The sequence below is a fragment of the Tyto alba genome, unplaced genomic scaffold (genome assembly GCF_018691265.1).
Source record: "Tyto alba isolate M040663 unplaced genomic scaffold, T.alba_DEE_v4.0 Super-Scaffold_29, whole genome shotgun sequence".
NCBI classification, from domain to species: Eukaryota; Metazoa; Chordata; class Aves; order Strigiformes; family Tytonidae; genus Tyto; species Tyto alba.
In genome coordinates this window covers 5,176,587-5,320,765 of record NW_024881303.1, presented here as the reverse complement: position 1 = coordinate 5,320,765, position 144,179 = coordinate 5,176,587, and the positions used below count along the sequence as shown (strand labels likewise).

At 43.5% G+C, this 144,179-nt stretch overlaps 1 protein-coding gene across 1 annotated transcript; it reads right to left on the bottom strand.

The window, feature by feature from the left end:
- Positions 1–51,466: 51,466 nt before the first annotated feature.
- PELI2 (pellino E3 ubiquitin protein ligase family member 2) lies at positions 51,467–131,827 on the bottom strand. Its single transcript, XM_042799139.1, has 6 exons — positions 131,632–131,827; positions 104,121–104,250; positions 68,697–68,798; positions 61,647–61,844; positions 60,779–60,967; positions 51,467–57,809 (listed from the first exon to the last, which is right to left on the bottom strand). Exons 1-6 carry the CDS (start codon positions 131,706–131,708, stop codon positions 57,243–57,245), a joined length of 1,263 nt encoding a protein of 420 aa, XP_042655073.1. The 5' UTR covers positions 131,709–131,827; the 3' UTR covers positions 51,467–57,242.
- Positions 131,828–144,179: the final 12,352 nt, after the last annotated feature.

The window sequence follows — 144,179 nt, the reverse complement described above, 5'->3', positions numbered from 1 at the left end:
CCAATTTATCCCCATATATTTGGGCAGTTTGGGCTAATGCATTGTTTCATAAACATATGTTTTAACGCAGCCGTGCGCGCACACACACAAAGAGAAAGCTCTGAACGCACTGCACTAGTTATGGAGACTAATGCCTTAAATATTACTTTTAATACTAATGTCAGATTATTAAAAACATAATCCATTCTCCTGATTGGACCTAATGTAAGCAGGAGGATAAGAGGGCTTCTATCCATGCATTAACACATTTCATGGAGTGTAAAGCCACTTTTTTCCCCCTAAAACATAAGGTCAGGAACTAATAGAATCTGTACTTCAAGTGGGTTTTTAAAACATATTACATGGAAAGTTTAGTGAAAGTTAATCTGTCGATAAGTGTTGGCTGGAGCTGTGTGGGTAAACAAGAAATAAATGTAATTCACATGCAATTTTTTCCTGTTTAAAAACCTATCTGTGCACTTTAAAACATTTATGTTTAAATAGAACAGAGACCAGCACTAAGAAGCACTCAGCCCAAAGCAGCTTTATGTAAATGTGTCGTAAGGGACTAAAATAAAGTAAGCTACCCAAATCTCCCAAAGATAAAGGGAGAAGGGCTCTGACCCTGCGTGAATTCTCCCCTCATCCCAACCACACGCCGTTCCTGGGCTTCATCCCCGTCCCCCCTTGCGCACCTCTCCGTGGCGGCATTCCCCGTCTCTCTCCAGGTTCCCCCCCCAGCTCTGCTTCGTGCCCGGCCAGCGCCGGGGCTTGGGGACAGTTTGGCAGTGGTGGGGCAGCGTTCTTGGCACCCTGGTCCTGACCAGCGGGTCTGTCACCTCTCCATGCGCTCAGCCTCCGCCAGCCTCCTCCTTGCCGACCACGGGAGCTCACAGTCACACGTTCCCGCTGTGGCGGGCGGCGTTGTTTCCCAAACCAGCCCGCTTTGCCCATTTCCTTTGCCCAACCTCTGGAGAGCAATTTGGGAAGCCCAAACCAGGCACTGAAGCAAAGACAATACCCACAAAGGGCTGATTTTTGCACAGGACCCACGGATTTAGTGAAACCGTCATTTTAAAGCAGCCTCAGCTCTCCGACGTTGGTGGAGGCCAGGCAGCTGACCCTGCTGCAGCTTATTTAATTGCTTATTCGGGGGTTTGGAGGGACTGGCAGGCGATTCAGAAATCAGGCTTTGGAGCACAGAGCCGGGGTGACGGTCCTCCCCGGCGGAAGGCACACAGCCAGCTGCCCAGCTCTGCTTCCTCCTTCCTCCAACAGCACATCTTCTGGGCTGCACCACCACCACCACCCTGTTTAAAACAGGAGCCATTTGGTTCCCCTAAAATGGAACTAAGAGTTGCTGCGGGGGGTGCTGGCTGCCAGGGGAGGGAGACGAGAGGGCAGCGGGAGAAGCAGGAGGTGGAAGCTTGTGTTGACAGGCGCCGGGACTTGGCCCCTGTGCTCCCAGCCACATGCCAGAGATTTAAGCTTCATGAACAGGCTTCAGCCACCAGAAAGAGATTGATGACATATGGATTTCATACATTCAGCAAACGGAAGAAAAGCTCTCTATGGCTGCATGGGATTAGCAGACTTTATGTGCTGTTCCTTATAGCAAGGGTCTTGGAGGAGGACTGCATCACTGAGACGCTGAGATGGTTCAAATCTTTGTACTGTCACTACAAGTTACTTACAGTCATACTTTTCTCGATGGCACTGGGGAGGGCTGACAGCCTCCAAGAGCCAGGCAGGAGGTGTAGGGAGGGCATTGTGTGGCTGGGGCCACCCCAAGAAAGCAACAGGGATGGGGACCTGGAGGGAATTCAGGTCCAAGTGGGTCCAGACCCTCCCTGTAATGGAGACAAGCAATTCTCCTCCTTCTCCATCTTTCTAGCGACTGGTCTTTCAGGTGCCCAAAGTAGCTGGTACATGGCCCAGGTCCCTGACTGCAGTGCAGGGATACTGGCAGTGTGATGTGGTGCTACGTGCGTGGCCGCGTGGCCTGTTCTCCATTGCCAAAATTAAGGTGGTGTCTTGTGAGGAAAGGCAAAGTGGCTGCTCGTGTGGCTGCAAGCTGTGCTGGAACTCAAGGGATTCAGGGTGTCTCCCTGGCTCACTCTCTCTTAGGATCCCACTGTCCCATCCCTACACAGCGTCACACAGAAGCACAGGGAGGTGGCTCTCCATGCACGTGAATGGGGCCAGAAGCTGTATGGTTGCAGGAAAGGGGATGAAGGTCCACCCAGTCTGACACAGCCTGCTTCATTCAGGGCTTAAATATGCTCCATAAAACCTAGAGAAGAAATAGCAGTGCAGAGTATTGGAGGAAGGGACAGATAGATGAGAATAGGTGTCAAAAGTTTGGCTTTTGTTCAGTTCCAGGCAAATGTGGAACAAAGTGATTTGGCATTTCCCACCCTGTCATACAATTTAGGCAACACTTGCTGGTACGGAAATAAGTTGCTGATATTGCTTTCAACCCAGCAACCTTGGGCTGCTACAAGTCCTTTCACCAACTAGTCAAGTACCACCAAAATCAAAGATCAGACCTTTGACTCAAGGGGTTCATCTTCCAGAAAAAAAACCCTTTTAACTTCATATAACCTCAGGACACAACTGTTAACCCTGTCAGACATCATGCACATGAGCAAAGTCACTAAAGAAGGAAGAAAAAAAAGTAGAAGAAAAAGCTACTTGGATGCTGGAAAGTAAGCCCCAGCCATCGTGTGGCCATGCCATTTTGGTAAAACAGTTGGACAGCACTTTGAAGCAAATGAAAATTGGTTTGCGAGTCAGATGGTGGTGCAGAGCAGGAGGGAGCTGCTATCTAAACCCCTTATGTGGTTTGTGTCCTTAGCAGAAGCTGAGCACGCTTCAGGGGATCAAAATCCCTACAAATGGGAATTCCTTGGCCATCTATAAGGCTACGATTTTGTCATGGCAGCCACAGGAACCATTAATTTGAATTAACTCCATGAAATCTTACAAATGGATGGAGAAATACCTCTAATTCGGCAGATTCTTTCTTTTGTTTCCAAAAGATGGTGTCATGCCATGAGCTGATGGCAATTAAAATCAGAGGAGATATCACTCAGCAAGGAATTAGATCTCATAGCTGTGCCTGTGTCCAAGGCGTGCAGCTGAGTGGGGATGTGGAAGGAGTGGGGGAACGTGACCAAGGTCAGAATGAGATGTGGAAAATTTGAGCAAGAGCTTGCCTTGGGCAGAGCAACATTTCAGCAATAGCAGATCAGTGACGGCGCTGGCTCTTAGCACCAATTAATGAGAAAACAGAAATCAGAGCTCACGTAGGGGCAGTGGCTGGTCTGGCATTGCCAGCTGGGCAGTGTCACTGGTCACACCGGTGTGTGTTTTTCTGTATTTGAAAATTTACCGCATTTAGCCAAATTCAGAGACTTCATGGGTGCAATTTCCAGTTAAACACTTGAAACCCTCTTGTACCTTGGTGCCACTGAGGCGGTGGCATTCCTGCTGGAGCTGCTGCCCTCCGAGACATCGGCTGGTCCCTGTCAGCAGTGCTCTGGTGAGATGGTGGTGGGTATGAACTCACAGATGGCAGCTCCAGCTCATGGTCACACCTCTACCAGCTTCTCTGCGGAGAAAATTAGCACCTCCTAACACTGTTAGTGAAAGATGTAGCTGTCTGTCTCTGAGTGTGTATGTGGCTCAGGCAGGTGTTCATGACATATTTTACCATTTAAAAACACCTTTAGTCCAAGTGCCTCATTTGGTATCATTCCAGGGACTTTCCCCCCTCCTCTTATCTCCTCCATGACATAAACTGAAATTTACTGCTCTGAACCTACAGTAGCATAATCTGCTGGAAACTCCCTTCTTCTTTACATTTAAGTGTCTCTTAAGCAGTATCACGAGTGTGGCAAGCAACTGTGGGTTTCATTTTCAGGTTGCCTCTTTTTTAGGATTTCTGGCACCGGAGACAATGTCACAACCCCTATGTCCCCCTGATCCTTCGGCAAGATTTCCCCTATGCCCACACAGCCCAAACGGAGTAAAGATTTCCCTTAGGAGAGCAGGATAAGGGCAGACAACAGCTTTATGTCTCATATTTATTTCAATGACAGCTTCATGGCAAAGGCATGAAGCAGGGGCATGGTGGGACTTGTCACCTTTGCAATAGAGCATCCCATCCCTAGGCAGGCAGAGTGTGGCTAGGCTGGTGGTGAGATGCCCTGAGGGAACATATTGCCCATCTGAAGGGAAAGGAAGGGGTTAAATAATGATGCATAAACCCATGCCTGGTTCCTGGGCAGCCAAGGGCACAGGAGTGGGTGTGCGGAAGGGAAAACTCAACACTTGTCCCTTCTGGGAAGACCAGCAACAGCTTGGCCATGTTTGAGCCCTTTAATCCCCACCATTTATAAGCTGTAGAGCAGAACTGAATAAAATATATTTTTGTTGCAATGTAGGTAAGTGCATTGAAATAGTACCCTCCCTCTCAAGGAGCAGCTCTTTATTTCCTCATTTAGTTTGTGTTTAGCCTGCCTTTGCTTGCCTCTGGTTTGGTTTGGCTTCCTGGCTGTTGCATCGATTAATCTGTATAATCCTGTAGAGACTTGGCTAAAGCATTAATCAGAGTAGCCTGATGGAAACCATGACTGATAGATGGATGACTTACAGGAGGCCAAGGTGGTGGCACAGGACAAACTGTCCTACAAATGGCTAAGATGGGTGGAGAGGAAGGGAGATCTCTCTGCCGAGGTCAGGGTGACACCATGCCCTGTGCAAGGAGCTAGGTGTAAGAGAATACATCTTTGTTTTGACCTGCATGTAAAAGGAGAGCCATGAACTGTGTAAGCCTTGTACTGACCCAGCAGGAGCAGACCTGTTGAAAACTTGTCCCATGGATCAGTAGCATGTCAGGACCAGGCCCTGTAAACAGGGAGGCTGGCTACATCGCTGCCGTCCCACCGAGCCTGTGGCTAGTATTTAGGAGGCAAGACTTGCACCGGGCTCTCTGGACAGTACATTCACCAGCCTGGAGGTCTCTGAGGTGGCACCACTGGGACATATCCCAGAGGCATCCCTGTGGGTGCACTGTACTTCCCAGGAGTGTGGCATTCGCTGTGTTGTCTTTACCTGTGGTCCTTCAGAAATATCCTCACCACATCACTCACCTTCCATGACCATGGCATCCTCCAGCAGACACCCAGATCCTACCAGTTTTCACGAGCCAACTCCCCAACTTATCTTTCCTGCTTGGAAGGTCTTCCCCATCTGCTCCTACCATGGTAGGAGTGAAAAGAAGAGAAGCAAAGACACTACCCGTGAGAGGAGGCAATTTTGGGAGGCTGTCAACTGGGGCAGAAGGTGGACATTGCATTAAGGAATGGTCTGTGTGACCATTATGTGACTAAATTATGGCAACTTGTTTGCACGTGGCTTAGGGAAGGAGGCAGCTTGTTTATCAGGCATGGGAGAAGCACACTGGACAATAGAAGAAGAGGCTAAAAATCACCTGAAAACACAGGCAACTGAAGTTTGAAACATTAACAAATTTGGCAATGTCTCCTGTTTAGCAGATCAGTGAGTACTGAAACAAAATGGGGCCAGAAGCTAATTACATGGAAATATTTCTATTTGCTCATTTCACTGGAAGGCAAAGTGGAGAGTATAACTAATATATCTCCACAACTGACAGGAATATTAAGTTCTCTGTCGTTTTGCTACCACAGCTACCTTTCTCAGCATGCTTTCTGTCCTAGTTCCTATTAAGGTGAGAGCAGAATCAAACTCATTAATTGTCTGCATTTTAGATATGATAAGAATTTAGTGGTTGGTGTTAATTAAACTACAAAACAACTCCTCTTGCTGCGGTATGCATTCCAAGTTGGAGCAATTAATTCACTCACTTAAACTGATCAAGATTTAATTACCATCACTCTGTGCAATTACTCCATAATTAAAGTAATTTGGTTCATTCCACTCGCTGACAGTGTCATTGAACAGCCATTCATAGTACCAAAAGAAGTGATAATTAACTTAAAGAACAGCTCAAGGCAGTTTTACACAGACTTTTAGTTATTCCTGAATATACCTATATGGGAGAAAGAAGTCTAGAGAGAAGTCTATCACATAATACAGGTGCTTCCCTTGTAAAGGGTTTCAGATATTTTGTGTTGTTTGTTTGTTTTGTTTTGTTTTGTTTTTTTCCATCTAGCACACTGTAGCAAACCCAGTTTCGGGTAAGGCTCTGTAGCTGTCACCAGACAACATGCCATTTCATACAGGCAAACACAACAAAACCTGGCTCTCTCCAGCAGTACAGACATTCCCTGCCTGTTCCTGGAGACTCCTCATTAGGGAAGAAACAAAATCCTCAATAAAAAGCTCCCTCCACCCAGATAAAGCTGCTAGCTCTTAGATCTTATCAAATGATATCTCCTGATAGAGCAAGTCCCCAGTTGCTGGGACCAAGGGAAGGCAGAGGAGTCTCAGGGTTGTTAATGATCAGTGTTCTTAGTCCACAGGTTTGCTGACAATAGCTTGAAAGCTTGACATAAACATACTCCAAAAACAGAGACAAGTGAAGACAAATTAAAAAAAAAGCCAACATGTGACTGAAGCTAATCTTGTGTTTGGAGAGTGGTGGAATCCAGCTTGAGTTATTTTTAACTTGTAGAGTTAGAGACACTACAGATAAAACCTGATGGCCTTAGAGCTCACCAAGAGCATCTCCACAAAACCTGGCCTACCACTGTTGCCATCGATCACCCCACCTGCTTCCCCCTTCGCTCTGTGCAGCATCTTCACCTCCCGTGGGGTGTCAGGATTTACAGCATCTCCAGGCACAGGCTATTGGGGTGCTTCACTGCCTGCCCTTGGTCATGTTGCAGGAATATTGTTGGTGGTCATCAGGGCTAAATCAGGTACTCAACATATTTTCAAGGGGAGCTACAGCAGACACCTGCTGTATCGTGCATAAGGCATTGAACTTGGAACAAATGCAAGTCTAGGGCACTCGGTATTTTTGTATATACCAATGACATATTAAAAAAAAATGTTAAATATCTGGTCTTGGTGTTCATGGCATATCTATTCAGAACTCAATTTTGTGCTTATTTTATTCTAGAAGATGATTTTGCTGGTAGAATTATTCCTCAAGAATTGGAAGTGAATATTGCTGCCTGTTTTCAGGAAAAGGTATTTGTACTCACAAATACAAATCTGGTACCAGAAACCTCTGTGCTGAGCCACTTTCTAGGAGGTTGGATTTATTAGACCAGTCCAATCTTTTCCCAGTGACCTTGCAAAATGCCCATGCTGAGCTCTCTGCAGGATGGGCAGGGAAAGAGGCAGACATATCCATCTGTCTTTACTTTTGAGGGATGCTGGGGCTCGAGTGGCAAAGTAGACCTTCAACAGATTATCCACCCATTTCAAAGTTAAGCCTTCTCAGCCGACACACAGAAATTCAAAACATGACCTGACACAACCATTTGGTTGTGCAATATTTGGGCTGAATTTTTTCCCCCACCACAGAAGTGACGTTAATCTAGAGAATCATCTCAAACAACTGTAAGAAACACACTAGCTACGCAGGGAGCCATTCATGACACCAAATCAGTTGCTGGTATTAGATTTTTCCAAGCTCTCTACTGCCTCCATCCAGGCAGACATACAGGAAAGATGTCACTTAATTTGAGCTATATGAGAATTAGTGGTCCATTTTTTGTCAAAAGTACATATTTCCTGTCCTGGAAAGAGAGAAACACCTCTGGAGAGCATCTCCTGATGTGCTGAGTGGGGCTTAATGTGGCTGGGATGTGCCATCTCCTCAAAGAGCCCATCTTTCCCCACCAGCATCACGGGGAAACCAGGCCAGCCTGAGCTGACCTAAATGAATCCACCTCACGCGTCGACACGACCATCTGTCCATGCTCAGCCCCATCCTGCAGCAAACACAACATCCTTGGTTTTCTCACACGCGCATCTCATGGGTGCCCTTCCCTGGGTGCAGAGATGGGTGTTGAGGTGAAGGGTGGTGGTGGCACTGCTAGATGTACGTTCTTCCCTCATAGCCTGTGCACATCCCCCTGGAGCACCCGTTCTCTTGCAGGGGACCTCAAGCATGTGCATAACCCACTACAAGAGCACAAGGCAGAGGGAGCAGCATCAGGTCTGGAGATCTTGTGAGAAGAGATGAAAGGAGTTGGACTTACACAGGCCAGGAAAAAAAAATACGTCAGGGGTCTATTATTGCATCTAAACCCAGGTAAACCTCACATGTCCTTGATCGGATGGATGATGTGGATCCCAAACACACCAGGTTCAACTGATCATGAATCAGCCTGCAGATATGTTTTGTAATTGTCAGCGCTGACTGATTCTGTTAGAGTAGTCGGAGGGAAACAACGTGCTTTAAACAGAAAGTGAGCAGCTAATAAAGGGGATTACGGTTCCTGGCTCCATGTGGCAGCAGGTCCTGCGTGGCCCCGCAGCCCTGTGACCCACTTGGGATGTGGCAGGGGCCCTGCAGCTCTCCCCTCACTCAGCGCTTGTCCATCAGCCATTAGAGCTGCAATTCTCAGCAATGCAAGACCTACTCAGAAAGCTGAGCCGTGCCACGAATTATTCCTACACCTGCAGCATCCGTAAAGCAGAGCTTTTTGGTTGGGCTCCCAAATGCTTGTTAGCCTTCTGTGACTCAGCAGTGGCTAAGTTAATGTCAGTACTACCCAGGGGAAAATCTTCAATATTTCTTTTTACTTAAAAAGAAAGAAAAAAATCCCAAACATTATTTTTAAGCTCCTAAAAGAGCATTACAAAAGAATGAAGAGGAAGAAAAAAGAGACTGTGTAAAGATTGCTTACCAGAGTCCTTTTAAAATAGTCAGCCACACAACAGAACTAGGTGGACATTAATTCATGCTAACCTTGCACACCTAAATACCATTAATTCATCAAAACTAATAACATTAATTCCTTCAAAAATGAGATTAAAGACAGGCACCCCTTGCAGTCATAATCTGTGGCTGATGACACTAAAATGAAACCTCCAGTATACAAAGCTACCAGCAGAGCTTGCAGAATCTCACAAATTGCAGCTGGCAATACATAAATCCTCAAGACAATATACATTATTTTTTTCAGGGAGCGGGTGTTTGCACGCCAGTCGCCAGGCAAAAAGGAAAGCAAAGCCGTATAACTTCTCTTCCAACACAGGAGCTGTTGTCAGAGAAGCATGATGCCACTTGGACCAATGCTTACCTAAATCTGTCAGGCCAGAGCAGGGTTTAGGGCACGTGTCCTGGGAACCACATTTGTTTTAAATTTGCAAACCCAGCGAGCAGAAACAAAGCATAACTCAGAGCTGGCAGTGCCCCGACCTTCTGGCAATGGGTACATGACTTTGGGTACATCACTTACCCTCGCTCGTGGATATTTCAAGAGCTGGAAAAGGTCTTTAGCAGGACCTGCTGATGCTTCTGATGGGTGCTGAGATGGTGTTAGGGCGAATAAGGGCTCAGCTATGCATTGCTTTCTCCCCAGGGCTGCATCCAAAGGCAGTTGTAAGTCAGCTAAAAGCTTTCCTTTTAATTTTCAGTGGGTTTGGGCTTTCGGCCTGGCGGTGAATTGTGAACCCACACGCTCTGAGGACAGGCTTGGGTGGTGCTGGGTGAGAAATATTAGATAAAGTTACTTCAACTCCCCCATCTCAAAGCAAATGCAAGTCTGAGAGTCAGCTGCCGTACTCAGGGCCAGAGCTAGCACCAGGATTTGCATCTGTCTGCTCACTTCCCATGTCTTTTCCGCTGCCTCATCGTGTCCCCAGGGACACGGAGGAATGGGTGTGCTCTGCAGCCAGCTGCCGTGTCCTGCCTGTCCCTTTCTCCCTCCTTTGCTGACTCCTTGGTGGACATGTCCCTTTGTGCTTGTCAAGGGAAGTGCTGACCAGGGCTTAACATGGGCTTTGGTGATGGGAGAGCCCCTCGTCCGCTCCAGAAACATTCTTTTGCTACTTTCACCACTTTTCAAGTGCGTGTATCTGACCCCAGAGCCTGCCTGAGCATCACCAGGGTCCTCCTTATCTCAGATCACTGGTGCGATGCTGCCACAGGGGTCTGTAACACATCCTTTCTATTGTCCTTGTTGTACCCATTGCATTTTTCTTTTCTTCCAGCCTTGGGCAGAGGATTTCACCTGCATCCAGCAGGATGGGCTACTAGATCACAGCCTTTGCCTGTGATAGCAACAGTGGCCGCTGCCCGGAGGGGGACCCCGACAGTCAGGATGTGCCACGTCCAGCACACCTCTGGGTGCTGGACCCACAGCCGTCTGCTACCTACAACTGCATCTGCACTGGTCTAGGACTTTCACGGACTCCACTTGACAATAACAGAGTTGTGGGCAGGCCTGGGAGGGCATTCACAAGCTTGCAAATTCACTAATTTCTATATAGGCCACTCAGACGTCTCCGGTCTACAGATGACAGGCAGGTTGAGAGGAAGATCCCCCACTGCTGCCCGTGGCCACAGAGACCCAGAGATGTTTGCAGGAGGCAGCAGGATGCTGCTTGGGCTGCCGGCTTGCCCAGCAGCGCTACCCAGGGCTCGTGAAGGACGGCGGCTGGTACTGCCGACCCTTCGAGACAGCACCGATACATCCAAAACACCGGAGGTATTATTTCAGATTAATCCCAGATTAAACCCGTTTAATTTTAACTCAGATTAAGCCCCTATTTAGAACCTGGCCCTGTTTCCGATGCAGCCGGGTTAACCCCCCCGCCCCAAGGGGCTGGGAGTCACTGTGGCTGGGTGTCGGGTATCCCCCAGCCTCTCCCCCCCAGCCTCTTAACACAGACCAGATAAAACACTGAGTTACTAAAATAAGGCTTGGCTTGTGGAAACTCATTTAAGAGTAGAGCCGCACGTGGCTTTTGGGATGGGGTTTAATGCTTCGTGGCTTCAGGAGGGACCCCAACGCCTGCTGCAGTCCACGGGGGCTTTGGGCAGACGTGAGCACTAAGGAGCTGTGCCGGTTTAATCTCTAAATAACGATGGAAGTGCAAGTGTGTGTATTACTCCAAATGAATGTATCACCCACACATGCTACGCTCTCTGCATATTTAATTACACAGCACATTCTCCTGCCCTGCTTTTTAAGAAATACTCCACAATTCACCAGTGCCTTTCAAAGAATAACTGATTTCAATGAGATTTACGGAGAGAGCAGGCTCGGACCCATTCAGACTAGCTGGAAAACAGCAATGGGGAGAACATAATCAATCTCACTATTTTTTTAGTCTTATTTGTGTTATCATGGCATCCGAAAGGTCCAAGTCCAGACCAGACCCAACTGTGCAGGAGATACACAACTCCCAAGACATGAAAAAATTCTCTATTTCCGAGAAGTAACGGTGAAGTGCAGCACGCAAGGGATGCACATGAGTGTGCACAGCGAAAGAACAAGATGCTTTTTCTTTGACTGAAAGCTACAAGTCCTCAAGGTTTCTTAAAAACCAGGTGCCATGGCAAAGGCAGGCTGTGCAGCACTTGTTTTTTTATTTGATAGATTTCTGGACTAGCTCTTGCTCTAACTTGGCCACCACAGCCTTCATCCTCACCCTGCGTTGAGCTGTCATGTTAGGCAACTGCGTGGTGTGTTTTCACTTCCTATTGACTGGTTGTGTACTTCCCTCCCACTAATCCCTTGTTAATGGACACTTTCTTTGAGCCAGCTGAGATCTGAGTTACGTTGTCTTTGTGCTTCTTGCAGATTTTATTACTCGGATATCTTTGTTTTCATTATTTTGAGATTTGGGGATTTTGTCTCTTTCCTTCGGATTGATTCGCACGGTTAGAGACGGGCTGGCCTCCCATGGCTCCTGTTTGCATTTGATCCAGGAGCGGTGGGAGAGCAGCTTCTCAGCTGCAAATAGCGCAGTCCCGCACTTCAGCCGCCAAAGCCAAGAGAAGACCCGCTTTTGGCTTTCACGGGGAAGCGCCTCTTCCTTGCCAAACAAAAAAACAAAGCAATTCCGCTGCTCCTTTCGCTGAACAAGTCCGCTGGTTTTAACTGGGCCCTGCTTTCAGGTGTACACCCAGCGAGCTATAATCCACCCGCAGCTGCAGGGAGGTGGCAGGTGGAGTGGGCAGCAGGGGGGGAGCCCCCCAACTCTGGCCCTGGGGTACTGGGGGGACCCTGCGAGCTTCTGAAAGGTGGAGCCCGAGGCTGATGGAGCGTGTCTGGGTGCAAGCTGCCATGATGTGGCAGTGACAACCCTGGGCTCGGTACCCACGGTGGTGAGGATGCAGATGCACGGCAGGGTCAAGGACACCACTCTCACCTTCAGAGGAGGGAAAAGCACAGCCCACGGAGCAGTGAGGGAGGATGGAGAGCCCAGACAGAGTCCTCTGGCAGCGGGACAAAGCAGGGTCTCTCCTCCAGGAGGGATGCGAGACCCGCTGGGTAAATCCAGGGTTGCAGTGGAGGGCAAGGACAGGCTCCGGTGGGAAAGCAGAGATCCAGCAAACCCACCGGCAGAAGGGAGACACACAAATAAAGATTCAGTCTTCCTAATCAACTTTTCTCCTTTTAACACAGCCCTGGGCAAGGAGCAGAGCTATACGGCCATTTTTTCACGTTTATATAATTTAGCCCCATCACCCTTAGGATGGGCACTAAGCCGCTCCAGGGAGGAAAGGCAGAGCAGTCGGTGTTGGCATAACTTGTGCAGTCCCTGGAGAGCGGAGGCTGCACGTGGGGACCAGATGGGCCATCGAGGGCAGGTGGGAACCGAAGCAATGCTGCATCAGGTTTTGAAGACAGGGCAGGAAGGTGTTTTCCGGTGCAGAAATCAGAGACCTGCCCACAGTTTCAGGAGATAAGAGAAAAATAAAAACCCTAAGAGTTCAGCCAAAAGAACGTGGTTTTATGGGTGAGTTTCTCAGCCAGGGCAGCAGAGCCTGGTGCTGGTCATGGCAGACCTGTGGCCACGGTGTCCCCAGAGCTGAGGACCTGCTGTTTGCAGACTGGGAGCTGCTTCCAGACAAATGCCAGAGCCCAGAAAAGTCCTGGTGTGTTCAAGATTCCCACTTTGTCTTCCTAGTGCCCTCTCCTCAAAAAATCAAAGACAAATCTGGTATTTTGATGCTTCCTGATTAAAGTTACATCTGTCAAAATGACCTTTTGGTTAAACAGCAATAGCTGGCATTAATCCTATTATTTCATCATTATTATAATTTTATTTATCAATCCAACGCAGCTGCCATTTCATCTTGCACTAAGTGAATTGAAATTCTCAGCTGGGGCACGCCACGCTCTCAGATGTGTGAAACACTGATAGCCACAACAAGAATCACCCCTCCTTTTCCCTCCTGGGACCCCACAGCTGACTCCAAGTCTACACTGAGATGGTCAAAAAAGTCAGCTCAGCATCAAGAAAAATAATCTCTTTCCAGATCGTGGATGCATCAGATGAAATTTGCGGTTATCTTTTGTGGTCCCCACAGCTCCTCACAGCTGGGCGAGGTGAGGACGTTTGCTAAGTTCTGCAAAAGGGAGGAATGTGATAGAATTGCTGATGTCTTAAAAGAAATAACAAGTGAATATGACAGTCCTATTCCAAGATTGTTTTTAAGGCAGATAAAGATGAGGGCTAAAGCATTTCAAATCCAATCCAACAAAGTCCTTAAGCGCGTGCTTTAAGGCAAGCAGAGGAATAATGCCATTGACTCAAAGGGGTTGTTTATCTGGTTATAATTATGCGGGCGCTTAAGTGCTTTGCTGGATCACGGTGTCAGGTGAGAGGCAAAACACCCTGATCGCCCACCTGTAACGACCTCAGCACACGCGACCACGCTGGTGTGAGCTGCTCACGAGCTTCACGGGGAGACGCACCCAACGGAAGGTACAGATGGCACCGAGTTAATTATAAGGACAGCAAAGCCTGAATAGATGTCCAGGGGAGGTGATGGGGTCCCATAGGAGGTCTTTATGGAGCCAGTTAGACAAGCTTCTTTCTGGTTTAGAGACCATGGATCCAACTTGAGGGCCAGGCATGGATTAGGTGGCCTTTTGAGGCCCCTGCTAGCCTAAGTTTTGGTTTCTGTGAGTCGGAAGGGTTAGATACACAGGAGGTGGTCATGCTGAGCTGGTCCTGCTGAGCCCATCCTCAATGTTGCACTGACCATGGACAGACACGAGAATGGGTGTAGATATGAGCATAAGCGTGGACACGGGCATGGAGATGGGCGTGGGGATGAACACGGACATGGGCAATGAAGGTAGGTCTGAATCACCATAAGGGCCCTCTGGGACCCACCTGATAGCAGGTGCCTGGTGGCACTGGGAGCCCGTGCTGGGACTGGGAATGTCCCAGCCCACACAGTGAAGAAGTGACAGTTATTCACCAGAGCAGTTCCCTGCCTCGGGGCTTCCCAAGGACCTTATTCCAGAGAGTTCAGCCAACGCAGCAAGTCCCTTCTCCTCTTGCAACCCTGCGCCTGGACTCCAGATGAACCGAGGCTGAACCCCTCTCCCAGGTCCAGGGTGACAGTCCCAGAAGAGGACGAGCCTTAGAGAATCCTTCTGTATTTAGGGGCTGGTGTCGGACAGTGCCTACTTCTGCAACTCTTCATTTGTCCTTTACAAGGTTCTGTGATTTAAGAACGTGTGTTAAATCTTCTGCAACAATCAATTCAAATATACAAGTTTGGCTATTCAAATTACTTTTCCAAAAGTACTTTAAAATGCATTAAGTTATTAATTGCCTGCTGGCACTTTAATCAAACGGGAAAATTGACATAGCCAGAGGCATGTATTTTTGTGGAAAGGAAATTTATTTAAGAAGAAACAGCGGCTCTTACTGCTTAATTTAAACTGAGAAAACTGTGGAAAATCAACTGCTATGGAAAATTAATAAAACATTTCCAGCTGCAAACAGTGACTAATTGTACAAGATGAAGACTGCCTGGAATTAATAACTTGCAATCTTCTGTGTGAAGAACCCCCTACCAGTTCAATTTACTGGGAGATTAAATTACTTCTAAGTTTGCCATATTAAAACAGAACATGAATAAAATGTTAGTGAAAGCACATCTATTATTTACTGTCTGTGATATGGATATAATTATTTCCAAACAACCACCATGTGACGTGACTGGCAATATTTAAATTATTTGCTAGTGAATGTAGTTATACCACCTCAGTTCCTATAAAAGCAGCCCAAATGGGTTTCTGCAGATGGCATATTCCTGCCACGGGGAATTATCTCCCCACCCTCTGCCCTGTGGTGCCCAGCATCTCTGTTTTACTCTTCTTTTCACACCACCACTAACATCACTGTGCTTCCCCCCAGTGCCCCATGCCATATGAACTCCATGCCTTGTCCGCTTTGCGCGATTTTTATAATTTTTCCCCCCTTTTAAAGTTGACTGCACTGAATGCCTGGTGCAAACAAGAGCTTTGGTGGTGGTAGAGCATAATCAGACAAATGTTTTCCCTGCGTGCAAGGGCTCCTTGCTGAACCCAGCACAGAAAGCTCACCTGCAGAGCCGGCAAACTCGCGCTTGCTTTTTCAAAGTGTGCCAAGTTTGTGGGGCCCATAAGCCCGTTTCAAGGGAGCAGTAAATAGGAAGGCGAAAAAGAAACAAATCAAGGTGAGAGGGTATTTGCTAAAACCAAAACAAAACCCAGCAGGATTTCAGAGCCCAAGAGGGAGCAGGAGGTAGGAGAGGCACAGAAGATGGAGGAGTTGCCAGCGTTTGGGGACACCCGCTGGGATGCCATGCTGTGGCCCTGGTGTGTTGATGGGTGCAGAGATAAAACAAAGAAATTGCTTATGCAATGTGTGGTTTAGGTGGAGGAAATTTTCGATGAACCAAGTGGTTTGGGAATGAGGAGGAACCATCTGGAACATGTATGGGGCTGGTGTGGTTGTCCACACGCCCACTGCCCTGCCATGAGGTGCAAAACACTTCCAGGACCTTAGCATTAAATTAAGATGTCTTAAAAAGTCCCCCAAAATATAAAGTGTTTCAGAGGGAAGGTATGGATGTTAATGGGCTGTAGGCTGTCAGTTCTTGCCCCTCTGCTCGGAGAAGACAGGGAGAAGGACCATGCAGCAGCATCTCCGCTTTAGAGAGGGGAAACTGAGGCATGGAGCAGCCTGGAACAGCCTATCTCTGGACGTGAGGCTGGGTCATTGTGTCAGGGCTCTTGTACACCCATTCTGTGTCCCCCTGTACCCAGCTGACTACTGAAGGATGCCCAAACTGGCAGCCCCAGCAAAGCCTCCCGACTGCTCGGGGCTGTAAGCACATGTCGATGTGCTCCCAGGAAGCGATAAAAAGGGGGGAGAGGGACAGAGCTGGATGAACCGCAGCAGGAATCGCTCAACAACTCATTCGAATAGAAATAAACGATTTACCATTAAACGGGACTATCTCTAAAGCTTTGCACAGACATTATTAGCTACAAGTGCACTAAGACAAAGCTGTTCGGGCAGCGGGGGCGGAGGAGGACGGGACCAGCCGCAGAGCCCACATCACCCCGCAGCCCCTCTGCAGCGCTGCCCCAGTCAGAAGAAGTTAAGCATGGAGTGGCACCTCCAAGCATTTTCCTCACCTCCACAGGTCTGCCACACAACTGCTTCCAGCCAGGGGTGGTCCTATGGGGCTCCCTGAAGTGGGGTTCCTGCAGTGAAGAGGTCCATCACGCGTCCTGAGAGGAAGAGCTTCCTTTGGCTACTTGGAAATGATGTGCCAACCCGAGGACCCTGCTAGTCTTGGCTTTATGAGACAAAATGAAGCACTGTACCTTCCTCTGCCATCCTCACTGCTCAAGGCTCTCCAGACCTCTGCCACTTCCCTCTTCTACTGATGGCTTTCCGACGGGGCTCTTGCTGGGACGGGATCTCAAAAGGAACCATTTAGTCTTGTGTTTAAAGGGATTTGGATATGCTCTGTGAAAATAACTGCAAAAAAGGGAAAAGATGCTGTGTGGTAATTATGAGCATCCTTATTTGCCTTTTATTAGTCCTAATCAGTTGTCCAATGTCCTTCCCCACTAGAGGTGAGACAGTCCCTCCTGCTCTCTGCCCAGGAAGGTCTCATCAGAAGGATGCTGAGCCCAAGCAGAAGGTCCTGCAGAGACAAGTCAGCTCACTCCCAGCTCCTCAGCTTGGGACTTGGTGAAAAGAAGCTCATGTTCAGAGACAGCCTTTTGCAATATGCTTCCCAAGGCCTGTGTACGATAATGAGCCTAATTACAGGCATCAGGCATTGACAGTTAAGGAGTCCTTCTTCTCTGTCCACAAATAAATGAGTTGTGGCTCAGATCTGTAGGTTAATGTAGAGAACGTGCATGGATGGAGATGGAGTTTCCCAAAGACGCTTTCACATTTCAGTAATGGTGTCACATTTAATTGCCACAGGCCTGTCACCGTGCAAACCTGGGGACCCCTCTTGATGTCAGCTTAGACCTGATTGCCTAATTGCGTTACCTGGGTAATTAGATAGCAATATAGTAGCCCTGTGCTGCACGATAGTGAGGATCCATCTCCTAACAGAATGAGCCTGGCTTTAATGGGGAAAGCTTGTACACGCGGACACACAGAGACATACAACTTAACCTGGCTGTAATCACACAGGTTAGACCCAGGGGCTTTGTTCCCTTAAAGAAATAGTTAAAAATGGTACAAGTGTGGTTCCAAAGAGCCTCCTTTGTGCTGTAGTTTGGATCCCAGCAAGTAGAGGCATCAGAGACCGTGGGAACCACCATGCTCCCACCATGCAGCACCTCTGTGGGATTGCCCAAGAGCTCAGTCCAGCCCAGCCTGAGGTGCTCCAGACCTGGATGCACCAGACACAAAGGTGAGCTTTAAGCTTTGTGGAAGCACAGTGCTGGGAAAATTTGGGGGTGTTTTGGTCTTCCTCGGCGAGTCACAGGGGTGTTTGGTGCCAGAATCATAGCAGGTCGTCTGCGGTGGTAGCAGGACCTGGAGAAGGTGGAGGAAGCGGTGTTGTAGGCATCAAGGCTCAGTGCTGCCATGACTTGCTGCCTCCATACGCTGCTGCCACCATGCCTACTGCCACTGTGCCTTTTTCTCAGCCAGGGAGGAGAATTAGCTTTGTTCTGGAATGGGTTCAAGAACAAGAAGAAACCAATAATCCCCCCACAGCAGGGAGCAAGTCTCATAAAAGCGAGCGGCTGTAACGCTCACCTGGAGACCTGGTGAGAATTGTTTGCCTGCTGGTCCCCTTTGCTCCCCGCAGGCTGAGAGCTGGGGACATGCCAGCCCACAGCTGCCTTTCTGCTGGCTGGGGACAACCTGCACCGACGTTGGCCATGGTGTGACCCGTGAGGAGCAGGAGGAAAAAGGCATCTCCGTGCAGACTGTGGCTGTATTCAAGGCAGGATCAGCCCCTTTTCAGCCCTCACATCACCGTTCACCCCCAGCTGGGACAATCTGATCTTTCCTTGCTTTGAAGGGCCTATTCCCCATCCCATCTCATCTCTGCCCACACTTGTCCCACCCGTTCCTACCACCCTCAACCACCGCATTTCCCTCTGACGTGCTACCAATCCTCCCTTTCTCCCCACCTTTTGTTGCTTCCCCCTGCTTTCTTTTTATTTTTTTTTTTTCTTTTTTTCCCCTTAAAGAGCGAACAAAACAAAACAAGAAAAAGCAGTGCCAAGCCGATCCTCTTAACCCAACGTTCTTACCCCGGGGAGGGCTCCGGCAGCGCCAAAGTGCACGGCGAAAACCCCCACACATTTTGTCCTGTTTCTTCATAGCAACTGGAGCAAATTGAAAGCCACTGAGGGGTGTGCCCCCAGGCACTTGGTAAATCCACTTCCTTTGTCATAACAAGAACAAATCCCACCTTTGAAGTTTTTCCTTCTTGTTACAAGGGGAATGTCTTTTGTTTAATCCATTTTAGCCTTTAATGCCTGACCTGGATCAATCCTGTTGGGTAGATTACACACTACTCACGCCGACTTTAAACTACCCTACAGGGATTTTTATTTCCCCCCCTCCCTCCCCGCCGCATTGGTGTGAGAATCTCAGCAATAATCAGCATTACAACTTTAGACCATCACTCACTTTGAAGGAGGAGACTGTCCTTTAACAAAGGGGAAGCAGGGGGAGGAAACCCTGAAATATCAAAAAGATTTAATCAGCTTTGAGGTCTTTCAAGCTCATATTCATACCGGATCTTTATTAGTTATGAAAATCAGTGCAGAGCTTGACTGGGCTGTGTCACCATGTCCTCCTCCTGTGTTTCATGCTCTGTTTGGGACTGAACTTGCTTGCCCTGTCAGTCTTCCCGGTGCCAGTCTAGGGGAAAACCTGGGAAATATTAGACCAGGACCGCTGCAAACAAATTGTCAAGGTGTCTAGCACCCACACCACTGCACTGTTCTCCTCCATCCCACTGCTCATGCAAGTAGAAGACGTTGAAAACTGCTACCAGGAGGACTCAGGTGCTCTCCTTGATGACCCAGACATGCATGATGCCACATGGAGGATAAAACTATACATGGACCCATAACGTCCATCTCATTAAACCTTACATTAGGACTTGCTGTAAAAAGAGGTGGCCTCAGCTCTTGCCAGCCCCTTATTTTGCAAAAGAACCTGTAGCACGGGCTTTCTTTGCTCTCTAATAATTACTTATAGCAGATATGTCTTGTCCCAAAGACTTTTCCTTCCTGCAGCATCTGTCTTCTTGGTAGCGCTGAAGTGTTGACTGTGCTGTAGGCCTCACTGGCAGATTAACATTGGCTTCTTTGCTTTTTCTTGTGTTTTAAGTCTAATCACCAGCCTTGTTGTTGAAGGGATACAAAGCAACAGGTCTCAGGCACATGCAGGGCTCCAGGGGACCTCCAGAGGCAAGAAGCATTTCCCGGTCCTCCCCAGCTCTGGCACCACGATGGTGCCAATAACACTCCCACCAGCCTCGCTTTGCTCCTGGTGGCCACCAAGTCGGTGCTGGGGAAGGTCTGAATGAACCAGCCCCTCCCGAGGAGCAGCCTGTCCTGGAAAGCTCCATGATGGTGACTCCACGTGGTCCCTTCATCACTGGCTCTTTGCACTCAGCCAGTTTTGCCTCAACTGCAGTGGCTGCTGCTTTGTCCTTTTCCTGAGGAACAGGAGGGCCAACTCCTGCTCCAGGAGGCTCATCTCCCCGCACCTGCCATGTCCCAGGATCACTTCTGTTCCATCCCTCTGGATTCTTTCTATGTTTCTTACAATTTTTTGAAGTCCCAGTCAGGGCACGGTGCTTCCCCTCATGCTTGGTAGGAGTATACAAGGCAGGACAGCTCACATATGACTCTCTTTATAGTAAATCCCCAAATTAAGTTTCTCTTTAGTGCCACATTAGCCTTGGCTGCAATTTGCTCTGTGATTTGGTCTGTTTTCATAACCCAGCCCCCAGTGATGCTGCTTCCCCATCTTTTCTCCATTTTACACTTGTGTGTCTAAATTTTCCCTCCTAACTGTACCTAGAAGCTGTGGGCCTTCAGGACTTGTATCTGCTCATTTCTGACCTTGGTTCATCAGCGTCATTTTGGATTCCTGTACAAAAGCTCTGAACTCTCCCTATCTCCAAGCTCCACAGCAGGCAGGCATACCAGCTTGGTGTCTTATCTGACCAAGCATGAGGAAGCAAATGGAAGAGATTAAATGACCCAAAGATGCCAGGGACATCTTGTATTGCAGCCCTTAAAAACCCTCAGACCTCTTGAACAGACAATCCTGCCCCATGGGTAGATGCCCTATTGCCCCAGGGCATGGCTGAGATGAGGTCAAGACAGAATTTGGGACTTCTGCATGATTGGGGATAAAAAGGAGACTTGTCTACCTCCTGGGATGCCAGCTAAGTAATGGGTTGTAACCAGCCTCTGTGACACTAAGCAGACCCATTTTAGGAGCTGAGAAGACTGGGAACATGGGGACACTGAGGATGTGGGACTCCCATCAGAGACCAGTGAATCCCACGACAAGATTTGGCCGAAGTTGGGTGACTCAGGGACATCTTCTGTGCTTATTCCTCCAGCAGCTCATGACCAGCAACCAGCCAAGGTCACCCCAAGCACCCATCCCACAAGAGGTGGGAACCATCTGCTCATGCCACCACCGGTGGCCTCATTTGGGGACTTGCCAACAGGAGCCACAAAATGCCCATCAGGACCCTGCTATATCACCCTGGGGGAAAAAGCAAAGAGTTGAGCCATTTTACAGCAAAAATACCCTCCCTGGGCTACAGTGGCCATGGGTTAGAGGGTAAGACTTTCCATCCCCACTCCTGACAGCATCAGTCTGGAGGATAAAAGTGGCTTTTCCTTGGCTTTTGCAGGGCCAAGCCTCAGCAATGGAGGTGGCAGTGCATTTTGGCACGTGGAGCTAGCAGTCAGCTTGGGAAAGGGCCAGTTAGCCCCTGGACATCGCTCAGGACAGTCGAGTAAGGAACCATCTTCTTTCAGTTTTTATGAGATTGATATGCTTTGAAATCAGTAACCCTGCGTTAGCTCTCCAAATAGCTCTGAATCATTAGGGTCAGTACGCCTGCACTCCTCAAAATGAGGTTTTACCTGAATTAGCATCTCAAAGAGGCAGGACTCCCTTCCCGGGTTTTAATTCCAGCGTCGCACTGCACATCAGGATGGTTTTGGTGGCCAATCCAAGCCCCGCATCCCAAATACATTCAGGGGAACCTGCTGGCTTGTTTAAAATGTTCTTTTTCCTTCCCATTCTTTACTAAATGCCTATTATATTAATGTTTAAAATCCCTTTAAGTTCATCATGGGTGGCTTTGTGAAAGGACACCGGCTCTGTCATTGTAATTAGATGATTTATTGCCCTCTCGTGGTGACACACGCTAACTAGAGAAGCTGTGATTTAAATTGGATGATCCTTCCAAGAGTGTTTGAGTGAGAAATAAAGGGAGAATTATTAATACTATTAGAGAGCAGTGGTGTATACGTGCAAGGGATATACTGTGCTAGGAGAGGGATTAGCTAAAACTTGCTGTTTTGCAGCTGACTGCTGCTTTCACGGGCGTCTGGCCCAACATGGGACCGACATCTCCTGTCAGCTGGAGCTGTGAGCAGGGCAAGGTGCTGGCAGAATGATGGGCACGTTGTTAAAAAATGAAGTGTTAGCCAAAATCACTGGTTTAAAGTGGAAAACCACGGGGAAACCACCGCCCCAGGATTTACTATTCCAGCCCAGCCAAGTGTCCTGGCTCTGCCCTGTGAATGGGGTGGTCTCTGCCCTCCCTCCTTTTTGGAGCCTGCTGGCCACAAGAAGAAGTGAAGGGGTTGAACTTTTTTTTTTTTTTTTTTTGATTGAAATGTTCGTTCCTCCCTTCTTCCCACTGATTAAAACACATTAAGCACTACCTGGGTTTACAAAGCTTATTCCCTTCCAGCATGCAACCCACTCCTGGGAAAGCTAGATGACTCCCAAAGTTAACTCACTGTAAGATAATTTCCCATAAGTGTAAGTGAATCCACATTAACATTTTTCACTGATTTAATTAAAAAACCAGGCAGGCCTGAACTGCAATAATTTGGTATAAAACCCAAGTATAGACCTAGCCTGGAGCTGTTATTCAAATGCCTGGGTTAATTCAGTGTAAAGCCATGCGCACATCCTCTTACGATGGGGCTTAAATCTTTTAAGAGTGGCTTATATCAATCTAGTTTAAGTCAATTCCTCACCAAGTTAAGATAAATTGAAGGGAGCACTCAGACCCCAAACACAGAGCTGGCATTACCTGATCTCTTTGCACACAGCAATGGCTTCGGCCAGGTGCCTGCTGGCATGGTGGGAGAGGACATGGTACCAGAGAGCCTTGGCCAGACCCAGTTGAGCACCAGGGCAGAAAGTTTCCCAATTTGATCCATACTGTTCTTTGCAAACACAGCTTCCCCCCTCTCAAAGGTGCCCTTTGCTGGAGATCACGATGTGACCATGTCTTTGCAGAGGACAGGGATCTCCAGCTGACCATGCCTTTGCCATGAGCCTTCATCCCCAAATCATAAGCATCCAACATCTCTTCTTCAAACTTTGGAGAAAAGTTGATGCTGGGCTGATACAAAGCGAAGGGCAAAGCTAAAAAACAACAAGAAATTGTTTCCTGCTATGGAAAAAGTGCCAGAGAGAGTGGATGGATGTCCTGTGACCACCAAACATGTGTGTGCAGATGGGGACTTTCCAGTGGTAAAGGAAAAATGAAGGAAAAAAGCTTTTCTCCTACCTGACGCAAAGCCTGGAGGCCACATACTGTTTCCATGCCAAATTGCATGTGCTTTGCCATCAAAATGGGGTCGTGCTGGCTGGCAGGAGGCCCAGGAGCTCCCACTGGGAGCATTGTGACCTGCACAGATGTAAATTTCTTTGTGGTAAATAAATAAAATCAAGACTTTTTTTTTTTTTGCTATAGTCATTATGAAGATCCTTGGTTGGGTCCCATGAATATGTGGGCCATCAGACTTGGATGCACCAGCACCCTTCATCTCTGCCCTCCTCACCCTCCAGGACTCCCACCCCAGCACTGAGCAGCAGATTTCCAAAAGAAAGAGTCAACCCCAAATGTCGTGACCTCCAAACACTGTATTTACTTGTGTTCTGCCCTCTATAACCCTTACCAACAACAAGAAAGAAAGATGAAGTCACCACTGGTGAAATCATCAAAATCCCTTGGAAGATTCTCAGGAGATTAAATAGATACCACTTTGAGGGTCTCACCATCCCTCCTGTTCCTAGAACTGGAGTTACTCTTTGCGCAGGACAAAAGCCAGTTTTTAATTCAATTCACATGCACTCACACGCATTTGGGTGAGTAATAATTGTGAATATAAAGCCATATGGGAAAAATAACCCTCTGCAGAGCAACGCAGAGCAAGAAACCTGCTGCTGAGTACTCTGAAGACTACTAAATAAATAAAAAGTCATTTACAAACAGCAACACCACTTCAGTACAGAGATTAATGAACCCATGAGATTTGAGTTGAAGAAAGTGCCCTGTCCTGCTGCAGACCCCCTGGCCAGCCCATTGCCCCACTACCCAAGAACCATCTCCTTTACTTCCCTGGAAGAAAAATCCGAGGGAGAGCAGTTTTGGCAGGACCAGAGTCCTGGTTGTGGTGAGCTGAAGGGTGGCTTTCTTGCAGGTTTTGGGTCGGCTCATCCAAAAGAACCAACCTGTAACTAAAAACCAGCTCGGGCTACCCTGCAGCTCTGCTCGGATGCTCCCACTACTCGCAGTTACCCGTGTGGGCACTTGGGGCTGGCTCTTGGGGAAAGGAGCACCATTTACCTACAGAAACAATACCGTTTGAAAAAAAAGAGGGGTTATTCTTTTTCTCTCTTAGCGCCCAAAAGGGGTCGTAGGGTTTTTTTTTGCTGTGTCCCCCCTGGAGAGCAGGATCTGCCTGTGCCCGAGCATCCCTGCGTCATCCGGGCGTGGGCATTAGATGGCAGCAACGCTCAGGGATGGAGGGGCCCGAGCAACCGCATCCCCCCTCTTCCCCCCCCTCACCCCCCCCCAGACTCCCCACTGCACCAGCCAAGGACCTAATGACCGGTTTTAGGGCATTTCTGCAGACCAGAGTGTTTTGCTTGCGTTGTGCATTACAGGGTGGCAGCGAATATCGGACATTGGCAGGGAGCATGAAGGGATTTCAGAAAGCAGCTTTGGGTTGTCAGCGTTATTCCGGAGGCATTGCTGACCGTGGCCTCCGGAGCATCTTTGGGATTGATCCCAAAGCGGCTCTACCCTCATCCCAGGTGGAGGTTGGAAGAGAAGTGGCTCCCCAGGAGCACCGGATGGTGGTGAGCAAGCAGGTGGGGGGGGGCAGCAGAGATCTGGGCAGGTTTTGGTTCTACTGATCCATAAAGAGATGCAAGGTCACTTCTTTGGTCCACCCGGAGAAGTCATCTGCTGAGAAAAAAAAAAAAAACAACAAAAAAAAAACAACAACAACAAAAAAAAAAAACCAAAAAAACAAAAAACAAAAACAAAAAACAGGGAAAAAATGTCGCTTTATATAGTATAGATTAGGGCCAACATTCAATGTGAGGCAGTGGGGCACAGTGTGGGAGTATGGGGATACCCTGCTGTAAACCTGACTTTTGGAAGCTATTTGCAGGAGGAAAAGCAATGCTCCACCTCCAGACATGATTTCGGGCTAACTGCTCTGGATCCCACAGCGTTCTGGTGCCACCGGCACCGACGCACCACGAGCACCCTCATCCCCAGAGATGCGATGGCAGCAAATTCCCTTAAACCAACTGGCTGAAGAGAGACTCTCTGGGAAGTCTCGTGTGTGAGTTAAGAAATCCCCACGGCTTTTTGGCTTCATGGGTGGCGTCCAGGAGATGCTGGGGGTCCTTTTCGCCGGGGCCGGGTGCGCAGCGGGCGGCGGAGGGGACGTGGCTGCCAGCCCCGGGTGTCACCGGGGTGATGTGCGGCAGCTGCTCCGTCCGAAGCACCGGAGCGTGGCCCCACTGCTGAGAGCCAGCTCTAAACTGCAATGCAGTCCTCTGCCAACCAGCCCCTGCTGAGCAGGAGGAGAGCAGCCGTTTTACGGGTATTTTCATAAACAGCGATGTTTTCGGCCCCAGCTTTCTGGTTGGGCTCTCGTCGGGAAATGACCATTACTTTGTAAAAAAATTGGAGAAGGGAAAAAAGACTTATTTGCTGTTGCTGCAGCAAATCCATGGACGCACAAGGGGGCTTGTAAGGCATACTATTTTTTTTTTTATCTGACATGCCCACTCGCTCCGTCTCACTTTGTCATATCTACCATCCCGATAACAGCCCCAGAGAAAAACCCAGCAGAGAAATTAGCAACCAAGAGCTATTTTATCAGGTCTGTGTGACAAACATGGGGACAGAGAGCAGTGTGTCCTTTGGCCCCTCAGAGATAGGGGTGCCTGGAAACCAAAGGGCTGGTTTACAAAACAGGTCACAAAGATGAGGTGGCTTTGGGGTGGCTTTTTTTTTTTTTTTCCTGGTACCACTTCTGCAAATGCCCAGCTCACCCATACCCATACCCTGTTGGGAGCGGCAGGTTCAGGCCCTGGTAACCAGAGGGTGCTTGGCCATGGAGTGACTCTAAAAAATATTTGCTTCAGCAAAAAAGAGTGGGTTTTTTTGGCTGAACCCTCAGCTGGTTTTGCTCCAGAGCCCAAGGAAAGGTGTTGATCCCCAACTGCCTATGGTATTCCCGGCACGGCAGCACACGGAGCAACCCAGATACCCCCAGTGAGCAGCATCCCCCCAGCTCTCTTTTCTGCAAATGAAAAGCCCTCATACCAAAAAAAAAAAAAAAAAAAAAAAACAAAAAACCACCACAACAGACTAGACGTAGTGCAGAGGAAACCACAGACGAGTCTTCAAACCTGGGAAACAGACCTTTTCTGGGCCAGGTCAGGGTTTAGCATCATGTGCCCCCACCCAACACTGCGCCGTGCAGAGTGAAAAACCAGCAAGTTGCAGATAAGCAAGTTAAACAGATCAATATTATCCAAATTTATATTTAAAAAAATAATAATAATAAATAAAAAGATTGCCTATAACCTTCGGCTGTAACCTTTCCCCGTCTCGCTGATGAGATTCAGCAGCCTGCCTGCCAAGAAGGAGTCGCAGGACTTGCCAAGCGCTATCGAGCAGCGTGCCCTCATGACTCAGGGGGATTTTCTGCCTTATCACATGTGCACTGCAGTGATTTCCACCATCGGGGAGGGGAGGGGGGGAAGCAGGAGGTCACATTCACAAATGTTGTGAAAAAATCCTTAATTACTCCCCCAAGGGCTGTTTCAGAGCTACTGTAGGGCCAAAAGCGAGATTGAAAAGGTTCATTAAGAAAGTTGGCAGACAGATGTGCCCGTATCACGGAGTCGCAATATGGTCCCTGACCTTAAAACAGGGAGCCTGACCACCATGTAATGAAAGCAGAGGATGGAAGAGCTTTAAACCAGCCTTTCTCATCAAGCTCTGCAAGGGAGGCAGCTGTAGCGGGGAAGATGCTGCCTTGAAATGTGGATTTGTTTTTCTGGCTGGGGATTTTGCTCTGTGCAACACGAAGCAATTCCAAGAGAGGGCAGCCCAAGCCACCACATCACTGCCTGACTTTTCCCAAATCTGTACACCAAGCTGTTAAGATGCTGTGAGCATGCAGAAAAAAAAAAAAATTAGAAATAATAATAATATTTTTTTAAAAAAAAGGATAAAAAAAAATATGGAAAAAAAAAAAAAATCATTTCCAGTCCAAATCCCAGACACAAAAATGCTGGGAGAGAAAATACAGCGGGAAGCCAGAAGGAGCCCCCAACTTTGGAGGGATGGAGAGGTTGAAGCCCCAAGGTTGTAAACTGTCTGTGGGCAAGAAAATTTTGAAAGATGTGAGGTTAATCCATACCCTAACAATAAGGGACCATGGAGGGGGGGGGACATGCACTGAAGTGAGGTGCCCCAAGGCACCAGCTGCTTTTCAGCCCATGGGAGGGAAGATGAACTGAGGGCCCAGGGGTTGAGGGGCTCGGATGATTCGTTTTCAAAATGTTTTAGGAAAAAAAACAACCAACCAGCCGACCAAAAAGCTGGGAAAGTTTCCTACCCAGGGTATAAATCAGGTTCATGCGCCCACGGGAGCAGCTCTGGGCTACCTCGCCCCTCGGAGCGGGGACAGTGGTTTTTCATGAGGGTGACTGGGGGTTTGGTCTCCCCCCAGGCCAGTAACAGGCCCCTTCCTCGCAGAGAGAGGCAGCTTTGCACATTTCCAAAGCCTTTAATAAATCGTGACAACAAAACCCAGCCGAGATAGGGTAATGGACTGTATCGATGTGCAAACATGTCTTTGGGGCTTTTCCAAGCAAGTGGCTTTAGCTCAGCGGCCCTGGCTGTGGGGGGGAAGCAGGTGGGGTGCATCACTCTCCCCAGGCGATTCAAAATGTGCATTATTCCCAAACCCGACCTAAACACTGAGCTCCTTTCTTCCCTTTCAATAAAGATTTGGGCGGTCTTAGAAAGCAAGCATGTGTGGCTCAGGGGAAGAGAATAGCACCTCCCAAGCTATTGCTCCTAGAGGGTTTGGGTGAAGGGTTTTATCCCTGTTTGTGGCACTGGGTATTTTCCTTTCTGAAAGAGAACAAAACCACAAGATCACTTTTTCCTCTCGCAGTGCCCAGCTGAAGCTGGGCTACCTCCAAGTCAGTGTTCGGAGATGGCACTGGTGAAAATTCAGGACATCGAGATGAGGATCTGCCCCTGAAGCCTCTGAATTTTACACGGACAAAGTAAATTACTCAGGAACAAAAAGAATTACCCAGCAAATTCCTTCAACGAGTTGTACCAATTTAAAGCAATGTTAATGATGATTTATTGATTTGGAAAGGTACTTACATTTATAAAAGCAGCAAGGGCTTGTCTATAGTGCCAATAACGTAACGCAGACCTGCTGGCTCTAATCCTGCAAGTCCCTTATCATCGCATAAAATTCATCATGTGGGAAGGATGCAAAGGGAAAAAAAAAAAACTGAGGAAACTTTATTTTTCCTGAAAACAAAACAAAACCAAACCAAAACAGGAGGCTAACCTGTGTTTCCAGCAAAGGCTGAGATACTGTATAATGAGCCAACTGTCCTGCAAAGAGCCAAGGAGTTAACTAGGCTGGAAATCAAAGCAGTGATCAGATAGAGCAGAGAGATCCCTGGCACATCTGAGGCTCAGGGATCAGTTACTTGAACAACACCATAAATCCCTCAGATATCCCCAGAAGCAAAATCCAGTTCCCTCAGGGATTCAGCTGAGCAGCTGGAAACAGATAATATTTCCCAGGCATTCCCAGCAGGAAAGGTGGGAGCAAGGAGCAATTTATAGGGGCCAGGGATGATGTTTTTAGGCTGGCTGAATAAAAGCACAGAGGATCTGTGAATAAATTTGGAAGGACTTTCCACAAATCCAGTGGGGTTTTGTGTGTGTTTAATGGCAGAATTTGGTTTCTAAAAAGCCCCAAAGGCAGAGTCGCTCAGCAAAAAGGCACTTTTCAGTAAGAAGGGCTTTTTGGGCATGAGTTTACTCTGGGTGGCTTGGCATGATGCTAAGTGAAAAAAAGGTTTCAGAAGGAAAAAAAAACAAGAGATGCTGGATGCCAAAAGCCTGGCAGTGGCCACGGACAGACATCCCTGGGGATGCTATGGGACAGGCCTGGCCACAGCTTTTCCCCAGGTCCCAGCAGCTCCCCTCTGCTTGGTGGCTTGTCCAGAAGAGATTTGTCAATGGGACAGCGGCAGGAGGAAAATCCCTTTACACAGCAAAAGCAAACCAATAACCTGCTCCAGGTTAGGAGAGATGTGGGAATAAAGACATTTTTTGGAATAGGATGCAGAAAAGAAATAATTTCTCATGAATCTAGCGTGGCTCAGGTCAAATAGGCAGTGCAGAAAGGACTTGCTTGTTCAAGAAAATCCATATAAGCTCACCACAGTTTGATCAAACTCCTCACCATCTTTTCAAAGTAAGGGAGAAATTATGCTTCTTGCACAAATTCTGCTCCTGGGATCACTCCAGGCTGGACGAACACAGACAGGATAGAAAAGCAAGAAAAACAGCCAACTTCCTCATCCCGGACATCCCTCTGCGTCCCATGGAGCTCGTGGATGGAGTCCCCATGTCCCCACATGCCCAGATACATCCCTGGAGGTTGGGGTACCCTATCTGTGGTGGAAAAGAAGGAGCTTGTACTCTCAGCAGACAAATTATCCCCAAATTGTACAAGCCGCAGAGGTTGTTTCAGTTACTAAATGATTAAAGCATCTAATCTCTGGAGCAATGAGGATGAATATGGTTTGAAAAATGGGATATTTGGGCAGGGGAGAGGGCTCCTCCAGCATCTCTCTGGGGGCTGGGCCATAGGAGCCCTCCAGAAGAGCCCCAGATAAGTAAGACATCATTAATAAATCAATGACAGGGAAATGAAAATGGAAGTAGATGAATCAGCGAGCTGATCGGGTCACAGATGAAAAATAGCACATCTGCTGCCGCTTTCAGTGCATTAACAAATAAGGCCACTGGCTCAGACACACTAATGCTTGGAATAATGAAGCTTCAAGACCGATTAGAGCATAAATCACTTTTTTAAAATGTAGCCGGTCCCTCCCCGACCATCGGGAGACGTGTTTGCTGAATCCCACGTGCTCAGTGGCAGCTGCCGGCTGGTGCAGCAGACGCCGCCGCTCTGCTCCCACTTTCTGTAGGGTTGATTCCCACCAACGGAACACCCCAAACTGCAGCCAATCCATGCCAGAAAATGCCTGTGACCTCCCCACCAACCTGCTCACCGGCTGGACGGGACCCAAGCACCTTGCCCTCTTTTCCCTCTTGCACCAATCTGGGGTTTTATTTGGATTGAAGAGGGCAGCGACTGCAGGCTGCTAAATAATCTGCTCTGTGGTGTCGGCTTGGGTTTCGGGGAGGGAGATGAAGAAGACATTTCCCTGGTCATGTGAAGAGGCAGAGAGCTGGGAGCAGCCCCAGCCTTACCCCCACGGGGTTTCCCTGGGGACCTCGGGTTTGGGTGCAGGGACACAAGGGTGAAAGTGTCGCTGGTGGACCCAGGCCACGCATCACACACTGCAAGCCGACACTAAACAGCCACAACTCACAAGCTCCTGCATTTTTCATCCTTCTCCCTGTTCATATTTCCCCGTCTCCCCGCTATCCGTCACGGTGACACAGCACGGCGCGGTGCCCCAAAGGCTCCCGCTCATCCATCAGCTCCGTGCCAGCCACCCCACCAAAAAACCAGCCCCCCGAGGGCGTTTTGGGGGCACAAACGCAGAGATGCTGGCAACATCCGAGCACCCACACCATGTCTCCCCTCCCGGCTGCTCCCCAAGTTCTCCCTGCACATTCCCACCTTCTCCATCCCTTTCCCCAGACACCATGGCCACTCGCACCATAAACGAGGAAATCTATAAGCTAATCCAGCTACTTCCCCTCCAGGCTTGATAGAGGGACAGATTGTTATTGTTGTTTCTATTTTTAAATACAGAAGTGCCTGGATATTATAGCAATAGGGTCATCTGTGTCCCTGGCTTCACTGAGTTGTGACCTGTGTTACCATTGACCAGGGTCTGTAAAGAGAAGTACAGCCTATACGGGAAAATTTAGCACCCAAATTATCTATGGGAAGAGGCAGTTCTTCAGCCTGGACAACTGCTCAGGCTGCTTAAAAAAAAAAAAAAAAAGATGGAGCAGAGAAAAAGAGAACCACCAAGCTGCATCACCCTCTGTCCTGTCTGGGACACACCAGGGCCGACCCTGGGGCTCAGCCTGACACCGAGCTCCTCCTCTCAGCCCTGGAGCGACGTTCCCCAAAACGATTGTTATTCCGCAGTGGCAGCCTGCAAAAACCAGAGTGATCAGAGCTCGCTCTTCCAGCCTCGTTAAATCACGTTTAAACGAGGGCAGCGCTTTGCTCGGGGGTCCGGGGGGGCAGCCGCTCTCCTCAGCCACGCGCAGGATTATTGCACGACAAGATGACAGAGCCATTACGATTTCATACACCGCCGCCGTCCAATTAGTCAAGTACAAACGCCTCTCCCGCATGCCGAGCGAGCCAGCCCGCTCGCTCCCGCGCTCAGTGGCCACCCCTGCTCCTACCAGCACACGCGATCCTCCGGGCTGGTTGCTGCCCGTTGAAAGCAAAACTGGAATTATCAATTTGCAGGGAAGGCTGGAAGGGCCAATATCGCTGCCGGACGGCGGTGGGAGGGTGCTGGGCTGGGGGGGGGTTTACAAGGGGATGGTTTAAGATGAGGCGGCAGCGAGGAGCTGCTGGGGAATATCAGGGAGTTCTGATCCTGAATGAAGAGGTCTGCTCTCGCTGCAAGATGGTCTATTTATTCCGGCGGCAGCTGACTCTGTGTTCATATTAAAAGGCAAAGGATCAGCCAGCTACATTCATTCATTAGGAAAACATCGCGAAGGAGCCTGCTCAGGCTGCGATTACCTGTTTGCAAGTGATATTAATCACTGAAGCAAAAACTAATTATGTGGTTCACTAGTTTTCCCTCTCCCTGCGACAGCACTACGTGAAACCCCCGGACCTGATGGGCAGGGAGACGCGCTCTGCCATCGCCGTGGCACAAAACGCCTCCTCCTTCCAAAAAGGAAAGCTTGAAGTGCTTTAAGATGAGCCTTGGGAAGAGCTGTGGGAGCATCACAGGGTTCCTCCAGCAAACCCAAACCTTGGCTGTGAACGACCGAGAGATTCGCACCTGGAGCCGAAAGGGGTTTGCACATCACGAGCCTCCAAGGTGAAGCCCCTCGCTGGGGGCTGTGCGAAGGGGTTTGGGGTGGGGGGGGAGCCCCAGCTCCCCCTTGCACCCCTTCCCCACTGCTGGGTCCCCTTAGGGGGAACCTCTGAAACATCCTCAATGCATCCTCCGCACAAATCAAAGCAGGTACAGCTTAAACAGACCCCAGGGAAACAGCCCTGCGGCAGCAGGGCACATGCTTACGTTTTCAGAGGAGAAAAAGTAAAATAAAAAAACCTAAATCTTTTTAAAGGTCATTACAGACACCCATCCCAGGGTGATGTGACCACGCTTCTGAATTTTTTAAGTGTGCACTTTCATGTTGGGAAGTGTTTAAAAATGCAAATTTTGACCTATAAAGAGGACCTTGGGTGTGCTTTCAAAAAATGTCCATCCTTTGAGTTCAAAAGAGCCCTCTGCTTCCCTGGTGTGGCAGGGCAGGGGGCTTACAGCGGAGCTGGGGGGCTGCTAAAGTAGAGCCCCAGCAAAGCAAGGGAAAGGGAAAAAAGGGAAAGGGAAAGGGAAAAAAAGGAAAATGGAAAAAGAGAAAAAGGAGAAGGAGAAAGGAGAATGAGAAGGAGAAGAGAAAGAGAAGGAGAAGGAGAAGGAGAAGGAGAAGGAGAAGGAGAAGGAGAAGGAGAAGGAGAAGGAGAAGGAGAAGGAGAAGGAGAAGGAGAAGGAGAAGGAGAAGGAGAAGGAGAAGGAGAAGGAGAAGGAGAAGGAGAAGGAGAAGGAGAAGGAGAAGGAGAAGGAGAAGGAGAAGGAGAGAAAGAAAAAGGAAAAAGGAAATTAAAAGGAAGGAAAAAGAAAAGGAAGGAAATGTCCAAACATTTTGCAATCCTGGAAGCAAGGCAAGATGGGAGCAGCCATGGGGACCGCTGAGGCCGAGCTGGAGCAGCGCATCTCAAGTCACCTCTGAGCACTCGCCAAGGAGCGAACCAAGAGCGCCACTGATTAAGTGGGTTAATTCCCATCCTAAATGATTATTTTATCGCAGCAGTGCTCCTCGGCGAGGCACAGGCCCTGCCTCCACTGGCTGCTCCCCAGCCCACCTGTGCCTTCCCCCAAAGAGCTCCCAATCTAGGTCAGAGCCACGTTTTAAACATCTTTCAATATTAAACAAAACTAAGGCACTGCGAATAACACATCGGGGTGGGGTGGGGGTTTCTGCTCCTGTCCATCAGTTTTGTGGGAAAGGCAGCCTTGAAAAAACATGGATAAAAGGGTCGAGTGCTACTGGGGCTCAAACGTGGCAGAGGCTGAAGCAATAACAATCTGTCCTACTAATATTTGATATGTTGCTCAAGCTTGTGCCGTATGACGGCGGATTTATGGCTGCGAAAACCCAAGGGTTTGCTTTCTGCTTGAGCTCCATGGGTTGAATGAGGGGTCTGTGTTTTCCCCAGCGAGGGAGGACGCAGAACCATCTCCCTGTTCAAAACTTTACACCCCTCCTTTTCCATTAACGCAAGCCCTATGGGTCCGGCGCGGCCAAACCTCGCAGGCAGGTGGAACCCGCCGCGTCTCCAGGGAGCACACAGGACCTGGGGAGCCTTGACCACGAGGAAGAGAGAGCCCCCGTGCCCTGTATCCACAAGCAATTGCCCTGAAATGGCCAGTGAGGGGCTGCTGGCGAGCGTGGTCGGGGTGTCCGAGGTTGGGGTTCGCGAAGGAGACGGCGCTTGGTTCGGCTGCCGCCCAGCTTCGCCGCTCCGCGCCCGCCCTCTTCCATTCCCGCTGCGAAAGCGCCTGTCGAAAGGGGTTTCCAACCCGATAAATCCAACCTCAATTTAGTGGCTGTTACACTCCGCAGGGAGAAGGACGCCCCTGTCCAGAAAAATGCACTCGCTGATTTTCATCCTTTTGATTTATAGAGCTTCCAGTTTAAGAGATGTTCCTCTCCTCTCCAAACGAAGCAGACACTGACAGCTCCATCCATCACCTGGGCTGTCAGAGGCCTAGTGCTTTAAATAAGCTATTAAAGTGAGAGCTAGCTGGTTAACAGTCATAACAGACCAGAACTCAGAGTTTACTTACTTGAGTGCCCTGTGAAATTAATTTCCTTTTAATGACCAGGGACTGGAAGGAGAGATCGCTCTGGTCCGCGAGATGCAAAGATATTTCTGACCCCGGAGATGGCTGGAACATCGGCTACAAGCACCTGCCTGTGTTTGCTCTGGAGGGGGAATCCGTCTTCGTTACTGATGGCAAAGCCTAATTAATAGTCTCAAACACCTACAGCGCTTGGCCGGGTGACAGAGGAGGCAGCACTTTCCCTGGCAGCCCCTGGAGACTCCTCCGGGACCCGCCGGGGAGGTGCTGGGAGGAGAAACATATAAATTGAAACAAGACACATACAACTTATCAACTTTAAATGACTATTGTTATCTATTAACATTACCTACTCTGCTTTTTATTTCCCTAAAGTAGATGTTCATTACTTATAAAATGAGTGTCGCAACAGATTTTAAAGACGAACATTTTCTTGTATAATTAACCCTTGAACTTGTTTTGGTAAGCCTTAAAATTACAGTGTTAAAATAATTAGTGCTGTTATCCAAAGTTTATTGCATATGTATGACTAAAGAAAGAAACATGATCTAAGTGTAATTATCTAAGGAAAAGTCCTACAGAAGATTGAAATTGAAAGTAGTGACTGCAATTATCTAAAAGGAAGTCTATTACTGTATGATAAAACTGTCAAAATAATGATGGAGGCTCCTGCAAATCATACAGATGATCAATAAAGCTAATCCCGTGTCATAGTTGAGAATTTAGAAACTGTATTTTGACCTTAAGTCACAAAGGAACCATTCAAAACGTTTAATAAATGGGTTGTAGTACCTTCTTAATTAAAATATAAAACAATTCCTGTTGGTCTGGGACCGTGGTGGGGCCAGGTCCCACTGTGCTCTGCCCAGCAAAGCCCATCGCATCCCAAAAGCGACCAACATCGGCAGCAGCGTAACACGTTCTGCCGCGGTTTGTTTTTCCCCCAGCTCCCTGCAGGAAAATCCCAGCACTTTGTCTTTTTTAGTGAGCCCGGCGTCCTTGTCATCTTTTCCCTTTCGATTTCCACCAGCCCATTTCATCCCTTCCCACCCCACCATCTGTCTTGTCCACCTTCGCTCCTCAATCCAATCTCCCCGCTCGTATCACCTTGCCTCCATGCCGCGGCTGATTTATTTCGGAGCAGCCGGTTTCTGCGCCGGGTGGGTTGGGACACCTAGAAATTGGCTCACACTTAATTTCCAGATCCAGGAGAAGGGCCAGAGGGGTTTACTGAAGATGTCCAGCAGGAATAGCTCCACCGACCTCACCGAGACACACCACGAGAGGGAAATCTGAACCATGCTTTTGCCTGTGGATAATTAATGCCTTGGTGGAAAACCTGCTCTGTATCCCCTGCTTGGCTTTAAGTCACCCACAAAAACAAACTTCTTTACCTTTACAGATTTTTTTACCCCAGGCTGGCCAGTAAGCACTGGTTCCCAGCCCTTAATATACTGATTTTCAATAGCAGAGATAGCTCACTCGTGGATCTGTGAATATTTAATTCCTCCAGAGCAGCAAAGCCCCATCTGAGCCGGTCTGGTTGTCCACATCTACGCTGGTGTGATGGGGCAGGGATGCCATCACCGCACAGCTAAATGCATAAGTGGTGCCGAGTCCCCGACCCAAAGCCCCTGAGGTTTGGTTTCATGGGCACAGACCCCCAAAAGCTCTTGGGTTTATATCCTCAGGTGAACATCTGGCTCCGCAGCCTCCGTTCCCAGCCTGGCAGAAGGCAGAGGGCACAGCGCTGGGGGTTGTTGCCCTCCCCCTGGGACTACACATGGAAAAAAGCCTTTATGTCCCCTCCCTGGGGCCCTGCCGCCCTGCCACAGGGATGTGGGAGCACACCAGGCTGCAGAGACGATGCTAATACAAGTTTATTAAGCTCAAAAGAGGTTGTTTCTGGCAACCAGCCAGGGCTGTGTTATCTCCCAGTTGCTCACTTGCATCGCCATCGGGGCACGACCACCCTCTGCCACTCTCCACGCTCACGGGGACGAGGCCACGGTGACCATGGATGGGGCTGGTGGCCAAGCCCCCCCTTTGGGGGGGATTTCTGGGACCCCTTCTGCACACCGACCCCGTGGGACAAGGTAAGTCCACCCCACAGCCAGGGACCAGCTCTCGCCCTCAGAGCAGCCTGCATCTCCATCAAACCAACTGCACCGAAAAGCAGCCAGGCCTTACACCATCGATGACGCCGAAAGCAGAGCCTGCTTGGAGCCATCCCTCCATGGAGCAGCAGCCACTCTGTGATCAATTGGTGTTAAATTCATAAATCATTCCTTGGGATTTTCCCTCTCGCACAAACAGGAGAGGTCCAGGCTCCTGCGATCCCACCTGCTTGGACAAAGCTGAACACCATGACCCAAGAGAAAAGGAGCGGTGAAACTGGGCGCCAGGAAGAATCTGGGACCAAGAAAAGGTCTGCAATGGTAAAATCGCTCCCCCCTTTGCCCCGTGCTGGGAAACACCGTTTGTTAATACGTGAATTGGCTCCCCCTTGGCGTTAATTACATCGTTATCTATTGCACGCTTCCTCGGCGGCTGGTTTTGCAGCGAGTGAGGGAAGTCACATCCTTGCCAGAATTAAATGAGACACGAGGCCCTCGCCCGCCTTGAAATGAGTTTGTAAACAGAGATTTTGCTGGCATTTACTCTTACCCAGGTAATGCTTCTGGGCAAAGAGTCAAGGCCCGACGTGCTGTCTCACATCATTTCAGTCCCTTTAACACCCAGAAAAGCAGTTTTCCTCACTCTGCTCCCACCATCACTTATTCCCCTCCCTGTACGTGCCATCCCGCAGATGCACGCAGCCAGATCAGGGAGTCTGGGGGGATTAAAACAAGCCTGCAAAGGAAAGAGAAAAGGATTGGTTTAATTCGGATTGGTTCCTGGATCAGGTTTACAGTGCAGCCCTGGGAAGGTTTGCAGCAGCACGAGGAGGCTGGTGCTGGGCAGTGGCACAGGGCAAAGCCAGCTCTGTGAGGCTTAGTTCAAAGAAGCTGCAAAAATACAGCTTGATTTACCCAAGATTAGGGAAGAAATAAGATGTGAGGATAATCCAAGTCTACCAATATTTCTCATTATAACTATGGAAATCTAATAACAGACAAGCAGGAGCACTGCAGGCGCCTGGACCACGTCCTGCCCTTTCCCATCTCTGTGGGACCTTCTGCCAGGGGAGATGTGGAGCGAGCGGTTCTCAGGGGCTCCATCAAAAAGAAAAAATTAAAAAAAACAAAATAAAAAAACTAATCAAAGTCACAGCATGAGGGCAAGCGGCTCCTTTTGGGCAAGGAGACGTGGTGAAGAGAGGGGTCGTGTGCGGTGATGGGGAGCGCGCCCAGCACCGAGGGAAGCTCAGCCAGACAGTGATGAATGGGCAGGACGATGAAAAGATACAGCCGTATTTATTACCACTGGTCATTTCTGACAGCAGAATGTTAATAAGAATACTAATAGTCGATATTTCTTCGGGAGAGGCTTCATCCATTTTTAGCAGCTTGCTGGAGCACAGTAGATGAGTTTCTTATGGGCTGTTTCTTGCGGCTGCCTACATGATGTGATGAAATCTGAGCTCCTCAAGCTACGGTACAGTGCAATGGCACAACTTTATTGGGCTTTCAGAAATCCAATTTTACTGTGTCCAATATTGTGAGTTGATTAAACTTGATTTGAATCAACAAACGTCCAGGAGGGTGGGTGGTAGCTTGCTGTGAAAGAAGGGAGAGAGTTTAATAAACAGGCTTGGGAGATAAAAATCTACTTTTATTCCAATAAAACTTCCATGTTAGAAAGCTGATGGTAGCATGAAGGGTAAGAGGAAAAAAAAAAAAAAAAGTCTCCAAGCCAGTAAAGACTCAAAGATACTGCGAGTACAAAAGATTAAAATGGAAAAGCAGACATGAAGGCAGTATCTGGGTGCAGAACTCATGGGCAGAGTCTGGGGACAAGGTGCAGAGCGGGGGGTGCTGCAGGAAAGCCCCCACCAGCACTAACTAAAGCAGCGTGCCAGTATTTCAGTGTGGCTGGGGAAGGGTTGGTGCTGGGAGGGAACAACCTCTGTTGAGCTCAGGACAAGATCAACCTTTCCTTTCACTTGCAAAAAACCCAGCTAGGTTTGAGAATGGGCTGGTTTTTTTTGGTTTAAGGTGATGGACCATGGCAGGCAGGGCACTGCCGGTGCTGTGGAAGAGCCTGGGATGGCAAGAAATTCAGGTGCCCCCCCCCTCCTGTCCTGCACCTTCACCCAGCCTTGCTCAGGGTCGGGATGCAGCTCTCGGGGTGCTGGGCATCAAACCCCATCCCCCAAACCCAGCTCATCTCTCTCCTCCTTCCCGGCGCGGCTGTCTGGGATCAGAAAATTGTGCATCCCCCCCCCCCAGGGTGTGCCCTCCCCGGGGAGGACGGGGTGCCTGGCCATCCCTCACAGCAATCCCCCTGCCCCCGCGTCAGCCCGAAAAGCCTTTTATGTCCTGCAGGTTAAACAACCTGAGCTGGGAAGATCCCCCAGCTGGCTTCTGCCTTACATTTGCACTTCCCTTCTGATAAACCCAGAAATCCTTCACCGCTCAGCACCTTGCCTGCATATTAACCGGCACCGGTCGGTGCGTGATAAATTCCCCGCATCCCTCTCCGGTAGAGCCGCTCGGCGCTGTCAGAGCCTTATATAAAACCTTCCCCCATGATTTAGATGGGGTGGGGGAGATTAAACACAAACTGGGAGCTCTGAGGTAAGACTCTCTTTCACCAGCTGCCCGAAAACTGCGGGGCCTGGGGGAGCCCCTGCTCTGCATCCCTCGCACCTCAAAAACTGCTGCCAGGATGGGACATCGAGAACGTACCGTACAGAACCGTGGTGCGGGGCTGAAACCACGAAATATCATACCCAGCAGCAAGGAGGGAGCAAACCAGAGCCCGGCCCAGAGCTGGCATCGAGCAGGTTTTACTGCCCTGAAAAAATATATTGTCCTGTCCTTTGGAATCGCGGGAATCCTTATTATTCAGCCCGCATCCACGCCGATGGCTCTCTCCCAGGAAGCTAAAGATCACAGCCAAGGCTGTTCGAGATGGTTGCTGTGACTTTTTTCATAAGGGGTATGTTGTCAAAACCTACAGGCTTTTTGCAAACGATTTAAGGGAATTTTGCAGCTGGGGAGTGAAGATGTAAGCTGTTATTCCCAGTCATCCTAGAGAGATGACAGGCAGACACTGAATCAGCCTCCGCAATGATGCTCGTGGCTGTTAGAACAAAAGCAGAGTGTAAACTTCAACCAGGACCTCCCATCAGGACACCAGACATTTGGCTTTCCCCTCATTTCTCTGCCTTGACATCTGGTTGGAGCAAAGAGGAGGCATTTGGCTGTCCCCTGCTGATCTCCAGGATTCGGGCATCCTCCACAAATCCCCCAGCACGTTTGCTAAGGAAGCATTTTGTGGGTATGTGGGCGTTCTGTCCCCACTATGCCTAGAAGAGGGGTACATCTGCCCCCACCCAGCAAGCCCGGCACATCCCAGCCTGGCTGCTTGCAATCCCACCTCTGACTAAATTTTAATTACATGGAAACATAAGTACCTTGCATCAAACAAGAACAGCCTGGTTATGTTGGATTTTGGTCCCTTTTGAAAAAGATTTCAGCTTTAGCACAAGCAGGTAAGGCAGAGCTCAGAATTTGCTGTAAAACTTGCTTTTTGAGCAGCAGCCAGCCCTCGCCATGCAGCTCCCTGCCGTCGCTGGCTCCTCTCCAGCCCAGCGGCTGCATCTGGGCAGCTACTGAGGAACCCAGGGTAGCACCGTGCTGCAGCTCCTCATTTGATAAATGTTACCTTATCACACACCCTCTGTATAAGACACCCAAACATCCATCTGTCCAGCACGTGACACCCATCACCTTTCCTTTATCACCTCCGGCCGATGAACTTCTGTGTTGGGTGAGGACAGGGATGCAGAAGAACAGGGAGAGCTTTGCTTGGCATCCCCGGTCCCTCTGTGGTCTGAGCTTTTGTTTTTGTTTTTGTTTTTTCTTCTTTCTGTCCTTGACAGCCAAAGCAAAATAGCGACATATTTCTGGGAGCTAGAGGTTGTTTATGCTTCTGAGTTTGGAGAGGTGGGATCAGCGCAGGCATTTTTCATCGCCCCCCTTGCTACCTTTCCCCTCAGCTGGACAGGAGCTGGGCCACACACCCAAATGGGTGGACCAACCCTTAGGGAAAGAGATTATGGATACAGGCTCCATCCCAACCTCATGCTTGTTTTATTGCCCTCAGGGCTATCATAACCTAAACACACGAAAGGATCAGCCTGTCCCTCCTTTTCCATCCTCTCCCACCCATTTCCCTCAACATCATATTTTCCCTCCATCACTGCCAGCTCCCTCTCCTTCTCCCACAAAATCAGAAGCATTTCCAAAGCCATCAGACTGGGAGGTTGCCCCCTGAGGGGCTTTGAGGTGCACAGTATCTCCTTGCATCCCCTGTGAATGTAAATCCACCCGCGTCCAGGGTTCAGGGCACCCACGTCAACACGGAGCAGGAGCGGTTATTGCCAGCACCTAAAAACCACAGCCCTGGCAGGGTTACACGTACATGTGCAAACCCTCCCGGTCCCGTTGACACTGGGGGTCTCCAAGTTACAGGAATGACACAGATACATCACACAAAAATCCCACTTGGGATTATGCCTCGCTAAAGCATCTCTGAATATGTGCAGGGGACGCCGAGCTGCCCCGAGCCGCTGGCCGAGGGAATCGCTCCCCCAAAACCAGCACAGGTGTTTAACAGCCCCAGACGGGTGTGTGGTTTTTAAGCACTTTCAAAATAAAACTGTTTTATGCCAGGATGACTCAGAGCAACAGCCTGTCTCCAGGGCAAAGAGCAAAAGACAGTTTCAACCCAGCTTTTCAAACTGAGCGTAGCTGAGGGATGGAAACCTCAAAATTGGACCCAACCCCCACCCCCCCCCCATTTTCTAGATGAGGGTTGAGCAAAACCTTTAATTTTGCAGGGATGAAGTTATACGTTGGCATCATTTTGCTGCTTTAAGTGTTGCATTTTGGAGGGTCCATACTCAAATCCATCTAAGAAGGGAAAATTAAATGAATCTGCCAGATTTTTGACCACAAATGCTGCAGGGCTTGGGTTTTTCACCTCATCTGAGAACCAACCCCCATGAAAACACATCAGGTTTTCCTGGGAAAGCTTCATCTTTCCACGCACCAACAAGGCAGAAGCCCCCCAACCTTCACAGCAACCCCAAATCCCTGCAGAAAACAGAGATTTTGTCTGCCAGGTAGGATAACTGGGGAAATGACACAAATAATTCATCTGGCAAGGAGCTGTGCTTATTTAAGGAACCAGAAAAGCATCCCTGGCTCCTGTAGGGGTGCAGGATCGTGCCATACCAGACGCTGCTCATCTGTGGCCAAAATCCCTGCCCCAACACGCAGCATCCCCTTTCCCCCCAGCATCCCCCTCTTTGCTGAGTCCTGCCCACACAGGAGGTCACTTAGTTCATTTTTTTGTTTATTCCCTTATTCTATTTTCCTGTCCTCAAATCCCTCAGCATTTTAATGCCAAATCAAAGCCCTGTTTTGGGGGTTGTTTTATTTTTTTTCTTAATTACTCATAATTAAGTGATTCTTGGCAGGGAAGGCCATGGAAACAGTGTTATCCCACAGACAGGAATTCAGCTAGGAATTTCCTCTTAGCCTCCTAGCCCTAAAAAAATCTGGAAAAATGTATAATCACTTTATTTATTACAGCCAGTATTTCCTCGCAAATACGGCCTTCCTGCAGCATCCCAGAACCTTTATCACAACAACACCCTCCAGCAAGACTTTGAGCTGTGCCTTCGTTTCGCTATTTGTTGAGCTCTGCTTTTCCTCCTGTCAAAGTCACAGGGAAAAACTGTCTGGATTTTTTTTTTTTTTTTTTTTTTTGGGGGGGGGGGGGGCGGGGGGCTGTTTTTCAGCATGGTGGCTAGTGCTAGACAGCGAGAGCGTCGCCTGCACCCGCCCAGTGCTAGATCTTGCAGGAGCTGAACATCTGCTGAAAGCTCAGTGGTTTTGGCCACCGCCTCCATCATGCGGACGCTCTCCCGTGGGTTACAGCGCGGCCGTGACAAAGCCCGAGCAGCACTCACTGTAAAAGCAAAGTGGCTTTGGCGAGGGGAAGCAAAAAAATAGATCTCTGATGAAACTAGCTAGGTGCCTCTCTTCTTCTGCCTGGGCGGACAGGGACCTGCAGAGGTGGGGATGCTCGGATGTGAGGCTGAGCGGGGCTGGCGAGCGGTGCGGCGGATCCGGGTGAGCGATGCTGCTCCGACGGCCGTGCAGCATCTCACGTGCCAGGGTGAGGGGTCCGGGGCTGCCGGGGAGCCCGGCTGCTCTCCGGGTAGCTGCAATGAGGTTGGGTAACGGCGTTATGGCCGGGTGTGCTGGAGGGCACCCACGAGCACGGGCCCCAAGGGCACGCGGCGGCCGCACGGCTGAAGGGCTGGTCCCCCGTGGTGACTCAATCGTTCTGCAACCCCCTCGTAGCTCACCGGTGCCACAGCACGAGCTTTGCAAAGCAGCCCAGGGTGCCCAGAGAGGGAAGCAGCACGGAATCACTGGGTATCCCGTGCACAAGCCGAATCCCCGTGGACTCAAGCTGCCACCAGCTCTCCTGCACCCTTCCACCCACCCGTGGCCCCAACATCTGGCCTCTGCCCACACTGCATGTTCATACGTTAGAAGTTCAGCCTTAAAAAGCAGAAATAATTCTAAAAGTTCACCAGCAATTCCTTTAGCTGTATTCCTACCAGCAGTTTAATTCTGGTGGAGTTCACGTGACAAGTATCATACACGTGGATGATCCCCACCACTGCACCCCACACCAGCCCCAGGACACGTGTCAACCCCCAAAACTGGAGACACACCAGGAAACAGGGAAATTGAGCCTGTCCATCAGCAGGCTCCTCCAATCCTTCCTCTTTACTATGACCTGCTTACAGTCTTTGCAAGCACCAAACCCTTTGAAAGCATCGTCATCCCTCCCCCATACTTCAAAGGGGAAATAAACCCCAAGATTGCTCTTTTCTCACATCATTTTAGGAAGACCATGTGGGTCTCCTGGGGCAGGTAAGGATACAGCCAAACGTAAAACAGCCTCAACATCCTCTTTCCAAGCTCAGGACTATCACTCAGAAATGCTCAAAAAGAACCAATGGAGCAGGTTTAATAGGGCAGGCTTCTTCCCAAAACCCCAGCACATCTCAGGGAAACATCACCCTCCTGCTAAACCCCCAAAACTAAAGAAACCACTTTCATGTAACTCCAGCATGCCCTGCTGGGCTCAGTCGCTTTGAGCTTGTCACACTCTCAGCTTTGCACTTGACTTTAGCTCCACATTTCCAAATAAGCTCAAGGAAAAGCCTGTATCCAGGACTGTCAGCTCTAAATATTCATAAGTCATGAGACTGGCTTCAAAGTTGTCAGATTTTTTAGAAACTCACTCATACATTGCTATTATTCAAAATTGTCTTAATTTTTTTTTTTTTAATGTTCTATATTTGGCTTTCTTTTGATGTATCTTCTCTTCGGGTTTGTGTTCCTCCCTAGAACCATATGGGCTTTTAAAAAGAAAAAGAAGAAGAAAAGATAGCTGCAATTCTGATACATTCACACAGATCCAGATGTTAATCCTTAAAACAAAGCTGATAAAGGGGGAAAAAAAAAATTAGGATGAAGCCACAATAGCTGGTAGGAAGCTCCAGAAAATCTGCCTCATCACCTAAAATCCCATCTGGTACCCGGGTGGCCTCGGGGGTCCCTGTCCTGTGTTCAGGAGAAGTGGCAGGAACTGAGATGGGATGTGTGTCAGGTACCTTATTGCTCTGCTGGATTCGGATTTGCTAGAAAAGCAGAAGATGGCCATAAACCTGCAGGTAAAATTATAGAAAAACCCTTTTTAGGTGACAGAGGTGTCTGTTGAGTGAGCCAGTGCTGTTCCCAGGAGCTGGATGCAGGGACAAAGCAAAACCCCACTGTCCACGGCTGGATCTTGCACCCAGGACAAAGCAGAAAAAAAAACCACAAACAAACAACCCCCCCCATAAAAAAACCCGAACACTTGAATTCCTGCTCCTGCTGAGGGAATTAAAGGAAAATCCCGTGCAGAGACTCAGAGAGCATCCCCAGAGAGCGTACCACTGCTCCCCCCAACCCCAACCAGTGCTTTTCAGTGCTCCCCAAACCTGAGCAACGATGGAGATAATCCCAGCCACCATGCCAGGTGTCTGCCTCATCCTGCCATTGCACAACGAAATGCTTTGCATAATCCAACTAAATAAAATTGATGTGTTGCTTGGCACAGTGCAGGGCCGGTGGGAGCACCCAGCTAATCACCAGGGAATAAAAGCTACCGGGACTTTGATTGCTGCTGTATTATTCTCCAAGGAGAGGCTTTACCTTATAAATCCTGGAGTACCGAGTTTGATGTTATCACTGGGAGTTGGGGGGAGGGAAGAGAAGAGAAGAGAAAAGAAAAATAGGGAAGTAAAAAGCACAGCGTGCTCATGCATTAACAGACTGGGTGAAGAAGGTAATTTCTTACTGGTACTAGTGGAAGCAGCAGTCAGTCATCCCTGCACATCACAGCTCCTCTTCTGGAAAAAACAGAGGCCAGAAACCTCCCAGAGCCAAGAGGCAGCTGACACTGTGCTCTGATATCATCTCATTAATTGTGGATAGTGAGGAAATTCTAGAAAAATAGAAAGATGGTTTAGTGTGGGTTGAGGAACAAACAAGGCAAGGGGGAGGGATAAACCAGGCTGCTTCCCAGCAGGTGTCTGTCCCAGGTGGAAAACTGCATGCATTTGTGCAGGATTCAACTCAAAAAATAAAGAAATGCAAAACCAACTGGTTCCACTGGGTGGTTGTGTAGGAAATCAGTATCAGACACACGTGCTCTCATTCTTAATGAGATAATGCCCAGGTTTACTAACAGCCCAGCACGCTGCAGGGAACGCAGAGAGACTTCCAGGAGGCTTTTGACTTTGAATGCCCTGACATTTGAAAGCAGGACCAGAAAATATCAATAAATACAGGCTAAGTGGCTTATGAAGTGGTCAATACTGGACTCTGGTTTGGGGGAGCTCCCCGGGGCACAGCGGGCATCGGCGCTGAGCTGCTGCCTGGGGACCTTGTTATTAATGAGCTGGAAATCCACCTGAACATCTCTGCAGAGTGCCAGGTAAGGAGGGAAGCAGGACGTTATTAGAGCAAAGGGGCCAGTTTGGCAGGCCGAGCACAGCCCTGGGAAGAGGGCTGAGGGCAAAGTGGGGGTCTGCAGCCAGAGGAACCCAAATCTCACCTGTTTCAGCTCAGAAAAAACAGAAACCCTCATTACTTGACAGCTGCCCAGGGCCTTGCGGGTATCAACAGGGAGGTTGCTAGGATGGGATATGATCTTACATCTCTGCATCCCCTTGAGGAGCTCAGCAGGAAAGTATGTACATGGATCTAGTTGAGAAATTTGAAAAAAAAAAAAAAAAAAAAAAGCACAAAAATGTTTTTAAGGGAAGAGAAAACACAATGTAGAAAGGCTCATAAGGATCTCATCCTGCTTAAGCTTATGGGAAAGAAGATGGGCAGCGGCTTGACTATGTCCATGCACCTCCACAGAAACCTGAGAACTCAAGGGATTACAACCTCTTTTGAAAGGGGATGATTGAAAAGCAGGGCCAGACTCAATGAAATAAGGAGGTACACCTCATCCGTGAGGAAGGTAACGTCAGGACAGCCCTCAAGGGAAGTCACGGATATTCTCCAAAGGGCTCAAAAATGAAGATGAGACACAGTCTTGGGAGAGATGAGTTGGTCAGACACAAGCTCAAACCAGGCTGGCATCCAGCAGCCTGGGCTGGGTTTTTGATCCCTCGTGTCTTGGACCTGTGGATCTAAGGTGGCCCCTAAGCCCCGAGCCCCCCCGGGCTGAGCTCCCCAGCCGTACCCTGAGGAGGGAGGTTTGGGGAGCTCCACCACAGCAGGAACGGGCACCATCTCCTCACCCATCTGCTTTCAGACACACCAGCAGGGCCTTGCTTGAAGGTGCTCTGCCCCACAAGCCTCTAGAGCCACCAAACCCCAGAAAAAACCTGATGGGAACAGAATGTTCAACCAGCACTGGGACAGTTACTACTCTATCCATACAGCTCTTCAACACAGCCCAGAGGCTGTTTTCTGGGCGAAGCTGGTAGATCACCAGAAACATAGAAAGCAAGTGCTTGAGGCTGATGGTGCTTTGGGTTTTTACCACGGAGGGGCTCAGGACAGCTCACAAGGAAAGCAGAAGGCAATTCCTGCAACATCAGCATAATCCTACAGTGGTACTCTGTCAACAGGAACAAAAACACTTAAACCTCAACCTTTGAGACACACAAGCCACCCATTACACCCTGGTACGGCTTCACCAGCAGGTGAAGATGTGAGTGTTCAACCACTGTCACATCCCTCTTGAAAGAAGAGTTTATAAAGGCCCAGGGGCCAGAAGCTGTTAGTTAATGCTGCTCAACACTCTGCAGATCGGGGTCCCGAAGGAAACCTGTGCATTTGTCAGGGCTGCCAGAGCAAACTCCGGGCTACAGCATCCATCAGATGCTTTGGTTTCCCGTTGTGAGCTTATTCTTTGCTTCAAAACCAAGATGTTTTTGTTTTGTTTTTTTTCTTCAGAGAAATCCATCAGTGCAAGCGCATCTTCCGTTCAGAAGGGCAGGACCTGGCTGCTTTGATCCGTGCTTGTAGAGCGCAGGAGAAGCAGGGACACAGACAGGGCTGCTGTATGTGTACTGATATTAATGGTGCTTTATCCCCCCAGGCTAAACACAGCCGTGTGTCAGAGAACTCCTGCCACCACCCCCAGATCTGCTTCCAAAAATTTCCCTTAAAAAAAAAAAAGCCAGATCCAGAGAAGCACAGCGGTTTCACCAGCCTCTGCAGGGCATTGAGGTGGCCTCGCTGAGCTGAGGGCCCTATCTCCTAGCAGGCTCTGTGTTTATTAATCACAGACCTTAAATACAAAATATGCCAAGTCCCTCAAATCTGCAGACAATGTCTGGGTTCTCTTCCCAGCCTGCCTGGCATTGTGAATCACTTGAAAAGACTTTGGGCTTTCGAGGAAATTTCTGGTGTATTTGCTGGCACACACGTTGTTTCCAGTAACAGAAACCACTGTGGAGTCACTGACTCGAACCTCTGAATCTTTCCGGAAATATCATTTTTTCAGTATTTTATTTGGTTGTCCACAATAGAGTTTAAAATGCTGAGAGTTTCTACAGAACAAACTTTTTCCCAACACTTCTGATTGGAAGCTGATAGAGGAGTGACGATACTGATTGTAGAGTTTACTCAGACCAAACTGGTTGAAGGTTTTTGAGTGGGGAAAACTTTATCCAGATCAGATGTTTTTTCTATTTAAAGTAATCTACAGCAGTAGAGCTTTAGCATTTGTGAGCAAAGACCGAAAAAAAAAAAAAAAATCACCTTCCCTGGAAACTTGATGAGACAATGCTTAGGATAAAGACAATTAAGTTGCTCCTTTGCCTTAAATATAACACCCTTCCACTGAGGCTACAGACACCACCTCTTGACTGTAGGGCTGTGAATTATTTAGATTTTAATGTCTTCTCTTCCTTCACCTGAAAGTGGGGAGAAAAAAAAAAAAAAAAAGGGATTTGGATATTTGGAAGTCCTGTGCAGATAGCTGCTTGGCATGCACTTTCTGGCCTGATGGCTTGCAAGTCCGTCCTACGCAGGACACACCAGACCTGCTGCCAAGCTGAACCCTACACAGCTGGACCAAAGCTGAAGTTTCTCAGATTCCTTGCACGTTCCTGGTCTGTCCAAACACATCCAAGCCCTTTCTGCATTCGCTACCCGTGTGTATGTCCCTGCCTGGCAAACCTCACCTCGGGCAGCAGAGCAGGAGCTCGCCTTCGCTGCTCGCTGTCCACACCGCTCCGGAGCGTGGGGATGCCCGCAGCGAAGGCGAGGCAGAACATCTGGCCCCCACGTGCGTTGGGTGAGGAAAATTTTCTTCTTGTAGGTCAGGGACCGCCTGTAAAACTCGCTGTTCTCTCTGCTGGAGGCTCCTGGCTGTCTAGACGTGCTCGGTTACATGCGCTCAAATCCCCAGCTACTCCTGATCTGGCGAAGTGACCCTCCTGGCTCTGCTCCCAAGGAGAGGCCCACTCTCCCCAGCCAAGGGAAGGGCAGGAGGATCTTGATATGAAGGACCCGGCCAGTGGACTGCGGTGGTTTATCCTGATGGGAAGGGAGGGAGGGAGAAAACAAATCTTTCCAAAGGCACAGTACTCCTGGGAGCCCATGGCGGGTGAAGGAAGAGGAGAGACATGAAGGCACACACTGGTTTCGGCAGGGAACATTGCCATTTAAAAAATGGAAATATTTGTTTTCTGCTTGCAAGAAGGGGGGATAAAACCCTTTAATTAAAAGCCAGATTTCTTTCAGTAAACCCTCAAATCATTGCTTCAACTCTCCAAACAGGGCTAGGTAGCCCTGTAGTTCCTATTCTTTAGATAGGAAAGGGGAAATGAAAAACGTCCAACCCAAGGGTAGAGCAGGGAAAAGCCAGAACTCAGACCTGCCTTCCCTGTTGAGTTGCTGCCATCCCCTGGCTGGGCTCTGTTAATTTTTTGGCCTTAGGTGCCCAGACAGCCCCTGTAGCGTGGGGTGGCTCTGGCAGCACCCTTAAGCGCCCTCCTGCAGGGACCTGAAGGTTTCGGTGGAGGTCAAGGTTTCCATACAGGACAAGACAAGTTGCGTGTCCATGGGAGAGGAAAAGCAAAGCAGCTTTCCCAGGACTACGAAGCAGGAGTGGGGTGAGAGCCCAGGGCTGGGGAACACACCAGCCTCCTGGTACACACACAGGCAGGGTCCGCTGAATCACACCTAATGCGAGAAGAGATTCCACTTTGTACAGACCCTGCTGGGACGACGCTCAGCCTAGCCCTTATCTGGACCCTCTCATCAGGAAAATTACTCCGGCCCATTCGCCCTTCCTCCACTCCCTCCCTGGCTCCTCGCTTCGATTTAATCAGAGAAACATGAAGAGGGGAAGGGACGCGCCGCAGACCTGAGATTAGCCAGATGTTACTCATTGCTCTCCCCAGCCTGCAGAGCTGGATTTGTGGCCTTGGCTTGACAGGCAATTTGGCCCAAATCCCGCCGAGCCCAAGCCCCAGCTCCTCTCCCTGCTAACACACCTGGCGGTGCAGCTGCTCTGGAGCCACAGCTGGATTTCAGCCCCCTGGGAGCACACCCCCCCCCCCCCCCCCCCCCCCAGCTTCGCCTTCGCAAGGTGATGTGAAAACAAGGAGGAGCACAGAGAAACCCTCGGACCACAGAGACCCGCCAGCGCAGCCGGCAGCATCCCTTCCCTGGGCTGTGGGCTCAGCCGGCCCCAGGGCCAGCCCAGCTCCATCCACACCCCACAATTTAACCCCACACTGAAGGGGGGGGGGGGGGGTCGGAGTCACTTCTCTGGAAAGGGCAGCAACAGCCCCCCAGCGCCTCACCATCGAGGGAAGGAGTTTGAGGTTATTTTTAGACTTGGGTACAGTCGCCTGCCTCCTCTCTGCGGCTCTCGCTGAGGACATTTTCTACCAGAAGTAGCAAATCCCCGCTCAGCTCAAAGGCCAGGGCCCCGCCTCTGCAGTCTGCTTTACCTAGAGCTTTAAGAACACAGCATTTAAGACAAGTACTCCACAAAAATGTATCTCTAGACATATATAATTATATACATGTGTATATATATTATTTTAAGCACTGATGTAATTGGGATTCTACTGAATTCCTTTCTGCTGTTAAGTATTCCCTCATCTTGAGCCTGTCTTCTCAGCGAGTTAAAAAGAAGTATCAGGCTCAGACTCCTATGTCAAGCTTCTGCTTCCCTTAGTTTCACATGAAAGAGATTTCTTAAGTTTCTCCTAAAATTATGCATCCATACAGCAACACCTTGAAAGGGAAGGAAAAGCAGTAATCACGAATGCTCTGGAAACCTCTCACAAAGATCATTTTCCAGCAGCACAAGCTGCAGTAAGAAGTAAAGTTTTACAGCCAGGTAACAGAGGCAGGAATAGATGCTCTCTTCAGCAGGGAGTGAAAAAAGACGACAGCATCTTTAATCAGGTAGCTGGAAGAATGAGGAGAAAAGCAGCAAGGAAATGGGATCAATAGGATGACTTTTGGTCCCGTTGCCTTGCATAAAATGAACTGAGAACAGACTGGAAGTTGTAGGTTTAAGTGAAAACCCAAACTTCTGGCATTGCCTGGCAGAATTGATGTAAAATCTGCCCGATTTGCATAAAAAGCTCACAAAAGGTTCCTACTGAGGCGTCCTATGGGCTGCATCAGGATCTGAGCTGCGACACTTCTTCCTGCCTCGCTGCTCCTTGTTCTCCGCTAAGGATTAGCAGAATCCTCTCCCCCACCACAAGCAGAACTACTTCTCTCAGGTCACCTCCAACTGTTTTAAACAGACGAGGCCCCTGCCCGTCTTTGCTCAGGTACCAAGGGCTGTGCTTCACCCGTGCGCTGCATTTCTCCAAGCACAGACTGCCTGTTCGGAACCCCCCCCGGTTTCTGGCCACCGCTGGAAGCGGCTTGTCCAGCCCCGCTTGTGAAGCTGTCCCGAAATGAAGCTGATCCCTACAGAGACAGCGATGGTCCCGGAGGAAAGAGGGTTTCCTCTTCTATTGGTACGTGGACACAGTTACAAATAACCCAGCGCTTTTCCCATTCGCCTGGGAGAATCTTCCCTGGAAATTATTTCATGCTCTTCAATTACAAAGAAGCCCAATAGCCAGCTGGCAGACAACCACATCTAGAGAAAGTTGCAGATATCTTTATTTCCCTTTCCTATGCTCACGCCAACTTTTTTTTTTTTTTTTTCTCCTACTTACCAAAAAAGGCAGACAATTCATTTGAGCTCATTTTAAAAAATGAAGCTTGTGTACTCACAGGGACTGCATACAAAAAGGGATGAATACACAGATGCAAACAAAACACTGAATTACCATTATGGAAATTAATTTTAAGAGTCACAAAGCATATTATTCCTGGAAATTGCTTTTATTTAGCAATTATGTTAACACCGCAAGAAGGCAGTTGGCATTGAAAACAAACAGTTCAATTTAAAAAATCAGGGAAGTGAATTAACAGAAATTTCGGGGCACTCACACCTGAATACACTCCACTACCTTGAATACTTAAGAATCCTCAATCAAAGGCTTAGGCTTTTGTTTGTGGAGGAGTAGAAGAAGGAGGATAAAAGAGTAAGAGAAACCAGTTGTTTCTGAAGTTATTTATATGTTTTTGCAAATCAAAGTTAAACTCTGACAACCAACCAGCAGGGAAAAGAACTGAAGGAGTCAGTGACAATACTGAGATAGTATTTTAATTATTATTTTTTTAAGTTTGTTTGTTTTGGTTTGGTTTTTTTTTTTTCCCCCTGCAAAATGGCTTGTACTTCCACAGGTACAAGAGCGAAGAAATTATTTCAGTCCACCTCACATGGCGTATAAAAGACCAATTTTACAAATATACCCAGAAGTTTTAGCAGCTGCTAACACCATTTAAAGGTAAACATCACTTCTCCATCGTACAGGGCTCAATGTGTGAACGAGACTTTTCCTATGGTTGCGCCACAAGAAGGAGCCTTCCAGGGGCTCTCCATCATGTATTTGATCTGAGAAGAAAGTGATCCCCATCCCTAATCACCATGACACAAACAGAAGGGACTTCCAGGTGACTCGAAGACTGGCTTGCCCACCAGGAAAGTATAAACACGCCCCATTAAAAGGAAATCTTGACAGCCACCAGTTTCATCTGTAGTTTGGCTGTTCACGCAATTCGTATTTTTGTTCCACTGACAATAAATGAAAACTTTGATCAACACAGAAACTGAAGCTCTATCTTCACCACCTGTCGAGGCTGACTCTACTGTTCCTTCAAGACTGAAGTGTCCGCTGCGGGCAGTGGGACACGGTTTGCACAGGGCCTGCAGAACTACTGCGACTTCATCCTAGAAACTACCCCCCTCTCCACCCTCCACCCCCCCAAAAACAGCCTTACTTTCTAAGTTTTGCCTTTTAATTCACAACACCAAGTGTGAAGACTTGTGAAGAGTGCTTATAAAAATCAGTATAACAAGAAAGTCTGTAAAAGACATTTGCAACTCCAATTTATATTTTCCTTGAAGAGATAAGCAAGCCCGAAGGTATCTCTCTAATTCTCTTCCTTGTTTCCTTTCCATGCTATATTTACTTGTTTACCTGCAGCTACATGGATAAATAGAAAATGAGAGGAGCCAAGAACTTACAAGAGGCTGAAAACTGAGCAAACGAGGAGGAGGAGGAATCCTTGGCCAGAATACTGCAGAATCGCTGGGCTGTCCGCACCCATGCGGCTCAAGCACCTAACAGATTTCTGGTTCCTATCTGTTCCCATCACCCTACCTGCCAAGTCCCCTTCTCGTCCAACACTGCATGTTAACAAGGCTCAGGGAAAATAAGACTTAACCACCCGTGACCGAGCGTTCCTTTACAAAGAATGGACAAGCACAGCTCATTTCAAAAGCGTATTTGCAGCTCTACTTTAAAAGCAAGAGCAGGAGTCAAGCCAGGTCAGTTTTCCTACCGCACTAAAACCATATTTAAATGCCCCTCTCAGTTCTCATGATGGCCAGATCACTACCAACAGTTCTCTGACCCCAGAAAAGTGTCAGGACCATGAGCTGGATGAACAGAAACATGACAGGCTTGGCAAAGCTTCCTTCCACTTCCAGAAAACTAAAAAAAAATGGTGAGCAAAGCAATCAGCTACTGCAACAGCACTAAAGGGAGAGTTACAACCAACAGTTTCTTTTGGGTGGTGCATGGAGTTAGAAGGTGAGTTCTGTTCAGAGACTATTGCAGTTTCTCCCTACGGTATGCTCAGCACCTCTGCTCCTCGCTCAGGCTCTGAAGCGGAGCCCTCAAATTCCACAAACTGCCATTAAAAAAGAGTGTTTTGTTGGGAAGATCTTTCCTGTCATCGCAGAGCTTCCTAATGAACCAAGGAGAATCCTTTTAAGAGCATAAACCAGGTCTGAAAGAGGGAACAGCTACAATCACTTTTCTGATCAGTTCCTTTGCTTCAAGGTGGGTCTGTCCCTACTGGAACCAGCCTGACAATGGCTTTCATCACTTCTGAGCTCCATTCCCAGCCTTACAAAAAAAAAAAAAAAATAATTTCCTCCTTTAAATACTCTGCCAGTACAGTACTACTACTGTACCCTGAGGCACAAAGTGACCAAACTTGAAAAAAAATTTGTGACTAAAACACAGTATCATGCTAACTCTTTTGTACAACTTGGACCGCGATTCAAAATAAGAACAACGCTTACCACTCCGTCATCTATTTAGACTTCAGCACTCTATCAAAAAGCTGCCAGGAAAAAGGGAAGTGTTACAGTTCCAGCATGCATGGGTATAGCAGATTTTTTTTTTTCTTTGAAGATCATACTAGAAAAATACTTTTAACTGTAAGTTACGCAGTCAAAACTGGTTTTGAAACATTTAAATAGAATCAGCAGTAACAGGTTAATAAAAGCCTTGCAGAATACACTGCCAGCATTTGAAATGGTACGTAAGAAATATCGTAACACTCAAATCATGAAATAAACTCTCAAAACAAAGTTAAAGGGTGGTTCTCAAGTTTACTCACTCCTAACAAAACCAGTCATATTGATCCAGAAACTACTTTCTCCTGTCAAGTTACCAGACCAGTGAAGGTGTACATTTACTGAGATGAGGGAAGGAAAAAAGGGCTAAGCAGCCAAATGGTCCATGATTTCATTAGAGCAGCATATGTGGCAGTAGCGTTTGAGAAAAATAATGCTACAAAGTCTTCTGCCTTCCCAGTAAATCCAGCTCTGTGGGACTCAACCCAGATTTGAATACAGGTTAAAGGCAAAGTACCTGGATTCATGCAAAAGAACCGTGGAAGCTTGTTTCCCAGATAAGAGGAGAGTTCTCCTTCCTGCAGTACTTCTTGCAGAATTGCCGACAGTGAAAGAAACAAAAATCTCGCTTGAAACAGGTCTTTTCAAACGGACACTTCCCTCAGACACAAACCATTAGCCAGTCTTCCACTTCATGCAAACCAAACGCACCCCAACCAGAGGATGTGCTAGTGCTTCCAGTGAGGATTCTTCTAACAAAGCACAGGCCCTTTGCTCAGGGCACAGCTATATGAAGTCCTGAAGCAGCCATTAAACTGCAACAGCGAAGGAAGAAAGTAAAGCAGCTCGAGAACAGAGATGCCTGGGAACCTGCAGGCTTACAGTGGGAGACTACACATGCAAGTCCTGGTCAGCTCAGCAGTACAGCTGCCACCCCAGACCCGCGAAGCTGTCGTACACAGAGCTCCAGACCTCTGGCCACCAGCCCCAGCACACAGCTCGTGGCCTTAATTCAACAAGGAACACGTTCTGAAAGTGTTTTCACAGCATCCCGTGTGAGCAACAAAGTGAAGTATTTCAGAGTCCAGTAAGAACGAGGTGGAGGTGAGACTGCCTCTCACAGATGAGGTATATGCTAAATAGAAATAATGCTGCAGTATGCATATGGGACCTGAGGAACTTGTACTGAACATAAACAAGGAAGAGGCACCTTCACGTTTATGACAGAGACCATGACAAGGAACTGAAGGCCAAAGGCGTTTCTTCCCAATCCGGCTGGGCTGCCACTCTTGAAGATTAGCCACAAGGTTGTCTTGTGGGAGTAAGGACTTGGAATACAGAATCACGAGAGGATCTCATTGAAAAGGCACTAGGAAGAAGCAATATAGTTTTAGGTTAACAAGATTCATCTTATTTCCAATCACTCAGTGGGACAAAAACTGTACAGTTTGGGATTTTTGGAGAAAACGTTGCAGAAAATTTTTTAACAGCAAAAGCATAAAAAGAAAAGTAAAGCTATTTTCAAATTAGTCAAATGCTGAACATTTATACAGCAAAATTATATTAAAAACAGCAGCAGACAAAGTACGTCCCCATCACCATTAGCAAGGGACATGTAAAATGTTTATAAGGTTAACTATAAAACAATTTTACAACCAAAATATGAACAGGCCAATTCAAGTATATATATACAGAATATATTAAAATCATATAAATTATATATTTATACAAAGGGCACAAATATAGCAAAAAGCTATAGTTGATTAAACAGAACTGAGCTTGAATGATCAATTTAATCTAGAGATGTTATAATTTTCTCCCAATTTCTTTTTCTTTCTTTTTTTTTAAGCCTGGATAGATTGATACCTCAGATACCAAGAGTACAGAAAGCAAAAGGAAAAAACCCACAAATCAAGGAGTTATCATTCTGTATGAAATGAAACTAACAGTGGGCGGGGTACATCTCATATGAAATTCTGATTTAATTATTTCCATAGTAAACATTTATCAGCTCTCTTAAAAAGTCAGGAATTTCAAGTGAACCACTTTAGATGTACCACCCTGGTGCATATATTTGATTACATTTGAATGTTGTTTGATTTGCAAACATTTGAAAAAAATGGATACAAACACATCTCAATCTGCAAAAAAAAGGTGACAGATGGCAGCAAGTTGAAAACTGAACCAAAATACTCAGCTGAACTAGAAATGATGCTCTCCTTACAGCATTTTGGCTAGTAAGTGAGCTTAAAAAAAATAACTTATTTTTAATTGCTTTTTTATTTCAAAACATAACAGCATATAACCACAATCCATTGAAGCACTTGAGAATCTAAACAGTCCCATCCATGGGCTTATACTTAAACATGAACTAAGTGCTTTCCTGAATTCAGGGCTATGTAAATAAGTTCTGTATGAGCTGTACCTAAACCTTCTGTCTTGGTGCGGCACTACCCCTTCATTAATGCAGTTTTTAAAGGCTCGCTACATCTCGATCAACCCAATGGTCCTGGGCATGCAAGGAGCAGTTAGGGCAAGCTAAGTTAAGCAGAAATAAAAAGGCCAGACTACACATATACAGAATATTGGTTTAAAAACCAGAACTATGTATGTAAAAGAGTAAAGCAGTTTTACCAGATGCAGGTTAAAGAGGTAAAAAAAAAAAAGTAAAAAAAAAAAATAAAAAAAGTCAGGCATATACCATACATAATGAACAGTGGATATCTATTACACTGAAAGGAAATCAATGCAAATGGGATTTCCTCAGTTTCAAGTAATCCTTGATGCCTTTTTGGCCAGCTGTGATATACCATAATAGATATTTTAATAGCTTTTATACTCAACAATTTAGGCAGCTAATTTTTCTCTTACATATCCAATTATCTCTAGTGAACATTCACCTATGGCTGTCCACACATTTTTGTATTAGCTCCTTGAGAAACTATTCAAGTTAAATTATATTGCAAATTAAAGACAGTTACATTCTGTATGTTCCTTCTGGATTTGAAAAATAGGTTTTAAAGGTTTGTCAAAGTTTAGAAGAAAAAACCTCTCATTAAAAAATCTTAGCTTAAAAAAAATCATTAAGACACCTTTTTCTGATCCAGGGTACTAATAAAAAGATTACAAATATACTACAATTTGACCAAGAAGACTTCATGAATATGCTGCTTTTGAGCATGCAACACCACTGATATCTGTCAAGTTCCAGGTATCAATGTATCCCAATTCCACCACAGTCCCTCACTATTTCCTTGTCGGTTCCCCATCCCCACCCTACCACCCTACTAATAACATTATAAAAAAAGGTAAAATCTAGAGTTAGTGGCAAAATCTTCACAGTAAATTGTTAAAGAAAATGTTATTGTGGTCGCTGCAAAGTGATATCAGTCAATTGGACCCTGAAAAATTAGCTTGACGCAGTTGTGTTCCCCAGACAGTTGTGTTGCACAAAAAGGGCAGGCAGCATGAAATGCATGAGTACCATGAGGCAGTGGGATTTGAGACCAGTATTTTGCAGACTTCTCAGAGCACACATGTCCGCAAGGGGTGAAAGCATGAGTTGGAGGACCAGCATCCACATAAAAGCCTGCTTCACAACCGAGCCAAAGAGGCACATAGGGGCCAATGGTTCTGCACATAGGGCATTCCCGCTCATTGGCTTCTGTGTCACTGCGATGTCCCCAGTTGTGATAGCCATGAACATGACCACAGCTGAGGTATGCCCAAGGCTGCTTCTCTTCTACCACATCTTTACGGTTGATGCTGGGAAATGCTAAAGTGTTTAACCCAACAGGACACTGTGGTCTGGCAGCATTTATCTCCTGTCGCAGAGCTTCAATGTGTTTCTGAGTTGGAGTGTGAAACAGTCCATCTGCCGTTCTCCACAGAAGGGTGGCTCCACACAGGTCAATGAGAGAGCCATCTTGGAGGACGTTGGTCTCATTTTCTACCTAGTGGTAGAACACAAGGAGAAGCAGTTAAGCCCAAGAGCTTTTACAATCAAATGAGTGAGTTCTGTAAATGTGTCATCTGTTTCATCCAACCGTTACCCCCTCCCAGCATGCTAGCTAATATTGTCTTATTGTTTCCTCATGGCCCCCTATTTGTTTGAATCCATCTCTTACCTTATATTTAACATTATAGTGAGCACTGCTCTCTTATTCTCTGTTTATACAGGAGGTCCTAAATTTGCAACTGTCACATGCTATGGCAATACTAATCATCATACACAGTCTTCCTGCCTGTAATTCTCCGGGAAAGGTATTATGTTAGTAATCACTAACTTCTTCAAAACACCCCCTACCTCTGAGCATGCTATTTTTTCTCTCTAATACTGATTCTCTGTATGTCGTCTTCATGTTTGAGGTAAATCATGATAGACTGAAAAGAAAACTTGCCATTCCCTAAGGGCTGTATTAGCAGATTGCTCCCCTGCAATTCTTTGCCCATGTAGACTGGCAGAGGCTGCTCACGCAGCAAAAGATCCTTTTTTGAACTAAAAACTGATACCCAGGACAGACCAGCTATACTGCCACTCAGAATCCATTTTGTTGGCTTGTGGCAACTGTAAAGCATTTTGCAGAAGCATGAACTCCCACAGTGTACCTCATCAACAGTGAAACTCTTCCACAGAAACATTAGGAATAAATGACAAATGCAATAACAGCTACACGCACAGGTACTTGCATAGATTATCGTTACAGCAGAGTGATCTACCAGTTGAATTCCTCAAGTGACAAGTTCTGCAACTGAAGCCACACAGGCTCAACTTCTGAACAAATAACAACTCCAACTAGTTAAAGCCCTTTATTTAATGAGGTATTTCATGCAAATACAGCCCCAATGTGCATTGCCTAAAGGCTTCTCTCATCTCACTAAAAGCAGGTACTTAAAACATTTCCATGGGATTATGCCAAACACACGTTGTACTTTGCTGAAATATTCTTTATTTTAATGCCACAAACACACAATCAACTTGTACTATTGCTATCAGTTCAGTAATGAAGAATATATATTTTAAAAGTTCTTTATGAAATTGAAGAGGAAAACAGACCTACTGTGTGAGTTTATACATAGAAAGTTTGTAGAAAATGCCACTAAGGCAAAGCAAATACTCAAATACAAATACATTAAGTAGGTCACAGGAAACCATCATGTCTGCTTAAGAATACTACAAATGGCAACAAATTTGGCATTTACATTTTAATCCAGTTTAAATTCACAGATTAACCATAGATCATCCTTGCACAAAACACCTAGATGGTACAGTACAGACTACAGATAAGAGGTCACCAGTGTAAAGTACTTCCATCAGAAAAATTCAGCAGTTAGAGATGAGAGAAGGCTTGGTTTGATGAACTTTTCAGATAATTCCTCCACAAACAGTAAAGCAAAAAGCTTTCTCGTATGCAGTATGTTCAATTCATTATACAGTGTGCATTTGGTTTTATGAACTCAATCAACGAATACTGATCACATCAATACCAGTGTGCCATGTAATTTTATTTAAATGAGAATTCGAGTAATTTTGGATGCAGAGAAGGGAATTTATTTGTTTTAGTATGCCTTTCTTTAGCAGCACTAAAAAGGTGCTTTGCTAACCACGTACAAAGGGCGCAATTGCAACATCATCTGTCCCAGTCCCTGAGGTGATGTTTGCCTGCCACCATTAAAGTGACAAAGCAATTTATGTACTGCAGGCTGTCTACTGAAAGCAGAACAAAATAGTCAAACTCCATTTTCCTAACTCCTTTAGGCACTCAGTTTTCTGCAAAGCCAATGGCAAAGTTGGGAAGTTGGGTCAGTGTGAGCACGTGGGATACCTCTAACACCATCAAGATAATGGGAACTCAACGTAGCAGCGCAAAAGCAACTTTGCCATGAAAAAGAGAAGGCTGTTCCCTCCACCACGCACACTTTATCGGTCTTTAAAGTCTAGCAGCTGGGTGATAAGGTTACAAAGAAAAGGGGCACCTTCAGCTGCTGTGAAGATACCCTTTGAACATCCTCTTGCTTCCTGAACCCTAACGAAGGGCAGAATTGGCTTTTCCAGGTCTGCAGGCAGGACAGCATTCAAGCCCACCCAGACAGAAAGACGACTTCTGGAGAAGCTCATCTGCCAACTGACAAGCAAATATGGTTGTCTCTGTATTTTGCCGGGCTATTTCTAGATGATGGCATTGTGGGTTGTTGTTTTTTTTTTTTTTTCCCCCCTTCCTTTGAGGGCAAGGGGAAAAGTGATAAGCAATGGTAGCATTCTCCTTCATAGGCCCCACAGATTTTGGGAAAGGGAAAGAACGAGAGCACTATGGGAATTCCCTCCCATCTTCTATCAAGAAGTGGACACGTACTTTCATGGGAACCCCTCTCCTGGTTATGTATGCCCCAGAGGTCTCTGAGGCAGCTGGAATCTTTCACTTTTGGTAAAGGCAAAGCCCATTCTGCTTCACAGGATAAAAAAAGATTATACTTAGCAGGGTTCCTCTTATCTTCCTAGTGGCAGGTAAATCAAACAGAAGCTGCATTTTCCAAACTTGTTTTGCATGCAAGTGGACTCTTCCTTTCACCATAATACTTACTGCAGAAGACAGCTCCCCACAGTAACTTCAAAATGTCCCCATGCCCCAGGAGAACATTTCAGAGATGAAGATTCAAGAGCAAAGTTTATTTAGCTTTTACACTCTATGCTATTTCAGTTGGAAAAGTGACTTTAGCAGAAAACTTAAGGAGTGTTCTCCTGTATAAGTAGAAACAGAATAGCAGTACAGAATCCACTGTAACACATCTATTTAGATGGTTTCAGTGCCCACTATGCAGGGACAACACTGTTACTCTGCAGTCACCCTAAGATTGCCTCCATTCAATGCCAGGAAAACAAGTATCCCATGTTTTGTTTTAATTACCACTACTTTCAACTTACCAGTTTCCCCCTTTGTTGAGCAGATCTGGTTTCCCGGAGAGTGTACACATCACCACAGACCGAGATTTCCCGCCAAACTCCAGGTTTGGACTCCTCCGTGAACCCTCCTTTTGGATGCATGACCAGCACCCCGTTTGTTGTTAATCCATCCATGTGGCCATCAGGATTTTTCCACTTTGCTGCTTTTTCCTGCATGTAACAACCACCCCAGGAAAGAAAGTTTGTCTAAAAGTTTATGGACTAAAGTTTTACACACTGAGGTTTTACTAACGCTGTTTAAAATACATTTCCTCACTGGCCAGCAGTGCTTAGACATAGATTTACAAGAAAAAAGCATTTTTAAGAATACTTTGTGTGAGTGGTAACATTTTTTTGCTCATACATCTTCAATTACTTTTCTATCTTCTATATTAATATTTTTAACTCAGTGGAGTGCCTCTGACTGCAGGTTAGGTAGGAGTTAAGGCCTCAAAGGTCAGTAACCATTATGGAATGCCATCGCAATGGGCACATCCTTTTCCATAACACAGCTGATGCGTGCCTTGGTCTTCAGCACTCAGAACTGCAACAGCATCTTACTCACAATGACTACCCAGAATTTATCAAACCAACCTAAAGAAAATCCACTAAGTTACTAAAGCAAAGCTTCATTGTTAAAGACAACTATGACCATGAGTCGGTGCTGGTAATAAATCAGGCTCGTAAAACTGCAGTTTCTACTTAATATTGCAGCTGGTACACTGGGGTAATAAAAGTCTAACAACAGTATAAGTTATCAACTAATACAAGGAAATTTTTGGGCTTGAAAATAACAGAAAATAAAAAACAGAGTTTGCTCATACATACCATAATTATTAGTAGTACTTACACCAAGAAATATATTTTTAGATGAGTCAAATCCAGCTGCAAAAATCCTTGCTGTATATGGTGGGCTCCTGTCACAAACAATCCTGCACGCAAAACGGGATATGGTGCTTTGCGTAATCTGGGTTTCATCATTATTTTGACTTCCAGAAATAGTATCTGTTACTACAAAGTCAATGGGGCTTTCTGTTGACCTCCCAACCTGCAAAAAAAATAAATTAAGATAATGGTATAATTAGAACGAACCACAGAAATATCAAGCATTAAGAACCCAATTTTGCCAAGTTGATGTTGATGACATCAGTGAACTACTGTCTACTGAATTTTTGGATGACAAGACCCAACCAGAGACTAATCTGTATTTTCACATTTGTTCTAGGCAGAAATACATCACTGACATATCATGACAAATTTTCACTTACTACAACTGATGTACATGCTTGCCCAACACAGCTGCAATTAATTGTTTGGTATTGTCAACAACATGGAATTATTATCACCTTGCTGTTTCATAATCAAACCACAGCAAATTACTTATCCCTATACTCTATCAATTAAGAAAACACTAGCTTGAAATGGTAAGCTTTATTCACAGTTCTAGTATCAAGTTAACTTGCCATGAAAATAAAAGACATTTGAGACCCAGAACTCAGTTATTTTTATACGTAAGAGAAAGCTACCCACCTTCACGTTTTCAGAATTTGTAGTTTCAGAATAGAAGAGTTTTCAGGTAAAACCCACCACATGATTAAATTTATTCCTAATCATGCGTGTGCATGACTACAGAAATTTTAAAACTTTCTTCAGCAGAGATAAAACACAGTTGACCAGTAGACAAGAATATTTTTTCTATCTTGCCATCTATAAATTTTAACTCTAAAATTGGAAACATCTAGGCATCTGGAACAGAAAACTTCATTACAAAATGGACAGAGATCTGACTGCCAACCAAACATACAGTGAGACTGTATCAATATTCATACATGCAAATTAGTGTTACACCAAACTTTGAACATAACTGGGGAAGCGGAGCTGAGGAACAAGGCGTGGAACAGAATATTAAATTTATAGACATCTTGTGATCAAACAGAAGAAAATGAAGAATATTCTTCACATGAAACTACCTTTAGTAACAGGCATCTACATTTACATAAAATAACCTCCTCACTAAACATGATCTCGAGAAGTTACATTCTGCTTAGCCTCTTGCTCTTCAAAGCCAGCTATGGGAAGACATGTATGGTTCCATCATTAACATCTTTTCAAACTAAATTCACTGTGAAGAAACATTATTCAGGAGTCAAGGAAAGCGATATTATCAATACTTAACCCTTGTCACAACAGAACTGACAGCAACAGTACAGGGATCTCCCGTACTTTTCTGCTTTCAGTTCTACTTTGCAGTGTCAAACTCAAAACATGAATTTTGACATGTGTTCAAATGACACATCCAATTACTTTCTCCATATCACAGGTCTCAACCCAGGTGTGGAATGTGATGAGCTTGCTGCAGATAAAGTGCCAAGAACATACTGAAAAAGGCCTAATGAAAACCATGCACTTCAATTTTTCACAGAAAGGGACTACTAGAATAGCCACGAGACAGAGTTTAGAAACTGTTTAATATGGGACACTTCTGATTTATATAACTTGACAAGTTGAAGCTGAAACTTAAAGCTATATTCTTCTTCCTTTTACAGCATTATTTCTAACAGCCTTCTATTTCCCATCCAGTGCAATTCCTGCTAAGTGTCAGCACCAACCAAACAGCAGGAAGCTTATTCATAACTTCTGACCATTCTATATCTGTACATAAAGTCTCTTAAAGGATAATCAGTAACAAACATTAAATAAATTTGTTCATAACAAGTTTATGCCTGTTGCAGTCTCTCAAATAGACCACTCTCAAAGCTTTTAGATGCAATTAGAGAAAAACCTTCCTTATTTTCCCTTAAAGGATGACAAAACACCCAAGTGTTTGCTTCCTCACATCATACACATCGGTCAACATGAAATCCGAATATGTGTGGATAGAAGCATTAAAATCTATACACAAAGCTTTCATGTGACTTTTTAAATCTCTAAAATTACATGAAATATTTTAAGCAACAGAGTAATTACTTTGTATATCTCATTTGTGCCACAAGTATGAATACATCAAATATTTTACGTATTTGGTTTTCTTGATTTTTTTTTTTCCCGGTTGAAAAAGCATTCTAGAGGATCAGTCTCATTTATTGTGCTACATTTCAACACCAGAAATTATTTTAAGAAGTGGCCTTCAAAACATGGCAATTGCCTCATGCTCTGTATCAAATCAGAATTTCAGGTTTGAGACCACCTGAAAAGAAAGCCCTTTGGGAACAAATGAAGTATTTGATGCGATCAACATTTACCCACCAAAAATCTCAACTCATCTGATATTGCGGTCAGACTACAGTCACTACAGATAGTTCCATTATTCAGAGCTACTCTTTACAGACTTTATTACTCATTTTTCTCTTCCATTTTCCTCTATAGCACAGAAGACTTTCTTCTTTCTAGTAATTTTAGGCTATATTTTGGGACTTTTCTTGTTAACTGTGTCATATTATATACTATTTCACTAAGTTACTTCCAGTAACAAACCATAAATCTTCCAACTGATGCGTAATACAGCTTCTGTTGCCTACACTACAGGTTATTGTTAAAAGCTGTGTAAAAGCCAGGCAGTCAATCAATTTGCTAGTGTCTACCGTCAATCAAAGAAGTGCTATTAAAAATGCTCACTCCTGAGACAAGGCACACTCAGACAACCTGCCAGCTGGTTAGATTTAACAGCTGCAGATTCCTGGACTTCAACAGAATTACACTCTGATGATAGGGGGAATTGGACCACACATCTTCTGAAGGGCTGTTCTTCATAAAAAAATAAATTGATTCTTTATATTGAATTACCTGCTTCTTGTATAAACTTGTAGTTATTTAGGTTACAGGCTACACATTTTGGTTCCCTGTAGTGGTAAAAACAGGTATAATCAACCCATTCTTGTCCTATCAAACCATGAAGGAATAGGTTCTACTCCAACTGATGCATCATCAACAGAATGGTTAATAAACTCTGAAGAAAATCTTCATTTTTAGCAGCATATAGATACTACAGCATACAGACTTTGGGACATGCCAGGTGGAAAGTCAGTGCATTCTTTTTGTTACTTCATGAAGACATCTGATCTGTATGTCACTAAAAGCTATAAAGAAGCATTTGTACACAAATTTCACCACAGAATTACATTAAGGAAAAAACAAATACGAACACACACACACACACACCCCCCAACACAGCAGAACAACAAGTAAAGTGAAGTAAAAAAAAAAAAATAGAATAAAGCCTATTCCCAAAACAAAATACAGGATGTAAGAACAGAATCATATGAGATGTCCAGGACAACCTTCTAAAGCACCTGAACACCTCCAAGCTTCAGAGCCCTGCTGTAGGAGGCTGTGAATCCTTTTTGTTGAAGTGATCCAGCAGATATTTGTCAAGTGACTGAGCAGGATACAAGCAGGGGAGACAAGAACACCCATTTCTGCATTTTTTTCCAGCTTTCAAGAAGTAATAACTTTCCTCGTTAGTGCTTTGAGTAATATATTCAAACACTCTGAAAAGACTATGCTAATTTGTAAATAACTCTTCATGTTACCTTCAGAAAAAACCTAGAAGAATAATAAGGGGTAGGATGGCTACTGTAGGAAACTTCATTGTGCATCTATTGAATATGCATGTAACCTTCATGGTGGGGCAGGTATAGTACGTGCATGGTGATTTAAGCCACTTATTAACTGCTAAGTAATATGCATGAAAATATGGTCATTTTCATTTTATTATGGAAAATGTTGAGAAAATTGGTATTTAGACAGCCTGAATACTGCTCTCCAATGCCTTCTGAATTTCCTTACTGCCCCTTGTATAGTCTCCCCACATTGTCCACGTGTGCCTCACTTCTGATAAGCATCTACTCATGCTTCTTCTTGGTTATAAGCTTGGAAGCATAAAATAAGAAGTTATTCTGGGTTTGCAGTCTTCAAATTTTTCCTGTTTGTTTCTAGAAAAACTGCAGAATGCAAGTCACCAACCTTACACTTCTCACATTTTCCTTCAAAGAAAAGGACTCACAACACTCTCAAAGTGGATGAAGGAAAAAGGCGACAGCTTTTTTGCAAACTGTGAGTCTCTCTTGTTTACACAGGAAACCAGCTCTAACCCAATGGAATCAGTCCTCCCAGGTTAGAAACAGCGCCCTGACCAAGAAACAAAGACCTCTGCCATCCCTTTTCCCTATTTCAGGTCCCACTGATAAAGGCATTACTAACAACTGCCATTCTAAGCTTCTCACATTCCTTACTAGGGTTACTTTAGAGAAGTCATGCAGTGCTACTATCCCATTTCAGAGGGGAATGTTGAGCCAAAAAAAAGTTAAGTGATTTTCCCAAGATAATGTGTGTTATCAGCAGCCAAGGAGGGGCCTCAAACTAATCGTGTGGTCCAGGCATTATCCTTCCCTTTTCAGCTTCTGCTTCTTTGCCAGTGTTCTACAAAAGCCAGGAAAGCACATTTGAAAAGAAAAGAGCAAGCTCCGAGGACTGCCTATCCAAGTGATGCTTGATCAACAGTAAGACTTTACTCTGTAGACCAACAGACATGTCATTTGTCATCATGTACCACAGGGCTGCACAAAACAGTCCAAGTAACTTTCCCCTGACTGCTCTCAATCAGATTACTGAGAATAATTAAAATCTAATGGCTCATCTAAGTAACAAAAACCTCTTAAACTGCTGTCTGGCATCACTTGAGCAGTGAAATAATGCCACAGTCTGCCAGACTGTTCCTTTTCCCATTCTCACGGCTATCAGCCCCTCTAGGCCAACACGTGGAGTGCGATCCTCAGAAGACAACCACAGAGAGTGGAAACATGAGCCAGGGCAGTGCTTGAGGTGAAGCTGAGATCAAGTCACAGCATGACAGTCTACACATCTGAAGACAGAAGAAACAGACTGCACTGAAAAGAGGAATTTTAACAATACAGAAGCCTTAACACTGACCCATTAGCCATTTGAGGGGAGCACCAGAAGGACTGAGACTCTACCAACACAAGATTCAGCTCAAAAGGTTTTATTGTTATTAAGATGGGATAGTTTGACCTGTTACAAACCAAAGCAGTCACGTAACTACAAATGTATTACAGATAAATGCCTGAACCATAGGCAGGCCCTCAGAGGTTAATTAGTAAATGGGCCAAAATTAGGGCTTTTGTGACATTTCACCAGGCACCTGAGAGCTGTCAGAAGGAAAAAGCATGACCTGTGCTTGTGAAGTGGCAGTAAGAGATGTGCACTCCAGTGCCAACCGTGGAAGTGCAGCAGGTCTCTGGGTCAGGCAGCACAGTCCAAGCTGTCTCAGTGTAACTACCCTGTGCAAATTCCTCCTCTGCTGAGCAACAACAGATCAACAAGGGGAGCAAGGAAAGACACGTTGTTAGCTGGGCTACACTATGCTTAACTAGCCCATTCCTCACTGAGCTAAACTCCTGCTTTAGATCCAAAGCATCCTTGATTAGCTCCCCTAACCTACTGCCTTAGACAAGAGTCACCTGAAGCTGTGGAGCATTGCATTGCCTATGCTGCATCTCCTCACCTCGGGCTGTCAGATTTTATTAGAGTGACAGCTAAGCACCCCAACCTATCTAATTCTTTATCAATACTCCACCAAGTAAAAGCTGTAACCACCACTAGGACAGTATGCAATCAAGAAGAGCTGGCTGTACAATACAACAAAAAAGCAGCTGTTTTGCAACTCTTCTTTATTCATTTTTTACTGTATACAAGTAGTGAAAAAATTCCAGCTTTTAAAAATGACTTTTCAAAATTTACATACAGGAAGAAGTTTCACTGGAGCTACTCATGGCACAGAAGCATTTTGCAGAGATAAAGTAGTATCACACGGTAACTATAAAGGATGGGATACATTTTTCTTTTACTAGTCTACACAGGAAAACCTATTTCAGTTCACTCCAGCTGCACAATCCTTCATGCAGCAGCAAATGAACAAGACTGGTTTTTAATCAATCCCTATTTGGACCTAATCGTTCAAAAGTCACACTGGGAAAATTTTATATATAGCAAAGAACAGAAGCCACATGAAGCACAGACATCTTGACAGAGCTATTTCCTCTTCTGTCAACAACACTCAACTGCTGACCCTTCTAAATATGAAAGCCTGAATGAGGGGGGAAAACATTTTATGATAAGATGCTCTAATTACAGAGGTCACTGACAAGACAGACCTGATTAGTCAAGATTAGAAAAGGTTGTGCGTTATTTGTGGGGTTTTTCCCCAAGCTTGAAGAGTCCTTTTGTACAGAATTTCTGCTCCCATTATATATCCAAATAAGCATTGCACAAGAAAATAACTTAGGTTACCAGAATGTTAGATGATGCAGATAAACACAAATGCATACAGGAGAGAGTGAAAACATATTGGATAGATGGTAGCTTAGAGAAACTCAGCACAGTTCCCTATGCCATTTGATACATTGGCAGACCCTTCAAGAACAGTTTTCTTTATCGTCCTATCACTGGCTTGTCTCCTTTCGTGCACAGCTTCCATATTCCCCTCCCTACCTTTCCTTTTACCTTCCTCCTTCCCCATTGCCACCCTACTCACCTCCTTTTTACTCCAGCTACTTGATTAACTGAAGGGTGGCGGGTGTATTCTTGCGCTTATTCATGAACCCAAAGAGAGCAGACATTTTTTCCTAGTACTGTTTGTACAGTTCCTACACTGTCCTTGCAGAAAAAGCAGAGTACAGCAAAAGCAGCAACAATATTAACAGATACTGGCACTGGTTGAGAAGAGAAGACAATGCAAATTTTCAAAATGCTCCCATATTAATGCCACTGGGTCCAAACATGGAAATTTCACAGATCACAGAGAATACTCAGACGAACATAATGCAGAATTGTAGTTCCATATGTTGCTTTTAAAAAACAGTGCATGTATTGAACAGTGTCTTACCTGAAACATGTCTGTATCTTTATCATGGGTATACTCCACTACAACAGTCTGGTTTCTGGATAATGTGTAAGAGATACTGTGCTGACCTTTACAGCTGATTGCCTGTTGAATAAAAAAAAATATGTCTATTATGCACAGCTTCCACGAAAATATTATAATGAAATTCATTTCACTATAAACACCTTTACTATGATCAGGAAAAGCAGTGTATCATAACATTTTATTACAAGGCTGGGTAAACATATACAAGAGGATTTTTTGTTCTGTTTTTAATGGAAAACCCCAAGCTGCACTTGTTTGGTTTTAGTTGAGAAGTACTCAATACCTACCATTTTCATAGTTTAGACTCCAAATGCATGGTTTTCTCTCTGTACATCTATTAAGTTCCTAACCCTCACAGGAACCTGTACCCCAGCAGAGACTTGGGGTTTAAGGTTCATTGATTTATTTGTTTGTTTTTAAACCAAGTAAGCAATACAACTGATTTCCAGTTAAAAGTGCCAGGATTTCAGTGACATCATTACAGTTAAGTAGATTTCTAGTTATACCAGAAAGAACCTAACAATTTTATATGAATTGTGATAAAGAGTGAGCACTTTCAACCCATTTTTCCTCATTAAAGGGTACTTCCTACTACCCATCAAGGGAAACTGATCTCTATAGATATGGGTATAGCAAAGACTAAATAGTATTTCAGTATTTAAAACAAGTCTAGAAGAGGACAACTCCTAGGATTCTGCTATAGCTGACTAAGACTTAATTCCTTACTTGTTTAGGCTTCCCTGTTTACATGTCTAGGTTGCCTTTTTACTAGTCCAGCACCTACTTCAGAGACCAGAACAGAGACATCACCCCAACACAGGAGCAGTCCCAACTCGAAAAGAAGCAGTAACAGCCTGCCTCGATGAATAAACAGAGCACAGCTGCCACAGCAGAGAGCCATAAGAAGGGGCAGAGCCCAGCGATCCCTTCAGGACCCCTGAGATTCACCACACAAAATCTTTGTGGCATTGATGGTCATCTCATGTTTAAGGGCTCACTCCAAATGATCAAGTGGTAACACTCACTCCAAATGATCAAGTGGTATCAAAGTGTAATTGCACTCGCTGTACAATGTAAATGCACCAGTAAAAGCTTCAAGACAGAGGAAAACAAGCTGAGAAACTAAATCTATTGGCTAACAGGGGAATATATGTGAATATAAGGTCCATATAACTGCACACAATTATGAAAGGTAATGACTGTTACTGATCAGAAAACACTTTGCAGGCACTTCAGTATTGAATTAATAGGTTAACTAAGGATTTCTCCAGTTTTCTGCTAAGGGGGGTAATTTTTCTATAAGAGGTTCTCTCAATAGTTCCATTCCTTCATGTTGCTCTTCACCTACAAAATTCAGATAGGGATGATTCAACTAAGCAACTAAATATATCCTAATCCATCTCACAAATCTAAGTGATCCCAAAACTACAGATTAATTATTAAACAAAACATTTAAAGTCTTACTGAATATTGGAGGTATTAAAAACATCTATGTGCAGAATAAAAGCCTACTAAGAGTTAGTAACAGTATTTGACAGAATTATTGAAAAAACATACTGGAAAAATTCTGTTTTGTAAACCTGGTGCATTTACATCAACAGACTAGAGACTGCCCCTTGCTGAAAGCTCTTAGCAGCTCCAACACTTGCTAAACTTTAGGCTTAGGTGATAATACCTGGAGGCAAAGGATTAGGGAAGATGACCTTTTCCAGTCCCTTCTAGTGCTTTTTTTTCTGCAATGAAGCTTTTAAAAAACCTTTAAGCCATAAAGTCCAGTTTCCCTGATTTTGTTCCAACAGCTGTAACACAGCTGAAATGTGAGGTAAACTTATTTAGTAATCAGCAGTACGCAGATTCTAAATTTCCCAGTTTAAATTTATAGTGCTTTGTAATAACTGGCACACAGCATGTTGCAAGACCAAAGAACATCTCGAGATGCAATTCAAATGAAGTCACTAACACTTTGTGACTTGGTAGAACATTGAACTGTAGGTCTGAAGGGTGTATGAAGACCTTTTTCTCTATGCATGTTTGACAACTAACCATGGGATCTTGAGCCCTGAGCAGGTCTCTCGTATTCTTAGAATATAAATGAAAGTGATGAACAGGAGACCCTTACACTTTGCATTTTAAGTAAAATATGATAACAATCTATTTATATTCATATTATCAGATATCATCGTTTCAAACATCAGAAAGTAATAGTTTTCACACATAAAAATTTTCATTCATTTCCACAAAACTGTGCTGCGGCTGCGGAGACAAGGGAGGACAGGCCCACTGGCAACTGTTAACATGATGGTCCTGGCTTCAGCTCCAGCCCATCTGTGCAGCACTGACCACCAGCAATTCGGTAAAATTCCCATGCAGGGACACGTGCCCTAAGCTTATGCTCTTGTTGGACAAGACACTGGATCAAACAGAAACTTTGGTGAGACCCAAAACTGAAAGTTTTAAGGTCCAATAGAAAAAGCAAGGGGGGAAATGTAAGAACTTCCAGAATTACTTAGTAAGGTTATATCCTACACATACAGAGCATAGATATATTAACAATTCCCATTAGTATGGCCAGGGTCAGTATCTTTTCTGAAATATTAGAGTAGGAAATAATCTTTACTCTGTGTGTTCCTTTCCCCTCCCATCATTTCTTCTTCATCTTATTTCCCCTCCTCTTTGTCTTCCACTATTTAAACTCAGTTATTTTCAGTGTGAAATGCTGCATTTAATTTCCTGGAATTGTGTAATTGTTTTACAAAATGCTATGGCCATTGTGAGAAATGTTTCAGCCTGTGTGCTTTCACAGTCTACTCATCACCAACAGTTGCTCTGATTCAAAGACATTTTACAGGCATTTTAATTGCTGGTCTCAAAGCAATTGGCCACTTCCAAGTCAAAAAAAAAAAAAAGGTATTTCATGAACTACACAAAACAGAACAACTATGAACACAATGACTATTACAAGTGAAAGGTAAATATCTTAAACAGTACTGTAAGTGGAATGCAGCACAAGCAAAATCAAAGTATTTTGACAGCTTGAGTAGCTACAGATCTACACTACTACAAGTCCCAAAAAAGTCTGGAGACTGATTGCCCCAATCCTCTTAAAATTGAGTTGTAGCAACGAAAATAGTGGGGTTGCCTTTTTACTGCTTTAAGCATTCAAATTTCTAGACTTCTTTTCTGCCTGTAGGATTCCCTGTCTCACCTGCCCAAAAAAAAACAGAACCGTCACATAATTGCACCGCTGTGGTGACTGAAGCTGTGAGAAGAGCCCTGGCTCCCACAAGCCATACAGCAGCATCACAACTTCTAGCAGATGACTTTCAGGGTTTCAGGCTGGACACCACCACTTCCAACTTCTAGGCAGGGACTAAAACACTGAAGAAAATAATCCAGGCACTAAATCTTACCTGTACCTCCTCACCTCCACCCCAAGGCTGCCAAGATCCATCACAGCAATAGTATGTATTTTCTAAGGTTGTACTGAGTCCAAACTTTTCAGTGTGTGGGCCAACATCAGCTTAATGTGAGAGCAGTTTTCTCCTATCTTTTAGGTTCTTAGAAGTTTAATGAAAATCATCAACTGAGCATAGAAGAAACCCCAACATAAATTAGTGTCCAACAGAAACAAATGCTGGAAAAACCTAGCTAACATATATAGCCTGAGCCTGCCAAACAAATCGGAAACATGTGGCTCCAGATCAGCCATGGCATATGCCACCTCTTGTCCACTTGGAATGCTGGCAGGGAAATACAGACTAGATTAATTCAGCCACCTACACAAGCATTTGTTTTATATGGTTAACTGTCTCAAACTGCTGAATTCAATTCCCTTTGGAGGAAACTGATAGCGAAGTGGAGACTGACAAAAAAAACCTGTGGCGGAATAGAGGGAACAAATAACAGCAGCAAGAGATTTTTCCAGAATAATTCTACTGGTAGTGACTATGTCCACACTGGGGCTGAAGGACTTCAGAAAGTCCAAACACCAAATGAAAGCAACAAGGGAAACCTGAGGTGCCCCATTCCACTTGGCATGGAGGGACAGATCTCCACAGCATCTTTCCAAGACAGAGCTTGTGTTTGCACACTAATCCATTCATCTCCATAGGGCTTTCAAGTTGGAGGACAGCATGCTTCAGCTCCAACCCTCCCTATATGTTGAGCCAGTTTACCTTAAGAAGACTCTTCTCCTCCCCAACGCTCAAAGGAGACACTGCAGCTACGCCCTACCGCGTGGCACTTCCACAGCCTTGAGATTTGCATTCCAGTGATTTAAAGTCATCCCAACTGCCATTTGTTATCAGAGACTGAGAAGAGCTGCATCTAAGAAGCCCCATTATCTCACCTCTGCACTAACATGGCCTAAGCAATTTAAAAAAAAAAAAAATTAAAAAAAAGCTTTGCTAGTAACTCCTCAAGTTTTCAGTTATATCCTTCCTGCTGGCTGGAATTACTCTTGGCTGTTTTTTTTTTTTTTTGTCTCTGCTTCCTTACACACGCTTGTCATTCTTGCTTCTTTCTCTGTTTTGAGAACAAAACCTCATTCCAGCACTCTGCGCTCAAAATCAAAGCAGCAGCTAAAGGCTACGGCTTACAAATCTGTCAGGTCTCAGAGGAACTAAGACCAAATAGAGACTGCTTTCCCAGCAGCAATGCTGCAACTCAGCCAGCCCCTGGAACATCCCAGCTCACCTGAATGCTTTGCTCTCCACTCATTCCCCTGGAAAGGTAGCTGCTATCAGCTTTACCACCATTTCAAGAAGTGAAAAAGTAAAATTCCCTCAACACACATATAAAAACACCTTGCAGGTAAGGGGAGTAAGAACACACAAAGGTTTCATTTTAAAAACAGTATTTCTTAGTAATTTTTTAGCAAAGATACAGAAAAAGGAGGGAATATAAAACTAAAAAACTCAGCTCCTCAGCAGATTGGACATAGGCCCAACTGACTGGCAGCGATGCACACCATCGTATTTGCAAATATACAGCGTTACCCGAGAGCTGGCACTGCACTGCGTGCCACCTCTCTCCCCGCTATAGACAGCATAGGTGGCTGCTGTCCTGGAAATAAGGAGAAAAGCCAATAAATCTGAAAAACTTGAACTGTTTCCTGTTGCACAATGACAGATTAGTGTCAAACACACCTCCAGAAATGCCCTTATCGACCAGCAAGCTACAAGGAAGCAACGTGGCAACAGACCACCCCTTCTGCAAGAGCATACAAAAGCTTGTAAAATAATTTGGCCTACAATGTAATTCTTTTTCAAGAGGTTAACTACACTGGTGTTGGATCTCTCCAAGTGCAATAAGAAAATGCAAATTTTCCTTGCACTCCTTTTTTATGGGCTATTCGAGAACTCTGAAAGCCCATGTTTCACAAACAGCTATGAACTAGCATATGTTCTTAAAGTTTATCTTCTGTAACAAGCATGCCATTGCTTTGACGGACAACAGTCATAAGGGTATAGCAAACATTCTGACTTAAGGATCAAATCTGAAGAAAGGCTTGCAATGTACATGTGCTTTGGGTTGTTTTTTCTTCCCTAAAAATTATACTAATTGTTTTAGTGAGAGATTCTACATTTATCTACTACACAGACTTTACATCTATACGACTATACATCAGCCAGATGTTCCCTATGTAGCAGCATCTTCTGGTGTGTGGCAGCTCTCCTGTACACGGACACTGATAAAAGTTGCTCATTTCCCTTAGTCATCTTACATCCAAGAGAGCAAGAAGAAATCAGGAGCTCATGGCATGACTACATTTACTTAACTCTGTCTGGGCAAACCTTCTGGGCAAGGAGTGTGTCAACGAACTGGAGAAGCAGATCTCCAAATTTACACAGCCCTTAGGCTGCTGCTTACAAAGCTTGCAGGGAACAGGTCTAATCTACTTCTAGAAATGGAGATTCTGCTACTTTCTTCTGGTCCATCGACAGTGTTTCCAATAAAAAAAGTAGTCTGCATTTGGAAATTTAAACTTCACAGTTCACTTGTGCCTAGCTAGCTCCCCAAAGATCACGGGAAGGGCTTAACATTATTATAGTCACCAATACTTCTGCACCATAGCAGAAGTAAAGGCTAAAACCCATGAAGAAAAGAGGCAGATGTCTCACAGGAAGGGCTGCTCCATTAGAATAGGAGTTTTAGTTTAGTTAATTAGGTTGGATTAGGACAATAAAATGATTTATGGGAACACTTTAGTTTTCTTTGTTGGTAGTCAAGCTGACCGACACCACACTGACGTGTTTAAAATTAATGACAGCAGTGCCTTCATGAGTTAAATGCTTTCTTACTTGGCTGCCGGCCTTCAATTTCTTTTATAAAAAGAGAACACAAGAAACACTCAGGGACATCAGACAAAAGATCTTGCAACTTAAAAGGAAGCTTTAGCTAGCAAGGAAGGAATCCTTTTAAAGCAAAGAACACATCACATTTCCACTGGATTTTTGGACAGACTGGCTGCCAGAGCCAGCAGACATTAGGTTACCATAAGAAAACCCACCAAAAGCTCATGATCGTGACACGCTAATATTTTGACCACATCAGAAAAATGGGTCCACTTCAGAAGTTTTCCAGCAGATTATAACAAATGTCAATTCATATAACATTAACTAAAGACTGTTTTCAAGCTTACTCTGTCTCAACCTAACCCCAACAGTAACTGAGCAGAACTACTGCTTCTGTAACACCGGATTTCAAAAAACACTGAAAATTTACACTGACCATTGGCTACTGCTACAACTATTTATTATGTATCATCTTCTTCTAGCCTTTTGCAAAGAAAATACCAGACATTAGCACGGAAATCTTAGAGGCTTCGTGTACCTACAGGAGGGGCTGAAATGACCATACCAACCAGGATCACAGGCCCAGCTGATTAACACGGCAGCATCCGCCTCCTGCACAGCTCTGTACAAGCCCATCCGCCGGTGTCCGTCCTTCCTTTCCTTATAAACAAGTGTCTACATTGGGACTGAAACATCTATGCACGCTTTTTTGAATACCAATATTCTTGACAAGTAAATAAGCGTTAAGAAATGGTCAAAAAAGACCAAGAGTCAGGAAATGCAGGTAAAGTAAAAGAATATGCCACCACGAAGAAGTTAATAAAATTTTGTACAGAGAACTTAGTGAGCATTTCTGACAAAAAATTTAATACACTTACTGATGTTGCAATTACCTACAGGCAAATTATTTCTTTTGCTTCAGTACATGGTAAACTGCATAGAGCAAATGCTTGCCTCCTGAAAAACACTGATTAACTGTAAAAACATTACAAATTCTTTATTGGTTTCAGATAGTTTTGTTCATTTGTTAAATGATGCAAGCACTGACAGACTGGGGGAAAGTTAAAAATGTACATGTAACAAGTAATGGAATAACAGATACTTGGATACTTGATATTTAAAGAAACAGTTTAAAACTATGTATGTGTGGCACTGTCTGCAATCCCAGCCATAATAAATTAGCTGATGCACGTAACTTGGAGGCCACCCCTCTTCAATCTTCTGACTGCAGATCACCCCCCCTGAAACTCATGGTACGTGGGCCCAGTGCCTATGCAGAAACAATTTCAGCAAATAGTCTAGTTTATTTACACTTCAAGCTTTTATGGCTTTGAAAGCATTCACAAATTTGTTCTCATGTGCCCTTTCATGCTGAGCTTGGAGATTTGAGGGGGAGGGGGCAGAAAGGACAACACATTTGCCTTTTGCATACATCAAAGCCATCTGCTACAAGCGCACATGTGGGGTTGTGCACTACTACTCAAGCAATTTGCCATTTATCAACTCAGTAGGCAGATGTTAAACAATTTTCTCCATTTGTTGAATTTGTGTTGGTGTGCAGTTTTAGACAACCAGCCAATACAGCACATACAGTCCCTTCTCCAGAGGAAGCATCAAAATATGCTATTCTCATAATTCTCTACTTTGGGTACTGCAACAAGTAAGGAAGCAACAGTCTAAAAGTATTTCTAGATAAGCTACTGCAAAGCTTGGTCAGGGCTGACAGACACTTGACTGCATGCTGTTCTTCCAGGGAATAACGTTGAGTAGGCTATTCCTCAGACAGAAGTGAGTATTTGAAACATCTTCAAAATGCATACTGGGTGTTGACTAAATTGCACAGATTAAAGTGGCCAAACTCATCATTGTTGCAGCCACCTGCAAGACCTAAGTCCTACCTCATACCTAGGACTCCTGACCAGCTCTGGTAATGCAACCCAAGTTGTTCCATTTAATAATTCAACGTATTAAAAGGAGCTTGAAATAGGTGCCAGTTTATACTAACAGGCATGGCTAAATGATACAGTGGCTCAGGAATTGTTTTATAAGTCACAAACTTTTGGCCATCGTAAACCAATACTTTTTACCTAACCAACTTGTGAATCATTCTCGTCCCAATCTCATCTTTGAGCTTTTCTAACCCTTAAAATCTTTCTCTCCCCCTTCCATTTTCTTCCAGCCGTGTTCAGCAACATTATTTTGCAAGGGATCTTTCAACCATCTTTGAAATCAAGTCTGGAGTTTTCCTCCTTTAGTCAGCTTGCTAAATTTCCTCCCCCAAGCAGACCAGAGCTAGAGACAGCTCAGAGGCATAACACAAAGCTGCGGCAGTGTCAGATACATCAACTACCCAAAGCATAAATCATTTACCCCAAACTCCAAAACGCTCCTCTGGGCAAATTACTGCCTGCACATTGCTGCTACACTTTCTACTGCAACTGCTCCAGAGTTGCCTGCTGTGGTCTTGTGTTGAGGACACATTTCACCTGCTTTGGAAACCCAGGAGACATACATGTTTATTACTGTCCTGTACTAAGTTTCATCTATTTGATGTGTGACCTTAACTAGTTTCAGAACAATTGTTTCACACTGTCAGTACGTGCATATTCCTCTAAATTTTGTGATTTATATATTGGTAGCCAACAATAATTTATTCATGCTTTACAAAAAAAAAGTCATACTACAACTCCTCATTTACTCCACCAGATGCTCTCTTTTCATTACCTCTACTGATCAATACAGAGTATATAGAGATCCATCCACTGTATTACAGGTTGGATTTACATGTACCTGCCAATACAGATTACAAACGAATGATTAAAATACTTTTTGGAAGACAAATCTGTTCCCACTTCAGCTTCAACCCACCATGCAATCTAACCACTATCCGAAAGAAAAAAGTATATGGGCATAAATTTGCACAGTGGTTTTGCAGAGTATTTTATTGCCATTTGTGAAAAGGAAGGAAAATAGCCCCAAAAAGTAGGACCATAAAAATTGAACATATTCCAGCCAGGATACTGCTTTGAAACAAGCTGTCTTACAATATACTGAGCAGTCGAGGTTCTCTATCTGCAAAAACCAGGGAAGAATACGAGATAAGCAGCTAAGCTCTGCTGAGAGCTGCTGTTCCTGGTCACGCTGCTAGGATTTTAGTAGTACTAAGGCTTACTACCTTCATATAATAGAGCTGGTTCTCCTCATCTCCCCAGTAAAGAAGCCTAAGAAGCCTTCTTGTCTTAAAGCAAGAGAAGCTGAAAAGACTAGCAGTCTACCGAAAGAGATTTGGCACAAGATACAGTTCAGCTACAGTCACTTTAGGGAGAAAGAGACTAAAGGGTTGACTGGAAAAAAGCCTACTATACCAAGAGCTGTGTTGAATATAATGTTTACTGTACTAAGATCACATATCTAAGACCAGTAGGACCTTCCCTGATGTGTGACGTTTTGAAGGCAAAACTCCTGATTCCAAAACTCCTGGCATTAGTTCACTAAGGGTAGGATTTCTTCTGGAAGACTATAAGCCTATAAATTGAAACATAAAGACATAAACATGATTTTGCCACTGCAGCTGGAGCACATTCCCCAGAACTCTTAATACACCCACCAAAATATCAGTAATTAGAGAAGGATGCAACAGTGTTTGTAGCTGAACATTCTGGTGCCAACAGTCTACAATTCATTTATATACATCAGGAACAAAAGCAGCAGATGCCTGGCTACACTTACGTATTTGGATATGCCAAGCACACAAAATAGCCACAAATTAGAATCCTTAACTAAAAAACAGACAAAAAAAATAGTGATAATGTCCCCTCAAGGGCTTCTATCAATACATAGACTGGAGGATTTGTACACTCAGCGCATCAACAGTGAATGCTTCTGTGAATCAAAGCACCCATGAGCACCAATCTAAGCCTGCCTGCCAAAGGAGAGCACATAATAACAATATAAGAAGCTGCTTATCATTCTGTAGCTTCCAGAAACCATAAATTCAATCTGACACAAATCAATTTTACATTAAGACAGTCAAAGACTCTCCAGACAGTCACCTTATCAGACCTGTTAAGCAGCTGCACAAAAATCTCTCAAGAGGAAAACACCACAAAAAAGTGAACTTCCTCTTCCAAAAAAGCCATTTAGTGCTTATAGAAAGCAGTTACATTTTATAAAGATCAACAAGGGACAGAAGCTGCTTTCTAGACTTCACACTAGTGCTACTGTTATGATAGAAAACACTTTTCAATACAACAAACCCAAAAGTAATTAGATTCTTCTCTACTGGTCTGAGATTCCCACAGAAATTGCAACAAGTCACTGCAACAAACTGGACTTTGTAGCATTTTCCTTCATAGAGGCTACCAACAAAAATATTCCTGCAGAATAGTTCAACTGGTACTTGAATGAAGTTGGATAAACATCACTGACAGTAGCTCTCACAAAAAGCAAGTTAAGCCCACCTTTCAAACAGAGCATCCTTACTGCAAGACATTTTAGAGGTGGAAGGCACAGAAGGGTACATCTGTAGGATCTGTCTCCTATGCAGATGAGGTCGATAGGTCTGACCAGCTCTCAGAACACTAACATTCAAGTAGAAGAAAGAGCATGGATCCCACATGCGGGAAATTATCACTTTAGGGTTTTTTAAAGTCCTATGAGTCTATAGTAAACAAAAGTATTTCCAGTCTTTCCAGTTACCATTTATATATATCACCAAGCATCTTCCTGGGTAAAGTTCAGAACTTACTCACATTCCTTATACACAATCTTAGTATATTTAAAAATACACACATACACACTCTTTGTTTGAACTCTGTTTAACTGAGCAACTGAAGTGATTTAAGTCAACAAGATAACACACTAAACAGCAGTCAGAACGCAATCCTGAGTCATGCTGCTGCACGGGAGTTGAAAAGTCAACTTGCTAACAAGTGGGAAGGAAGAAGCTTTCTTCACTGTATGTGGAGTTGCCAAGCTCATTTCAAAACATAACTGACTGTAAGCCCCTCCAGTGCAGCCTCCGACTCTGTATAGAGCTGAAAACAAGTCTGGTCCTGATTCGAAGACTTTTTTTTCTTTTTTAATTATCTAGGGGAAAAAAAAAAGACAGATCATCTCTTCACACAGGAAATGGCATGGCTTTGGGAATATGAACTAACTAGTACTGACTCTCCATCCTGCAAATTAAGAACAGTGAGAAAGCAACAAGTACATATCCCATTCTTAGTCACACATCTAAACTATAACAAAGTGTTAACAACCAAATTCAGGATACATTTATCAGAATGCTTTGTCCCTGGCTGTCACTCCAAAAATTTTACAGCCCACGCTACCAGCTAGGTTCACAAAATACATCCAATACTAGTATGGGGAGGTTCAACTGAAAGCCAGGTTTTTAACCTCAGCATCTTTGTCTATTTACTAACTAGTGTAGAATACCAGACTGGGGAAAACTTCAATATCAACAGTACAAGTAAAGCAAGAACAAAAGAACTCTTGGAGAGCACTTAAGCCAAAATATGGGTCACGTTTGCCACTAAATAGCTTTGATATCATAGTAGAGCCAAATAAACATTTTATAAATCAGTCCAACACAAAGTCACCGCTGCAAATATGCCACATCCTCAGCCCCTGCCCCCTGGGGTGTGAAAGGGTAAGCACAGGCAATTAACACCCAGGAAAATTTCAAGACTGTAGACAGACATTTGGCAGAGTAGCCACATCTGTTTCACTTCTATCAGATAAAGACCACCACAGCCCATTACTATTCTGAGTCAGCAGCAAAATCCCTCCCTCTATAGCTTTGGAATGGAATAAATTTAGCTTATTCTAGATTGTACTGAAGGATATTCCGCAGCACAATTCCCACTGTTCAGAGAAATTAGAGGATTAGTCGCCTCTATTGGTGTTAGTTCCTGTTATTTTCATTGTGTTATCAAACTCAAATATTCTGTCATTTTTCAGTAAGACTGATTCAGACAGAAGGGAGAAAGGAAAATTTGTGTCCCCAAAATTTAATTCTATCATGCCAGCTTAAAAATTCAAGCCACAAAGATTAGTTTTAAAATTTATAATACTGGAATTTGGTTTTAGCAGGCTGTGCTACATGCACTCATATCCAGAAGTTACCACTTATCTCTTTTGCAGTTTAATAGAATTTAAAGCAAGCTTTACAGGCAACTTGCTTTATATTCATATGTAATGTTAGATAAGAGAATGGCTCATCAAAAGCTGTGCACTTTGTACAACATGGTTTTGCCACTGATGAGACCAGTTTCCCTCCCTCAAACACACATACATGCTCTCTCAGAAATAAGGCAGGCAGAACTCTGCCTTGTATCAACAATTTTATTTCAGTATGTACCTTCAGTAATAAGGCCCAAGTTATCTGAACATATGGCCAAAAAAAATTTTTTTTAAGGGTACTTTCAAAAAACTAGAGTTGCAGTAGCAAAATTATGGGATACATCACTATTTCTATGAAAAGTACAGACTAATACCCAGTGATTTATGGGATTTGGGGTTTTATATTGAATTAAACAAATGCTGAGAAACAATATTAAACAATGACACTATGCACCTAGCAGGTTTGCAGCATAAGGCACAGTTTTAATTAGGGCTATAGAATATCAAGTGCTTCTAAGGGTAAAGCAGCCTACACTTACATGGAGAATATAGAAGGCTTATGAACTGACATACAGCAAAAAGCACTTCAAGTACCTTATTTATCCCCCAGCATGCCTGGATAAAAGTTCTTTACATAAAAATTAATCATGTTTCCCAGTATTAACCGATTTAAATCGTGTTTTTAATTTGGCATCTTAAACTACTTGATTTCTTAAATGCGTTGTTTAAACCAGGTTTTAACAAATCGGAAAATCTTTGTTGCATTGAACTCTTCTCCTGTTGAGCTTCAAATCTCAGTCTTCCAACAGTTAGGAGTATTTATCTTTCAGTACTATTAGAGTGCTGATAATAAAGATGATAAATGAGTTCAAGATTATTGCTTACATTTAAGTATTCATAAATCTACATATATGTCTGAGAGTTTTAATAGCAATATTTGACGTTTTTCAGAGACAAACCACCTCACAATCCACAATTTCACAAGTTTACTGAGAATTAGGCAAAAAAAACATGAACAACACTATCTAGCCCTCCTCCCCCCCAACCAATATTTAATTTCTTAACCTCTTTTACACTGCAGCACCACACATACGCGGTGTGAGGAGCCTGCAAGACTCCCCTGTATGACACCACACTGAGTTCAAGTTATGGCTCTGCGAACTTCCAGAAAACTTTGCCTCAAGTATAATGTTTTTGACTGCTGGCGAGACATTCATTGTTTTCCCTTGCAGGCAGCACACGAGCTGGAGACTATCAGTGAAAAAGCTTTGGTACAGACACCTACACATTTTGCATAGAGCTGGAGATTACTGCTTACCCACCCACGCCCTGCAGCCCATGACCACAGCTCTTGCCAACAGAACAGCTTGTGCAGAAGGTCCCAAACTTGTCTGGACCCAGGAGCTGAGCTAGCCCACACCCACCATTTAATGCATTTTTGATAGACTCAGCAGTTTGAAGGGCAACCTCTTCCATCTGCACAACTGGGTCTGAAGCTTAGTCTGTTGACTATTAACATTACACGAGTTTTTAAACTTATTGGCACAGGAAATTAATACATACTAACTGCTGTGTATTACAGAGCAACAGTCATAAGAGTTTTTGAGCTTTGACAGGTCCAGAATAAAAATTATGCTGCAGATAATAAAAGATTTCCTTCTGCAAACTCTCTGCCAAAAATCCCTGTTACCACTTTCTATAGAGCTGCTATGTAGAAGCATTCCTAGAATTGTTTAAGTCATTTGTACTGTCCCTGTTTTTGCACCCACCTTCACCTCCAGACTTATCCACCCTTTAGGTTTGTTTGATCAAATATCTAGTGACAGTTGTTGCATGATTTGGAAAAAAAAAAAAAAAAAAAAAGAAATCTAACTAGTGTGTAAATTACACATATATCAAATTTTCTATATATAGTATATAATTAAAAACATAGAAATCACATGGCTTTGGGTCAAATATTAGTCAAATTCCATTACACTTCTGGCATATCTGGATGGTATCTAAAGGAATCCTCAGGACACTGACTGTATGAATGGCAAGTGAAATCAACTGTGTATGGGTAAATCAGGAAGCAGCTAGAGGGACTCCTTGAGGCAAATGCTATCTACAAATAAATGATCAGATTATCTAATGCAGGCAGCAACAGAAAAAATAATGAATGGGCCTCTTTTTTCTTTTTTTTATAAAATAAACAGCAGTGACAGTGAAGATCAAATTGAGAAAACAGATCAGCCACCACTCTGCTAAGCTAAAAAAGTAATTTAAGAATAGTTAAATGTGGGAATCTGCACTGAAACCAATTGATTCTTTCACAAAGTATAAACTGTAAATCTACAAAAAAAACCAGCAGGAAGACTAATTCATGACAACAAATCCAGATCAAATGCCAGATAAAAAAAATAATTAAGAACTTGCATGTTTTTAGAGAAAATATTATGGAAATACAAAGAAAAAGATAATCTCTTCGTAGTCAATACAACTGAAGACTGTATTCAAATTCACATTTAATATAACTAAAACTGAAAAAAGCTTATCAGTTTTCATAACCACCACCCAACAAGCTAGTACAGATTCACTGATCTTTAAAAACAAGAACTTAATAACATAGTATTGTTGGAGAAACACAGACCACAGGGAGTGCAATACCAACACAAAAATTCTTTTTATGTACAGATTGTACACAAATAGTTAGCTTTATGTAAAGAATTACTTTCAGAAACCTTTAAAGGAACCCCTGTTCGGGTGCCAAAAAGGACTGCTGTGCTTTAATCCCAACTGGCAACTAATTACTACAGAGTGCCTTGCTCACTCCTCCCCCTGCTGCCCCAGAGAGATGGGGAAGAAAATTGGAGAGAAAAAAAAATAGTAAAACCTATGGGTTGAGATAAGACCAGCTTAATATAAAAATAATAGTAATGAAAAGGAAGATAAAGAGAGAAAGAAATAAAACCCAACACAGCCAAGTGATGCACGATGCAATTGCTCACCACCCACCGACATCACACTCAGTATATAAACTGGGGGGTTATATATATTCAGTTCTATAAACTTGTAAGAAAGGGTTTGAGTCTCCATCTCAATAACTGAACACACTGCACTTGCAACATGACTTCAAACAACTTACTGTCTCAGCATGTCTTGTCCTATCAAAACATTAATTTTTGTATTGACTCTCCCGTGCTTTGCTTAATCTCTGGGATAATGGCATTCATTCATTAACAGAAAGCCCAGTAAGTGAGGTAGTAAGTAAAAGACATTTCACAACTAAAAGGTTTTTTTTTTTTTTTTCAACTACATAATACTAGCCTGCTGTATCAACCTCTATTATAGCTATTATATATAAGAAGTAATTTAGAACACCTTTTACCAAAGTATCTCATTTTGGCCTTTTAGTTTCTGTACATGGAAACTGATAAAAAAATTATTTTCACTCATGAGATTCACCCTCTGACTGTTAAGTTAGACCAGAGAGTAGGGATAACACAGGGATTTTAAATGATGGTGGAAACTATAAACCAAAATTTACAGTCAATTATAAACCACTTCTTTACACTACATACAGTATCATTCCAAATTTACAATTCCGCAGATTAATTACAGACTTCAGTTTGAGGATTTTTTTTGGTATCCTATTTTGTTATTGAGCCTCCAGAAGAGTAGCAAATAATCTCTTAAAACTCTACTCTGTTAAAGATGGACAGCATCTGCTTTGTCTAATGAAGCACCAGAAACAAAAAGCCCCAGCAGCTGAGGGTTTCTCCACATCCACGAAGACATGGGCTTTTACCTCCTTCCCTGCAATACGATGCCTCTGCAGACAGAGCTGAAGCTACAAATCACATATGGGCAATAAAGCTGGTATCTTCCTTTAATCTTCCCAGACTAATGGTTCCCAGGTTTTCTACCCACATTGTATATACAGATACTACTCTCTCTCAATAAGTACTATCATTTTCTACACTGAAAAAAAAAAAAAAAAAAAGGCACTTCAATTTTGGCACTTACTCACAAACAGCCCTTATTCGTTTTTACAAGATCCATTACCCTCCACATCCAGTTTCATGCACTGCAAACAGTGGCTACTGTAACACAAGAATGTTTTCCATCATTCTCAAGACAACACCACAGTTACTGTGACACAATTTACCTCACTCCCTCCACCCTGACTTTAAGGATAAACCACGAACACCTGCTTCAGAATAACCAAAATACCCTTGTGCACTTATTATTAATTTCTCCAAAAGAGCATTTTAACTAAGAGTCTAAAAATCTTAATTACAATTCCTTTATCAGCTCCAGTTTTCCCCATATCAGAGATATCTCAATTTCATCCAGTTGTCCCCATATCGTTTTTTAAATACGTTGTGTTCAGCTAAGATCTTTCAATCTGCTCCATGGCAACTTGATTTCATTAAGACATTAAAAATCATCCTTTTTACTACCTTGCTCCAATAGTTAACTTCTCTCCTAAATAGCTTCCCATTTGAGTTGGTTTGGCTTCAGCTTCTAGCTCTCGTTATTGATTCTCCTGCTAGAACAGAATGCCTTTTAGTATCTCGGATTTTCATGGCCGCAGGATGCACACTAACAGAGCTCAGCAGTCTTTGAGAAGCAAAACAGACCGTTCTTCAAGGAGCTTCAGCCTTCGTGCAGCAGCAAGTTAAAATTGCTAGGCAGTTGCTGCAGTTCAGAAGCAAATTTGTGAGCCATTTTCTGCCATAGAAATGGCAGTTTCTCAAGTAGCTATGGTGAGTAACTTGCAGAATAGCTAGTTTAAGCTGCCAGTTCTCATTTGATGCTATGCAAGTCAGAGCCTCTCTATTCCCTCCTTCAAATCATTTTTGCAACTCCTGTTTGCACCCTCTCCAGTTTTTCAAAATGCTTCTGAAAACTTGACAGCAGAACTGCACACAGTATTTCATTAAGCAGCCACATCAACATAGACTATACGATACTACCATTCCCTTACTCCTACTACCGGCCCTTTCATCCAAGCAATCTATTACTCCTTTTTACTGATTATAGAAAACTGTTTTCCAAGATACAGTCCCTGCTGCAATAGCTATATACCAAACTGAAAGCCTCCAAATATTTAACTTTGCTAGTATTTGGTTATAGTAAGGTTACAAACAACACGCCTTTTTAAAAAACCTGTATCACCAAGCCATCTAGACTGCTCTATGCAGCCACCTTCATTTTATTTATCCTTCTGACAGTTGAACTGATACAAATTTTGTCAAATGAAGTTTGTGGGGTTTGTTATTTGGAGTTTTCTTTGTTGTTTTATAAAATTTTGTTTCATATGATACTTTTAATGCTGCAAATTGCTTACTGCTAAGGAATCCTATTAGTAATCAGCCCAGGAATTTAAATGTTGCAAATAATTTATTGGGATTTAAATTAATTAATAGCCAGCTGATAACAGTTAAGATAATATCACATAGAGCTCCTTCCTAGTTCTCCTCTTGACTTTTCATACTAGAGTATCATTAACAAAAAATATAAATCTTAAAGAATAAGGAAAATACAATACACAAGTTATCATCTATCAAATGTTCTACCATCCTTGTACACAATTTTCACTTCACAGCATCACACAATACTGTCAGACACTAGCAGATATTTTATTCCTCTCCATTAAAAACAAGCAAGCTTCCTCACATTCACCATAGTAACAGCACAGTCAGACTGTTATCACCAGGTGGCTGAATCACAGTAACTTGTTTAGGCTTATATGCAACAGGGTATCAATACAGTTAATCAGACAAGTTGCATGCCACAGTCACATATAAATCAGTAGATTATTGACTAAAGCACGTGATCCACAGAACTGTGTTCACTAGTACCATATTCCCATCCTGTATGTGGAGTCATTAGAAATTCCAGTCCCTAATCATCCAGTTTACCTTTCCCTGCTCTTAGCAGACCATTAAAACTCTTCAGGAATTCCCCCACTGCTTTAATACCAGTAATCAATTACCAAGGCAGCATGCGCACCCTCTCTCTGGCTACTTTGGATTCTTGGAAACACTAATTTAAAAGTGTTTCTTCTAGTTCGTACTCAATAAACCAGGACTCACCTTATAACCCTCCAGTGAATAGACAAGCACTGTTCTGCTTTTCTCCCCAAATACAGGTGATAAACATGTGAACAGGGATGAACAGGCTCTGCAGAGGTGCTGTATAAGCTTTATCGTGCTCACCTACCTTTGGGAGGGAAACACAGCCAGCAGCTCTCATTCTTCACAAACTTAAAGAATGTCTCATTGCTTTAACTATAGGAAAGATACTGTAAAGGGCCCAATCTAACTGGAATGGATGAGGAACTAGATCATGGCATTCATGCTATGTTCTTCCCCTTTCCTCAACAAACAGGAGGGTAAGTAGTTTAGAATACCACATTCCCCTTTCCTACCTCCCCACACGCTTTCTGAAAGTGTCCTTTATTATATCAGCATTTCACTTACACAAATCCTCAACAAGTTACAGAAACGCCAAAGAAAGTTTCTTCAATTGATGACTTACAGAGATTCCTTGCATTATTATGTAGGCAAGCAAGGAATTTCTTTGGACTAGGACCTGCTGAATGAGTTTCTCACATATGCTGCGTAACACATTTACCATAGACTGTTCTCCTGGGTGCTCTAAACTACCTTCAACCCAGATGACAATCTCACTTGCAAAAAATTAATGTCATCCTTCACATACTCCTTTCTTCCACTGAATAGAACAAAATAACACACTACACTAGAACATTTAATTCTCAACTGTTACATTACATTTTTCCCCCCTCCTCCTTGCTGAGAGAGTCTGAGAAAGTCAGGCTTTGCATGGTGCCAAATCTGTATATTGACATATTCTCTTTTAAGAAAAATATTTTGGATAGACCACCTCATATCACCTCTGTTTCTAAAAATAAATATTGAACAACTGTTAACAATTTTCAGACATAGACAGGGCACTGTGAACTGCAGATAGTGACTTAAGCTCATACTTTTCAATAGGTTATAGACATTCCCTTAACAAGGAGCTACAAATACACATATAAGCTATTCATTTCCCCTGACCTGCACTCAACACTTAAACATTGGCAAAGATATAGCCATATACACTATGGCAAGAGAACTATGCCCCACTAAAATACATAAGCAAAAAAAATCATTTAGTTGTAAATTTTAAAATTCTCATATGAATTATACAGAATTTAACCATTTAAAGGGTTATGAAATACCAAGTGCCCAACTGACACTTATTCTTACACTATGGAAGGTATAAGTATCAGGCAGTTTTTGTGTCCATAACCCAATGTACCTTTATCACAAGCCTTGTGCTGAGGCTCAAACTTTGATGCGATAGCTAAAATTGCCAAATGAAAGAAGGTTTAAGTGTTATGAAAGGACAAAGCACTACTTAAATAGGACGATGTTTCCACAATGCATAACTAACAGGCTGGAAGGTGTTAAGTATTAAATATTTGCCCTCAGGGTTGGTTATCAAATCTGAAACTTCAGAAAAGCCTGCTTAAATACACACTATCCCCTCATGAAATTGTTAGCATAAGGTTTTAAGAGTTAAAGTATTAAGTGCCTATCAAATTGGATTAAGCAGTATTAGAAACACACCGTTTTGAAGCCATTTCAGAGATGCAACTGTCCCTGCCTTTAGCTGACAGCAATGAATGAGCTGATACAGCAAAACAGTAGATACTTCTGCTACATTGCTATCAAACAAGTGGGTTTAAATACTAAAAGGTCTGTCAGAACTCACATCGATTCTCCTGTTGCTACAAGAACAGCAAATACAGGTGGTTAAATGTTCCATCTGCAGGTATGAAATACTACACTCAAAAAAATTTGTTGTCTGTGCTGAATCCGGAAAATCCATGCTGGGAAACAGAAGCAGCTAAAGAGGAGTCGCTTTAATGAAGCCCCATGGGAGTACAAAGATAGAGATAATTGCAGCTTAGTATCACTGCACATCAACCTGCCTAACTTCTGTTAGGAAGTTCAAATGCAATTTCATAAATTAATGCAAGATTTTTTTTTAATATATATATATTTTTTTTTTTTAGTTTTAGTTAAAAACAAACAAAACACCCACACAGCACTTACGGAAAAAGCATTCATAAAAGAACAATGCGCTTAAGTTGTAAGAACAAAAGACAGACATTCCTCCTGGAGGAAAAAAGCTGAGTTGCTACTATGAAGCTTCTCCAGTGCAAATGCTACAGGAAAAATGAGCTGAAATTCTGTCCAGATCTGGAAAGACTCATTTTATTTGTGACACTGGGAGATCACAAATCAGTGTTCTGCTGCTAGACACGCAGATAGATGACTGACACTCTCTGCTCAGACGAGCTTCCAAGAAAAATAATAGTTTTGAGGAAATGATAGCTATGAAAGAACAGCATGTATCCTACATTTTTCCCTTCAGTAGCAAAAGGCCTCGGTACCAAGGAAAATATAAAAACAAGAGACTGAAGTCAACTGTAACATGTAATTTTTAATGCTTGCCTCTGTGCATCTCACTTCGCAAAGCATATAAAGTACTGACTTGCAGTATGAAATAGTAAAATGAAGAGATAATCTAGTGTAACTAATATTCTAATTATGGAAGCATGTTTATTACTCCAAGATTCCCCTTCACCCTTCACAGAAACATGAACAAACAGTAATGCAATAAAATCCTACAATTTCCTGCTTGACAAAGTTAAGACCTATTTATTCATGAAGATGCAAAACTAGAATTCAACGATGATTTTAGGATTTAAGCCAGAACCAGCAGTGTTCTGAACTACTTTCATGATCACAGGCATTGAAAACAAGTGATTAAGAGAACAATTTGTAGTTCTACATTTCAGCTTATTAAAATATCTTTTCCAGATCTAATGTTGTATGTGAATATTCTGTCAACACATCCCCTCCCTTTCTGTTGCTACACTGCCATAATTTGTGCTCAGAGACAAGGAAAGAAACTTGCTATGGCAAAATAAAGTTTCTCATTTTGCCAACTCAAGAAGAAAAACATAAAAATCAAATGCTACCAACATGGAGCGATGGATCGACACTGTGCAAGTGTTAGTGGTACAAATGAAAAGTGGGACACATCAAGTCTCACAATTCCTGAGCATACTGGACTATTTTTACTTTATGTATTCCAGTAGGAACAAGGCTCTACAACAGTAGTGAGTGCTAAGCACAGTGCATATATGTTTTATATATTAAATGCAAAATGAGAATGAAAATTCTCTTTAAAAAAAACCATGAGTACAGTTTTAACATTTTTCTTTCCAAAAAGAAAATGTTCAGGAATGTTTTTCTAAAAAGATCAAAGGCATCTCATTGATACCTGTCACAGGCCAACATTAGGAAAAAAAAAAAAACAAAACAAAAAAACAAAACAGAACCCACAACCTCAAGACTCCTGGTATCCTTTACTTCCTGATGACAAAAGAGCACTGAGAAGAGGAGCAGCACAAGACAGGTAACTGGCAGGGGATGGGAGAGGGGAGGGGTGTTGGGAAGAAGAATATCTGCAGAAGGGTTTTAACCCATCCTTTCAAACAGATTCATTAAATCAAAGGCCCGCTTCTTTAAGCTATTATATCTATTTTCATAAAATGTGAAGGAGATTATGCGTAAGGGAAGAGACAAACCACAAGCTTCTTTATCAGCTTATTTCTACAGTATGTGTCATCTTCTCATAAAAAGTTATTAGAATACACTCTTCCAAAGCTATGTCACAGTCTGATCCTGTATGTCAATTATTTAAGAGCTTAACACAACCCCTTCAGCCCCAATTTCTAATGGTTTAAAATCTTGGCACAGTTAGGAACTAACTCCCAACATCATAACTTTGCAGCAATTCATCTGAAACACCACATCAGACAGCAAGTCTTGACTCTCTGTTTATACATACAACCAATCAAACTGCATACTTAACAAGACGACAACCTGCCCCAGAAAGGTATCAATCTTAGTTTCTGCCAAAAGCACTTTAATACAACCACAATCCCTATTTTAAAGGCAAGGTGTTTTCCCTTCACTGTGAAGCAAAACATACACTCAGTGTAAAAAAAAGAAGCTACTAATATAGAACTACTACAGCAAGGCACAATTTTAAATTAGATAAATACAGCACTAACAATGTCAAGATATTTAGCACATTTTTGGCCACTCTGCATGCAATTGCTTGCTGTTGACAATGCTTTGTTAGCAAATTCCATTAAAGGGGAATCTTATTCCACTCCAAGTCTTCCACTGGTCTGCACAAATGAGCATTCAAACCTCATACTGGCTATAGTTAGCAGGCACTACAACAGATTTAAACGTATCTGAGATGCTTCATGAGAAAGGGTTGCAACTGTAAATTGCGTGGCCCCCCCAACAGGTTGTAATTTTCCTTTAACATTAGTCATCTATTTCAGTAACAAGAGGAGTGTGGTATCTAGACCAATGCATAAACAAAAAAAAACACCAACCCAAAAATAAAGAAAATGCATAGGCAGCAAACCATCAAGTCAAATTAACATGAAGACTTTGGCCAGTCATTGAAATGAGACTGAGTCCTTAATAATCGAATGAGGAGGTTTTCCAAGTGTTCCAAATGCACTCTCCCTCCTGTTAACCAAGGTTGAGAAACAGGAGGCATACAATCCTGGAACACTAAACAGGCTGATTAGATAGAATCAAGACATCTGCAATTTATGAATTTTCACTAGTACTAATAACTCAACTCACAGGTTGGCGAGTGAGAAGCAAGGAAGTTTTGCCCTTAAGACAGAGCGTTCAGGGCTAATAAAGCCAGCCCTAAATACAAGCAGAGCTATACACAATTAACAAATTATTCTGAGTATGACATTTCCTTGAAGAAGACTTCCCTGACTTCAAAACAAAGATTATCTGAATCTTGGCAGGAGTACAGAAAAAATGACTCTGCTTGGCAGAAAAACTACTGAAGGACAAGAGATTACATGAGGCTCCCAAAATGTCAAACATCCACTATACCCAAACTTGCTAGACCTCCTTCTGGAGTCATCTTCAGCTGGGGCTAAATCAGCAATTAAGAGACAGAAATTGGTATGACTTACTGTACACATCACATGTCTAAGCTCCTACTGAGTCAATGGAGCCTTGACCAAATCAGTTAGTTCTAAAACAGGCATGTGCTGCTCAGCTGAGCCACCTTTTAGACTCCACTGACATACAGACTAAACCTGCACAGACAAGGCTTCAGCACCCTCACACATAAAATAAGTGTGTCAGCAGAGGGGTCAGTCCAGACTCAGGCCCAGTCTTAGAGGCCCTGACACTCCTCTCAGTGACCTCCACCAGTACAAGTTGCTGAAACATCTTGGCCGCCGAAGCGATGGACTTTCTCCACTGTATCCACCTTTGAGTACTGTTGTGGAGCTTTGTTTTTACCTAATGCAAAGTGGCTTATTCAGAGTAATTCTAGGCAGGACTGTTACACTTACAGTTGGGAGCAAGACTGATTGGGTACCAGAGATCATCTAATTCACATTAATACTCTGCCACCGACAACACAGCTAAGCATTATATGGCAAACACTAGAACTGAAAGGATTACTGCTTCATAAAAGCTGTAACATTTGCTTGTTGAGGCAGAACTATAATCTCTCAGCATTTGCATAGCCTGCAATCCTACCTGAGGCAGAGGTACTGTTTGTTACATTCCAAAATCATCTCCTTTTCAGATATCTGTTTGAAGCCATCCAACCGTTTGACCTACGAGGGTATCTTCACACTCCTGTTTCAAAGTGGTTTAGTGCTTTTAAGGTTAAATGTGGTTACTGTCACTACCACCAAGTAAAACAAATTACTACTTCAGTCTGAAAAAAACCTCAGTACATTCATACTGCCACGCTGTATGATGGCGGTTCCCTTTTGCCATCTCTATTTGGTATGCATATATGTATTTCTGCACAGAATTCCTGAACATTTACTCACACAGTCACAGAGAAAAATCAGGTCCCTATTTTTTCATCTTAGCAAGTACATCTTCATCTGGAGTGATAAAGAGATTGCAGGAAGGGACATCCCTCCTTATGGTGATGGAATCGGGCGACAAAATGCCACTACTACCACCATCACACAAATGCTAATTTTCCAAAGCATTAGACAGTGTTCCACATCAAGAGTTTACAAAATGAGGAAAACTTGAACTACATCAATAGCAGGCAGGAGAGCAGGAAGTATGTAGATACTGCTATAGACAAAGATTAATCCTAGAGCACCCAGGATTAGTAATAAACTTGAATGTTAGAGGCTTGCAGGGGAGGTGCTGGATGATCTGGCAGCGTTTGGGGATGTTCCTCATGCCCACTCCCCAGGAAAAAGCCTTCTGAACTTGAAGGTCTGGAATTAAACCCCACAGCAAACAAAGAAAAGCATTCTGCCACAGGGTTTTAATAATGGATTGTAAAGTAGTTCCTGTTGTCCAACATCCAATACTGGAACAAAGTACAAGGTATAGAACATATACTCCTAGACTTACTGAATGTCCTCTGTACCCAAACTTTACTGTAACAAGTTTTATATCCACTGATGTCAAACTACAAATCCTTTTTCTCAAAAAATTATAGTATTCTTTAAATAACAATTAGAACGCATAACAATTAGAATGCCTTCTTTTTTTTCTCAAATCCCTGAAACATTTCCATTGCAAAAGCCATAAAGACAGCTTAGAAAAATATCTGTAAAACATACATTGCATCATCTAAATATGTATGACATAGCTATTTGACAAAAACACTTCTGGAGACGTTCTGAATTAATGAATGCGGCTACCTTAACTCAATACCCTGATCTTTTCAACCTATCTGAGACCTTGAGTAAATTCACACATCCAAAAGAACTTAACCGATGTGCAACTTCTTTCATTTATGAAATCTTTTTCTACTACTTCCAGGAGAAAAAAAAGTTCCTCAGGAAGAGTCCTGGTTTTTATATGCATCACAATGACACAGTAATACTCTTAACTCCAGCAGTATCTGCTACTATAGATATACAAAGATACTACATTAAATTAACCAAGATACTTTTAACCAAGGAAACTAGGGTTAGGCCTTCCCAGTAACAGTCAAAATCATAACGGAGTGTTATTTTAAGATATTTAACATGGGCTGTCTCTTGCACAAAATTGCAAACATATTCTTCTGACTTACAGTTTATTACACTCAAGCAGCAACACAGTAAAGTTTTGTGACAAAGCACCAAACAGTAAGATTTGAGAAAGCTTTGAGGGGGAGGGATGAGTTAGGAAGAACACTTTATGAGCTATTAGAAGTTTTGCAATCCAGCTTTCCAAAGCCAGCTTTCCATTTGGAACAAAATAAGAGCAGCAGCCCATGCTGAAGCGAGGTCAGCTTTGTTCCTGCCTGCCTCCCACCTGGACCACCAAGGCACTGCCTTATTGCTGACCTTCAGCAGTGGAGGATTCAGTGGTGGGCTGAAGCACAGAGAAAATGGTGTGGAAAACCAAATGCTAGCATAAGAAAACAGGGAGGAGGAAAAATTTCTGTGTGTCTTACACAGTAGTCTATTGTCTTGAAGTTTATAACAATAAATGTGTGAAAGCTAGCAGTCAAAAGTAATCCACAAAGCTCCCCAAAGTTCCTTTCAGACTTGCTTCCAGTTCTTGTGGGTTTGCAGGCAATGTCCTAGTCAACATTTCCTCCAAACTTGCTTTGTAGAAAATTCAAAACTAATAAGGTTTGGATATATAAAGTACTGTACCATCAAATGTGCAAACTAGAGAAATCAGTCCATTATTGTTGAAGATTTTTTTGATCATTCATGCACCTTTTTTTGTATTCATAAAGTAGAGATAAAAAGTTTTGCTTTAATAACACTCAACAAGCACTCTAAAGCCTCAAGCACAAAAAACACACCTCTCCCTCACCTTTTCTCAACCGCATGATCTCCTTAATTACATCTTCTGGACTCAGGAGGAGACTGCATGTTAAACAGATGCACGGTCAAAATACTGTGGAGGGAAAAGCTTCAAAGAGAAGTTAGTTGGTTATCTGTGTGATCAGCTTACGTCCACACATGCAGTGAGGGACTCCAAGCAGAACTACCTGAAGACCCAGTTGTGCAAAAAAGTCTCCCAGAGTCCACACTTATGTCAAGGACTGAAGGACAGCTTTTCCCAAGTACAACATTTAGATCATTTCAGCAGTAGCACTGTGTTATACTGGTGACATGTAACTAGGGCCTATGTCAGAAGCTCAGTGCAAGAGAGATCACAACGGATCTTAACACAACTAGAAGACCACCAAACCTTTAGCCATTTGTGGTAGAGATGGGGAGTTGTTGGTCCTATGAATTCAGTCATGTCAATATGAGAAGATAGCACAACTCATTTGAGAATGCACAACAACTTATAAAGACAGGGAGGGAAAAGGTAGAATAATCTCATTCAGCTGAAGCTGAAGTTCAGCACCAGCAGTTGCTTTGGAATAACACTGTCTGGGGAAGGGAACAGAAGCTCTAACCCTCAAAAGCTGTAAACTGTACCCAAAGAACAGTTTCTATAGAGAATTCCCCAAAGAGCTATAGAAAAGCAAGTTGCTAGAGGTTCAGAAATACCCTGATCATCCTGGATTTAAATGTGTACACTCTGGTGCCAAAGTCCCAGTGGCTCCCAGAAGAAGTGTGATCCTACACAAAAAAAAAAAAGTATCTCTTCAGTTAAATTTAACTGAGATTTGAGATTAACTAGCAATAAAAAACAGAAGTTTGGCTTGCTGCAGAGTAAGCCTAAAATGTGGTTTATTTCACTAGGGAAGTCCAGGTTCTTTTCAGATTCCTTTGCTTGAGAACAACATCCCTCACTGAAACTGAACAATACTGTGAGAGACACAAGAGCTAAGCTGCACATGGGGAGTGCTTTGTCATCTAAGCCTCCAATCAGTTGAGAAGTCTGGGAGAAGAAACAGAATGATGCAGCTACAAGTAACTACACAACATGCCCTGGAACCAAAGTTTCTTTGGTCATACGGGAGCCATGAAAGAAAACTAACAAACAGCCAGACCTATATTTGCTGCCCCTTTCTTTGCTCTGGGCTAGGGCAAAAGAGAAAAGTACGTCTCAGTATCTTAAACTGGAATGATCCCCAGGGAAACCTCTGGAACTACCACAGAAGTAGTTGTCAACATCCAAGGCTGAGTGCGCAACACTTCTGGATGATCCCAGTTCAAGACAGATCACTGGTAAGACACCAGTCTCGTTCTCATGAACAACTAGTCAAATGCCAGGCCAATAGTCACTGGAGTAAAAGTTCCAGGGGGAATATGCGAATCTGACTTCAGTGCACCAATTCCACAGGTTTTCACTTTGCTTGCTGATCTCAAAAAGTAGAGGGGAAAACATCCATCATTCCCTGACTGTGGTGAACTCAGCATAGGAGAGATCTCTCTGAGCTCACATTGATATGAAGCTGGAGGAAAACTGAGTAGTGTACAACCAAGCAAGCTGGCAGTGCTGGGCCTTTGATGAGCTTCCTCAATTCAAAGCGATAGTCATCTGCTGTTACTGAAATTAGAAGGCCAAAGTATATATTACCACACATATTATCTCATACCAGGCATCTGCAGAGTCCAGAACTTCCTGAAGTACTGGCAGAATCACTATGGACAACAGACATATGCAGAATTTAAAGACAAGTCTGTACACAACACACACAGTCTTGCATGGAGGTCATGTAAGTACAAGCTCTGATGTAGACCCAATGGCTAGACAAGCTTGTTTTCATGGAAGGACAGCTCATGAGATGATCAAAAAAAGAAGATAGTGATCTTGTAGAAGCAAACCCATAGTGTTAAAGAATTCTGAATTGCTCTTATGACTGCCAAACACAGATAACAGAATTTCTGCACACAGCGCTAAAGAGCTTGGAACATTCAGGGAATGAAGCATCACCAGTACTTTGCTGGGGATACATCCCTTCAAAAGAGATTATCCCGATAAAGTACTCCCTGTTTTCTCCTAAAAATCTTTGTGAGGTCTTTGGTCTTGAGTAGGAGCAAAACAGCAGGATCCCCAAACAAAGTAGTCCTGCATCTAAAAGAAAGCATAAACATGTCTCCAACAAGAGATGTACAAACAGTGGAAAAAGGAATCTTGTAGTCTCACAAGTCAGTCATCCCTTTAGTACTTCACTTAGTGAACAGACAAAATTATTCATTTTGCAGATGTAGTCATAAAAGACTCCCAAAAAGAGAAATATTTAGATTTTGTTCTTTCCATCAACAAAATCTCAAAGCACTATGGAAAATAAGTATTTTCTAATTTGTAAAACAGGAATAGCAGCTGTTTATTTCTTTGAAAAGTTACTGTTGGCCCATGAAACTTGAATTCCTTTCTGTGTTTTCAAAATAATTGCCCCTCTCAACAAAGCCTTAGAGCATAGGAGTCTCATCTACTCTTTGATGCAGTTCCAACTCCACTGTTCCAGGAAAGCTGTTCCATACTGCTGTGACTGAGTATACGCTACCTGATTTTTCCAAAACACAACATTCCATCATCCATATAAGACAATTTTGTTTGGACATTACATTTTGAGATAACAGGGAAAGCACATAGATCATTAGTTGGATGTTCCTTTTGTTACCACATTTTCTTTTGAGCATGAAAAAACCTATATACATATCATTAGCAACATATACTCCAAGAACCTTCAATTTCATTTAAAGAGGGTAACACTAAAATAAGATGCACTCTGCTTTACACCTCTTCATAGTGCCTGAGCATCTGTCTTTAGTTCTGTGGTACAAGCCTCGGTTAAGGACAGACTCTGTGTCTTATGTGCTATAGAACTACCTCCTATAAAGCCTAGAATCCAACTGTCTCTCCCCTACAGGGGCTTTGCACTTCAAAGATAACATGAAAGTCACACTTCAGACTTGTGTAATGTCCCCCCATGACAGAGGTGATGAAGCATGTTGCCACAAAAGTAGCCAGGAATTCCTGTATTATGGATGCTAACAGTCCCAGACTCTTCTAACAGCTGTATACAAGCCCCTGTAGTCATCAGGCTGTTCATAATTGTACTGCAGCACAGCCCACCCAAACACCTGGAACACAACAGCAGATTGTCATCACTTTTTAATATTCTAGGGAGGTTTTCCCTTAGTAATGACAACTTGCAATGATGTGTTATCCCCAACAGCAAGTTCAAAAGGCATGCATGCAGAAACATTATGTTCAGTCTATGCAGCTTCATTTGATCCAAAACCAGTTTGGGGTTTTCTCCTAACTTTTAGGAAGCTCAGCCCAGCCCAGCTCTCGGGAGACAGGCATTTCTAAGACCAGATCTATTCCAGCCAAGTAAGAGTCCAAGAGTAAGTGTAACAGGACAGAGCTCCAGCGCTACGGTAGCTGGTCCAAAATTTCCACTCTAAATCCTGAGAAGTGGCGGGGAAGCATGCAAAACCCAGTCAAATTGGAACAACATAGTTTTAAATAAGTTTAGCTTCATGTAGCACAAGCAGTGAAATTGTTATCTTTCAATGAAAGAAACAGCTCTACTGCCTGCAGTACAAATCTTACTTGTAGCTTTTCCAGCGGCACAAACAATTGAGGACATTCCCTGATGGGCAGCAAAGCTTTGCAGCAGCTGCCCTTTCACTACCATATTTGAAACTCTGCTGAGATAGTCTCTACTTTACCTAGCTCTCCATTACCACAAGGCCAAACTCCCCCAGGCTATTTCTGACAGGGTAAGGGAAGTTGCAAACTGATAGTTATTGCGCAGTGGTGGGTTACGCAGCCTGGCTCCCTGTGGGAAGTGAAGTGGAAGCACAGGGGGAAATGCAATGCCCCCGAGTTTCTCAACACAACCCTGGTGATGGCTGCACCTTCCTCTGCTTTCAAAGGGCACCCAAATTCAAGTAGAATCTGCTCTAAATATTGATTTAGAGCATATGTAGTTTAAACAGAGTTTACAAGGATAGCATTTTTTGATCTTCTGTCTATCCTCTGAAGGGAGACCATGAAAACAAAAAACAACATTAAGTCATTAAAAAAATAATTGTTGTAGTCCTCAGCAATTTTTATTTCCCTTTCCTTCACTAAACATCTGGTTTTTGTTAGAAAACACTGTAAAATTATTTTCCAAAACCTTTGACATGCATTCTGCTCAATAGGTCCCAAAAGCTCGGGAAGGAGAGCTTCAAACCAAGTAACAGTTGTTATTTATTAAGCTCTACTAATGAAATCGGTCTAACCATTTTCTTTTGTCTAACCATTCCCTACTATTTGCAAGGGCAAGGGGATAGGGACTTAGCATGTTAAGATGATGCTTATTTAATATAAGAAAAGGACATTACACCAAGGAAACTATTATTCAAGCAGACTCAGTCTGATGAGCCAAGAAAAAGCTGCCTCTGCACAACTCAGGACTCTCAAGATACCTCTGTGATTAAGTTACTTCAGAACAAATTATTGCTCCATGAACTGATTACACCATAAATAAGCCCAATAGGAAAGAGAGAAGCCACTGACAGACACAGCATCCTCCTGACAGCAGCTGAGCTCTATAGCTCTCATCCAGAATGAACACCAAAAAGCTGTCAATGCCAAAAGGATTTCTGGTCTTTTTAGTCAAAATTTACAAAGTACATCAAAGCAGATGCAGTATCTACAGTAGATAACTAATCACAAGAATCCTATACTTTCATTTTCTCTTGCCACTCAAAGCACAAATTGCAGCTCTCTCCCCGACCTAATAATTATTTGTATGGCTGCATTTTGTTCTTCTCCAGTAGCAGCATGAAACTTGATTTGAGCTGCAGGAACCCAGCCAGTGACTATACAAGCTGCTGTTGTGACAGCAGAAAGCAGAAGCCAACTCGGCAGGTAATTGGACTTGAAGTCAGAAAGATCTTCCCCAATCAGCTTGAAATAGTAATTTCATAGGGGAGAAAAGAGGCTGTCTTTATCTATCACAGGTTACCAAAGGAAAACTTTGCTCCCAAGACAGACAGACATAATAAATACCAAGACATACCACCATAAAAAGGTATTGTGTGGGGGTTTTGTACTCTGCAGCAATTCAAAAGACATTTACAATCTATCAAATCAGTATTAAGAACGCAACCACCTAGGTTTCAAAGCACAAGCTTCACTTTTTAGAAAGAAGTACTTCTAGTGCTTGCTAGTTATATTCTCTTGTCCACTGACTTAGTACTTTGGAAGGTCTCCAGTACTGTACATGGCTGTTACAACAGAATTCATTCATGCTTCCAGAGTAATCCTACGGAATCCTGGAAGGATAATGTCAACAATTAATGCTTCCTAATGCCATACTTCAAGTTACTCAAATGCACACGAAGCTCCTTCGTCATTTTTCTAACCTTCACATCCATGGAAGTAACTCCAAAGCATCTGAAACCAATAAAGAAAGCTAAACGCATGCACACCTAAAGTCATGGGGGATTACATGACTGGATTGTTCAGCATCACCAGTAACCTCATGCCAGCTGCCAGCACCCCCTTCACTTGGAGCTGAGGGGGTTCTCTCCCACTGCTCCACAAGAACAACAACTCCAAATAACATCCAACAAGGAGTTAGTGATGGCTATGAAGAGGAGGAAACAGGAGTGAAGATCCACTTGCGTTTGCACAGAGGGAAGTGTTAACCTAACAGCCCACTGAATCAACAGATTGGATGTTCAACATCCAATCTGTTGATTCATGTACATGAACATCTTTGCTTAGCAGAAATTAGGATCATACAGTTTTATTTAGACAGGGCATATTATTCACCTACTTAAGGTCTGAAAGAAAGCTAATACTGTCCTCAAGTATTATTCTACAGTGATATTAAGCAGGTTTTGTTTTCAGTTACAGATGCCTTTTTCCCTGTCAAATATGTATACCCCCAGAGCAAAACACCTCGAAACACCCCAAGATACAAAAAAACCTTTAAAAACCTCCCATATTCCTCCTCCTCAAAATGTAGTAAACTCCCTCATTCCCAGGTGGTTATTCTGAAAACTTACATCCCCTTCTCACTTGAAGTTTAGCACTCACTGGAAAATTTCTGCACAAGTAAACCCCTTTAATCATTTCAGACACCAGCAAACCTAGACTTGAGTTCCACAGCATTAACTATTGTGCATTGAAAGCAACAGTTAAAACAACTCAACCAAACAAGATAAACACTAACTTTTGATTTTGTTAAATAGCTCTAATAACTTGTAAATAAAAATCAGCAATCCTAGCTATGTCATGATGAGCTAGTAGCAAACTTAAGAGTTTGGTAGTCAGAGGAAGGTTTTCACAGATCATATGGATCATGACTGATGATCATGAGACCTAAGTCAATGCAAGGAATGGCCTCTCCTCTGACTTGACCATTTTGAAAAACTCTCTGGTCTAGCAAAGGGGATTATTAAAATCTTGAATAAGGTTCATACACAGTTCATGAAGTCTCACACTTCTCCCCATCCCCACCAAGCAAGACACAGCATAAAAGTTTTGAGCCTCCTTTCTTACAGTAATACCAATTTTGACAATTCTGGAAAAAGTCTGTCTCAAACAAGCAGTCTGTTTTATAAAATAGGGAACACTAGAAAATTTCCTGAATGGTGCTGAAATATGGAGTTAATAAAATAGGTTTAAAGTCAAGTACATGATGCTGAAGAGATGCATGCATATTTTAACAGTGTTCTGAAAAAACTTGAGATTTATTACCCCAAGCAGTGCTTTACCCCAAAATATACCCATTACCCTCAGAAGGCCAAAGAATTCTGAATTTTCTTTGGCACCTCCAGAAGGCAGAGTGGCAAAAAACAAGCACTCCAGTAGAAAAAACAAAAGGCACTGATTCATATGCAATTAGCTCAGCTAAATTTACTACTGAAACCACTGCTACTCCAGCTGTCCTTGACACCTGCATAGCAGGGACAATGGAACATGACAAGCATCCTCTTACGATCTATTACGTTTTCAGGCTGACACACTAGCTGAAAATTGGTGACAGTTACAGTTCTTGAGCTGCTGCATTAATGGAATTCACACAAAAACAGCTATGCACCTTATTCAAGCACCCATGGCATAGCAGAGACAAAACAAATGGAGACAGTCAGTGCTTTACCCACCTCTGCTAAATCCACCACCCAAAAAGCATCAGTACTCTAACATGTTTCCTTCTACTCAAAGATTCGGTTTACACAGTGATAGACAAGCAAAGGAAAACAGAGAACTAGTATCTGAAAAGTTAGAAGGAAGGGTGTAAAGGGAGGAAACCTGTTAATATCCTGTGCAGCACAAGTTTCCACTGTTTCATCTTCCTTAAAGAAGAGTTAAACTGAAAGACTGAGAACAGAACAAAGCTTTTGAGGTCAAGTTGCACATTATTTTCTGAGAACAAAGCAGCTCACTCTTTTCTTTGTTAGTCTATTTTTCTGCAATCATTAACAAAGTTGTATGCAGAAACCATTCCTAGTAAAACAGACTTAAGCTCTGCTGTCTAAGATGTCAGAAAAGCCTACAAAACTGTCTTAAAACGTAAGTGTCCTTTCTCTGCATCAAAAGAGCACTAACAGAAATCCACTGCATCACTGTTCTGGCACACATCCACCAGCCTTGCCCCAGACAACAGTATAAATACACAAAAGCTCTTTTATAAGGGTTCAGAGAAAGTGCAAAAGAATGCATTCAACCTGACATATCTACCTGAATCCAAATCCTCAAAGGAGGGGCTTTAATGTCTCAGACCCTATGCTATCTTTATAATGGCACTAATTTGTACAGCACACATTTTATCTGCACTACAATAACAACACAGATGAACATTAACCAGATATTTTGCGGTGTCTGCCAGGTGTTTAAATATTTTGCAACTCAAATGCCGAAATACTATCTGCAGTCCAAATGCTTAAGATTATCCAGTGAGAACATGTGTATATTTCCAACAGCTATGCAAAACACATTTTTTTAATTTGTTACATTTTAAGCAACAGACCACAGTTACCAACATGCAAATATATACTACAGGCCTATTTCGAAGGTTGACTTCATCTGAAAGATTCAACTCACAAATGTGTTCATTTTGAGAACACAAACACTAAAAGATATTTACAGAAACTTTTAAGCCAAATACATATCTATCTGCACTAGGCAGGCCCTATACAATTTTTAAAAAAACAAGCTCTAATATTGTGTATTTGACATTTGTATAGTTTTGGTGTATACTGTGTACGATATGTATTATAAAAGAAAGCATAATCCTACACTATACATTAATCTCCTCTTGGTCTAAGTTAGTCAACACACTTCTGAAAATGGTGTAGGTTCTCTCCCTCCCCCAATCTGTATTTCAGTAAAAGTGATGTATGCCTCTTACAAACCATCCACTTTTGTGAGTGTCACTACAGGACTCCTCCTCCAGTTTGGCCTAGTCACCTTTTTCTTCTAGAAAACAGGCTTTGAGAAGTGATAGCATGACTTTTTGCAGCTTGAAGTATGTTCCACCACCAGAACTCTAATCTGGACAGTTCTATACATCAGTATATCACTGTTAACATATTTGCCTTACTGCTTTTCCTACTTCACTTACACTAAACTTCAGGTAAAAACATATATAATATCACTTTTAGCAACAAAAATTAAAGGCCCAGAGGGACACAACTGTATCACAACTATACGGCTCAGATGAAACAGTCAGCACTGACAAAGTCAGCTTTCTGAACAGGGGCAGAAAGGTCAGATTATCTCGTATTTGAGGTTAAAGACTATTTTAAACAGGTAACTGGATTAAAGACGTACACCCCCAGAAAGAAAATCCACTGCAGACTTCTCATTAAAACACATATACCTGATTACCACAGAATCAACCGGCAGCAAGGTAAATCAGCTGTAACATGTGAGTTGTTCTCCCAAGATATCTGCAGGATCATCAGAAAAACAGGGTTTGCCCCATTGTCACATACCTTTGATGCTTGAGGAGTAGAAATGACGTGAACGGTGCTGGGCTTAACTCCATTTGCCTTCGGTCGCTTATAAAGGGCAAATCTGCTTTTCCTGCGTCCTCTGTCACCATTAGGGAGGGATCCATTATATCTAGAAGTAAACAAAAAAGTTTGGCATAAACCACCACCAATTTGGTATACAGGAAAAGAAAACAGAAACTTGGCTGCAGTATCCTGTCATCAAATGCACCAGCAAAAATTAACAACCATGGTAAGTTTCGTTCTTGAATTATGAGCATTCAAATGTTCTTTAACCTAACAATGGTTGAAAATTCATACATCATTAATAAGGTAATAAACTACAAATTAAATACTGAGTTGTTCAGCCACAGAAATACTTCTTCACCTTTAGAATTAAAGGAATTTTGGAAGAACAAATCTTCTCTGTATTTCTGAACACAGGGAGTTTAAAAAATGTTTTTACCCTACCATCCCCCTTCCCCACATCTCATGCAGAAATGGAGAAGACAAGAGGAAGAACATCAGTGTTTTGGAAGAACAAAGTAATTCAGGGGCAAGTAAAACTAAATAAAAGGGAATTTTACTCTACTCGCATAGGTTTTTCTTGTTGGCTTTTCTTACCCTTTTTTCTTCCTCTGAAACTCTAATCCTAAAGGCTTCATCTATTATTAAGGAAAGAGGATGCAAGTGTTTTTAATTTATGTGTCTACACCTATACCTGTAATGACTTCTTTTATCAGGTGTAACATAGTAGCCTTCAACAGTTCTTTCATCTTTCTCTGAGGACAGAGACCCAACAGATTAATTATTCAGAGAAGTCTTAAGCCTCAAGGGGACATAGCTCCTTCTGAAGGGAAGGGATCAACTGGAAATTTCTATGCAATGTATAAGCATTGAATTCACCGCCACCCCACTCCGAAGGTTTAGGACAGGTAGATATTCTCATCACAGCACTGTCGTCTGTAACATTCTTGCTAACTCTCAGCTGGTCTAAAATCTCAGGGCTTTGCTTCACTGTATAGATGCCTCTTCCATTCCTGATCCTCAGAGATTTCAAACTTTTGCCAGAAGAACTACAGATGTTATTCCACTTATAAATCTCATTTGTCTTACCGGTAAGATCTATTCTACACTGGTCATATGTATCCCTCTCCTACAGTCTTTATGATTAAAAGCTAACATCACAGTCAGGAAAAGAATCTGAAAAGGAGAAGGAAGATTTAAAGATGACTAACTCCCTGAAAAGCAAAAGAGGTTAAAATAAAAGTTAGGAGAACTTTTTAAAGATACACTTAAAAGTAGTTCAGCTCTACATCCACCACACCATCTGCAGATTAAAACTATTTGTTTACAGCCCTGCGAAAAGCCAATAGTCATTCACTGCTCAGGCTGCAAGAGCTGTTCTGTGACATCCATTGACTAGGAAAAGCAATGCAGTAACCCAGAATCTTTTTTTTCTTATCATTACAGTCTGTATATGTAACTAGTTTGTGTAATGACAGTGGAGAGCCTCGTATCCTTTTGCAAACAAATGAGAACTGGGTAGTGGATGAAAGTAAGTGGTCTCATTGTTAAGGTTCTGGAGCACTGCCCTACGGAAGGCCGGCTGCTGACTTCAGGCAAGGATCGCCTGCTGTCACACAGGAAAATAGTTTAAAACTTCACATGCATGGTGTCCAAATACCAGTGGCCTGAACTGCAGGACTGCTGAATATTTGTGTGCACAAACAAGAACAGATTTAAGATTGAAATAATTTCAATTTTAAGTACTCTAAACCATGAAAACAGACTTTTTTTAACACATATTTAATACGCTATATTAGAGACACCTAAGTTAAGAGCTTTTTCAGATGGTCTACAATTGAACTTGTTTTCCCACTTCCATTTTCATAGGGAAAACTACTGTGTTTTTCTGGAATATTAAAAGATATTCCCCAAGACAGCAGAAAAACAACAGGAGTAAATCACTGTTATTTCGTATCAGGCCTACTCATATCTGGAAACTTGTTGTTAACCCTACACAAGAGAAGAGTAGCACTCAGTTAACACAGCAGATCCTCATCACAAGAGACAAATAGCTAGAAAGATATACCAATATGATCCACAGGCTACTTAAATACCAGCCCTCAAAATAGGAATGATTTGATTCTGCAGCTTGAATCTTCCTAGATATATACACGTGCTTTCTTTCAAAGACATTACCACGAACCTGTCAGCAAGTTTTAACTTGCCTGAAGACAACATTCTTCCTGCAAGTATTTTTATCTGAAAACCTGAGAAAGCAGTAACTCCTTCAGAAATACATATATATATAAAGTAGTATCAACATTAGCTTTATATTTTGTAATTAAAACTTTTGTATTTGTGTAACTGTTAAGCAGTACTGAATTTAAGTAGTTCCACTGAAAGTTAAAACCAGGCTAGTGGGGTTATTTTGTTTTTTCTCATGTTCACAAAACAATTATAACTGGGAAAGGCCACTTGATTTCATTTAAGGTCTCTGTGGGATTTAATTATCTTTCCAAAAAAGTGAAAGAAAGAAGCCAATCAAGGTTTAAAAGCCTTCTGGAAACTTTAAATAGGAGGAAAAAAGCAAAGTGAAAGTTTAATTCACTCATCCTGATTAGCACTGACAAGTTTTCATGAAGGTTTTCTTTGTGCCAATTTCTAAATTTTGTCTGCACAAAAAGGCAGGAGGAATTGAGTGGTAGTTTTACTATTTTTAAAGCTTTAATTATAGACCTGCAAGTTTTATTTTGATCTGACATTGGTAAAAGGAGTTAGGACAATTACTAGGCATATGTATTTGTTTTACAGGAGAAAAAAACGAGTGTCAGAGAACTTGCCTCTTTCTTCTCCACAGCCAGCAGATGCCTTCATTTGTTTTCTAGGCCAGGACTCTCAACTTGTTCCCCAGAAGCCAGATCTCCCCATGGCACTCACGCCACACCTTTCCTTGCCACTGCCTAAACCACCCACATACCAAACAAGGGGATATCAATGCCATGGGATCTTGCCAGCTGCAACAGGACCTGCACCCACTCACTCAGCATCCCTGTCCTGGCAAGTGTGCGACTGAGATCATTCTTGAAGCGGCAGACCCACATCCACTTCTTGGCAAGTCCCCGCCTTTCTAAGCTGAGCTGTCCCACAGGACACAGTGGGTTCAGCCTTCAGGAGGAGGAACACAGGCATGGCCACCCACACCTCGCCAAGTCAGCTTTTCTAAGCATTAGCACAAGGAGCTACAGTGAGAGAGGCAGCCCTCTCCCATCCTTCATTTTTCTCAACTGTTCCGCTGAGCAGTGCCTGCGTGAGCAACAACTGTCTCCTCCCGGGCAGCAGCAAGATGGGACGGCACAGGAGGAAGAGAGAGACAAGGACTAAGGTCACAAATTCCCCATCATTGAATGCTGGGAGACTGAGCTTCCCCATAGCCAACAGGAGCTTCATAAACAGAGGCTCCTTGTTGAATCCTCTCACAACCGCTCTCCACAAGCATCAGCCCGTTTCCCTTCTCCCTGCAGCCTTCCAGTAGCTCCAGGAGCCTGATGCACTCAGGGACCAGCACATAAGCATGCCAACTTTCTGCTTTGCAATATGGCCAGCACTACCAAAGACAACCTGCAGCTGGAACTCTCCATCCCATCAAAAATCCTACAACAAATGTTGTTTCCAAAAAAATAAAACAAACTAGGAGAAATTACACTGTGCTTTTGTCAAGAAAGGTTGGACCAGGTGATCCTTGAGGTCCTTTCCAACCTGGTATTCTATGATGCTATGAAACTAAATTTCACAAAGACAGAATGACCATTTCTGAGACTATCGTGCTCACTTGCAGATCTACAGGGCACCTCTGAAGTTCACCAGATGTTCCAAAACATCGGACCAACGCAGCCCTATACTTTTTTCAAATGCTTCTCAGCGACAGCAATACTGGGGCAACTACCATTGTGAAACCTCGTGGGATAATTATCTCCGTTGATAGCACTATTCCTTGCAAATAAGGGAGTGGTGCTGGCATAGGCTATGGGCACCATAATTATCAAAGCCAGTTTCCTACAGATTTACATCAAACAGTTGAGGACTTTGGTATATAATGAAATGCAAACTCCAGTTAAGTTTTTCCCATGGCTGGGATATGTAATGAAAGACTCTCCTCTGCGTGGATTCACGGCTGACTGGAGAACAAGACCACACACGCTCTCTCCCACAGTCCGAACACTTTGGCAAGTTCCTATTTTCTACTAATCTTGTAGGAACCTACTTGACTACTTCAGAGATCATCAAGTTTTGAACCATTTGTGGGATGACTTGTTACACAAGCTGGTTTGTTTTGGTTTGCTTTTTTAAAAGGAATCACGATTAGCCAGTGGCAAAGAGTAAACAAGACCTATGTTATTTAGGACAAGACCTCTAAAAGTCTTAACCTGCACCTCAAAAAATTAAGACTTCAACTCAGGGAAGTCATCCTCAAAATTAAGTGGAATATTTACTAGCTACCAGACACAGAAGCTGCTGCTAATAGCTGATTTTTATTTTTTTTTTTTAAAACAATGCTATGAAAATACAAACTATCATAAAACTTAAATACTTCTCCATACCTATGCAACCTACCTCCTAAAAGACTACAAATTGAACAAATGTTAATTTTCACTGGTAATAATTTCCCCTGAACAAGGAAGAGTAATTTCACTTTGCTATCCTGACCTACTACTAATAGATCTACTGCACATCTTTCATTTTTAGGTGCAAACCCTCCCATTTCACAGACTTCGCTATGAACAGATGACATGCAACAGTTCAGTTGTTACCAGAGCTCTAATGAGTGAGGGAAAGCACATCTTTGCTGCACGAAACAATAAGTTGTAGAAGTGAAGTCAGACTTGAGTGAATTTTTCCTTTTAAACACATTCCAGTTCCATGGTCAGTATCATCCAGTGGTACATACTCTGCAAATATCAAAAACTCAGCTTGTGCTTACACTGTATTTTTACTATCACTGAGCCAGTGTGGGCCAACACTGCTGCCAAAAGCAGCAGTCCCACCTTTCATTTGCTAGTTTGTTCCTGCTACTTCTCTCCCTGATTCACACAAAGGGGAAACAAAACCAGATTTATGCTTTAAATTTAGTTTTAAGCCACATCAATTCCTCACTCCCCAGTTCACTGCAAAGCCACAGGAGCACTTATATTAGCAACAAGGGAAGAACAGCACAGAGGGCAGGAGAGATTCCTTTGGACGTATTGCAAATCTATAGTTCTCATGACATCTATAATGTTAGAAGTCTAAAGATACATTATTCACCTCCATAATATCCAGCCCCAGAGCTTTTCACAGCTGTACACTCAAGTCCTGACTAACTGGAAAGCCCTCTTCTGCTGAGGCATCCAACATTTACTCCCTTGAACACAGATTAAAAGGAGAAAAAGTCACATGCTAGTTTATATCAGCAAGCAAACAGAAAGCATCAACATATGCAACACTGACAACAAAATAAATGAACTTGTGTCTCCTTTAATGTAACATCACTGCTAGTACTTCATACTCTTTACACTCCCCCTCACCCCTATACTGTACTGAACAATTCATTTTGTATCTAGGAGAACTGATGCACTATTTCAGCAAAATAACTTGAATAGGTTTGGATTTATTTTTTTTTTTGGTGAAGACAATGTTTATTCTGGATGTTTTTCTGTATCAGACCTTCATAAAACAAGCAGTTGCTGTCTGCCAATTATCTGAGAATTTCAATGAAACAGAACACTGAAGTTATTCTCAAACTTAAATCTCATTGGGAAGCGTTGTCAAATAGGAAAAGCAAAGGTAAGTAGTACTTCTGTACCAACAGCCTAGTAGTGGTTTATTTTCTCCCTTGAACTCTATTCTCTGGTACTGTGTAACAGTATTACAGATATTAACTCAATATGAATTTAAGTCTAAGCTTGTCTCCAGCTGATTACTACAGGCATCAATTTCTATCTCAAAATCAGCCTCCACCACCAGAAGTATTAATTGTCAGCCTGTTCTGTAGTGAAGTTTTGGCCGTGAATGCAAGACTGCTCCCTGAACAGTATAGTGCTACACAGATGACTACAACAGAATACAACAAAAACTTTTGAAGTTTCTTGAAGGTTGGAAGGATGATACTGTTGTCCTCATCATCATCATCACCCCCCGGCACTCAACAAGCAGCCCAACAAGCCCAGACTAACCAGAAGGTTCCCTTCTGTCTTCCAAAGATGCGATTTCCCAGTTGCATCACATTGGCAAAATGTACACCTGATCACAGAATGACAGGAAACAGAGCTAGACAGAACTTCAAAGAGTTACCTAGTCCATCCATGATGTTTCTGTTTCAGTCAGTCTGGAAAACCCAAGCCTCCCCACCTTGTCTCCACATCTTTGGAGTTAAAACTCTCTCCATACACACAGCAATGGAGATGCAGGTCAAAGCAAGTCTCCTGCACTTCCTGCCAAATCCAAAGAACCTAAACAACCTGTTCTTTTTTCCTTTTCACAGCAGGCTCACATGCTAGATTTGATTCCCCATCTGATTTTTCTTTCTTTCTGAAGGAAAACATTTTAAGAAGTTACTGCAGCAAGCTAAAGTAGCCTTAAGTAGAGGATTTTGTCACTATAATAGCTACAGCAATAAGTAACTCATGGAAAAGGGCAAAGGGCTTCCATTCTTTGAGTAACAAGAGCCACTGATCCAAGACCTTTGCTTTATGTAACCTTGGAGGAAGTCCTGAATGAAAGACATGGTCCCACCTCAGACTCTGCAGGCTAAGACACCTCTACAGGCATAAATGCCTCCTAATCACTACCAGCAGTACAGCTTAATAAAGCAGTCTTCCTGCAAAGCAAGAAAATCCAAACCAGCAAGTTCCAAAGTCCCAAATAATCTCATCTCTTTTCCCAATTAAGAGCAAAGTTTTTGCATCTGTGAACTTGATTATCCCTGAGAAAGGTATGTTGGAATAGTTAATTGTGGCTATAATCAGCTTGCTTTTTTTTTTTTTTTTCCTTTGAGACAAGTGTTTGTTCTTACAACTTGCATTTGTGAAGTCGTTTTACTCTCCTAAAGCACTTTAGGAAGCATTTCCTTCTCTAGTACTTTAGCAATACTTGTTGGCATAGTGATCAATCCTGTGTTCACCACAAGCCTTCATTCCCCAACACCAAATTTTAGCACTGCCTGCTTAGTTTATTGCTACCTGTACAGTCCTACAGCCTTGAAAGAGGTTGCAGTGGTTCAGTGAAATGCAGTCTGACCTGATAACCCCTGTAGTTATTAGGCAGATTTTTCAGAGAAGGCTGATTTGCATCTCTGGCTAGTGATTAGGGGTTTTGTTTGGTTTTTTTTTTTTTTTAAGCTACCTTTCTGAAGGTGCTCCTAATTGCTCTTGCTACCATTAGGAAGCTAGCAGTCAGCTTGACCAAGAGCTATATGCTGCGCTTATGGTGCTTTTATGTTCAAGTACAGCCAGTCTCTCTCTGATCAGAATCAGAAGTGTGGATTAGCTGAACACATGGCTAAAAGGTTATACACACTATGAAAAAAAAAAATAATCTTACAGAGGCACCTACAAAAGATCAGGTAAGCTAGAACCTACTTCCCTCCTTCACTGGGTATACAAAAATGTTGAAGCTTATCTACTGATAACACTACAAGAAATTGCATGTGAAGTAGCTGGGGTTCTCCAGGGTGACCCTGCTTCTCCCTTGGTGCTCTGGAAGAGAACTGGCAGCTCTTTGGTTTTGTACGTACCTGACTGAGGGCAAAAAGTCTATTTCTGGCTGCTATGGCCTCTTCTCATTGTTGTCATCCCTCTTGCCAAGTGATGAGAGCGCCTAGTACACTATAGTTCAGATTATCTCATAGGCTGCTTTTCAAACTATTCCACTCCACACATTCCCTCCACTGTCAGCAGAACCACCCCGCTGTTATAACAACTATAACATAGTAGTTTAAAAAAAAAATCAAGTTTGTTTTAGGAAGAATATTTATAGAAAATACAGCTGGCTAATGTTCATGCACATTTAGTTTACATAATATAGGCAATTCAAGAAAATATATTCCTGATCTATATAAACTTTACCCTATACAAGAAGTTAAAGGATGCTATTGGCTTGCAAATACCAAATCAATTGTGTAAGAAGTGCTTTTAATCAGCTTTATTTACAATACACACCCAGCTTCCTTCAAAAGTACCAAACCTCTCTGCTATTTTGGTACTCTCCCCTACCCCTCACTGATGTGGGAAAATAGAGTAAGAAAATATGGAAGCAAAGTAGCAAAATCAACCAGTCTCAAATTGAGGAGTACAAGACTGAGGACTTTATTACTCTAACTACTTGTAACATAAGACAACCTGAGATCCAGGAGTATAGTTTGGACACTCACATAAACTAGCAGGTATTCGTTCTGGGGTGGGAGAACTTACTATAGAAAATTCTTACAACTTTCTTTGACCATATTTTTTTTAGCAAGTGGTTGTTACTTGCCCCAGATTATTCTTCCAGAAAATTTTTTACTTCTGCTTTTATGAAATCAAGGACAGAGACCCTTGCCATCACTTCTGAAAGACATAAGTTTCTGTAGAAGTTTCTATTGGCATTGCAACCTTAGTTTAAAGAAATTCAAGATCTGCAACTGCATGTGTTAATGACAAGGTGGAAATAGGTATTTCAAGAGGCAGTAGTGAAGGATATTTGCTGCATAGGCTTCTGCAAGACAACTATATAGGCAGCACAAGAATTTGATTAAAAGCTAATGCTCTAGAAGAGTCTAAAACAGCATGCTGATGCAGACTACTAGAGCATCAGGATAAGTTTCAATTAAAGCAGTCAAATAACCTGACAGTTGCAAACAACTTAATAGCTGAAAACCTGCACAGGCAGCCCAGTCAAGCACTATAGCCAGAGAAAAGAATGATTATAGTCTCACATACAATATATTTCTTAGAAGCCATCTGTAACCATGATACTGGTAGGGAAAAACAGCAGCTACCTTTAACAGGGAAAAAAAAAAAAAAAAAAAAAAAAAAAACAAACACCAAAACTCCACTTTTATGATACTGTTATACCAATTCAAATATAAGTAATATGCCAGAAGAGCATTACAATACAAGGGGTTTTCCTTTCAGAAAGCAAAGGGTAAGGGAATCAGTTCTTTCACATAATGACTTCCTCAACAATCCTTATTTCCAACATTTTACTGCTCCCTCCAGCATTCATTTAACAAGGAGGCAATTTTATTCAGTGCTTTAAGCCCATCTCCAAAGCTGTCAACTAAAACCATTCACTACTGCATAAAACCAACAATGCTAGTGCACAGCAAAATACAGGGTATAAACTAATCAAGTTCATTTCAAAGCATGCTTTTTATTCTAGCTAAAAGAACATAAGAGGTGGTCAAAGCACCATGTTTAGAGAATCCTCTTCCCAACCCTAAACCTCTCACATTATAGAGGAAATGCTATTCATTGGAGAACTATCTATAATCTAGCCAAATGACACTGAAATTGTTTGATACAGTATTTTGTTAAACTAAATACAGATGGATATGATAGAAAGCAAGTTCCAGCTTTTACTGCATTCAAAACAAGTCAGATAAACACAAAATCCCTTTCAAAGGAAAGTACTATGCACAGCTGGGTTTTGATGCAGAGAGAGAAAAAAGTGAAGGAGGAAGACTGTTTATCCAAAACACCAGAGGCTTAGGATCCACACGCTTCTGTCTGGAAACAGTTTATAATCTTCTCTTAAACACCAGATCAAAAAAAAACCTGCAAGTTTCAGAATTAAGACAAATTAGGCTTCATATAGCACAAGGGAACAAGAGACCTCAAAACACACCTGCCCTGACATACCAAACATGCTCCCAACCTATCTACTTGTGCTACATACATGCTCGGAGGTACATAAGCAAGCTGTTCAAATGAATAGTAATAACAGCATGTTACATCTGAAACTTCACTACATTAAACATTATGGAGAAACTACATTTGATTCCAAGAACCATTTGGGCCATTAAAAAAAAAGTACAATCTAGACAATTCATTTCCTAAGCAATCAAATGCTTTCCCTAAAACACTATTAAGGACTACTTGACAGTTCACATTTTCATAAGAAAAAGTGATAGCTTTCTTATAACTTCAGTTATTCTCCAAATATAAGCAGTTTTGATATCATTTTTGTGATTCCACAGACAAGAAGTTCCAGGATGTCTGTTACAGCTTTTTCAAACACTCAAGCATGACAAGAATCTTCTTAGGTTCATTCCAGTATCATTTAGCACAGAGAAAGAGATAAAATTTGCATCCATTTTGTGAATATATGTGATCTCACAGGCAGTGTACTGAATAGAAAGTGAAGCACTCAAATACAGTATCCTGAACTGCAACATCTGTGTCAAAACCTATCAATTTTAACATTCCTTATAGTTTCCCAGGGAAGAGACAGCCTTACAATTGCACAGTTCCCTGTTCAATCCCAACTGCATAACAGAATCCCAAACGTTTGCCTCAAACAGAAAATAAAGAATTGGGTTTCCTTCTTTGTAGCACTTGCAAGCACTACTGTCTCTCTCAACACAGCAGTTTTCTTAATATCACTGATGCTGCATTATCATCACCTGCTACATCGGCTCAAGCAGTCAAAGGCAAGATAATCTACCACACAGCCTGCTCCAAGAAGATTTAGAGCAGGTAAGTAAAGAGAAAAAACAAAGAATTACCTTTCTGCCTTCTAGCACTCAGCAAGATCTAGAGGTTGAAAGTTTCCAGATGGTTATTGTAGAGGGCTGCTGCACTACCACCTAGTTGTGGACCAGATGTACCAACCTGGCTGAGAATCATTCTATGGTTACATTTAGCATGTAGTATTCAGTGTGAGTTACTGTCAGAGGTTCCTGCTTTTAATTCTTATTCTCCAAACAATATAAAAAAAGAATGGGTATTCTATGAGATAGGTGTAGAAATAAAACCGGTGAGACATAACGAACACACAGAAGGCTGGAAGAACTGCACAGCTCTAGCAGTCTGGAGAGAACCATGAATCAGTGCAACACTGCACCTAGAACAGCTAGCAGGGAAGCTAGGCAGTACCTATTGTTTGGTAACAAGTGTGTTGTGAGCCCTAAATACCACACAGGATAAATTATGCTTCATACCCAGTTTTAAAAAACCACCTTGAACCTACCAGATCAGTATGTGTACCAGAGGTACACAAGCATCATACCACAGCTGAAGCTGTGGGGTTTTTAAAAAGTCTTAATAAACCAGAAATTTACAGTGCAGCAACACCGAGAACTAGACTTAGATATATCTTCTTTAGACCTAAAACACTCTGACAATTTACTAATTCACAGCAACCTTGGGTGTTTGTTTTCATCGTAATCTAGAACAAAGTTAATCAGTCACCTCCAGCCAGGAAAAGATTTTGCAAGGTTGTTAAATGTTTACTGCTGATTAGCAAAACTAGTTCTGATCTATAAAGCTTTATGACAGCAAAGGGTTTCATTTTCACACTTACTCACAGAATTTTGAGATTTTTCTTCCCTTAAGAGGACTTCCCAAAATTTTACATCAAATAAGCATTGACCCTTTACAGGTCTCAGAACACCATCACAAATATTTAAGAATTATGAGGTATCTGCATGCACTTACTAAGAATGAATCAAAGTCACAGAAGTGATGTATTCCTAAAGCTTTTAATTTCTAAATGCTCAGAGATTCTGATCTCTAGAAGAATCTCACTATACAGCTTCTTGACTCAACTGCTTGAACAAGAGATTTTGCACCACTGCTATCTCCAGATGGGAAGGCACATTGTTCTCAGTGATGCAGCAAGACATGGTTTTATGCAAGATAACTAGACTATGCAAGACTGTGTTTGTACACAGATGCAACCACCGAAACACTGAAGCCACACTCTGAAGGTTCTATAGCAGCTAAGTTTCTTGGAGGACCAAAATTTTCACTTAGCTTATTTGCAGTGCTAACCCAGCTTGTCTACTTCTGGTTACATACTCTAGAACTGAAGTTTCACAAAATTTGCATTTATACATTCCAACAGATATTAAGTAATGCACACAAGTGGCACAATGGTTTGTAGAACAGAAAACAAGTTTAAAACCACATATAGTTCTCCCTCAAATTTTTTCCTTTGGAAATCAAGCTCTTTCTTAGCCAAAACCCACAAAGACAGTCAGCATACTATTACTATTTTTGTTCACCAGCTTTCAAAAAACAAGCCACCCCATATGTTTCTCTCTATCTAGATTTCTTTTACTTTAAAGGCAAGGATGTCCTATGGGGCAAACCAGACCAAGAACACAGAGGATCTGTTTAAAGCAATGCTTCCCAAAGTACAGGCTATAATTCCAAAGAGTATTACAGGACTTAGAAGCAGCATTCACAAGCCAAATAGAAATTCATCTGTAGAAATAAAGCTCATGAGCCCAAGACTGGAATCGGAAGTAGATTCCCCAGAAAAGCATGTCTAAAAAGAGCTAGTTCAGACACACAGAAATCAAGTAATCGATTACAGTTGGCTGGCTCAAGAGATGGCCTTTTGCCCTCAAGTTTTTATTTGACATCACTCTCCATAAGGACACCTTGGCAATGATATGCTGTTTTCAGCTGAATAGGGGAGTAGTACAATGCTAAGGAATTTTGCATCCCACTCCCCTCCAGTGCATGAGGATATGCAAGCACAGACATAACCTGAGTCTATCTCCTTTTTCTGTAGGTTTTGCAGAAACCCAAATTCTTACCTCTTCTCCCTTGCCCAGCTAAAGATACTGCATAGGCATTTCAGAAAATAAAGAGCATACTCCTTTGCTACTCTGTCAATACTTTAGCATTATATCCATAAGAATATCTGTAAGGGTTTCCCACAACCATTTTACTTTCCTCTTGCAGACCTACCGCAGCGGAAAGAGCTGCTGCACTTGCTTTCATTATGTAGAATTCTCTCAGGCAAGAGTTGCCATTGCTCTACCACCCTGAGGGGTAGCAGAAGAGAAGAACCATGTACACAAACACTCACACCCCAGCAGTCGGTTTCAATATCTTTGTCTGTAATACTCAGAGGTAAATATTCTGGAAACATCCATTATAACAGAACAAGACTGAAGTCCACTAGAGAGGCATTCCTGTCTGGACCAATCCCAAACTCCTTCTTTCAGAGTTTTGGCCAAGGACAAAAAAAAACCTAACTAGGCTATTTTACAACCACTTGGAAAGGGAGACATTTCATATCTAGAAAATTTCATGTTTATGTTGAGTTATACAGAATATTGGTCTGAGTTCTGAACTGAGCTCATAGATGAGATGCAAAAGTATGAGGCTGCTCAACTACATGGGACATAATTTGCAACTGCCAAAAAGTTTCAGGTGGTGTTCAAAGCGACTCTAAAAAGCTGGTTTCCCAAGAAAAGCAGACACTCGGAATTATTCTTCAGGGACAACTTTTTCCACTGAGCAAGAAGAGATGAACTGATCCAAAGCAAAAGTATGTATCATCACAAGACCTATGTTCTATACCAAACACTTCATGAAGCACACTTACTTAAGGCTTTTCTAGTACGCCAATAACAACCAGAAAAGTTTCTCATCCCGAGGCACTGTGCTGACTTGCACATACAAACACAATGAACATTTACTATACTGAATTTTTCTTCAAACACCTGTGACAGACCTTATGGTGTGGCCCAGGCTGTCACTATGGATTATTCTTCTACATCCAAACCTCTTCCCCCACTACTTGTGGTGCCAGAACATTTGCATCCATTCCCATTCACGGAGAGTTGACATGCCACCATTACTGCAGGCAGTAGAGGTGAAACAACAGTAGTGACAAAGACAACAATCAAAAAACAAGGAGTTTCATATGCCAGAGAACCAGCAAAGCGTGATTTCCTCTGGGTATGTGTCTTGCAGTTGGATTCCTTCTTTGTCTACTAAGGTGACAGCTCCAGTTGAAGCTTTTTCCTCAGAGGTGAGAATCAGAGTCACATGGACTCCCTGATGTCTAACAAGGCGGGGGTGTGGGGGGCTCATTCATCTTACAGACTCTCCTCAATAGAGCTCAAACAGCATTGGGAGACTTTGGAATAAAATCAGCTCAGTGACATACTTCATTTCCAGTTACAGACTACAAGGCTCACCTGTCACTACATCTTTCAGTAAATCACAAAGTATTCATCAGAAGCAGATAGAAAATGAGTGGAATAGGGAGCTAATAGTGCCAGTAGATTTGAGGATGTGGTGTCCTCCCACAGGACTGCCTAGACAGCTGGGAGCAGTAGCTACGTCAGACAACTGACTTCATCTGTTTGGGTCATCACCCCAAAACTGACTACCTTGTCCTGCCCCTACCCACTGTTTGCCCTTTAGGGTCTCAAAGACGCACCAGATCCTTAATCAGTTTGTCCCACACCACTTAAATACAAGGAGTTCTAGAAGCTAGGAGCAATTATCATGATCAATTTGAAACAGGCACCTGTTCAGAACTTATCTAGATTTCAACCAGGCTTAATTTACGCCAAGACAAATCACACATCTGAACAGTCATTATCTGGACTTTTGTTCTTCCAAAGCAAAGATGAATAAAACAACAAATAATATGAAGCTAAAAAGTCCTATCAAATATTGCTTGCTATACCACTTTTTTAATTTTGACAACAGCTGTCACACTTGGCATAGGTCTGTACATCAAATCAAACTCCTCTTTCCAAAAAAAAAGTGGCAATGGCATATGTAAAATCCATGAGTGGAAGAAGAAAATTAAAAGTTTAGATTGTTTCTAGACAAACCACTCTTCAGACTTAGTCATGAATATAGGTAGGAAGTTACCTTCGTTTAAGTAAACAAAAGACTGCTTGACCAACCCAGTGGCCTTCTATGATGGAGTGACTACCTTGGTAGACAAGGGAAGAGCTATAGATGCTGTCTATTTGGACTTCCGTATGACCTCTGACACTGTCCCCCACAACATCCTTCTCTCTAAATTGGAGAGATTTGGATGTGATGGGTGGACTGTTTGGTGGATGACGAATTGGCTGGATGGTGGTCAATGGCTCAGTGTCCGGATGGAGACTGGTGACAACTGCTGTCCCTCGGGGTATGTAGTGGGACCAGTACTGTTTAATATCTTCATCAGTGACACAGACAGTGGGATTGAGTGCACCCTCAGCATGTTTTCAGACAACACCAGGCTGAGTGGTGCGGCTGACACTCCTGAGGGACAGGATGCCGTCCACAGGAACTTGGACAAGCTTGAGAAGTCCACCCATGTGAACCCCACAAGGTTCAACAAAACCAAGTGCAAGGTCCTACACCTGGGTTGGGGCAACCCCCAGTATCAACACAGGCTGGGGCATGAAGGTATTGCGAGCAGCCCTGCAGAGTAGGACTTGAGGGTACCATTGGATGAAAAGCTGGGCATGAGCTGGCAATGTGTGCTCACAGCCCAGAAAGCCAACCCTATCCTGGGCTGTACCAAAAGCAGCGTGGCCAGCAGGTCAAGGGAGGGGATTCTGCCCCTCTCTGCTACTTTAGTGAGATCCCACCTGGAACACTACATCCAGCTCTGGAGTTGTGAGCACAGGAAAGACATGGACCTGTTGGAGTGAGTCCACAGGCCATGAAAATTATCTGAGGGCTGGAACACCTCTCCTATGAAGAAAGGCTGAGAGAGTTCTGGTTGTTCAGCCTGCAGAAGAGAAGGCTCCAGGGAGACCTTAATGCAGCCTTCCAGTACTTAAAGGGGGCTTAGAAGAAAGATGAGGACAAACTTTTTAGCAGGGCCTGTTACAATAGGACAAGGGGTAATGGTTTTAAAGCAAAAGAGGGTAGATTCAGGCTAGATACAAGGAAAAAATTTTTTTACAACGAGCGTCAAAAGACACTAGAACAGATTGCCCAGAGAGGTAGCAGATGCCTCCTCCCTGGAAATGTTCAAGGTCAGGTTGGACAGGGCTTTGAGCAACCTGAGTTGAAGATGTCCCAGCTCACTGCAGGGGGGTTGGAGTATATGGCCTTTAAAGGTCCCTTCCAACCCAAACCACCCTATGAATCACTTACATGTGTTTCACTTAGTTCATGCACAAGTAAGAAGTGGGGGGGGAAGGGGCAGGGGAGAAGGTCACTTTGTACATCTGGTTTTAATGAACAAGTTGTTTTTAAAAATCAATATACTTATTTTCTGGAAATTAAAGAGCATCATACATGCTTATCTAACAATATCCTTTTTTTAGTTTAACTCAACTAAGTGTTTTGCTCCCTTGACTTACACATAACAAACTGATCTTCAATGCATTTCTCTGACTCTACATAGCACAAAGTATCACACTTTTACCACCTGACATATTCATAACGAATTTCATCAGTTCATGAAACTGAGACTATTGTTTCTTCTCAGCTGCCATCTCTGCCCAAAATTTACAAATGAGCCCATACTCTTTCTGGCTCCGATCTGAATAGAGTCTGCAACTGGAATCTAGCCAACCCCAAATCCAGTTCCTTCCTGCCTGCCTGCACTGGCTACAAAATGCCCAGAGGAAAAAGAGCAAATCACTTTTGCCACAAAGATTTGCTTACCCTTTAACAAAGTATCATTTTACAATTGTTCTCTCTACCCTGAGAGATTTCCATTAGGTAAAACCTTAATATAAACCAGTCTTCTCCAAGAAGCATAAGGTGCCAACTAGCAATATATGATCAGAGGCCAATTCCTGAACTGAATTTAAAGTCACATTGCACATAATAAACTATTACGTATGCTGAGCTTGACTTAGACCCTGCTAATCACTTAAACCCTAGCTTTTCTTACAGAGGGAACTGTACTTTATATTTTGTAGTCTTCCTGCATCCTTACATGGAAAGGCATTTGCTACATTAAAGCAGTCTCTGCATGCTGGAAACTCAAAACTTGCAATAAAACTAGATATATAGCACTCAAGTACTGCAGCTGAAGTGCGATTGTGCAACCAAAGAGATAAGGCAGGGCTGAGCCAGCAATGTAACAGCAGTATTTTGTGCTCAAACACTGGAAGTAAGGCACAAAACACAAGTCAGAAGTTAAGGCTTTTTTGCTCTGACAGCAACCAGACCGAAAATGCTGCAAACAATGGCTTATTTATCTCTCAAAGGCTAAAGGAGGAACATATTTAGAACTTTTGGGAAAAGTCTGTCAAAGTCTTTAAACGGGTGCAGGGGCCTACTACCAAAACCAGTTATTTGAGAAATGTTTTCTGAATTGTGGAAAAAAATTGCAATGCACATATCTAAAAACAAATGAGTAGCTTGTAGTCTCTACCCTGACACCTTCAGCAAGACATCTTACCTAAAGGAAAAAAATCTCACCAGTCAGTAAGATTAAAGCACTGCAGCTTCCACATATGCTGACCATGGAGGCATGTTCCTGCAACCTCTGGGAACTCTGGTACAGTCCCAAGGGCAGCTGGCTTGCCAGTGGTGTTTAAGGGCATATCTCATGCTTCAGATTTTTCATTAATCCAGTGAAGACCAGCTAAAAAAATAATTAAAAAATAAAAAAGAACAGTAAAAAGCCATGCAAGACTGATCTGTTTGGCTATTGCCAAACTTCCTTCTCCAGATTTAGCTCTGATGGAAGTTACTCAGCTGCTCATGTCAACCAAAGCTTGTCTCCTCATAGATCTGCCCCAAGACCAATTTGTTCCATTTGCCTAATTTGCTGGTAGATTTTTTGGCAAAAATCACCAAAGTACTGACAGCCCATTAAATTAAATCTTCTGGCAGAATCCGATTAGGGAACTCTCTTATGAAGAAATCATCTGTCCCCACTGCTGTTCTGGCAGCAGGGGTACAGGTCTGCAGCAAGGCACTGTAACCTCTCCCATTACACACATGGTTCTGCAACAGGACTTCTACCCACAGCCTCTGACAAAAGGCCACACACTGAACTCGTTAATTCATACTCACTCCCGGATGCACTGGGAAACTATTCCAGCAAATTTTAAGATTCAGAAAGTAATTCAAAGTAGGTCTTACACATCTGTTAGCAGAAAGGTTAGGACAACTACAAGGTAATGAATCCTAACTAGCGTGAAAGATGCCTCTCCAATGCCAAAATGATTTTTGAATCCAAGTATTGAGTTTCACAGCTGTTTGCTCTCAGAGGTCAAGCACAGACTAGGATGAAGGCAAGTTGGAAGTACAACAACATTTTGGTTTATTAGTCTATGTTCCATAAAAAAAGTCATCTGTGAGCTACAGAACCCTGTCACAGGATGTGCAGGGAAGCGGGAACCATACAGCTCTTAATATCTTTCAACAGCTTGGGCTTCCCTCTGAAAGAAGGACATACACACACTACTCCTGTTTCAAAGGCTATGACTCCACCATTACTAAATCAGACATCAACAATCAAAATAAAGTCATGCTGTTGCACATGAAGAAATACAGCTGTGCTTATATCAAAGTTTCAGTCCATTAACTTCTGTGTCTAGACTAAACAGTTCTTTCACTCTTCCTAAAGGCACATGCTAGAGAGCTTACACATTTGGTCTCCAGTTTATTTGTAATACACAAGAGGAGATTTAAGCTTTTATATGCTTCAATTTGTTTAGATTACTTTCATACAGTGACTAATTGTCTTCACAGGCAGTACCACTTTGTCTTCATCCATGACACTCACATGCTTTAGGAGGATACACCTCAAATTTGAAGCCTACCTGTTTGTTTCTACATTACTGAAGCCATCTACTTTGAGGAATAAAATTGTTTCATGACAGCTTATGAACTTACTGGATTCTAAAATAAAGCTAGCATGCATACCTGAGGGTGAAGAGCGAGTAATTTGAAAGCCTACTAAAGCATCACTGCAGTTGAATATGAAGACTGCCTTTCAAAAGTGTTTATCAGTTAAAGACTATGCCAACACTTCTCCTTTGTCCTCAATTCTTGAATGTAAAGAGGGAAAAGGAGAATTCTGCAACAACAGGGATCAGTTAACATTACAATACTCAAGATAACCATAATGATTCTTGGCCTTCTCCTTTTTATCTCTAATTTTTCTTGCCTGTCCCCATTCCTCTGTGGAGGCAGCACTGTAAACTGACATTTTATGTTAGTATTTGTCTGACTGTGCAACTGGCTGCCTTCATCTCTATTTAACGCAATTAGTTGCTACACAGTAATGTAGCTATATCATAGTTAATATAAGTAATAAATATGACAGATGAACATTAGGTCTTTATTGCCAAACACTTCATAAGGGCACATGTGGCCTTCGTACCACTCCCTAGCACAGGAAGCCTTCTGCTACGTAAGATCAGGAACAGTCACACATCTAGTTCCTCCTCCCTGAATCATGCTACTTTTATCTACAGTGAAGTTAGGATACCCAGTGTACCTAAGTCCAATATTAAAGATGATATTGGTAAATGGGGAAAAAAAAACCACACCTAAGATAAATCACTTCCAGAGGCACAAAACAAGGCTTGCCTACTTTGCCTCCCTACAGGAGGAACAAATTGCTATTGATAGAAGCAGGCCTAACAGGTCCTTCAGCAATCGGCACCTTCATATTACACCTAATCAAATTGAGCTCATCTCAAAACCACTTTGCTTTTAATACAAACTCTTCAGCATTGTAGATGTTGTCTGCATCCATTTTCACAACCGCTGTTTATAATATCTTTCATCAATATGACATTTCTGTTGTGAAACAAAGGAAAGCTTTTAGCTGAATTATTCTTTCTTCACTGTGAGCTAGTAATAGCCATTACTACGAAGCTGCATGAGAACACTTCTGACTGAACTTACAGGACTTCATATTCTACCCTTGGAAGAACTGAACAAAACTTCAATGAAAAATAGCTAATACTTGCTACTTTTAGCAACAGAAGTTATACTAATCAGAACAAGTAAGAGCTACATCTAGACAATGCAAATCCAGTGTCACCTTGTTCACACATCATTCATAACCCAAACATATTACACCATGCCCTCCTACCACACAGTGTCTCAGTAACAAGTTTTCAAAGACTGAATGTTTATATCAAAACTGTTGAAGCTTTGCTGTGCAAAGATATCCTGAAAGGATCATCTTATGGTACCTTAAGCTCTATTAACTGTAGCCAACAAGTGCTCTTTGTGGGAAGGGCAGTAGAAAGATGCTTATTTTGTAGACTCAGTCAAATCCAAAGACAGGTTGCTTTTTCTGCTGAACTCCCAGAACCACGATGGCTACTCAGACAATAAGAAAACCCCACAAACAGTTTACTGCCTGTCACCCTTCCCCTCTCCCAGTCTTTGGGTTTAAATCGCATAGCCAGAAGTACACCCATTATATAGTCACCAACAGTTCACAGAAACCCAGCCAGTGAATATTTGCACAGAAGGTCATATCACGAGGTTAAATGTACAAGTCATCACAGAAGGGGCACATCTGATCATCCAGAGAGGATGCACAGTGGTGTACCACAACGGAATAGCTGGGACAGGACTGCTCCAGCTATTCCCCCACACAGTGCTCTACTGCTCTGGAAGCTCCCACTGCTCTTGACTGTACTATTTGCTTAATGTAAGGACCAAGACCTATTCTAGGCCAGTGGGTAATAGGATTAAAAATCTAATCCCGGATATTACTTACAGTTTGCCAGAGAAGTTACAAATTGGTCCCCAAAGTATGTGAATGATGCTATGATCTCAAGACCCAGTACTAACCTGCATAAAGCTACAGTAATTCTGAACTGTATCTTGTCGAGAGAGAAATGTCATCTAAAAACCCCCAACATAGTATTAGCATATGCAGGTGATAAAAGTGAAAAATGTGAGGACACCATTTAGTGATATATTTATAAAACAAACAGAATGAGAAGATTTGCCTTACAAGTCTCTGGAAGTGGTCACACCCTTTATGCCAGCATCCCTGTTCCTATTCCCCAAGATTTAGGCTTGTGACAAGTCACACGTAAGCTTTACAGTGCTGACCTTGGGCCAGAGAGAATAAACATGAGGGTGTTTGTTGATAAAAGGAAAAGCACCCTCAACACAAGTGAGATTTAGGGTATTAAACAGTACAAATGGAACAGGATTTGACAGCACAAAGTACACCTGGAAACCAACTAGAATTTCTGCTTCAGTCTGGGAGCTCAGACTGAATCCTCCTCTATTTCATTTGCCTTGCTGCCACAGGGCAAATCAGCCACAAGTATGACAGTGCAGAATAACCCAACACAGCTCTAGCTGACATCATGAGAAGCACTTATACTAAACATGAAGACTGCAACTGTACAACATGCTAGAAGAGTTGTCTTTGGAAGGTTTCACACCCACACATCACAGATACTCAAGACAAATTCAGAACCAAAGCATGTGCAGACAATAGCAACAAGAGAAACAACACAAGATAACAGCTGTTTCAGGCTACCTAGACAGCTGTTGCCTACAGGCACATCTATAGTATTTTGCAAACAGTTGTAAAACTTCTCTGCTGGCACTCTGAACTAATAAACTCTACCTTCACCAAGGCACACTGGCTCAGGCACAATGCCATACTACACTCACGCAGCTTCTCATTAGCTTAAGAGTACAGGAAAAGAAGGTTTCATCTTCTCAAAGTATCAAGTTGATACGTGCTATCACAACTGAGGAATAAGGACTAAGCAAGTTAGAGAGCAGCATTAACTCCATAATAAATGAGTATAAAACCACTATAATTTAGTTTGAACTGGATAATAAAAAGTTCCTGACTTCTTAGGAAAAATCTGTTCTCAAGCAACCTTGTAATCACAGTTGAAAAACAGCCTGCTGTTAAGATGAAGCATGAAATAGCTTAAGCAAGATGCTGTTTTCAGCAACAAAAAAACAAATCTTAATAGCCTAGAAAGTAATTCCTAGGTTTATATGCATATTTTAAAGAAGAACCAAGTGGACTTGCACAGTATCTACTCATTTATAAATTTCAGCTGAAAATGGAAAACTATATATCCCCGATTCTGCCAAGATAGGAAAGGAGCAGCTATTTGGTTCTACAAGGGAATACATCAGTCAAAGGCAACAGTCTTCCATTTCTCAGATTTATTTGCTCAGAGCAAAAAGGTTGTTTTCCATATTTTAAGAAAAAAAATTAAGTCTTCCACTTCTACATGTATGATCTGCTGCCTGTACATGACAAGGGGATTACAGTTTAACTTCCAGAATGCACCGTTTCCTTTTCATTACAAGCATTAAGCATGCAGATGTTTGATGCTCTGATTTGAGTCAACAAATACAGATTTTAGCTTTTAGAGTTTGAAGTTTCTACTCTCAGATTTCACATTGGTATTGAGATGCTGTGAATAAAGCCTACAGCTGGATACAAATTTGCACTCTGAGAAAGTCAAAAGTACTCCAAGGAATTGGATAGTCACAGAGAACCAACTTGAGTGTGTTTTCTTTCTTAGCTTAAATGAAGCAAAACATTTGCTCTATCCAGCCATACAGAGGTTTTCACTGAAAAAAAAAAAAAAATCCATGAATCTTTCCTCAAATATAATCCTTTCTACTATTTTTTTTCTACATTGCAGTTAATGTTCTATTCAGACATAATACTTCTTGTGTTTGATTAATCTACTTGCAAGCTCTGAACTGGCACTAATCACATATTCTCAATATGCAGCATCTAAGATCCATCATAAACTAAGCACAAGACAAAGGTCTCGAAGAAGCCACTGTCAATATCAAATAAAAAAATAAATCAGTTTCTCCAGAACAGCAAGTGATTCTCAGAAGAGAATCATGACCTTGAACATATTTAACGGGTGGCTAGCATTATTTGCTATAGACAGTCCTTTAAATGAAGCCTAAAGCACATTTTTAAATAAGGCCGAAAAGCAGAACGCAAGTCACCTAAGCAGTTTCACCAATATATTTACATCTTGTAGTGCAGAAAATTACAGAATCATTAAAGCTTCAGCTTGATATCGAACAGCAAATCCATGTAAGTGCAAGTTAAGTCCCCAGTTTAATGCCATAGCCAGAATGACCCTCGCTCTGCCTTCGGTCCATAAACAGAAGCAAACAGATATCAAGGACAAGCAGAAATACCATATTGTGTCTGCATTTGTCAACGCCACTGGAAAACTGCATCAGCTTCTTCTTGAACTGCACAGCAAGAGATTAACAAGAGTTCCATGAAAAGCCAGATAAATTAAAAACTGGAAATGTGCTTAAAAGTAGGAAACACTTCAGAAACTTTATTTAGCTTGTTAAGGAAGTAGTGGTTAAGGAGCAACTTTGATAAGTCAGAAGAAGCATATATGAGAAACAGGAATCCAAATATGGAGGTCCCTTCAGATTAACACAAAAAGATATGTTTCAAATCTAAATTTGCTCCAAGCGGTCCATCAATCAGTACAACTTCCCTAAAGTTACTGTAGAATTTATCACTGTAAACATTGATGAGAATTCTATTCTATTTTTCAAAAAGGTTAAATTTAAGCGGAACTACAGGCTTTTTATTCAAGGATGTCCAATAGTCCACATTAAACAAAGCTCACATAACAATTCATACTGGCTCCTTTAGCCACTGCAGCCTCTCAGTTAACGGATTCATTTATTTTAATGGTTGACTCTGGAAAGTTTATACATAAAATGCTGACAGTGGTTTCAAAGTGACCACTGTAACAACACCGAGCAATAGTCCTTAGTTTTGTCTAGTTAGATAAAAGAATTGATTAGATTTGCAAAACCCATTATGACTGTAAGACAGTCTTCCTCAGCTGGGGATGCACCAGGCTGTACCTCCTTCCTCATTTAGAGTAGCTAACAGAAGTCTTTCATTAATCAGAAATACTACTCTTACACGCACCCACCTATTGGAAACCACATCCAAAACTTCTTAGAATTGGTTGCAATATATCACACTGAAAGTATCTAATGTCAGGTACAAAATCCTTTCATCACTGAAGAACTCAGACATTGACTAAAAGTTATACTTCTTTGGTATTCCTCCTTCAACTTACATCATTTTAACCTAGTGACTTTTCTGAGAAGCTAAAGCTGCTCCTAGACATCACTAAATATTGGAAAAGTCTACAAAGATACAATCATGCAGTCCTAAAGGAAGAGAGATTTCACAGTGCTAGGCCATTGGGATCTGCCTTCAGTGAAAGCTACCCCACGCAGCCAGGGACCAGCACCCACCACACACGACAAAGCCATGCTGGCCTCAATGCCTTTATGCCAGTAAAAAATATTCACAGTGCAATTCAGACCTGGGGGGAAAAGGGGTACTGGGAGGAAGGGGTCAGGACACACACCTCAAGACACTAACCAGACACCAGACAAGTCAAATGAAGGCTACTGACAGACAACGTACCAAAGCCCTTGATACACTATTCGGGTACTTCTTATTGTATTCAGTATCTCCTTCAAAACTCCCTCCAGACCCATGTTCCAAGAAATATATAATGGGCTATTGCTGTGACGGGACTTTGAATAAAGCTTTTTTTTTTTTTCCTCAAAAAAAAATTAGAATATGAATGTTTCTGCTTCACCAAGAAATCCATAGCCTTTTGTGAACAGATGATGCTACAAGCAGATGTACACAATCAGATTCCACAAGCAGAGTCACAATCAAGCAGATGATCTCTTCTGTACCAGCCATCTTGACCTGCCTGGCTTCATTTACATAAACTGGTTTTATTCACTACAACATTGATTATGTAAACCTCGACAAAATCTTCACCAAACATGCACTGCCACATCACTGACAGAAAACACGTAATCATTTACTGAGAGAAGGTTATTAGAAATGTATTTGCTGCAATGACTGACTTCAAATGCCTTGGGCTTTACCCTCTGATCACATTAACGTGCAGACAAGCGATCACAACTATTGCAAGACAATATAGGAACATGTTCTGGGGGGAGAACTACCTACTGGCAAAACAACGCCTTCCTCGTGATTTAAAGGTCAAGTACAGAACAAGCTGACTTTATTACTGCTAAGACAGAGTAAGAGCAAAAGCTAAAGGGAAAGTGTTGTCATCTTACAAACAGGACTCAGCAGTTTGCCAACTATGCCGATTCCTTTGTTCATCATCCTTTTCACCACCTAATTTAAAAGTCTTACAGCTCAAGAAATAAGTTATTCATCAACATCACAATCGATGCCCTTTTTTTTTAAGCACACACAGTGTCTCAAAACAGCTTTTTTTTTTTTTTTTTTTTAAAAATCTAGCTGTGAGGTCACTCTATCAATTTTAATCAAGTAGTTGTAACAAGAGCTGCGAAGCTACTTTTCTGCCAGTCCACAGGTCTCAGTTTCACTGTAGGGAGCAGAGCAGATTTACATTGTCTTATTTAAATCTTGTAATCTGGAGTTCCATTTAAATACAAAACAGGTATTGAGAATTAATTTTTTTAGAGTACTGAACAGATGCTTAAACTGTTCCAAGACTTCCTAGTCACAAACGTTGAGTCACCAAAGAGAGATGTTTCTATTATTTATGGCACTACATACAACATTTAAGACATCTCTGAGAGGAAACACAGTAATCAACTGCTAAACTGCCAAAGGGATCTTAAACCCCCCATCTTCAGACCAAACATGGCCAACAGAGTTACTGAAGTCACGGCATTTCCTGGAGTGTTTCCATCACGTCTACCTATTTCTACATCACATCCACCAAGCCTATTGTGTCAGTAAGCTGTGAAACAATAGGGCACTGGCTGTCAGTGCAGCCTACAGGACATACTGACCAGAGAGGTTCAGCCACCCGCTTGCAGACTTCTTGTTTGTAATTGTACTACAAGGACAACAGGATTTGTTTGCTTTTTTAGTACGTGTAACACCCAGATGATATAAGCACAGTGGTTTTAGAGAACAGCTGATACTCTGATAAAAACTAAACTCAGTCATATAAAGTTCATTTAAATTTTATTGGCATGTTTCAACACACAGCAGTGAAGATCAAGACCTCTGGCAGAACCGATATGCTGAAATCAATGCATTTCCATATTAAAGGAAAAGCACACCAGACTCTGCTAGGTTAAGATCAGAGCCAAAACATTTCATACTTCTGTACTTTCAACTGCTGCTAAAAATAGTAAAGCAACAGAAAGGAAAATGCTTCCAGCTGTGCACAAAAAGCCTCTGCAGCACAACATCAATTTATGCACTCTAATTTAATTAAAGATTCAACATTATACTATGACTTTATTGTCAGAGACAGTATTGCACAGCTGAGGTTACCCTCCATTTCCACAATTGAAACAGTAAGAACATTTCTTTATTAAATTTAGTTTGATATGGATATTTCTCCCAAATCAAGTTACTTGACTTAAATTCAAGTCTTTCAGGTGCCAGCTATGCCACGTTCATGGGAATAGCTGTATTTTATTCCATGGTAACCATATCTTGACCTAGTCTCGTGATAAGAAACATTTAGCATCCCTTAAAGAAAAAAGGTACCCCACTGGACACACGAGTACTCAGTCTTGGCTGCTCTTTTTATCTGTTCCCAGAGATTCAAACAGTTATTCTGCAAAGGCGAACACAGTTCTTTATGAAATTACTTGACCAAAACAAAACAAAAAAATCCCCAACAAACCAGAATAAGGTTTTCTACGACCCTGCAGCAAATATGTAACAGATTCTGGGGGAGGCTGAGCAACGCGGCAAGGCTGTAACTGTTCTGCTTCACGGATGGCTTGAAACCTTTCGGTTGTATTCATTACTAAAAATTATTCCATTAACCATATGTTTCTACATATTAAACTATCAAAATTAAGCATCTCTTATAAGGTTCACAAGGGCTCTCAGCAAGCACGGCTTAGACCCTTCTTCCTCATCTGCTTCCACGGTGTTCAGCAGAAAGGCTTCAAGCTTTAACAGCAGGGCAAGAACATAATACCAAACGGATTACTTTAAGATCCGTATCAAGCTGAGAAAATAAACATTTCCCCTACGAATCTGAACACAAGCGCTTCACCCTCCTCCCCCCCCCGCCTCTCCTCCTGATTCCAAAGTCATCTCCCCTGCAGCCTGCGCGGAGGGCGAGGGGAGAAGCCGCCAGGGAGAGCCCGGCGAGCGGCTGCGGCGAAGGAGCGCGGCTCGGCAGCACCTGCCGGCGGCACCGGCGGAGGGACGGGGCCGGGGGGGTGCCCCCCCCCCCCCCGCACCCCCTCCCCTCCTCTCCCCACCCCGCACAAAGTTTCTCTCCAGCAGCCCGCAAGGCCCCGCGGCCGCGGTGCCCCGACAGCCCGCCCTCTCCTCACAGGGAAGAGTCGCTGACTAACACCCCAAAAAAACGCAGAGGGGCACGGCGCGAGTGGGACCCCAGCGGCGCTCCGAGGCGGGGGGGGGGGGGGGGGGGGGGGGGAAAGGCGGGAAGCGGCGCCGCCGCGCGCTACCTCAGCGGGGAGATGCGGCCGGCGCTGAGGGGAAGCAGCAACACACATATACACGCACCCCCCCCCCCCCCCCCCCCCCCCCTTCCCCGGGCTCCCCTCACAGAGCTCACCCCAGCACCACCAGCTCCCCGTACTTGACGGGCTCCTTGTTAGGCGCGCAGTGCTCCTCCTGGCTAGGGGAAAACATGGGGCCGCCGCGAAGTCACCCGCCGCCGCCGTCCCACCCGCCGCGGGGGGGGGGGGGTGGGTGAGTCCCGAGCGGGCTCCGCGCTGCGCCCCGCACTGAGCCGGCGCCCGCCGGGCAGCGGACACTACACCCGGGGCGGGGGGGGGGGAGGAGCGCAGGGGGGGACGTACCAACCCGCCGCGGCGGGGGGAGGGAGGAGCAAAGCGGGCGCCCACCCCCTCGTCTGCCCGGCCGCGCGTGGCCCCGCCCCCCTCCCTCTCTCGTTCACCGCCCGCGGAGGGGGCGGGGCTCCGGGCCGCTGCGCTCCTCCCCGTTTCGCGTGTCCTCCTCCTCCGCCCCCCCCCCCCCCCCTCACCGCCAGAAAGTGGTACGGCCCCGCTGTGTTATGTAAACATAGAGTAAAGGGGACGGGGCCGCTCTTAAAGGGGCCGCGCGGCGGGGGGGGTGGGCGGGAATCTCCGGGGGGTCCCGACCGCGGAGGGGGGGGATGGTTTCGAGGTCACTCTGACCGGGAGGTGAGGAGGACGGCGTCCTGGGTTCTAGATCACCTGGGGGACTAGATCACTCTGTGGGGTTCTAGATCCCCTCCTGACCCACACCTCCCTGCAGGTCCCCAGGTTCTAGATCACCTGGGGGACTAGATCACTCTGTGGGGTTCTAGATCCCCTCCTGACCCACACCTCCCTGCAGGTCCCCAGGTTCTAGATCACCTGGGGGTCTGTGTCACCTCCTGCCTGGGTTCTAGGTCACCTCAGGGTTCTGGATATCTCCAGGGGCCGCAGACCACCCCCTGCCCAGGAGGGAGGTCCTGGGCTGCCTGCTGGGGACACACACACACACACACACACCACACACCCCCAAATCACCTCCCCGTGGCTCCACATCTCTGTGTTGCTCTGGATTCCCCTCAGGGATCTCCTAGGAGGGGGGCCCAGAGGGAAGGGGGGCTCCAAACCACCACCCAGCTCCTACACCTTCCCCGCTGCCTCCAGTGACGGGGCCACCATCAGCTTCTGCGCCCATGGCCGAGGAACGGCTGCTCTCCCGTCTCTCACCCCCCGATGAGGCGGGAGCTGTAGCACCCACCTTCCCGCCTCATCTCTCCCGCGTCTTCTTCTGAGGCTGCAGAAATGTCCCCCCCCACCACCACTTTTGTTCTTCAGGTAGAGCTTTGCAAAGCCAGCGCTTTTTAATGCTCCAACTCATCCCTCCAGGCATGACCACCATCTCCAGCGTCACAGGTCTGCTCCAAAGTTGGGCCAGGGCTTCTTTATTCCTTCTAAAAGCTTATTTTCAAAACAACAACAAAACAAAAAGGAAAAAGTCCAGAATGAAAGTGGGTGATAGCGGTATTCCCAAGGCCATGGCCCCTCCTGGAAAGCCCACTCCCTGCAGCACTCAAGCACAAACACATTTTCACTTAATTTCTGACAAATTTGGGTGAGATAAGTCTTGGTGTCAAAAAATTGGTGGTCAGACAGGTGTCGAGGGGCACGTGCCCAGACGCGAAAGCCTTGTGCAACACCAAACCAGACTAAGAAAGCCACAGCATGCAGAAAACCCCCAAACCTCAAACTTTCTAGTGACTTCCAAGGACTTTCCCCTGCAGCCTGTTGCTGCCCCGGTGTCTCCCCCGCCACCCTCTTTGCTCAGAGCTTTACTTCCCTTCTCCCCAGTACCCGACGCAAGCGCAAAACCAACAAAGATTAGCTCGACATCGATCCGTGTCGAGGACGGAAATTCTCATTAGCCGCTATTTGAGGTCTCCAACCCGGGAGCCCGTTAACGAAGACAAAAGTAATTGCAGTGGCCGCCACATTGCTCCTGACCATCACCAAAAAGCATCCCCTGGGCCAGCACGGTCAGACGCAGGATCAAATCCTGCTCCTCCTGTTGAAAGCTTTCCCTCTGCCTGAAACTGTATTTAGCTATTAATTTTCCCGGTAATGTTATTTTTCTGTCGTTTCTGGTGAAGAGGTGAAATGGAAAAACCCAGCCAATCTCACAGGGCTGCAAAATGGAGATCTTCCCAGGGGCTGTGTGAAGAAGACAAGATTTTATTAAAGACAGAGAGCTGAATTATTACAGATTTATCTTCTTTATTGCCCTAACAAAATAGAAAAGAAAGCCAGGCTGTAAGTCACTGTCAAAGAAAACAAATACGGCCCCGAAAACAGTGTGAATAACAAACCTCCTGGCTGCATCCTCTTCAACTTCTCCCATTTCTCCCCCCGAAAGCAAGACCTTCGCAGCAGCTTGGCTTTTGCACGGCATAAACAAACTTCAATACTCTTCCAAAAAACACTCCCAAACAGCTCGGCCGAGCCCAGCTTCCCGTAAGTCAAACCTCCAATTAACGTGGCTGGACTTACAGCATCTTCTGCTGCTCCCCAGCCCCACAAAGGGATGGAGGGATGAGGAAGGACCTTGAAGATCTGATTTTGCCCCTTTTTCCTACTTTCTCATTTTCTAACAGTACACCTTTTGAAGAACAGGGAAAAGTTGTGTAGAGCCTTGCACACAAGGCTCATAACTGCAAGGTTTGCACCCTTTTGCCAAGCCTGCACATCTTTTTTCAGCAATGCAAACCAGCGCATTTGGTGTACTGAAATACAGAAATGCTGAAATTATTAACTACGGAAAATGCGCTGGTTTGCATTGCTGAAAAAAAAAAAAAATTAAATACAGAAAATACACTGGTTTGCATTGCTGAAAAAAAAGTTGCGGAGGCCTAGAAAAAAGAGCCCAGCGGGATTGATGGGGGAATATTTGCACCTGATATATTTGTAGGAGGCAGATGAGCTGTGCTGGGGTGGGGAGGCACCCACCCGCCATGTACCTGTGCTGGCAGACAGCAAGATAACCCGCGCTGCTTGGGTTGATGCATTAATTTTTCCTTGGAAATGTTGTTTATTTGTACATGCACAGTCTCTTCATTCTGCATCTATCCACGGGGTATTTTAGGCTGGCAAGCGAAGAGTGAAGCTCAGCCCCAGCCCTATGAGGTGTTTTAAGGGCTCCTGGGTCTTTTCTTCCCAAATCGTAGGTTTTCTCATTGTAATTTCCAAGGACCTATTCCTCCCAGCACTAGAAACTGCTTTTAATTTTTTAATGTTACAAATTTTTAATTTTTGACTAATGAAGCGGAGCCAGGAGGAGGGAGCAGCTTTGCTGTAGGTTGCACGGCTTCCCATCCCACACAGATCACAGCCCCGAATCCCAGCACCGTTATTTCCTCCAGCTCCAAAAATTCCTTCAGCAACTGGTGCAAACAACTCGTGGCTGGCATTTTTCCCCAAATCCATTGAAATAATTGAGAAATGTACCCACAGCTGCATTCTGCTATTTTTCAACTCAAAATGCCTTGCAGCCTCCAATTCAGGATGGCTCAGTGTGGCTTTTCAGAGCAGTGAAGGGAGGTTTGGTTGTTTTCCCCCTGGAAGTGGGAATTGCAGATAACTTGGAGCTCCTTCCCGGCGGCATCAACCCTGTGAGAGGGAGTTTGCTCCCAGGTTTAGCACAAGCAGCTGCTTGGCTGGAAGGAAGGATATCCAGCCCAGCCAGAAGAGCATTAAAATCAATGTTCAAAAAAATCCCAAACATGAAGAAATAGTACATGCCCATTCATTTTTAAAATGTAATAAAAAGTTATTTTAAATGCAGGAAGATTAATAAGGCTCTAATTCAGCAAAGTACTTACAGATGTGCTGGACTCTAAGTAAGTACTTCAGTGCTTTTATGAATCAGGGCTTAGGGACTGAGCTTGAAATATAGAGAAAGTATTGAAAGATGTAAATAGCCCATGCATCATACCTGTGGCTTACACTGCACGTGAAGCTCACAGTACATGGGATTGGCACATAAATAGGGATAAAGGTTTCCATTCTCAGCCCTATATTATTGCCATTAATAGAAAGGTTTCCAGGAGCAGGATCAGGTTTATGTTCAGCCATTAGAGTGGATGGTCAGAGCTGGGGAAGTCAATCTCTGGGGTCACAGATGCCTGGTTTTGGTGCTCCAAGGTTGGGAATAAACCCCAGGAAAAGAAAAAACTGGCTCAGCTCCAAGGTTAGGATCAACCAGATATCGGCTGGGTGGGTGCAAACCTCTCAGGCTGGAAAGTCCCCAGCTTGCAGGTGACTGAGGCTCTCGAGCAGCCACTAAGTAGAAGCAGCAGAAGAAAGAGCTGTAGATGTTTTAAAATCAGGTTTGATAAATATACCACAGGAAAAATATGATGCGATTTCTCATAATGATGCAGTACTGAGCTTAGCACGTTTTGGGGACCCTTTCAGTCCTGTGTTTCAGGGATTCAGTACCTAACGTAGATTGGGCTAAAATAGATTTGATTTTCTTTACAACACTTGGGAATATGTCTATGTGTTTTGAACCTGCTATGGTCTTAATTTTCCACCATGCCATGTAATGGTCTCGATTCACAGTAATACCTAAAATTTAAAAAGGGGAATTACATTACAAAATAAATGGAAGAGCTAAGAGGACAAAAATACTTAAAGATATGTTACAGCAGCCTAAAAATATGTTACAGGCTACAGCTTAACACTTCTTAATAAAGGCTCTAAAGGATTTTTAAAAGCAGGTAAGTTAAGTAACAGAGTGAAGAAAGCCATTAGGAATAAAAAAGGTAGCCATCAAAAAGCTATGTCTAAATGAGGAATATAGAATAAACACTGGCAAATATAAAATCACAATAAGGCAGGTGAAAAAGATTTTGCAGAACAGTTTGCTAGAGGCATAAAAATGCATGTAAAAACATAGCAGAGGCAGCAAGGGGCCAGCAAGCAGTGGAAGTGTGAAAGAAATCTTGGGTGAAATAAAACCCTGGTGGGTCATATAAATGAGACCCACACATGTCCGCGTCGGGAGAGGGGGCTGAAGACTCCCACAGCAAAACCCTCTTTATCTGGAATGGGTCTGATGAGCTTCTTAAATACGAGTGTCACCAAGAGACATTTTGGAATTAAACAGGTAAATTGAGAGAGGAGCGAATTGCCAGGGCGAGATGTCACTGGCCCAAGACTTGTAAAGAAATTCAAATATAATTATGTGAATAATTAACAGTATTTGTCAGCAGTGGATGAAAAATAGGAAATGACACTGGTTTCTGAAGAGGCAAGTATAAGAGCTGAGGTCAAATCACTCTGACCTGCACTAGACAAATGAGTAGAAAATACAATCAACTATAGATACATAGGGATGCATCTGGCAGATCTGATATGCTGGGGAAAGGGCAACTTTTGCAGAAAGAAGTCAAAGTTTATAATGCATTCACAATCTCTGAAGCAGTCAAATAGTATGATGAAGGTGATTCAATGCGTATCACATACCTAGGGTTCATGAAAGCTTTGCCACCATAAGAGCTGTCAAAGCAATAAAAGTATCATGAGTTAAAGAAAGGACTTCATGAACTAGCAGCTGACTACAAGAAAAACCAAAGACTAGGAATAGTTTCTCATTTGCACAGTGGGGAGAGGCTATTGCTGGGATTTTGAGGTATTGTGGGGCCCTGGCCAGGCAGCTGACTTCTAATGGGAAAGTTTGCTGAGGAGCCAAAAATTTTAAGCTGACTGCAAAGAGTTATAGAAGGACCCAGCAAGAAAATGTCCAAGTAAAGCACGTAAGAGAAGATGACCTTAGCCATATCTGTCTAATGACTGGCTCTAACTGAGCCATTATCATTCAAGAAAGACATCCTGAAATTTTACAGTCACTATAGGTCCTTCTCTTGGAAGATCAGCTCAGAGATCAACCTAAATCTAAAAGACAAATAAAATGTGCCAAGAAGCTTCTGTACATCTTTTCCAGCTCTATGGACTGTTCTGGGAGAATCGTCTGGATCCCTTTTCCTACGCCCTGTGCCCCATAGCTCACCCATCTTCCCTGGAGCACCAGCACTGTGCACTCTCTTCTCATACCAAATCCCATTCTGAATCCAAAACACAGCACTATACTAGCTACAACGAAGAAAAAAATTAGCTCTATCCCAACTGAAATGGGGACAACTTGTGATACCTAAGGGAATAAACACCTTTTATACGTGTCTGCCAAAATCAGAAGCACTGGCAACCCAAATCTCAGTGTTGCCTTTCTTGTCCTCTCCCCAGGAGGATCCAGGTCCATCCACAGGTCCAAACTCTGCCCAGGACCTGCAGCCCAGAGCCAAGTCCCCTATCAAATCACTGTATCCCTCTTTGCAGGATGCTCTCTCCTGCCCCAGTTGCTCATCTGAGAATGGACTTTCTCTCTCTCCGAAATTTTCCTTTTAAATTTTGTCTCTATTTGAAAGTTAACACTAACACAGTGGTGGGAGGTAGAGGATGGGGACAGTTTCCCTATAATTCACTTATACCTAATTTAGGGGAAACCCTGCTACTCTGACCTTCATCCCAGCAGACAAAGCTGGTGAGACTGGTTCCCTGGTCTTGGATCACATTATCTTACTATGGGAACCATCTCTGGCAATGATGCTCCCCATCCCCCAGGAGAGCAGCTTCGAGAGCAGATGGCAGGGTCCCCATCCACAAAGAGATATTCATCTATCCCATAAATCAACTAGACTTCCCCCGTCGAACATAATGAAAACACCCAAATCATTGCAGAATATAAGGTAGGAGAGGAGTTCTGCTTTTCAAGTGCTGAAGCACTGGCAAATCTTGGGTGCACGGTCTCAGCCTGGCTCTGGTTCACCCTACACCAGCCTGCATATGAAAGGATCCTGTTGTGAGGGCTTGTCAGCTAATTGCACTGATCCCTGTGTGTGCTGAAAGCCTCATCTAGCTGCTGGTATCCCACAACCATTTTTTATTAACCAAGGAATCTGCTTTTCAGGGGATGCTCAAGGAGTGCCGGGACAATGGGAGTTCTGCTATGTCAGCACCATGAACCTCAGACCCAAAACTTTCCCAATTGGCAGGCGCCGAAGTATTTCACCCACCAGCAAAGTGTGAACACCCACAAAGCCACTTAAAATTAAACATAATTTTCACATATTTCCGCTCCAGAGAATGAAATACATTTTAGAAATCACTGCATATTAGAAAGGAGAGATGGTCCCCTGGCTCTCATTCATCCAGCAGATAATCAGCGGGTTACAAAAACATCCTCCACATCTCCAGCGCGATCCAGCCCGTGCTGTTCCCAAGCAGGATTCAGCTCCACGGCCAAAAGCTCTGGGCTGGTGGGGGCCCGTCACCTCATCTCCTCAAACTCCTCAGCAATGCCTTTTGTGATCTTTGCAGCACTGATACGTGCATATGATTTTAGACAAGTAGAAAAACACCACTTTGCTAAGGTCTATAGGATCTGTGGTTAATAACGACTTGGAAGTTCAGGCTTCATCAGCACCTAACAGTTAATCAGTTTGCTCCTCTGTATCCTGTTAGAGTAAAGAGGGCCGGGTCATATCTGAATATGTTAAAAGCAGCATTTGGCCTTCAAAGTATATACATCAGTAAAGCCTTATAACTACCTCCTAGCATCTGACATTCTTTTCATTACTATAATTTACTAAGTGCATTGCCAGGTGCTCCTGGCAGGCTTCCAGGCTGCCTTCAGCCAGGCAGTGGATAAACTCAGAAAAAATGCCGTTACTGCTCCCGAAACCTTGAAATCTGATCATGAGGGGGGGAAAAAAAAAAAAAAAAAAAAAAAAAAAAAAAGGAAAAAATCAACAAACTCCCCACAAAAAAAAACCCAACCACCAGCCAGGCGCAGATGTCAGGAAGATGGAGCAAAAGGAACAACGTCCTGTGACATCCTGTTAAGTGAACGTGCAACTGCAGCTCCCAAAACCCCGAGCGCTGCCTCCCTCCTGGTCGTGGGAGCTTTCGCTATAGAGATGGTTATAGATGGTCACTTCTCCTACACCTGCTCCGTATGGGTAATTAGCAAGTCGTTAGCTTTGTAAGCTGAAAGGCTTGCTATTGTCAGGATCGGCCAAGATGCTGGTTGAGTTGTCATTATTATGGGCTCTTTAGCAGACGGATGGCTGAAACTATATTTCAGAGCAATAAGGTAATGGCTGAGAAATGCAATTCTGGTAGCCCCCTGATTGCTACTGGCTTTCACTGGAATCGTTAAGAGATGAAGATGGCTCATACCTCATCAAATAATATCTTTCCTTAACAAAGGAGCTGAATTATCTTGGAAGAGATTGAGAGCTCCTCGCCTTTCGGACAGGGAAAAGGCACAGTTATGTGTTGCTGAGATTTACTAGTTATGTTAAATTAAGGAAGATCTTGTATGGAAACATTAGAAGAAGCTATGAAAAGATTCTGAGACATTTTTTTGTACAAAAAGAGCACACATATACCTGCTGTTGCCATTAAGAGACAGAAGATGAATGAAAAAAGCTGAAAGCTTTTTTCTGAGCTGAAAGAAAATCAACATGAATTCATTGGTAAGTGTTAGCAATCATATATATAGCATACATCCAACTACAGCAACAGAAAATATATTATTGAAGGAATAGAAAGAACAGGAAACCACTTGCTAATAAAAAATCGCCATCTGCCTTCTGGAATTAAGGACTCAGTTCAGATGTTTTAGTCAAAGCAAAGCATCCAGGAAAGTGAAAGCAACCTTATAAATGCACATCTGGAGAGTAAGGAACCATAGAGCTGATGGCAAAATTTCATTGACTTAATAGGTGAAGGATTCTGGCTCTCCAAAGGGTGAAAGTAATGCAAGGTGGCCCTGTGGCCACATTTACAGCCCCCTGCCAAGCTGATTATATGATGAATATCCCAAACCTGCTCTGAGAAGAAGAGACACATACCATTTTCTTCTCCGCGGGCTGTTAAACCCACTGATTTCCAGGCACGTGATGAAGCCGACGGTAGGAACACGCTGACTTCTTTACGAGGAAGAACAGGCTGTGACAGCCCTGTGTGTGAGCGGGGGAGTTGTTTCGTGTTTTATTAGCCTGAATTTTGGGAACAGATGGGAGCAGACCCATAGGAAGCCTTCTCATTCAAGAACTGGCCCAACTTGCAACTCATTAGTGAGGCCCTACACAGCTAAACCCTCTGCTTGTCCCATCTGCAGCAGCCAAAACCTCAGTGACCTGCAAACCCACCACCTGGGACCCCCAACCCCGCCATCGCTGCTTATAAATCTTTACATTTGAGATGCGCAGCCGATCAATAATTTCAGGATGCAAATGGAGCATATGGAGACTATAGCAAGCAAAACAAAGGCAGAAGCCACGGGCCATTTCCATGATCAGAAAGAGAAAGAGTTTCTAATTATGCAGAGGTCATTGACTGAGCATGGTGCTACATTTAAATATTTTAGTGCATCTTTGCCCGGATCCTCTCCGAAATGTTTGTGTGCGTGTGGATAAACGCTCCCCTGTGGTTTTGGGAAGATAAGAGAACACAGAAAAAGTACAGATGCCTCTGTTTCATGACACATGAGAACTTTAAAGCAGACTCAAGCATCTTGGGGGCTTTGGATTTCTTTTGTTTCCCTGGTAGTTATTTATTCGTGCTTTGACTCCTGGTTACCCCATGCAGCTTCTAGCATGAAGTCAAGACAAACATTTCTACCTCCCAAAATTCGTACCGGCTCTGTGCAGCACTGACGGATGCAGCAACGGGAGCTCGGTGCTGTGGGGTGTCACCTCCAGCCCGGCCACGCCGTCACCTCCTCTGTGCCCATAGGGCACGGCTGGCATGTTCAGGGCAAAGGAGACAAAGTTTGACATTTTTTTCCCCTCCTCCTCTTTGCAAATGTGTAACAGTGAGAAGAGACATTGTCTGCAGGTCCGTGGGAAGCACAAAGCAATGGCTGTGCTGACCTCCTTATAAAAATTCAAGGCTGTCTTCATTTTTCTTGGAGGTTTGGATAGTTTGCACACATGTATCTTTGTTGTTCCCCCCAGCCCCAGTGCTGGCCAGTCCAAAAGCCTCCAGTGCCAGCCTGACCTTGCTGCCCACAGAGAAATCAGCAAATTCTAACATATCCAATCGAAACTTTGACAATTAAGGGACAAATTTTGAAAATTCCTTCTTGGAGAAAAACCCTGCTTTCATTTCCAGAGATGCTGTCAGTTCAAAACTTCAGTGAAGCTCAGTTGGTAACACTTTTCTCAAAATCAAGCCCTTGAAGCCTCTCTGGCTGGTTCCTCATCACTGCAAGCACAGGGAAGGGTGGGATGCTGGGCTTCCCAGGAAGCCAGTTTACATGTGTCATTTGGAGATTTTAATTTAAATACATTCTCAGTGACCACTGAAGCCCCTGACTGGAGTCTGTGATTTTTAAAAAGGACTAGTGCTGTGGGAGCCTCCATCCAGCTGCCCCCCAAAGAGGTTTTGACTTGGTTGTGTGCTGAGTACTTTGCCATCCTAAACATATTGCTTCAAATCCCTTTTGCTTTTCTTTTTCCAGGCCTATTCTTTTGCTTTGTTTTGTTTTCCCTTTCAGGCATTAAATGCTGAGCTCACTACAGGTATAAGCAATATTTTAAAGAACCCTCGATTTAACAACCTGACAGCTTATATTGTATTTTTGGGGGGAGGATAGGTGCACACAGTCACACAATATGCAAAGATCACGGAATCTGTGCTCATGGGGAAGGCTAAGCGTGGCAGCTGAGACACATATGAAGGGTCCTCTCCTCTCCCCATCACCCAGCACCATTTTTAGATTGATGCAGGGTCATTCTACTCTGCTCATCTCTGAAAATATGGGATTTAAGTGATATTTGGAAGTGAAGAGTTACACTGTTGGTAAATACGGGGGATGTGCTGGGCTTCTTCCCTTAGCCACAAGCAGGATTAAGGCCAGAGAGCTCCTTCCTGCCAAAAACAGGGAGAATAATCCTGTCATAAGCTATTAATATGGAGCTGTATTGGCACTTGGCAGCAAACCACCAAACCCACAAAGTTGTGTTTAATTTGCTGTTAGAGGACAGACTGAGTCTTCTTCACTCAATTATACCAAGACGATATTTGAGCACCAAGCCCGGGAAAAATGCCATTGCTCAGCTCTCGATGTCCTCACATCTCCAGCCTAGGGTTGCTGGCATTGCCTGTCAACTGGTACTCAAAGGGAAATTTCAAAAGCTCCTGTTCGCCGAGGTGGCCCATATGCAATATATCAAGAGGTTTGCCATGCACGCTGGCACTGTCGTGAGGAGCAGAAAGTTCTTCACCCTCCACCTCCACCCCACCAGCCCCAGGAGCCAGCCCGAGCCCTGGCACCCCCCTCATTTTGGCCCCATGTGTATGCCAGAATAGCAAGAACAAGCAGAAACAACCCCATATTTCCCCCAGAAAAAGGGCCACGCTGGATTTTTGACTTTCCACAGGGTTTCTTTGCTCTCCTCCCATCCCAGCCCGCAAATCCCCATGTGAGCCAGGTTCCCTGCCGGTACTGGGCTTTGCCTGGTGCCTTCCTGCTTTCCCCAGCTCCCCACCGGATGTGAAGCCTTCCCCTGTCATCCAGGATGTCGTTTTCTATTTTTACTCAAACCCCTTTAACTTCTTGACATTTTAAAGGCAGCAGCCTGGAGGAAATAGATTATCCTGCCAGTGGTACTGCATGGCTCCAGTCCTTGGTTAAGAAGAAAAAACTTCTTCTTTTCAGGGTTCATCACATTCCTGAACCGGCTGCAGCTCCTAATTCACAAAATAGGAAGTACAATGCCCGTAAACTTTTGTTCTGTAAAATTTTATGATTACTCATCATATCCTTTGTGTAGATGGGGAGCAACAAGAAAGGAACTTCTCATTTTAATATATAGAACCTGGGAGACAGCTATAGCTTTTTATCTCATCTTGCTGTATATCTCTTGGCTTGCTGAAGTCCCATTACAGTTAGGAAGCTGGTTAGCTGCCCCAATAGACAGACTCTGTTGAGTGGTGACATGAAAAATAGGATGCAAGCATGCACTGAGGTCTTTTACAAACTGCAATGACTGAAGCAGGGACCGCTGCTGGTATTAATTTTGTCCTACACTCACTGTGCAGAACGTGAGCTTGACATTTCCTTCCTTTAGTTCTGCAACTGCAGGGCCTAATCCTGCTTTTTCTCTTTTTTTGCCTATTTCAAATATAATTGCTGTTAGGTCCCACTTTTCCTTTGTTTCCAGCACATGGAGATGTGCAGAATAACCACTGTCTTAGGAGTATTTCAAGGCAGCAAGAGGAGAAACTCCAGAGCAGCTCCAGGGAGAATGCTCCCACGTTCCTGAGATTCCTCTTCCAATGCTCCACAGACAGACTCACAGTTTTATTTGCAAAAACTGGGAAAGCTTCCAAAACCCAGCCTGTAAAGCCTTCTACAAAAAAAAAAAAAAAAAAAAAAAAAAAGAAAGAAAAAAGCACAGGAAAAATCACATATTTCCTCCACTGTGGAACAAGAGACCCTTGCAAGCAGTGAAGCCCCTGCAGATGTGCCCCCGTGAAGCACAGCGTGCTGCAAGCGCTCACTGCCGATGCGCCGCTT

What these genes read in the sequence shown, in the direction of transcription:
- PELI2 (XM_042799139.1), bottom strand. Translation starts at nt 131,708, where the DNA reads ATGTTTTCCCCTAGCCAGGAGGAGCACTGCGCGCCTAACAAGGAGCCC. An exon ending in GGGGAGCTGGTGGTGCTGGG is followed by an intron (nt 104,251 to 131,631) that starts GTGAGCTCTGTG and finishes GTTTACTTCTAG; the next exon opens with ATATAATGGATCCCTCCCTA. An exon ending in CTACTCCTCAAGCATCAAAG is followed by an intron (nt 68,799 to 104,120) that starts GTATGTGACAAT and finishes TTTATTCAACAG; the next exon opens with GCAATCAGCTGTAAAGGTCA.